The sequence below is a fragment of the Solanum pennellii genome, chromosome 4 (assembly GCF_001406875.1).
Source record: "Solanum pennellii chromosome 4, SPENNV200".
NCBI lineage: Eukaryota > Viridiplantae > Streptophyta > Magnoliopsida > Solanales > Solanaceae > Solanum > Solanum pennellii.
The window spans coordinates 75,202,885-75,326,202 of NC_028640.1; the positions used below are offsets into that span (position 1 = coordinate 75,202,885).

At 32.1% G+C, this 123,318-nt stretch overlaps 19 protein-coding genes and 3 non-coding genes across 25 annotated transcripts in view; 15 read left to right on the forward strand and 7 right to left on the reverse strand.

Annotated features, from left to right (window-relative positions):
* Positions 1–6,122, forward strand: part of LOC107018230 (5'-nucleotidase domain-containing protein 4) — a 9,556-nt gene extending 3,434 nt beyond the window's left edge. The window contains exons 5-17 of the mRNA XM_015218652.2: positions 775–867; positions 1,337–1,420; positions 1,575–1,688; positions 1,857–1,962; positions 2,045–2,107; positions 2,198–2,251; positions 2,568–2,625; positions 3,134–3,210; positions 4,361–4,431; positions 4,973–5,030; positions 5,228–5,287; positions 5,572–5,634; positions 5,705–6,122. Of these exons, the coding sequence (XP_015074138.1) occupies positions 775–867; positions 1,337–1,420; positions 1,575–1,688; positions 1,857–1,962; positions 2,045–2,107; positions 2,198–2,251; positions 2,568–2,625; positions 3,134–3,210; positions 4,361–4,431; positions 4,973–5,030; positions 5,228–5,287; positions 5,572–5,634; positions 5,705–5,827 (1,024 nt within the window). The 3' untranslated portion in view covers positions 5,828–6,122. The remainder of the gene's footprint in view (positions 1–774; positions 868–1,336; positions 1,421–1,574; positions 1,689–1,856; positions 1,963–2,044; positions 2,108–2,197; positions 2,252–2,567; positions 2,626–3,133; positions 3,211–4,360; positions 4,432–4,972; positions 5,031–5,227; positions 5,288–5,571; positions 5,635–5,704) is intronic.
* A 4,041-nt stretch (positions 6,123–10,163) lies between these two features.
* Positions 10,164–10,884, forward strand: LOC107015541 (protein RADIALIS-like 3). Its single transcript, XM_015215855.2, has 2 exons — positions 10,164–10,499; positions 10,652–10,884. The coding sequence occupies exons 1-2, from the start codon at positions 10,243–10,245 to the stop codon at positions 10,674–10,676; spliced, it is 282 nt and encodes a 93-aa protein (XP_015071341.1). The 5' UTR covers positions 10,164–10,242; the 3' UTR covers positions 10,677–10,884.
* Positions 10,885–11,378: 494 nt separating this feature from the next.
* On the reverse strand, positions 11,379–16,158 carry LOC107015539 (maf-like protein DDB_G0281937). Of its 3 annotated transcripts, XM_015215852.2 has the most exons (10): positions 16,005–16,158; positions 15,825–15,896; positions 15,008–15,082; positions 14,190–14,273; positions 13,741–13,821; positions 13,004–13,073; positions 12,837–12,928; positions 12,099–12,140; positions 11,928–12,008; positions 11,379–11,731 (listed from the first exon to the last, which is right to left on the reverse strand). In XM_015215852.2, exons 1-10 carry the CDS (start codon positions 16,029–16,031, stop codon positions 11,660–11,662), a joined length of 696 nt encoding a protein of 231 aa, XP_015071338.1. In that variant the 5' UTR covers positions 16,032–16,158; the 3' UTR covers positions 11,379–11,659. The 3 variants fall into 3 exon arrangements, with proteins under 3 accessions (XP_015071338.1, XP_015071340.1, XP_015071339.1); XM_015215854.2 differs by lacking the exon at positions 14,190–14,273; XM_015215853.2 differs by lacking the exon at positions 13,741–13,821.
* A 4,622-nt stretch (positions 16,159–20,780) lies between these two features.
* Positions 20,781–22,850, forward strand: LOC107018029 (3-ketoacyl-CoA synthase 4). Its single transcript, XM_015218371.2, has one exon. The coding sequence runs from the start codon at positions 20,942–20,944 to the stop codon at positions 22,493–22,495; it is 1,554 nt and encodes a 517-aa protein (XP_015073857.1). The 5' UTR covers positions 20,781–20,941; the 3' UTR covers positions 22,496–22,850.
* A 2,164-nt stretch (positions 22,851–25,014) lies between these two features.
* Positions 25,015–31,144, reverse strand: LOC107018420 (sugar transporter ERD6-like 6). Its single transcript, XM_015218898.2, has 18 exons — positions 30,764–31,144; positions 29,540–29,602; positions 29,371–29,460; positions 29,211–29,270; positions 29,043–29,108; positions 28,877–28,942; positions 28,709–28,784; positions 27,969–28,033; positions 27,786–27,878; positions 27,594–27,677; positions 27,423–27,507; positions 26,774–26,820; positions 26,561–26,623; positions 26,419–26,478; positions 26,258–26,323; positions 26,104–26,163; positions 25,676–25,790; positions 25,015–25,396 (listed from the first exon to the last, which is right to left on the reverse strand). Exons 1-18 carry the CDS (start codon positions 30,950–30,952, stop codon positions 25,284–25,286), a joined length of 1,461 nt encoding a protein of 486 aa, XP_015074384.1. The 5' UTR covers positions 30,953–31,144; the 3' UTR covers positions 25,015–25,283.
* Positions 31,145–35,333: 4,189 nt separating this feature from the next.
* On the forward strand, positions 35,334–35,406 carry TRNAK-CUU. Its single transcript has one exon. It is a non-coding gene; the product is annotated as a tRNA-Lys (tRNA).
* Positions 35,407–36,868: 1,462 nt separating this feature from the next.
* Positions 36,869–40,835, forward strand: LOC107015801 (DNA-3-methyladenine glycosylase 1). Of its 2 annotated transcripts, none has more exons than XM_015216214.2 (2): positions 36,869–38,067; positions 40,603–40,835. In XM_015216214.2, exons 1-2 carry the CDS (start codon positions 37,094–37,096, stop codon positions 40,625–40,627), a joined length of 999 nt encoding a protein of 332 aa, XP_015071700.1. In that variant the 5' UTR covers positions 36,869–37,093; the 3' UTR covers positions 40,628–40,835. The 2 variants fall into 2 exon arrangements, with proteins under 2 accessions (XP_015071700.1, XP_015071701.1); XM_015216215.2 differs by lacking the exon at positions 40,603–40,835 and adding an exon at positions 39,431–39,855.
* A 394-nt stretch (positions 40,836–41,229) lies between these two features.
* Positions 41,230–43,444, forward strand: LOC107017390 (long-chain-fatty-acid--AMP ligase FadD26-like). Its single transcript, XM_015217631.2, has one exon. The coding sequence runs from the start codon at positions 41,342–41,344 to the stop codon at positions 43,277–43,279; it is 1,938 nt and encodes a 645-aa protein (XP_015073117.1). The 5' UTR covers positions 41,230–41,341; the 3' UTR covers positions 43,280–43,444.
* Positions 43,445–45,031: 1,587 nt separating this feature from the next.
* Positions 45,032–47,194, reverse strand: LOC107016046 (zinc-finger homeodomain protein 5). Its single transcript, XM_015216519.2, has 2 exons — positions 46,383–47,194; positions 45,032–45,602 (listed from the first exon to the last, which is right to left on the reverse strand). The coding sequence occupies exons 1-2, from the start codon at positions 46,912–46,914 to the stop codon at positions 45,271–45,273; spliced, it is 864 nt and encodes a 287-aa protein (XP_015072005.1). The 5' UTR covers positions 46,915–47,194; the 3' UTR covers positions 45,032–45,270.
* Positions 47,195–56,247: 9,053 nt separating this feature from the next.
* TRNAA-AGC lies at positions 56,248–56,320 on the forward strand. Its single transcript has one exon. It is a non-coding gene; the product is annotated as a tRNA-Ala (tRNA).
* A 244-nt stretch (positions 56,321–56,564) lies between these two features.
* LOC107017168 (protein RADIALIS-like 6) lies at positions 56,565–57,506 on the reverse strand. Its single transcript, XM_015217441.2, has 2 exons — positions 57,165–57,506; positions 56,565–56,857 (listed from the first exon to the last, which is right to left on the reverse strand). Exons 1-2 carry the CDS (start codon positions 57,371–57,373, stop codon positions 56,830–56,832), a joined length of 237 nt encoding a protein of 78 aa, XP_015072927.1. The 5' UTR covers positions 57,374–57,506; the 3' UTR covers positions 56,565–56,829.
* A 2,784-nt stretch (positions 57,507–60,290) lies between these two features.
* Positions 60,291–60,486, forward strand: LOC114076995. Its single transcript, XR_003578091.1, has one exon. It is a non-coding gene; the product is annotated as a U2 spliceosomal RNA (small nuclear RNA).
* Positions 60,487–60,636: 150 nt separating this feature from the next.
* LOC107017252 (CBS domain-containing protein CBSX3, mitochondrial-like) lies at positions 60,637–62,165 on the reverse strand. The gene is made up of 6 exons (XM_015217516.2): positions 62,014–62,165; positions 61,462–61,774; positions 61,308–61,389; positions 61,143–61,216; positions 60,993–61,053; positions 60,637–60,913 (listed from the first exon to the last, which is right to left on the reverse strand). Exons 2-6 carry the CDS (start codon positions 61,765–61,767, stop codon positions 60,771–60,773), a joined length of 666 nt encoding a protein of 221 aa, XP_015073002.1. The 5' UTR covers positions 61,768–61,774; positions 62,014–62,165; the 3' UTR covers positions 60,637–60,770.
* Positions 62,166–62,426: 261 nt separating this feature from the next.
* LOC107016048 (mucin-5AC) lies at positions 62,427–64,509 on the forward strand. Its single transcript, XM_015216521.2, has one exon. The coding sequence runs from the start codon at positions 62,530–62,532 to the stop codon at positions 64,369–64,371; it is 1,842 nt and encodes a 613-aa protein (XP_015072007.1). The 5' UTR covers positions 62,427–62,529; the 3' UTR covers positions 64,372–64,509.
* Positions 64,510–68,502: 3,993 nt separating this feature from the next.
* Positions 68,503–71,245, forward strand: LOC107017361 (putative pectinesterase 11). Its single transcript, XM_027916742.1, has 4 exons — positions 68,503–68,939; positions 69,593–69,781; positions 69,886–70,121; positions 70,862–71,245. Exons 1-4 carry the CDS (start codon positions 68,538–68,540, stop codon positions 71,076–71,078), a joined length of 1,044 nt encoding a protein of 347 aa, XP_027772543.1. The 5' UTR covers positions 68,503–68,537; the 3' UTR covers positions 71,079–71,245.
* Positions 71,246–73,318: 2,073 nt separating this feature from the next.
* LOC107016261 lies at positions 73,319–74,880 on the forward strand. The gene is made up of 4 exons (XM_015216750.2): positions 73,319–73,477; positions 73,584–73,708; positions 73,813–73,913; positions 74,479–74,880. The coding sequence occupies exons 1-4, from the start codon at positions 73,426–73,428 to the stop codon at positions 74,624–74,626; spliced, it is 426 nt and encodes a 141-aa protein (XP_015072236.1). The 5' UTR covers positions 73,319–73,425; the 3' UTR covers positions 74,627–74,880.
* Positions 74,881–80,211: 5,331 nt separating this feature from the next.
* LOC107017062 (isoflavone reductase homolog TP7) lies at positions 80,212–83,225 on the forward strand. Its single transcript, XM_015217341.2, has 5 exons — positions 80,212–80,517; positions 80,608–80,742; positions 82,135–82,372; positions 82,481–82,684; positions 82,767–83,225. The coding sequence occupies exons 1-5, from the start codon at positions 80,227–80,229 to the stop codon at positions 82,931–82,933; spliced, it is 1,035 nt and encodes a 344-aa protein (XP_015072827.1). The 5' UTR covers positions 80,212–80,226; the 3' UTR covers positions 82,934–83,225.
* A 2,707-nt stretch (positions 83,226–85,932) lies between these two features.
* On the forward strand, positions 85,933–91,913 carry LOC107018136 (gamma carbonic anhydrase 2, mitochondrial). Its single transcript, XM_015218525.2, has 5 exons — positions 85,933–86,189; positions 88,373–88,516; positions 90,059–90,184; positions 90,253–90,404; positions 91,269–91,913. The coding sequence occupies exons 1-5, from the start codon at positions 86,075–86,077 to the stop codon at positions 91,551–91,553; spliced, it is 822 nt and encodes a 273-aa protein (XP_015074011.1). The 5' UTR covers positions 85,933–86,074; the 3' UTR covers positions 91,554–91,913.
* Positions 91,914–94,232: 2,319 nt separating this feature from the next.
* Positions 94,233–98,153, forward strand: LOC107018180 (uncharacterized sugar kinase slr0537). The gene is made up of 8 exons (XM_015218589.2): positions 94,233–94,447; positions 95,788–96,051; positions 96,134–96,205; positions 96,319–96,357; positions 96,565–96,672; positions 96,963–97,060; positions 97,169–97,280; positions 97,657–98,153. Exons 1-8 carry the CDS (start codon positions 94,274–94,276, stop codon positions 97,918–97,920), a joined length of 1,131 nt encoding a protein of 376 aa, XP_015074075.1. The 5' UTR covers positions 94,233–94,273; the 3' UTR covers positions 97,921–98,153.
* A 589-nt stretch (positions 98,154–98,742) lies between these two features.
* LOC107018056 (proteasome subunit alpha type-1-A-like) lies at positions 98,743–103,287 on the reverse strand. The gene is made up of 2 exons (XM_015218416.2): positions 102,826–103,287; positions 98,743–99,422 (listed from the first exon to the last, which is right to left on the reverse strand). The coding sequence occupies exons 1-2, from the start codon at positions 103,174–103,176 to the stop codon at positions 98,949–98,951; spliced, it is 825 nt and encodes a 274-aa protein (XP_015073902.1). The 5' UTR covers positions 103,177–103,287; the 3' UTR covers positions 98,743–98,948.
* Positions 103,288–110,749: 7,462 nt separating this feature from the next.
* LOC107017861 (auxilin-like protein 1) lies at positions 110,750–117,666 on the forward strand. Its single transcript, XM_015218140.2, has 7 exons — positions 110,750–111,213; positions 112,485–116,208; positions 116,293–116,382; positions 116,471–116,536; positions 116,619–116,708; positions 117,049–117,225; positions 117,332–117,666. The coding sequence occupies exons 1-7, from the start codon at positions 110,861–110,863 to the stop codon at positions 117,365–117,367; spliced, it is 4,536 nt and encodes a 1,511-aa protein (XP_015073626.1). The 5' UTR covers positions 110,750–110,860; the 3' UTR covers positions 117,368–117,666.
* Positions 117,667–118,197: 531 nt separating this feature from the next.
* Positions 118,198–121,358, reverse strand: LOC107015574 (ornithine carbamoyltransferase, chloroplastic). Its single transcript, XM_015215887.2, has 5 exons — positions 121,089–121,358; positions 119,741–120,075; positions 119,090–119,221; positions 118,725–119,000; positions 118,198–118,479 (listed from the first exon to the last, which is right to left on the reverse strand). Exons 1-5 carry the CDS (start codon positions 121,285–121,287, stop codon positions 118,297–118,299), a joined length of 1,125 nt encoding a protein of 374 aa, XP_015071373.1. The 5' UTR covers positions 121,288–121,358; the 3' UTR covers positions 118,198–118,296.
* Between the last annotated feature and the right edge of the window lie 1,960 nt (positions 121,359–123,318).

Below are 123,318 nucleotides of genomic sequence, written 5' to 3' on the forward strand. Positions count from 1 at the left end.
AAACACAGATTAACAGAAGTTTTTCACAAATATATCTACCAATCTATCACAATATATTATCGAAAAAAAGAAGCTGGTGGTCATCTAGTTCCAGTTCCCTTCTAATGCTAGCTATTCTGCTTTTGTAGCTCTTACTTGTAGTAAATTTATGGAAGGAATTAAATTAAAGAAGCCCCATAGATGTTTCTTCAATATGTGATATATTCTAGTTCAGCTTGTTTTATAGATATGTTTTATCTTTCAACTCACTCAATTTTCAGTGGTCTTGTCATCTTTTATTAGCTGTTTCTAGATATATGCTCTCGGAAGTGTGAATATTTAAAATCTAAATTTGTGACTAGTTCTTGTACCTTGCAATTTGATATGCATGTGTCAGCTTGACCATGCAATGATTTGCTTTTGTCGCATTCTTGGGCTAATTTCATTGAACAGGAACTTGCCGTAATTTATGGTGGATAGGTGCATGCATGTGATGAATTGTTTACATTTTTCTTTTTCCGAAGTCTTGCAAAATATGAATGTCAGATATTGTGCGAGGTCTTTGAGGGTATGTCGCAGGGAGATTCTGTAGTTTTGATGCTAATGCTGTTGCTTTTTGGGTTCAATCTTAGTATGGAGTTCTATAGAAACATCTGACGTGTCTTACTGCCGGGGGAGGGGGCTATGGAGATGGTTTACCTCTTGGTTACATTTATTATTATTCCTTGTGTGTTTTCACCGGCTACTGCTTTAATGGCACTTCATGGTATGCTTATTTGCTAACACTTCTTGCAGCTACTCTCGCATGTACAAGGATGTTAGAGCAGCAGTAGATTTGTGCCACCGTGATGGGACTTTGAAGCAGATGGTTGCAAAAGATCCAAAAAGGTAGCAACAACTGTTTGTTGTTTTTGGAGAGAATGTACCGTATTGTGTGATAATTAGTAACTCTGTGCATGGTTTCATATGCCAGGGAATGTTAGATTTGGTGGACCTTAGAAAACAAGACACGCTTCACCCTTCGGTGTTGGCCTTAAAGTTAAACATTTTCCATTTTAGTTGTTGCATATGGACATGTTACGTATGTTTTGCACTGATACGATATGGTAACCCTAGTCTTGTCTTCGGTTGCATCACTTGCATGTAACATGTTTGATAGTTTTCTAATATGAAAACAAGAATACTTGAGATACGCGAACAGGTGGAAATGTTGAATAATTGAGGACATCTTCTATGCTCTTTCATTAGAAATATGCAAAAAACCTATTGACTTGTTATTCTTATTGTCTTGTATCTCATAACTCACAGCTAGTTTGACTAATGTGATAATATTTCCATCTGCCTCTGCCAACATCAGATATATCAATGAGGATACGTCAATTGTTCCGATGCTCAAAATGCTTAGAGAATCCGGACGTGCTACTTTTTTGGTAACAAACAGGTGATGATGCTCTTGCAGAAGTCTCCTTTCTGTCAGCTTTTGCTTTGTTTAGGGGGGTTGGTTGTTCTCCATCAATAGAACTTCTCACTATTCTCTCTCGCTGATGATTATTCATTGTTTATATTTTATAAGGATCTTACTTACGTGTCTGCAGCTTGTGGGACTATACAAACATTGTTATGAACTTCCTTTGTGGGCTTAAACCCTCTGATGGATGTAGTTCCAGTTTTGATTGGCTTCAGTACTTTGATGTTGTCATCACTGGCAGGTCATTTTCTTACCTTGAAACTTTCGAGAATATGCACATATGCTTCTTTTGATCCCAACCATATGCAGCCATATTTTAGGGAAAATGGCCTCTCTGTTTATATTTCCAGCTATTGTTTGTAGAGTTATTATTACCTTGCTGACAAACAAGTACTTGATTTTTATGCAGTGCAAAACCAGGCTTTTTCCATGATGAAATTCGTGCAAACCTCTTTGAGGTTGAACCTGAAAGTGGCATGCTTATTAACACTGATAATGGGACTCCTATGGCACAGGTCAGTGCAGAAAACCTAGTTTTCTCTTGGCCACTGCATTTCCTCCATTTTGTGCATGTTCTGACTTTGTCCAATACATTAGGTGGGGAGCACTACTTTGAGCTTGCCTGTAAAGAGCTTGAAGGAAGGCTGCAGAATTTTCCAGGTGTGGATGCCAATATAATTCATGCTGCATAGTTCGTATCATTTAATGTTTGTGTAAAATGACTGGATATTTTCCTAATTTTCTCTTCAGGGGGGAAATGTTGGCCATTTGCATAAATTACTTTCAATTGAGTCAAGCTCACAGGTATTGGTCAGCATCAATTTAATAGTCTTCTCTTGATTACTACTTTATATTTTTTCAGCATTTCTTTTGGTTATTTACTATGTGCAAGCACAATTTCATATCTTCAAGTATTCAGTATGGATGAAAGAGACATCATATAGCTTAACAGCCAGGAGTCTAATTTCACTTAAGGAAGTTACGGAAGGAAGGAGTAGTGGATTTTCTTGGTTTTATCTTGAGCGTGGTTCATGTTTCTAGTTTGGTGATTAACTATGGTGTTTAATTTGCATTTTTATTTACTTATTTGGATGTGAAGTATTGTTTTCTCTTCAATTAGGTTCTTTATGTTGGAGATCACATTTACGGTGATATCTTACGCAGCAAAAAGGTTTTGGGTATGCATTCGCCACTACATACACTCCTTCTTGCTTTATTCTTTGTTGCTTATTTAAAACTCCACATACTGGTAGTGAGTTCTAAAGACTGCTGCTGCACACCTTTTATAGTTCATCATATTAGGTATAAGCAACTGATACCTCCAGTATGTTTCAGCCATAAAAGAACAATTTGTGATAAGTGATACTTTTATGCTTCAAATCTTATAAAATTAATAATAAGCATTTACATTATTTGTTGCAACTAGATCACGAAAGCTGTTGACTAGCTATTTAATTTAAGCGTTAATAATGAAGTTCAAAGAATATTTTGAGATTTTCAAGAACCGATATTTACATGGATGGAAAGAAAATTAATGTCCTCTACTTCTCTCCAGTTTTCCATAATCTCGACTATAATAATATCCAACCCGTTGTATATCCTTCATACCTCTTTTATTTGTTTTCCTTTGCTTCTTTTTTTTAAAAGTTTGAATTCTAGACTTAGGATCTTGTGATGTTTGAGCAGGTTGGAGAACAATGCTTGTTGTTCCAGAACTTGAGAGAGAGGTTGAACTTCTCTGGCAACTAAAGGATACTCGCAAGGTATATTAGCATATCCTTCAGCTGATTCTCTGTATTCCATTAGGTTTTCTTGTACTTCTCGATACATGAGAACATAATCAAAAAGAACAATTAATTTGGCTTTGCAAATGGAGAAATTTGATGTGCTTGTGTCTATCTGATGTGTGAAATAAGGGTCGGATCATTGAAGTGCTTGTCAACTTTGTGTAGGAAGTGTACAATTGATGTCTAATGTCTTTACCTAGTAAACCAGTATTCTGGATGGACCATTTTCATGTCCAAATAAAATTGAGAAAGAAATTTGTCAATGTTCCTAAGATGTAATAGCAATTAACATAATAACTTTGGGCTTCAAAAATTGATGTACACAAACCTCTATCACCTGGAACTCATTTATGTTGTGCTTTACAGCCATCAACATTCTAAAATTACATCATATTTTTGTGAAGTAGACAAATTATGTAGCTTTGGAGTAGCTCCCAGTTTGGCCAGCTCACTTGCAACTGTTAAGAGATAGACCTTAGACCTAACTCGACCCTTAAATCTAACTTTGGGGATTGTCTAAGATATAAAAAGAGACAATAATCCTTCCCTCAACCAATGTGGGACATTTTAACACACCCTTCGGACGTCCAGGACGGAACATGCTGAGAGTAGACAATATAACATGGGGAACCCAATATTGGGAAATAAATCCAGGGATGAGTCTGACTTGTTGTACCTTATAAATAACAGACCTTGGGCCTAACTCAACCCAATAGTTATCACATAAGGTGAGGATTGTCCAAGGCCATATGAGGAGGTAACAACCAGCTCCAACAACATTGAACACTTCAACAACAGTTTTCTGTGTACACTCCCCACCCTCCCCATACTCCACTTGTAAGAATATACCGACTATCTTCTTGTTGTAGGTCTTTTGATATATTTTTTAATTGAAATATTGCGGTGAAGTAATTGTGTTTCTCATTTAAGAAAATAACCTCTCTCCCATATTCCGAACTTATATGCAGAAATATTTTTTCTTTTATGGTCTTGTGAGCTAAGAAATGGAGCGAAAAAACTTATCTGAATTTATAGCATTTTACTTTAAATCCTAGAAGTCTGTTTTATGTTCAGCTGTGGTAATGGCTAGCGGTAGTGTAATAATTGCAATTTTACATGTTTGCAGCAACTTCAGTTATTGAGAATTCAGCGTGATCACATTGAAGATGAAATACACCATCTTAAGTGGTCTCTCAAGTAATAATTCTCTCCATTTCATTTTTTAATGTAGAACTCATATGTGCATGAGTTATATTTCGGTGTGCATTTTATCTGTGCAACTGTTTCATGTTGAGTCCCTTCTGCAAAGGAAGTACTAGGATAAAAGAATTAAGGAAAATAAAGAAACAAAATCAAGTTTGCTGGAGAATTCATACAGCCGACTTCAGCTTATTTAAGATTGAGGTTTAGTTGATTCAGTGATTGGTTGAAGGTGGGTTGGAGGATGAGAAAGAATTAGAGCCTTTATTTATGAGTATAGACTTTCAGCCTTTTTGGGACTTTATATATGTCAGTGTGGAGTAGTCTTGTCAGCGAGCAGTTACAAATTTCCTTCAAGTGGAGAAATTATTGAACATTTTATTGTGCATCTTAAACAAAGATATTCGTTGTTCGTCGAACCATAGAGACAGTGAATACTCGTACATTATGTTAATATAATTTTTCCATCATCTGAATTTGGCTGAAGGTAAAACTTTTGTCGTTGTCGATCATTTCATGAGCTGTCATTATGCTTCAGGTCTGGAGAAACTGATGATGCCAGCAAGGAGATGTTTTCGGAGCTTGACAAGCTGCAGGTTGGTTATTTCAAGATAGTATCAGTAGGAAGATAGTTTTCAACATTACAAGAGAAACAATTTTATATCTGGTCATTCTCTACATTGATACTTGTTACCTGTAGAATCAAATGTACTTGATCGCATTGAAGTGAATAGGTAATGACTTCTGTTATGGGGTTCAACTAATCTGGTGTTTCGATGGTGTCATTTTGTAGTCCAAAGGTGAGGAGGTCAGGCTCAGTCATCAGCAGGCACAACGAGAATGTCACCAAAAGGTACGAGTGTTAAAGAGAGAATTTCCTCTAAATGTGGGATTATTTCTTTAGGGAACAGTTCATCCTTTTTCAGGAACAAGCTTTAGTGAAAGCTATTTAAAAATAACATGCATGTATAATACACAATTATACTTCCTTTAAACTTTGTAAAGTCAAAATCCGTAACTTTATTCCCTTGGTTATATTTGACACTAACATGGTGCAGTATTAATAAATCGATCTGGATTTTCAACAAGAGAAGTAGTGCACTTTTTTCATTCTGATGAACTCATTAAACATTTCAGTTCCACAAGGTCTGGGGACAACTAATGAAGACTGGTTATCAGAATTCTCGTTTTGCACATCAGGTACGATTGAATAATTGCAAAGTATATATCCTGCTCTTTGTGAGTGTGATCTTTACTTGTTGATTCACAGGTGGAGAGATTTGCTTGCCTTTATACCAGTCAAGTCACAAACTTGAGCCTGTATTCCCCCGATAAGTACTATAGGCCTAGTGAGGATTTTATGCCTCATGAATTTGGTATCCTCTCTATTTGAGGGGTTCTTGTAATCCAGGGGCCAAAGGCAGTGCATTTTGAAGAAGAGCTTTGCTCATTCTAATTTACATTCTGAGTTACCAACATGGAAAATCTTTATGTTTTGTGGTATAATAACTTAAATTGTATCATATTTGTTTGTGCTGTCTCATATATGCACTTATCTGATTGTGAATTTGAATTCTATAAAACAACTAGAATGGTCAAAAGTTCTGAAATTTAGCTCACTGATGATATGACCCTTGATATAGGGGAGGGTATGGAGGTTGAGTATTTACCTTTCCATTCCCCGAATATTATTTGTGTTTTCATATAGATTTCTATTTCTATCCGTTGATTCTTTACCCTCACTTATGAAAGACTTTCTTTTATACGAGACGTTATACCTCTATAACGAGCTTACCCAAAAGGGTGATTCTATTGAATCTTCTTCTTCACCATAAGCATATAATGTCAAATGGCAATGATGTTACATGTTATTGTTATTACAGGCTGGAAAATTCTCTATTTCTAATAATCACTTATATTTTTGGCCCAAAATAGACTTGGATGTGAACTTTTCAATTTTGCTAAAAAAGATATTCATCTTTTGCATCACACATCTACTGAGGAATCACATCCTTCGACTATAAGCAAAAGGATGAGGCAAATTCTATTCTACTTCATTGGACAGTTCCCTCAAAGGTAAGATGATCACTTAGGGATCTTGACATAATAGTTGATCAGATTTACTGTTTATTTTTTCTAACTGATATGATATACGAAGATTATCATTGATTATTCATGGAACTTTTTTCTTAATAATCATAGCAATTTTCAATAAAGAACTTTTTTCGCACACATAATTTTCATATACAGAAAATAATCAAAGATAGGTACTTTCCTTCTTTTGCAATTATAACAAAAAAGAAACACTACCTTATTTTTCATGCAATAACAATATTAGCCTTTGAGTTGGGAAGAATATAGAGAAAGACAAGAGAATTTCAAATTTTGGACCATAGAAGAGCACAGAAAAGGTAAGGTTTCAAATTGCATGCAAAAAGGGACCATTGGAAAATAACTTAAGACACACTCCAACGGATCTAGAGTCTCGTTAATGAATTTATATGATCGAATTAAGAAATTCAGTAAAGATATAGATATTTAGATATATAATTAACTACGAATCTACTTATTTTTGTATATTGACTTGAGATCAATACTGTTGAAATCGATAAACTTCGAAAATGTGTTTTTTTTTTCATCAAATATTTTTGACAAAGAAGTAGGAGAAATAACCATAGAAGTCTTTTATCTCATAGTACCACAAAAGACTCAAAGGATTATAAGGAATCCAATTATCAGTAGCATGAGGTATCTTGAAGTATATATATATATCAACTTTTAAAAAAGGTTCCCAAGAAAGTTGCAAAGTTGAAATTCTATGAAAATGCTCATAGAATTTATCATGAGCATCTTCATCATAATTTGGGACAGTGACCTAAGAAATTTGAAAAGCCAAAATCCCAAAATGAACTTAAGAAAAGTCCCATTATATTGAAGGATTTTAGTATGGTTATTGGAACTTTGTCCTCCTCGAAATAGTGGCAAAATCTGCGTACACCATACCCTCTTCAGACTCAGTTTTTGAGACTATATCGTATTGTTATTATAGTTATAAAGTCTACGAATACGTACATTATACCTTCTTCGGACTCGGCTTTTGAGACTATGCATGAAATTAACTCAAACATCTATTGGACATTTGGTCAAATATGTTGCAATTTTTGCTTGTGGTACTACCTCTTTTTTGTAAAAATGACAGCCAATTAATTAAGTTGAAAAAAAATATCTATGGTTTTATTTCAAAGTATATAAAACAAGAATCCCTACTTCAAGTTGCAAAATTATTTTTGGTGAGCCAATGAGAAAAGAAAGGAAAAGAAGAATATTTGTGATTTTAAAGAATTGTGAGAAGGACATAACAAGTATACATAAATATGAAAAGTATTACTGGATATCAACGTGGATGATAAGGATTCCATTCCAACTGTGCATGAGTTCGAGATCATGAAACCTGATTAAATTTGGATTCACGTTTGAAATTTTACGTTAAAAATAAAATATTTTATATATATAACATGAAATGAGTTAAGGTGCGGAGAAATTGTCCAGACACTACAATCATTAAAAAATTGATAATAAAAGCAACTTCAAAATATTTATTAATCCACCGTAACCCTAGTTGGTATTGGCATATTATTTTTAACATTTAGCCTATAATATCATCTTGTCTTGATTCAATCGGTCTCCAACAATTTTTATTCTTTTTCTGTCTCTTTTTATAGTTATATATAAATCTTTTTAATATCGAGTTATAATTTTAAAAATTAGACAAATTATTTGTTAAAACGAATAAATATGATCGGATGATAATATAAAAAATTTGTTCAAGATAAGTGTTATTACTAATAGTCTTTTTAATTTATATAAATAAAACAATTAGAAGACAAAGATTGAAAACGGACGAGACTGATTATGATGCTAAATGATAATAATTATAAATATAATAAAAGAATGTACAAGGGTTATATAATATAGTACTATTGGTTAAAAATTTTGAGTTTGAGACTTTATTAGAACAAACGATTTTTATATTAGGGTAAGCTTCATTGGTCCTGGTGACATTATTACCCTAACATAAATCAGTAAGTTTTTAACATCGAATGATTAATACAAAAGTTTATTTTTGCAAGACGAAGATTATCAAGGACTAGTTGGAGAACCAAAACAAATGTATCGTCCATGGTACGAACCCATCCCACTTTAATTAAAAGTTTGAGATTTAACTTTAAAAAAATTAATGAGGAACATTTTATTTAGTAGACTTACTCGATATGATTCTGAATATACTTTTAGTAGACCTACTCGACATAAATTTGAATTAGCTGGACTGAACGTAAACAAACAAAAAATATACAGCTATATGGAATTTTGTTTAAAATAAGCAATAAGAAAGTGAAAAAAATGCACACCTTATCACGTTTAAAATTTTTAACAAAAAAGGAAAAAAAGCAAAAGCTATTTTTCATATATTTGTCATCAAAAGGCGGATTTAGAAATTTAATTACAAATTCACGTAAAACAAATATATTTTATCCAAATTAAGAATATACATTAGAAATCTACTAAATATATAACTGTAAACTCAATTATTATCATAATATTAACATGAGAACAATTTTTCAAACAATATTAATTATAATATCAAAATTTTCAAAATAATTTTAAAACATGAAAAACATAAAAAATCAAAAAATCATATTCAACCACTTTTCAGCCGCAGGAAATTAATTTTACCATTTGCTTTTCAACACATTGAAAAGTGTACACTTATATTTTACGTTACAACTAAGAAATGCCATGAATTACTTGAATGTAGCTATAAGTTTGAAATAATATTTTTATAAAAAAAAAAAACATTAATTATGGGGTTAGTACAACTTTTCTTGGATTAAGGAAACTTTGTCTAGGTTATCAGTATTTTCAGCTAATAACCATAATTATGTCTCAATTTCAAGTAAATTTAGATCGTTGTTTTTGTCTATACAATAATTATATCTCAGTTTTAAGTAAATTTAGATGGTTATCGTCGTTTATACAAATCATTATGTCTCAATTTCAACATGGCTAAAATGTTTTCCCAAAGTAATTAAGTGTATTTGTATATATGTATTTTTATATTCATATCTTTATTTAGATTTAAACGTCTTAATCTTAATAAAAACAAATAAAGCTTGAATTTGTATTTCTTTAATATTGCTCTCTAGCTTTTCCAAAAGGAAAGTGCTAAATGACCAGAAATTTTGGCCAGAATTTTATCAGAAATTATAATTTTTTTTTTTAAAAAAAATAAACGAATCTTTTTTAAAATTTTTAGTTAAGAAGTACTTAAGTTAAAAGGATGAAAATATTTAACAGATAAAATATCATTCTGGCCAAAAAGATTTTTCCTTTCTAAAATACTATACAATGTATTGGTCGTCGAATCCTTTATGAAAGTAATGCATTTTTCTAGAATATGATACAAATATTACGATAACATTTTTGAAAAAATCGAACGACTGATAAATCTACACATTTCCATGTCTAATTAGCTAATTAATTACTACTAGTTGAAAATAAAACCATATTGGATTTACAAAATTTCTTCTGGTTTTTAAATCATTAACAACATATCAAACTCAAAAATAATTTAATTTTTTTTTTGAAGAAAAAGAGTATTTTCTTCACCGGCCCACCATATTCTGTCTCCTATATGATTTTTTTTTTGCTATATAAATAGAACAAATATGTTAAAACTTTTTTATCACACCAAAACCTTCTCTACATTTTCTTTTATTATTACATACATTTTATTTTATTTTTGCAAATATGGCCACAAATTCAACGTGGAGTCATCATCAAAACAAGTTATTTGAGAATGCATTGGCCATTTACGACACCGATACACCGGATCGGTGGCGTAAATTAGCCAATGCAGTTGGTGGAAAAACAGAAGAAGAAGTGAAAAATCACTATGAAAAACTTGTTGAAGATATTAAACGTATCGAGTCTGGAAATATTCCATTACCTAATTATAATGGTGGTCGTAATAATAAAGGCTACAATTTCATGGATGAAGAACAAAGGTAAACTAAATTATAACAATAGTCGATGTATTTTAAACATGTTGTATCAGATAATCTGACTTATTAATTTCGATTTTATAAACGATTACTTATATTTATCTTATATATCATAATTACAATTTATGACACGTTCATTATATTTTTTTTGACAGGCTGAAGTATTTGAAGCTCCAATGAATGCAAGAAGAGACTATTTAATGGAACTCATAATATGCAGTAAATTTATATTAATAATTAATAATAAGAGAAGGATATAATTGATTTTGCTTTTTTTTGAAAAGACATTTAGGTATTTAAATTTGGTTTTTCATTGTATTAAATTTCCTTTGAGCAACTATATATACATGTACGAAGTACGTTTCCAAATGTAATCTTTTTATAACGACATCATTTATCTGCATATTTAAATTTTCCGATGTTATAGCGAAATATTGTTGAAACATAATGTAATGTGTTAATCTTATACGTAAAGAATTTTTTTTTCATGGTAATTAATTAATGATAATAACTTAATTACTATTAAATATATATTTTTGGTGACATTTAGCACATTTGGTAAATATCCCTAAAACCTAAAACGACATTGAATTTAATGACAATCAACTAATGTCAATAAAATTTTTTAATAATACTTATTTATTACCGCTAATAGGTGTTTTCGTTAATACTGGACAGTGGAGGAGAATGCTCATTAGTGATAATATTCAATAGAATGACGAATCAATTTTCTTACTAAAAAACAACAGTATGCAAAAAGTTTTTCAAAATTTCTTTTTGGTTGCATTAACGAACAGTATCTTAATAAAAATAGATTGTATTATCACTATACAATTAATTTTTTCTATAATGACATCATTTGTTTGCATATTTTTCTGAATGTTATAGTGAAATACTGTTATAACATATGTCAACACTTAGATCCATCATAATGTTATAGGAGTTGATTGTTAAAGAGATGTTAGATGATACCACATGAAGGTAGTAACATGAGTAACAATATTGAGTCTGGTAATTGGAACGAATACAATCTAAATCCTTTAACGAGGATTCATTAAAGGGCACATCCAGTGCCAACAATCAATGATAATTTCAGCTCCAATAGCGTATATCAAAATTATAGATCGCGAATTCATTCAAGTAGGAGCAGGATCATACTCATACTAAAGAACCTCCTTTATAAGTCTTTCGGTGAGAGCTTTTGGGAGACCCATCACGCTATCAGTCGAGCCAACCTGCCCAGATAAAAAACATTTTGCAAAATATGGTATTAATATTATGCAGATTTTTCGATATCAGATGAACTTTATTAAGTACTAAAAGTTTAGGTCTCTATAAAGGCAAAGGGTCAAACAAACAAATGTTAACACCATCACGACTATGATTTACGTTGGGTTATATTAGAGAGAGAGGTGATGGTGTAACACTTACAACTTCCTTAATATAAGGCAAAACGAGAGGATGTTCAATTATCAAGCCACCAGCTGCATAAAGAACTATCCCTTCCTCAATCTGATGGGAAAAAAAAAGATCGTAAGACAGAGACTACAGCATCCATCATTTGATATGATCAATAACTAACAATTCAGATGAAAGTTATACCAGTTTATCTATGACTTGATCTGGTATGTCGTGGAAATAAATCTGCAATCAGAAGAAATGTCATTACTCTTCCTAGATGAGTGAAAAATAAAAACAAAAGCGATTATGCTGAACATCTCAAGGCTCAAGCAGTTCGTGTACACATTTGACTCAGCAAATATTGTGGATATCTGAATAAATTGTTGAAGAACTCAATAGGTCCATCTACCACTCGTTTGTGCTTTCCGGTAACACGCTTAAAACACTTGATTAAGCTAAGCAGAGCATAGGACAACGTTTCCCAGGATCATTGACAATAGGTGCTTTTAGATGTAATAATCTTGAGAAGCTAAGAATGTGGTATTGAATATGTGGGAAAGAGAAATTTGTAGAGTGTCATCAATATTTCAACATCATTTCAGGAGTTATCGATTTTTTCTTCAGTCCACAAATACAAATACGTAATTCCAATTCCACCCAACTTCTACTCTCCACCAAATCATCCCTGCATAACTTATCTATTGAATGGCTATTGGGAATTGGAACCTTGTGAAGTATCCAATAAGCCTACCCAACGCGTAGAAGTCATTCATCACTGCTGAACTTTTTAAACTATTATTTATCAAGATTTAGAATAAGAGGTACGCATTGCAACAATTTGAGATAGGAAGTAGACACAAACCCATTGAAAAAAACTAAAACTAAAAAGCCATATAGACCCATTTGATAATTGAAAATGAGAGAAATCAACAGAGGTACCTCGACTTTGTCCCACTCTCCTCTTCTGCTTCCTGTTGTCAGGTTCGTGACAAGAACAGAACTCACGGTTGCTGCCTGTCCATTGGCGTAATCTGCAAGTTGACAGCGTAAGACTAGCAGAATTATAAAACTAATATAGTAAGAAATTGATTAAAGCAATGGCAAACCTTTCATGAACTGACGTGCTTCTGCTTCACTGGATGGTTTTTCCCTGATCACACCTTCATAGACCACCACCTCCAGATCATTTCAAGTTAGGATAAGATCATTAACATAGAAAAGCGCACACATCAATAAATGGCAGAAAACAGAGAATACTGGGAGTACATGTCTAGACACCAATCAGATCTTCTTCCTTTTTTTTCTAATGATGGTGGTGCTTGGCCAGCTTGTGTGCGCCCCGACAATTCCACTATACTTTCTATCTCCCACCCGCACAGGTAATGGATAAATCTACCCACTAAGGGTTAGGAAGATACGAAGAAATCACCTAGTATTTTTCCCTACATTGGGGTTGGGGTTGGGATTTGAACATGATACCTCATAGTTCTCCCCACTTCATTGACCACTACGTCAAACCGTTGAGTGCTCTACACTAGTCAAATCTTGACAATGGACTTCGAAGGAAGATAGTATTATCTCAGTGAAATATTGTTATCAATTCATGCAAAAGGAATGAAGGATTGTATAATTTAGATTAGCTCTTTGAAAAGGCACCACTTTATGCTCAAAAGAAGATGAGACAGGTATTATATTTGAACCAAACACCTCAAGTAACATAGTAAATTTTAGCTGGGAGAAAAACGAAATGAAAACAAAGATGATGTAATGGTAAAAAACATTATAGTAAGTCAATAACGGATATTTAACCGTAAACGATGAGAAGAACAGAAATTAAGTATACTTGATCACACGTAATTAGAAGTGTTGACTCGGCATCCCCTTCGGATTCTCCAATTGAAACCCTTGGTATGATGGCTTCTGCCTGATTATAGTTCCAGCTATTCAGGTTAATGCCAATTATGATGTATGCTTTGAAACTATATAGCAAAGTCCAATAAATGCAAAGAATTTATCATGTGAAAAAAGAAAAACTGTAAAATTATGCAAGCTTGTGGACATCACAATTATCCTCCAATATCCCAACAAGAAATTGAATCATTTTGAAAGAACAGAAAAGGACCGGTACAAAGCATAAAAGCAAGAAAAACAATACAATAAAAGGCAGAAAATTTTATTGTCATTCAAAATCGCGGGCAGAAATAACATACTATAGGTCTCATTTCATAAAATAGAAGACAGAAAAATAACTTTTGGTGGGGAGATTGAAAAGGCAAAAGAGGCAAGACATACTGTGTCAGCTGCAACCAGAATCGTTGGATTGAGAACCTTCTCAGGGTTTTCAGTTTTTCGAAATTTTGATATGATAGCATCGGCCTGACACAGAATGCAGTTCCATGGAATTAAGTTAAGCATTTCAAAACAAGGCTTCAATTATACTATGAGGCAGAGTGAAGAACTCAACTAGACGAGGAATAGAACCTAAGATCCCGTTTGGACATAGATTTTAAAAGAAAAATTGAAAACATCACTGGACCCTGCGTGAATGTAGGATGCTTTGAGCATTGGGCTGCTCTTTTGCCCCTTGTTTGTTGATGGTATTTGGTCAGTTTTTGAAGAAAAAATCTAATTCGGGGACAGTTTTTTGGCTAAACAATTTCTTCCACTCACAAACTTCAACTCTTTTCAAGAAAAATGCAAGCTAACACAACTTTAACTTCCAAAATTTATTTTTCAACACAAGTTCAAAAACTTTTTAATTCAAGTTTCAACCAAATCTACGTCTAAACGCTGGCTAAATGATTTGCCTAAAAATCAGATACACTATCACAACAAGATAGGTAATAGAGCACTTTTACAAATAACATCAACACCAAAATTAAGATAACGGTTGAAATCACTACAAGACACTCTAAAAGAAAAGCATCACAAATTGCATACAGTGATTCATAAATCAAAAACGAATGCCACAAACAAGAAAAAATCACAACGGTGTCATGTATGACAGTAAATGAAAAATGAATAAACCCCCAGCAAATTCAAAGCAGTAAATGACTTCAAAAATATGTTCAGAGATGTGTGGACTAGCACTAGTTCTTAAGAAAACAAACCTTTGCCTCAGCAAGAGCCATAACTAAATCTTCGGGCTTTTCTTTCCGGATAGCTTTCTCATCAATATCTGCAGACTATATTACAAGAACATGCTAAGCTGTTAATCCACCAATAAAACTCAATCGAGTTGGGGTTCCTATATGAATCTCTGTTTATCTAACATTCAGTGAAACCACCAAACATGATATGTGTCGTTTATATAGAGTTATAACACCTAGCAATAATAACAACAACAAGCACCTAAGGGCCCAAGAATGTGTTGCTCTCGACTATTTGAGACTTGGGGGTGATGGTCAGTGGTAGTCTCGCTTTTGGCATTGGTTCAATTAATATATCATAATAACTAATTGCTGCTTTAGTTCGATGATGGAATTATGTTGTAAATTTGCATCTCTTATTCTTCTATGTACAATAGCTGACACTTGCTTTTGAAATTAATTCTATAATAATAAACCTAACCTGTTGAGTTCGGGTGCTATTGTCGAAACTCAAATTAACTTCATGTCCTAATTAGTGATGTTTGAGTAGCTCCTTAATGTGTTACTTGTTAGTATCGTTACATGTTCTTACATTTTTAGTCTACGAAATCAAACATTTATTATTCAATGATATATACATTATGGATCTTCATAATTCGATTTAAGCTCAGTGACACCAACTCATTATCACTTAACGATATTGCTACAAACAAATAAGTATCTGAATCAATCTATTACTTATTAACCATATATCAATTAGAATGACTTTGAGCAGGAGCTTATTCAATCATATATGCATACAGAACAGCAACTAATTGATAAGTAATTCGATATTTACCATGGTTGTGAACTCGTATCCCATGTCGCCTAAAATCTTTTTCCGAGCAGTAGAGGATGAACCCAAAATTAGCTAAAAACAAAAACGAGTTAAAGGATTTCAATAATTGAACTGAGAAATTAGTAAATTCGATTCACTATGAGTACAATAAGAATATTTTTCATAATCTGAAAGAATTACCTTAAACTGAGGAGCATTGGCTTCCATTTTTCGCCGGAGAGTGAACGGATTAACGCCGGAGTCTGATTGGAGAGAATTTTACACAAGGAAATGTTACTATTTGAAACGGGTCAATTGCCCTAACCCGTTTTTTACAACTTATAAGAGAAGAAAAAAAAGACATAATACGTAAACAGCGTATAATACAAATAAATATTTAAATTTATATAAACTTAAGTAAATTTATACATACATCTTGTGTACTAGTATTTTATGTGGTAACTTGTGTTTTACGTATGTATTATGTAAAGTAGAATATAAATATATGTATGTTTAATTTAATACAAACTTGACTAATTACTTGTACATGTAAAAAATTGAAAAGAAGCACTTGAATTGAATTATCGAGGTTAATCTTGAAATTACAATACAAATATGAAAGTTTGATTTGTTAAAGAATGATTTTGAAAATCGTACATGTAAAAAATTGAAAAAAATACATGCAAAGCAGTGAATTTTGAATTGAATTATCGTGGTTAATCTTGAAATTACAATACAAATATAAAAGTTTGATTTGTTAAAAGGACGATTTTGAAAATCATGATTTAAATTTGGATGTATAATATGATTTCCACACTTAATTTGGTGAATTAATAATCAAAGATTACAATATTGATACTGCAACGGATTATAACAAGAAAATTAATTATTGCGAAGTATATGTTTTTTCTTTGGTTGTAATGACAAGCACATGATTTGTTGCCTAAGTACATCTTTTATTGCCAAAATAATAATAATAATAATCCACATTAAGTAAACAAATTTAAACAACTTTATTTGCATGCTTATTTAAATTTTATGTAATATTAATTTTACTTGTTGTTAATTTTTTTAAATACTAATTATTAAAATTGTCAAAAAGGGTCGATTCAGTTCCGCTCGGTTCAAGCCTCACAAGCAAAGAAATTTGAAGGGCTAGGACGGGTTAACCCTTCATTGGAGGATCTAAAAATACTCAATCCTATAAGAATCGAAGGATGGAGCGGGCTAGTCCTTTTTTTTTTTCAAACTTAAAAAATTATAACATCAAGAAAATGAGAAGATTTTCAAATTACATATGGAAAACAATGGTATTATTCCAATAACACTAGCAAAATCCCAAGTAAAGAACTGTTACAGATAATGTAATTAACATGCATTCCGGATTCAAGATATGCGAGATACATGTTTCTGGTGTGATGCATCTCAGATACCCAATCGAGATAAGGAAGTGGTAAGTGAGATGAGAGAAAGATGTGGGCGTGGAATTTGTCTATATATCCTAGATACATGCAAATCCTCTAGGGTACAGTATATCTAGAACAAATTAATCTAATTTTTAGTCCATGTATCCTGAGATACATGTAACTAGATGTATCAAGATTCATACTATTACAACATAATGTGCATTTATATAATTAACTCATATAGTAACAAGATTATTGTAAGTTACCATTTAAATAAGAAAAAATAACAGAAATTCCACTTTTAATTTCTCTTATTACCATTATTTTCTTTAGTTTTGCAAATTCCCAAAATTCCATTTTCACGCATCATATTAATGTATTAGCGCATCAAATTAATGTATCCGCGCATCAGATTAGTATATCATGCATAAAATATAATGTATCTTACTTAACGATTAATGTATCTCGCGCATCAGATTAATGTATCAACCTATATTATTGTATCAATTGAGGGATTTCTGTAATTATAAATTTATAAGGCACAAATGACAATTTTACCTAAATATATGTGATTTCCGTCATTTGCCCTTTAAATGAATAGTTTTGGCCCGTGGGCCGACCCCATCCCAACCCTGATTAAGCTTCAAGAGCTAAAGACTTATATGAATTAGACTTATAAGCCCTAATTTTAGATGGACTTGTAAAAGTCTTATCTCAATCCTACTTAAATAACGGGTCAAAGTTAGACCGGCCCCATGGGCTAAGCCTATTTCGACAACTTTGGTAATCATATTTGATATCTTTCTTAGTTAGATATAACATAAATAAGTTTTATTGGTTATTTAAGTATATGAATCGATTTGAATGATAAAAATAAATAAATAATACCTAATTTAATAATCGGAATGTTGATATTTTTGCAAGAAAAAGAATGACCATGCAAATAATTTCACATGTATTATTATAAATTTAGTTACTCCATCATAAAATTAAAGAAAATATTTCTTTATTTCTTCATTGGTTGCTTTATGGAAACGAAGTAATTAATTTGTAATAGCTGTTAAAATAAAACAAGACTATATTTATATACTATACTATATCTCTTTAAGATATGGTCAACTCTTATTGCTGTCTAATAATAAATATTAATTAGTTGTTCGTATTTGACTCTTGGAAGTTAAATCTAGCTTGTGATTAATGCTCGTTTAGTTTCAAGACTATAATAATCAATTTATTTTAAGGATCAACATTTATATTATAATATCATTTTTTTATAGTACAATTATATGTCGAATCAACTTTTATATTATAGTATGATATTTTTTTATAATATAATCATATTTTGATATAATTTAATTCAAACAGACGATATTGTTATAGTTATGAATACAATATTAAATAACATCTGATTATATTTTTTTTGATGTTTCTAGATAGATAAATGTCAAACCTTTCACTTTGATTGATTCAATGTTAAACCACATGTTTTCTTCAATTGCAAATGTTTCAAAGATAAAAATTCAGCTTTTGACAACTTTTCTTTTTCTTCTTCCAAATAAAATAATATGTTACCGTGTTAAGACTTTCAAACTTTTGAAATATTTCATTTTTCGGAGATTCAAACTTTTTTTAAATAATCGTTCATATATTTAAATATCATAGAACAAAATTTCTCTATAAATTGATATATCCGTCGTAATTTTGGGACATTGGTGTTTCTGATGTCCAAAAATTAAAGCATAAATACGTTTTATACTAACAGACATACACGTGTCATAATCTTATCCACCGATTCAATATTTATTAAATATCAGATCGATGGATAAGGTGCGCCACGTGTCCCCGTTTAGCCGCTAGAGTAAAGCGCATATATGCTCTAGTTTTTGGACAATAGGGGCATCAATGTCCCAAAAATATGACGGAGAATATCTACGTACTATTTACGATAGCTTGGAAGTATACTTGTCTTTTTTTCCATATCTATGCTATAGAAACTAGTTATTATGTAAGAATATTTGATATGTAGATGATATTTGATTGTTATAAACAAAAAAAATGTTAAAAATTCACTTTTTACTGTCAAGATACTAAACTTAAACGCATTCTATATATGAAAAAAAAATCTTTTTAATGATAAAAACACAATATTATTTGTTATAGAGCTAGTGTATTAAAGTATGAATAGACTTCGTCAAAATTTCTAGATAAGTAAACTTGAAGATTCTATTTCTATAAAAATGGTAAATTATTATAAAGATGTTAGGTAAAAGATATTATAGCAATATTAACATATGGCATAAAAAATCAATCTCATAAAAAATACAATTATTATAGTGAAATATTTATAATTGATAGTACCATAATACTATATCTGTACAGTCTGTCGATAAGAAAATTACTATGTCATTAAATTCAACAATATTAATGTGACAAAATCAGCATGTTGTGGACATGTATGACATAATCCATTTTTATTTTTATTAATATTAATTAGGTAACAGATGTCATGCTCAAATATTTCATCACATCTGTCCATAGGAAGCAAAAAAATAAAAAAAAAAATACTAATAACAGCCCAACAATGTATAATATAAAAAATAATAATTATATAACAATACAAACAATCGAACAAGATCTGTTCAATCACATAAATATTTTTGTTCCATCTTTAGCCTATTTTGTTCATTTTACATATATAAATGATTATGACATTGTAGGCTCATCGTTGGCATAACGTAATCTTCTCTCTTTTTATCTGATTTTGAATAATTTATAAAAAAAATTGATTTTCGTCTATATTCAATTTATTTAGATCTATATTCATTTCAGAAAGTAAGTCTAAATAACTCATACATATTATCTATTAAATCTCAAATACTCAAATACAATGAGTCAAGAGTAACTCAAATTGTTACATATAGATGAAATTTGAAAGTTTGCTTGTCCATATCTATATATTATTATCAAGATTAAGTTCAAAATTCGAGTCAAATTGATCTATTCTTTTTTAAAGGTTTGTTATTCATTATCTTAACTCTTCGAAAAGTTTGAATAATTACTTCTTTATTCGATATGATATGTGAATTTATAGGAAAGATAAAGTTCACCTTATTAAAAAAAAATCTTTGTTATTGAGTATGATTTGAATTGGCTAGTGCAAAGGGAAAAAATGAGTCTTATCATCAGCTATTAAATTTTTCGAATCAAAATATAAACATTCACCATTAAACAAGAAATAATACAATTTCAAGATCCAATATTTTATATAATACCTCTTAATTGAATTTTCTTCTTATTTTTTCCACATATTTTATTTCTTTTATCTATAAATTTTCTCCAAATATTAAAATGTAATTCTCTATGTAATAAAATTAGGAACATAAATGATAAAAAAAAAAGAGATTATTTATAAGTATTTCTTTATCATTAATCAATTGATACAGATTTGAACTTTTTGTATATGAAAATACTATAGTTATTTATTTAATACAAATTTAAATTTAATCGACCTCTAATAGAAAAAAAAAGAAAATGGATGTGAAGTTGTACAATTATAAAAGCAGAGCGTTTTTACGTGTAATGGAATCTTTCTGCTAAATTGCAATTTCCAAAAAGTCAGCTTCAGTGGTAGTATAGTAGAGAGAAGAAGAAGAAGAGTGAGAGAGGTTTTAGAGCCTTTCAAACTCTTTGATTTCCCCAATTTATTTATTCTCTCTCTTTTTCACCGCCGCCATGAACGGAGCCACCGGCACGCAAGTCAACACAGCGGAAGGCGGTGGTGGTGAGCCAGTCGGAGTTCAGATCCAGCAGAGTAGGAGGTTGCCGGATTTCCTTCAGAGTGTAAACTTAAAGTACGTTAAACTAGGTTACCATTACTTGATCTCTCATTTGTTGACTCTATGTTTGATTCCTGTAATGGCTGTGATTTTAATTGAAGCTTCACAAATGAATCCTGATGATATTCGTCAATTATGGCTACATTTACAGTATAATCTAGTCTCTGTTATTATTTGTTCCGCCGTTTTGGTTTTCGGATCCACAGTTTACATCATGACTCGGCCGAGGCCGGTTTATTTGATTGATTACTCTTGTTATAAAGCTCCTGAGCATCTCAAGGCTCCCTATGAACGGTTCATGCAGCATTCACGGCTCACCGGTGATTTTGATGAGTCGTCGCTTGAGTTTCAGAGGAAGATTCTGGAACGTTCTGGCCTCGGGGACGAAACTTATGTTCCTGAGGCTATGCATCAGCTTCCTCCGCAGCCTTCTATGCAGGCTGCGAGGGAAGAAGCTGAGCAAGTTATGTTTGGTGCCTTGGATAAATTGTTTGCTAATACCTCTGTGAAACCTAAGAAAATAGGTGTGCTTGTTGTGAATTGTAGTTTGTTCAATCCGACTCCATCGCTTTCAGCTATGATTGTGAACAAGTATAAGTTGAGAGGTAATATAAGGAGTTTTAATCTGGGAGGTATGGGTTGTAGTGCTGGTGTAATTGCCGTTGATCTTGCTAAGGACATGCTGCAAGTGCACAGAAATACCTATGCTGTTGTTGTTAGTACTGAGAATATTACTCAGAACTGGTATTTTGGGAATAAGAAGTCCATGTTGATACCAAATTGTTTGTTTAGAGTCGGAGGTTCTGCTGTTCTGCTGTCTAATAAGTCCGTGGATAGAAGAAGGGCGAAATATAAGCTTGTTCATGTTGTTAGGACACATCGTGGGGCTGATGATAAGGCATTTCGTTGTGTTTACCAAGAACAGGATGATGCTGGGAAAACTGGGGTTTCTTTGTCAAAAGATCTCATGGCAATCGCTGGTGGAGCGCTTAAGACGAATATCACTACATTGGGTCCTCTTGTTCTACCCATCAGTGAGCAGCTTCTGTTCTTTGGTTCTCTGATAATTAAGAAAATATTCAATAAGCATATCAAGCCTTACATTCCAGATTTCAAGTTGGCCTTTGATCATTTCTGCATACACGCTGGTGGAAGGGCTGTTATTGACGAGCTGGAAAAGAATTTACAGCTGACACAGGTTCACGTTGAGGCATCTCGAATGACCCTGCACCGCTTTGGAAATACTTCATCCAGCTCTATCTGGTATGAATTGGCGTATATAGAGGCCAAAGGAAGAATGAAGAAAGGTAACAAAGTTTGGCAGATTGCATTTGGAAGTGGCTTTAAATGTAATAGTGCTGTTTGGCAGGCACTACGAAATGTAAAGCCTTCTCCCGATGGTCCCTGGGAGGATTGTATCGACAGGTATCCTGTAAAAGTAGTGTCATAACACTGTGGAGATCATGATTAGGCAAGTTAAAGGCTGGCTATCTGTAGCTGCTTCAGTGTACATCATGGCGCCTCTTCTCTTGAAGCTGAGTGATGCTCTACTTCTGTTCACGAGTCAAGTATCATTTTGTCCTTTTCTTAGTTTAGAGCCTCATGCTAATTTGTGTTGTACCATTTCAATCTATTACTTGTATGACTTCATATATGTAGCAATTCCTATTTTATTGTAGTTATTTTCCTGATAAACATCTATTCATGACTGAGCTTATGAGTAGTGGATTCAAGTTGCTAACACGCACTGTTATTTCTCACTGTTAGTGAAATGATTCCATAAATGGCATGTTCATCATTTTCTATTTGCTTATCTATGTTATATACTTTTATCATCCTCAAGAGTTCAGTCCAGTTAGTCCTAAGAGAAAATCCTGTTAATCTATTGCTGCTGGCCTTCGGTGAGACATAAGGTTTGTGATTAACATGACAATGTACTGCTTATGATTTCTCAGTAGTACCTGGTTCTGGAGGCTGTCTTAGTAATACTGTAAACCCGCTATGGTGTTATTAAGCGAGATGGTCTGTGTTTGGACTGTCAATGACTTATTTAGGACTTTGAAAAAACTGTACTCTTAAAGATCTGCGAATAATATTTAGATGTTCTCTTCACCTTTTTGTTCGTTTAATTTTGTACCTAACGTCTAGGCTTGCTTGATGTTTGTTTGTTGTCCAGTATAGTCAGGCAGGGAGAACCACATTTGGCTGCAATGGTGTTTCAAATCTGCATATGGAATGCACTAGGCAGGGGATGTCTCTGTAAAGTGTAGATGGATTGTAACCGTTGTTGTAAAGTTGAGATCCCTTGCTTAATGATGCAGCAACAGACACAAGTTGATTCATCCAAGTTCTTTGTGTGAAGGAACCTTCTATGTTATTTCCCAAGAAGTTTCTCGGTTGGCGCATTCGATATATATATATGTGTGTATTGTGTGTAGCATTAGCATTACAGAGTACTTGCTTTCTATTTATTTATAGTAAGAAATGTTGATGGATTAGATTCAGGATGTATTATGATTTATGATTACAAAAGCTTGTAGAGTATTTGGCATTAACTTGAGGAAATTGCAAGTTTGTGCACTCCTCGATTACTTCATTGAATACTTGTTTTCTCTCACCAACACGCGTATTGAGCAACTCTGATAAAAACAAATCATATACTACTGTTGTTTTCACTCACTTCAATGTGAATAGAATATAATAGCATGAGTAACTCTTAGCCCACCCACCTTTAATTTGTGTGGTCGATGTTACAGAAAATTGACTCTCTGTTTCTTTAAAGGATAGAAGATTTATGGTGGTGTTTCTCTGTCCAGGACAGAGAAGAAAAAATCTCAGTTAAATATATTGGCTTTTCAATTCTGGTAGGAATATCAGCAAAAGTTACGTCCCGCGCTTTTAAAGAACTTATATCTTGTTACGCATGAGTTCGATGGACAAAAAATAAAGACCAAGATAAACCGTGTAATAAGTAAATCTAAGAATGATAATATTAACAGCAACCAACAAAGGTCAACAGAGCAAAGCTTTAATTTTTCATTACCTAGTCTTAAATTCTGACGAATTAGTGTTAAGGCTATCTACGAATAAAACTTTCAATATTTTGTAATCTGAAAAATAAAACATGTTATTTACTATAACAGATAAAAGTGACACGATAATGCAGCTATGAAAAATTATTTTATGCACAGTGAAAGCATCATTTTTTGACACTGCAATAAATTCACATACTATTGAACATATTCTGTCATAAAAATTTAAATATGTACGACAAAATACTAACGATCACATGTTATATAGTTGAAAAATTTAAAAGACACTTGAAAATGCAATAATAGGACAAAGGAAAGAACTATTCTACGCCACTGAATAACAATGGTGTCACTTATAACGAGACAGATACCTCCGTTTCAAAAAAATACTCCCTTTCATTTTGTTTTACTTGTCTATTATATTTTTCGAGAGATTTAATTTAATTAAATTTTAAATTTAAATTAGATCAAACTAATTTCATATATGTTAAAATAAAATTTAAATCTAAATTAGATCAAACCAATTTCATATTTTAAAATAAATTTTTTAAAACTATACAAAAGTGTTATAGATTGCAACTTTTTCTATGTCAATTGACAAAAAAAATATTTTAAAATGTTAATCAAAGTTCAAAAAAGGAAACTATGACAACTATTTTGTACTTATTATTTCCTTAATAAACATGAAAAAAAATTCTAAAACAATATAAAGCAAAACTATATTAGTTTCCTCTATACTTTTTCCACTTTTAATAATCCTCAGTAGCATTTCACTCTAACGATCAAATTTTTCTGAACCGACTCCATGTTAACTAATATGTTCTCTATAGTAACATTTTGTTATATCAAACAAACGAAATTATTATAAAGAGGTTTGAACTGTAAATACGCTAGAACATTAGGTTCATCAAAAACAAGGATTACAAAGACACCTGAATTAAAGAATAATACATTTTCTCATTTCGCACTTTATTTTAAATTGAATGGTATAATCACACTTAGAATATACAAAATTTAAAATAAAATCATACAGTAAATTACAGCATATGACAAGATCAAGATGAAATGTACACACTCTGAAGCAGAATGTGCAACTCATTCTTCCCTGTATATGTGAAAAATTGAAACTTTTGCACAAGGGAAATTGAGTTTTGTGACAAAAAGAACAAAAGGATCACAAAGGCCTGTTTGGGAGGGGGTTAGTTTTCATCTGAAAGAAAACTGAATTTCCTCTAGAGTTCTCCCTTTCGTCTCCGGTACCCAAATTGCCACGAACGCCACGGTGAAAGCACACATAACCATGTAAATGGTGAAGGTTCCTGGTAAAAGATGTGCAGATATTAAGTCAGTTCAGGTCTTAGAAGCTACACGTTTGAAATGTCGAAACTTTTCAGCAAAACATGTTTATGGTTTGTACATCTTTTTGTCTGAGGGGTGCCAATAGACGAAGCCCCTTGGCTTTTTCGTGTTTTACTTCTTTATATTTTGACTCTCAGTGGAAATTCTGGTTACGCCACTGATGCACATAGTGCGGGAATCTTATGCTATGGGAAACAAAATGTCTATACATGTGGTGTGTAAATATGAGAGAAAGATACCTCCACTGCTCCAAGCCATAAGCAACGGTGCAGTCACTGTTATTACCCACGAAAATAACCAGTTGGCTAATGTTGCCGTACTTCCAGCGAGTCCTTTGATCTTGATTGGAAGAATCTACAATATCCAATGCACGTAATAAGTTCAAAGAAAATCTTCACATGCAACGTAAAGCAAGCACGAAAACTTAATCATCAGTTGCCCGTATCGTTCCAGACAAATGAGACATGTAGCATGTCTATATTCATGAAAGGGATCTTGGACACTAATCGATCACCGAACCGATTAAAGGTCGAACAGTAGCTGCTAATCAAACAGTATCCGATAATTGGACCAACTCCAATTGCTCGGAAATTGTTAAAAGCAGGTACCAAGAGAATTCAACAGCAAGCAGAAATTTGGCATACATGATAAATGAAAAAGTAAGTACCTCAGACATTATAAGCCATGGAATCGGTCCCATTCCGAGCGAGAATGAAATAATCATGAACTGAAATGAGAAGTTGGTCAGAAAAATGAATATCTGTTACTTTAATCATGTATTTTCAAGAGACAAAGATGTCTTCATCGAGAAGGGTACATACCACCACCCCGACTACGGACACTATTCCCAAGACACCATAGAGGGTAGAATCCTCAGATACATAACCCTGATCAAATATAAAAGAAGAAATGATGAGAAAGATGACAAGTGCAATTCAAGTCAGAATCTTTCATACGAAAGCAACTTGTTCCACTAAACTACCTTTAGATAGAAGGCAACGGAGACAATAAGAAGACTAACAGCCATTCCAGCCGAGGAAACCTACAAAAGAGCATTTGCTTTAATAAGTTAGCACAAAAATTAGAACAATCTACATATACGTCACGACTTTTTTAGAACTTACAATTAATAAAATTCTACGTCCAGTTCTGTCCACCAGCCATGTAGAAACTGCAGTTGCAACAACCTGCACATTGAAGGACATCGATGAAATTTGACAGCACAAAAGTAATGCAAGCAAGTGCTACACAGAAATCGAAACCTTTTCACCTTCCATCCTAAATAATATGCATACTTGAAAGTTAAAGAAGAGAAACTAAAATAGCAAAAGCTGGACCTGGATAGCACCGACACCAAAAGTTGCAGCATTACTTGAAGAAATACCTGTGAAGTTTAGATGGCTAAATTAGTGAGACTTATATTACACGAAGAAAGTCATAGATCATTATAGATTTAAATAGACATAATACATAGATAGAAACTTTAACTTGGTCTAAACTAACAACTAAACACTTCAACTTTGAGTATCCACATCTAGACATCTCAACTCGTCTCCGCCATGTCAGTTGAACTCAAACGTACAATCTAGACACTTCTAAACTTTATGTGCGACATTAGTGTCAGGTGTCCACCAGACAATGAGGACAAGTTGGAGTGTTTAGATGCCAGGTGAGACCAAGTTGAGGTGTCTAGATGTATCTCTCAAAGTTGGAGTGCGTACTTGCCAGTTGGGGCCATATTTGAGTGTTTGTTTATGTATTATGCCATTTAAATAACTCGTGTATCAATCTTAATCAATTAGTTTGTTTCAGGGGTAATCTTGAGGCAAAATTATAAAGCAATTCAGTTTTGCCAGCAATGGATCATAACAAAAAGGTAGATGCTACATGACAGGCTGAAAATGACACTTCTTTGAAGAAGGCAAATGCTACTGATACATCCTATCATTTAAGATGACATATTGCAACTGTTTGTTTAATCCGTACCGGCAGATAGGAAAATGTTGCTGGAATAGAATATAACACCGTTGATTCCTCCTAACTGTTGCAGGATAAGTAGTCCAATTCCTACCTAAAAGAATGAAAAATTAAAAGATTGACGAAACAAGGGCATAACTAACACGAAGGCTCCAATAACAGCATGAAACGTCAAAATACCATGAGAGGAAACCAATATCTTCTATGTTTGAGATCCGCAAAACGCATTGCTGTTCTTCGGTTTGTTGATGATGCTACAGACCTCTATACGCAAAAATAACATAAAATAAATACAAATTTAACAACAAGTTTTATACCGAATTTCATGTGTGGCAACAAGGCTTGCTTTATATGGTCTTTCATACAATATACCTTAATTTCATTTACTTCATTGGTAATATCAGCCTCAAAGCCTCGAAGAACTTGCAACGAAGTTTCAAAATCTTCTGTTAAACCCATTTTGGCCTATGTTTATGATAGAAACTCAACTGAGACAAACAGCAATCAAAGCCTTGAAGAAATACACAAAAAATATATATATATAATGAAGCTCACCAACCACCGAGGAGATTCGGGGATGAAAAATAGTCCAGGTATCAGTGCTAGGCAAGGTAATGCTCCTATAAAAGAAAATAATATGCCAGCTCTTTCAAAGTTCAATCCATGAAACTCTTATGTAATTGTAAGAAGAAGAAGAAGAAGACAGATAGCCCTCTCCACCAAAAGCACAAAAGGAAAAATACTTTTTTTATAAAATTATGCGAATGAAGACTGTCATTTTGGAAGCACAGTGGTGTGGACTAGTGGTCAATGAAGTAGGAGAAGAACCATGAGGTCTCAGGTTCAATCCCAACAGAGGCAAAAGAAACTCGATGTCGTTCCGTCCCATCTCCTAAGCCTTGGTTGGAAAAGTTATACGTTACATGTGTTGGTGGGAGGCAGTAGGTACCCAAACTGCCCCCACCAACACCGTCATTAAGAAGAAAAAGACTGTCATTTTAAAACAGAAATACTGCTCAACTAACAAAACACAAGTCTTAAGTCAGGGAGCTGGAAAGCGCTTACGCTTGATAACATAAATCTACAAGAATAAAGAGAAGCTGAGCAGATATCAGCCAAAGAAGAACTCAATAACTATTCTCAGTCCTCACAAAATGAAAAGCTATTACTTCAACTTAATTGACTAGTTTATTATTTATGCACTAAATGTTATTCAGTAGAGTAAAAAAATGATTTATGACTTCATGACTGTAAATTGTAGCTTAACGAGAGTTTTCAAGAGAAATGATCATTACCAAGAACAGCAAGCAGCCTCCAATTAACAAAAAGTCCCAGTAAATAGGACAACATGATCCCAATTGTAACAGAGAGCTACATTAAGAAACAAATGATAGCATGTGATTGATTAAGCAGGCATAGCAAACTTAGGTTTTAACGAAAAATAAGTCTATAACTCTGCGAACCTGGTTAACAGACCCTAGACCCCCTCTCATATTCTGAGGTGCAATCTCAGCAATATATACAGGAACCTAAAAACACCAAAAAGCAGGAAGCGAAAGCATTTAGTTTTGAGAATTTCGGTGTAGTCAATCACTGTAACCAGAGAAGATTTAAGAAACTGAACATTACCACATAAGAGATTATTCCCACACCAAAGCCTTCCAACAATCTTCCCATGTATAGAAATGAAGGATCCTGAAACATATTGGTAAGGTCAAAGGTAGGGAGATACAACACATACATGTCCATGTAGGTTATCGAGGCACCATATAATATACTTCAGGTAGAATATCTTACTTTGGCAAATGAGATGGCAAGCCAACCAATGATATTTGGTATAGCAGCTATCATTAAAGACTGCAGTAAGAAAAAAAAGGATTTGAGCATCCACTTGAGCAATACACGGAAATATGGTAAATGAAAAAACTAGAAATCATTTTTGATGTAATAGTCTTACCCCTTTTCGCCCAATGTATTCTGAAATTTGACCGCTAGATATTGCACCAACCATAGCACCCACATTGGATAAAGAACCGAACAAAGAGAACTGAAAAGATTATCTTTAGTCAACAATGGCTCTGAAACAAACTTAAATTAGATATAAATCAAGAATGACTCTTGCAGACCTCAGAAACAGTGAGCTTCAGATCTTTGGTAATTGCAATTTGCGTAGGTGAAGTGTAGCCACACTTCAAATGCAACAAAAACAAACACGTGATCAATAGAGATATATATGCAAATATTCGTTGCAGCAACATAAATCGTGTAAGCAGCCAATAAAATGCAGGCACAATAAGAATGACATAACAAACTGTCCGAATAAAGATGCTACATTTTTTTAATACCACTTTTGATCCCTTAACCACAAAAATGAAGAAGCTTAAGCCTATTTTTATTCAAACTTATCCTCTTCAATCAAATATGAAGTTTCATGTAAATTCTCATATGATCACTCAACAATAGTTATTATCTCAATAAGTCCTTCTCTTCTTGATTCACAATTTTTTTCAATAAAGCAAATGACAATCTAAATAATAACTATCTGAGCATCTATTGATTGACCATATGAGAAATCAACTCTTGAAATTTCTCATAGGTTATTGGAAAGGTAAACAAAGATGTAGTCAATAATGAATTGTTATGTCATCAACCAGAAAAATCTGAATGGCATAACATATTGTAAATCCCAACAATATATGCAACCTCTTACCCCAACTGTGAATCCTTTACAACAACAAAAGAGGCTAAAGACTTCATTTTTATTCAAAAAAACTATCTTTTCTCATCAAACTTGAAGCTTCTAACAGGATAATAGGCAGGTAAACATACATATGGTCAATATTGAATTGTTAACCACCTCATCAACCCCAATTATGAATCATTCATCACATCAAAGGAGGGTTAAGACTTCATTTTTATTCAAAAAACTTATCTTTTCTCATCAAACTTGAACATTCCAACATGATATTGTGCAGATAAACAGACATGTGATCAATATTGAATTGGTTATCACCTCATCAACCCCAATTATGAATCCTTTACCACAACAAAACAAGCTAAAGACTCCATTTTTATCCCAAAAAACTCTCTTTTCTCATCAAACTTGAACATTCTAACATGATATTGTGCAGATAAACAGACATGTGATCAATATTGAATTGGTTATCACCTCATCAACCCCGATTATGAATCCTTTACCACAACAAAACAAGCTAAAGACTCCATTTTTATCCCAAAAAACTCTCTTTTCTCATCAAACTTGAACATTCTAACATGATATTGTGCAGATAAACATACATATACATAAAAACAAAGCAAAGTAAAGAAGTTGAATGAGAAATGAGAATTACAGTGAAACCAAACTGGATTGGGCCCAAAGCAACTATGAGAACACAAGCAAGAACAGAAATAGAACTATCACGAATAGCTTGAGAAGAACCCATCATACTAGACTGTCTTGACCCCATACGATACCAACTCCCAGTATGTAAAAATGGCTTTTTCAGATCCCCTTCATTGTTCTCTTCTCTGAAACTCATTTTTTTTTCAAATTTTGAGTCAACCCCTTTTCTCTGTAGTTCTTGAAATTTGAACTAGAGATCAAGAAAAATGAAAGTTGTTGAAAATACTGGAATTAGCAAGAACGTTGATGTTAATCTGAAAAGGATATTTAATTAAAATAGATATACTTAAAGAAGACTTGAGATAAGGAAATACGAGAGATTTTTTTTTTCTTTTTGGCAAGTGAAAAGGAGGAAAATAAGATGATGATGACAGCAGCAACTGATTTTTAAGCTACTTCTCGGTGAAATTTTTTAGATTTCGAGATTTAAATTAATTTATTTCTAATTTTACTTTTATTTGATCTTTTTTTTAAAGATAAATTGAAGCAAAGCGCATGACAATAAGTTGCTTTTAGACTAATCACAATTCATTATCATGATCGTAAAATTTTCATTTACCTTTTAATTATTATTCTTTTCGTTCGGTATTGTTTGTCATGATTTCAATTTTTAGAGTTAAATTATAAAAACTTTGACAAACATTTTAAAATGTATTTTTTCATCATATTAATATGCAAAAAAATATAATTTATAGTACTTTTCATATAGTTTTAGAATATCTAATTTTTTTGTTTAAAATATCGAATTAATGTGATCCAATTTACCTTTAAAAATTAATTAAATTGACTTTCTATAAGCGTAACATGACAAACAATTTCGAACGGAGGGAGTATGACTTATTGTATTTTTTTTACGTAGTTTATACATTTCAAAACAAATTGTAGATTACATTTGCAAATTTTTTTATCAAAATTAAATTATTTGACTCTAGAATAATAATATTATGATATTTGCACAACCTATTGAATATTTTAAAGTATGTTTTATATTAAAATTTGATTAAGTATAAATTTATGTTTGAAATATAATATCAAAGGATTAAAAAGATTTATCCTAAAAAAAAACAGGATGAATGAAATCTTAAATCATTTATTTTTATTTGATTGAGTTTGGTATAATAGATACTTGATTCCTTCGTAATATTGAGCATTTGAGTTTATTTAATGTAATTTACATTTTTTATGTAATTTATGTGTTTCTAATTACTACATAAAAGGAGATTTATGTGAGCATGGAAAATAATTGATGTTCTAAAATATTTTAGATAATACTAAAAGAAAGATAAAATATTCGATTGATAAATCAATTGATTTTTCAAAATTTTTAATTTGATTTTTTTAAAATATAAAAGAAAATATTCAAAAAAATTATGAAATTAAAGAAGCAAAATTATATTATGTGTTAATTCACCTCCTATGTCTAGTAACACATAGATCAACTAGTTTAACTTTATATAAATCTAATAATTTAATTTAATTAAATATTTATTTATATGTATATAAAAAATTAAAAATCACGTTCATATATTTTATGAATATTTTTGTGGTCTATTTTATCTTGCTGTCTTTTTTGTCTTGTCCCATTACATGTGTTTAACGTGGGGTCAAAATGGTCCATGAGTGTGTCTGTCTTCTGTATTATTTTATTTGAAAGTACTTTAATATATGTACTTAACAAATAATAAGAGTTTATTTGATTTCAGTAAATGTTTGGACATAAAATTAGTTAATATTTGAAACTGAGTTTTAAAACATGCTTATGTATTAAAGTTGTGCTTGGATATGAAAAAAGTAAATAAAAATTTTGAAAATTTGTATTTCAAATCAATTAGTAAAAGTTATTTGAAATTGTCTCCAAATTTTTTTTATGTAGACAACAAGTCTTAACAAATTTATACATGGGGAAGTATAATTTTTTTTATATGAGATTCAGTAAAGATAATTATTTGCTTCCTCCGTTCCAATTTAAATATCGTCCTTATTAAAAATATATTATCTTTAATTATATGTCATTTCAGAATACAAATATATAAGTAACACTATTCTTTTTATTTTACTATTGAAAGTTATAAGCTTTAAAATATGAATTAGACCAACTTAGGAAAACTACATGATTAATTCATACTCAGTGGTCAATTCAAATAATCAAAATAAAATATTTTTTGTTCATTTATTAAAAAAATAACTTTAGCAGAATAATGATACAATAGTAAACTTAACAAATTTCTGAAGAACGTAAAATTTAAAATAACAAAAATATAAAAATGGTAATGGAGAGTAATATTTATGCTTGTAAAAATAATTTCCATGTGCATGTTTTTTTTTGTTGGCCTTTTTTAGAGGTGGCCCTAGCTAGTTGGGGGATAATGACAGATTATAATTTATAATAGTGTGATTTATGGTCATAAAAAAGATAATAATGTGATTTATATATTTGGGGGGACTAATTGACATGTAAATTTGTATTTTTATTCAATAGGGTAAATATCTGTCTTTGCTCAAAATGGTTTAGTAAGTAATCCACACATTTAATTTTATCCAAAAAAAACAGTTACTTTTCTTAATGATTAGCTGAGTTATATGTAAAAAAAAAAAAGGACCTTTTTGGAGTTCATATGCTTTTTCTTCCCCTTAATATATCAACACTATCAGATTAATTTAAATTTACATTACGTAATATTTATTTGAGAAAAAAAATGCTTTTTAACATATTTTTTATTATTTATTTAGAACTCAATTTTGAAATTTCTGGTATGTTATATTAGTACTTCCAAATATAAGTAACAAGAAAAGGAAAAAGAAATAACATATATATTGTTGATCAGAGGCGTATTCAAAATTCTGAGATGATGATGCATTATTACAAAAAAGGTTGATATAAAATATATATTTGATCGGTTCTATATTTAGGTTCTTATTACTAAAAATTGTTAAATTTTTAATATATATAAATAAATTAATTAAAATGTGAAAAGTGTTGTACTTAGAGAGGTATTATCTAATTTTAGAAAGAAAAAAAAAACAAGAAAAATATATATAATTCAAATTCCTAACGTCACGTAGAAAGATGCGGTCAGTCATCATCGTACTATATGATACTCCGAGCGTGAATTCATACATCTATATTACATATTTTTAAAAAATATGATATTACTATATATGGTTTTCAGAAGCAAAGTATAAATTCACGTAAACTCAATAATCCGAATACGCCCTTTTACTAACGTATATAATACTAATTACAATAACTCACATAAATTATTTATTCCACAGATTATCCAGAAATTGTAGGGCACTATGCCACATAAATTAGACAAAACAAATAGATAAGAGTCATAATAATCATGATTCATACCTAATCTTTGAATAAATTGAAATCAATTATATAATTTTTTATTGATCATGTTTTTGTATTTATAATTCTAAAAATAAAAAATAAAAAAATTACAAATTAATCTAGAAGATTTGAAATACAATAACAACATAACTAATATGATCTCACGTTAACTCGAAATTTTGATTCATATATCTTGATCTGTCTATAATACAGCTAGTGTTGTCCTTTTTTCTTTTCCTTTTTTTTTTAATTTTAATATAAATAAATAAAAATAATTAGTTCTTGGTCAACAATTGTTTTTAGATGTTCCCTTACCACTTTAAAATATTGAATAATTATCTCCCTTAGAAAAATGGCACGTGAAGTATTTATTTATTTATTTTTATGAATTATTAGTGGTAATAAGTAAATTGATTAAAAAGTCTCTAATTGTTTTTAAAAAATAATTAGATCGTGGATACCACTATTTTACAATTATAAAGGATTGCATTTAGATTTTCCTTCTTCTTTCTATGTACTCATCTAGTCATCATATCTTTTTCATTCTTTAATTTAATCACAACTCCTATAATTAATTAAGTATGACATGTTTTTTTAATAATATTTTATTTTATTTTCCATTAATAAGGTAGAAATTGCACCCTTAAATCGATTTTACATATGCTATTTAAATTATTTCACTCATAATTAACGTTAATAAATTTTATTTTTATGTTGCTTGCTCATTTCTTCCTCCTCCTTAATTTTTGTTTATCGCAAAATTTTTTCTAGTTAATCCGACTTATAAAAGAGAACGATGAAAAAACTTATTTCTACTTAAATAATTTGGGATTTATTTTTAGTTATTCCTCAATAACTTAGCAAGTAGTAGATTGTTTATATATTTCAATTTCTACTTATAGAATTTGAATTTTTTTTTTCTTAATTTTTTATTTATGTTGTATATTTTACTTCTATTTTAAAGGTGTATTTAGCATGATTTTAATTTTTCTATATTTTGTTGATTTAAATGTTTATCAAAATAAATTATCTTCTTCAAATTTAAGGAAAATGATTTTCCTTCAAAATTTGAAAAAAATATTTTTCAAAACTTTAGTTCTATCTTTCAATAAATAAATTTTCTTATTTTTTAAATCTCAGATAAATTTATATTCCTATCTCCAAACAGCCCCAGCAACAAGCCCGTCTAGCTCAGTTGGTAGAGCGCAAGGCTCTTAACCTTGTGGTCGTGGGTTCGAGCCCCACGGTGGGCGTTTTGTAATCTTTTTGGTTCTTGGAGATGAAAAAGTAACACGTAGGTGGTGTGTGAATTATTTTTTTATTCACCAATCAAACATAAAAAAATAAATTACAAAATTCAATTATTTTTTTAATAACATTTTCCTTCCTATTAAACAAACCCTAAGTGTGTGTGATTAATGCTTTATATATTTAAAAATATAACATGTAATCAAAATATCCTCTCGTCTATTAATGTTTCTATTGAAAAGTAGTATTCCTCCTAAATTATTTCTGACCTCTTTAATTAAGAGCAATAATAAGGTTGGAAAAAACATAAAAATTAATGTTATCTTGATATTTTAAAGTAACAACTCCATTCATTTTAAATAGGTTCAGATTAACTTAATTATTTAATTTTTAAAAATAATTTTTAATCTTTTTGTTATATTTATTCTTCATTCAAATTTTTATACGATAAATTCAAGAAACTTTAATCAATTGCTTAGTAAATATGAGGAGTAAGTATCATGATAAATATTTAGTCATTTTAAAGAGTAATCTAACAATAATTAATAAGTATATAAAAAAATAAGCATAATTAATGTATTGATATTCTTTTTTTAAGAATGTATGCAATGTTTTCACCATTTACTTATTTTAAAATGAAAAGAAGTACAATTTTTTCTATTTACTGGAGTTTTTAATATGGAATAAGCGGAACATATTTTTTGTTTTTACGGAACAAAGACAAATATAGAAATGGTATGTTTACACCTTTCGTTATATTTTAGGGTTGTATATATGCTACGATTATTCTTTTGAGTTGTGTATACTCTTAAAATTAACAGACGGATACGTAGTTTCATTTCAATAATTTACTCAATTATATTTACCTAAAATTAAAAGATCTACCCGATCCATAATCAAATAATCTTTCATCTTTTTGGTAAGGAAATTGAATTTATTCCTAGGCTATCCAAAAAAAAAAAAAAGAAATTCATCTAGAATAAACTAAATACGTCCTCCTTAAAGTTTCAAAGAACAACAATTAATCAATCTCCGTTATTTTTAAGAGTATACACAATCTAAAAAGAGCAATGATAAAAGGATATACAATTTTAAAGTAAAATGGAGGATATTTACATAACATTTATGATAATTTAAGAATATATTTACTTTTTTCTCTTTTTAATATAAAATTTCGAAATTAACCTAGAATGAATAGATACTGTTTATTCCGTAACAATCCTTATTAATAAAATATATTGTTATTATCTCACATTATGCTGTGTGAAACTAAAACATTATTATCCATTCTTTATTGCTCTATAACACTTATTTATTTTCCAATTCTCAAAATTTAAACTTTATATTAACATGAGAAATATTATAAAGTTACCTAACATGTAATAACCTTTTTTTTTATTTTATAAATTAAGAAAATAGTCTCACTATTTAAATATAAATAGTGTTAAAAAATTATTTTATATTTTATCTCGAAATTATTATACGCGGCCGGCGGCTGTACCCCAAAGGTGTAGCAGTGACCACCATCAAACTGACTGCTGACACTTCACTGTAACATTGAACAAAAATCCCATTTTTAGGTTTTCTTCAAATCTCCATTAACGACCTTCAATCTTGTAAATCTCCATTAACGACTTCCCCTGTGTTGAATCCCACAATTGATCTCCATTTGCAGTTCTCTTTCCTTCATCAATGGCTGGAGAATCAGAATCTGCTGCTGAACCTAACCCTAACACCCTCACCCCATCGAATCCCCCTTCTACCGACGCCATTAATATTGTACCTCTTCAAACTCATTCACCACCCACCAAGCTACCTTCTCGACCCAGAAAAACTCGGAAGCTTTCCAATACTGTTGATCCCTCTTTACCCAAAACACAGATTTCCACCATCGTACCAAGAATTGTTTCTCGTTCACTTTCATACGAAGGTGAGCTCGAATCCGCCATTAATTACCTCAAATCCTCTGACCCGTTACTCTCTCCATTAATTGAAACATACCCACCTCCCACACTCGAACTTTTTCAACCCCCTTTTCTTGCTTTAACAAAAAGCATTCTGTTTCAGCAGCTAGCGTATAAAGCCGGGTCATCGATTTACACTCGATTTATATCTCTTTGTGGTGGGGAATCGAATGTGGTGCCAGATATGGTTTTGGGATTAACCCCACAACAGCTTCGTCAAATTGGGGTTTCTGCTAGAAAAGCAAGCTATTTACATGACCTAGCAAGGAAGTATCAAAATGGGATTTTGTCCGATAAGTCGATTGTGGATATGGATGATAAATCGCTTTTTACAATGCTTACTATGGTGAATGGAATTGGGTCTTGGTCAGTTCATATGTTTATGATTTTTTCACTTCATAGACCGGATGTGTTGCCGATACATGATCTTGGTATTAGGAAAGGGGTGAGAATGTTATATGGTCTTGAGGATCTTCCTAGGCCATCACAAATGGATCAGTTGTGTGAGAAATGGAAGCCTTATAGGTCGGTAGCTTCGTGGTATATTTGGAGGTTTGTAGAGGCAAAGGGAGCGAATTCGAAAGGCAATGTGGTGGGGAATTCTGATGTTAGTTTACAGCAGCAGATGTTGTCAATGCAGCAGCAGCAACAACAACAACACCAGCAGTTCTTGGATCCTATTAATGGGATTCTTAATGTTGGGTATGTTTCTCTTTCGTGTCTAGTTTACCATTAATCGTTCAGTAATTGTCATGTATCTTTCCGGAGTTTTTCCATGTATGTTCATTGCATTTTCAATAGTATGTAATGATGGTTATCGGTAGGGGAAAGTTGGTCGATTACTCTCAGGTAAACATGCAATAGTTTAGTTACAGAGTGGTTCGGTTAACCTCAATGTAGTGCTACTTCGTTAGTGAAAAGCTTAAAAATGAAAAGAAAAGAAAAAAGTAAGGAAAGCAGTTGCACTTCATCAAAATATCCTGAATATGATTGCCCCTATCTTCAAAAACTCTGGAGTTTGTCTTTTTCCAAACTGTCCGCCATTTGCAAGCAGGAACCAATCTCCACGCTTTCTTGTCTAACTCTACCTCCCAAACTGTCCTAGCTCTTAGGAAGATCCACAGTGCTTGCAGGAACCACTCTCGATTATTTGATCCCCACCAAATTAAGAAAGAGCTGTCACAATTGATAAGTAAAAGAACAATGAAGAAACAAATGGCTATTAGTTTCTGTGTTAGACTCAGAGAACAAACATATGGAACATAACTGGAATCCTCTTCTTCTCAACCTTTCTTGAGTCAAAGCTGCCTTTCTAGATACCAACCAGGTGAAAAACAGAACCTTTGGAGTTTGGAGGGGCATTATAAAATTATATGGCCAATCAATATTCTGATAAGCTTAGTTTCTGATTGCTAAATTGGCAAACATGACTGTGAAAGTCCCATCTTTGCTTGGATTCCAATAGAATTTGTCCGCTGCTTCTGATAGCCCCTAAAGCTCCTCCAAAGTTTTAAAGAACTCTACTGCTCCTTCAATGATATCTGATGGATCTCCACATCCCTACTCCATCAGGACTGTTAACAGGACCTGTATACAAAATCCCCTCCTGACTATTTGTCAAGAATTACCCTTCTCCATTAACTGTCCTCTTCCTTAGTATACCTCCATAGCCATTTCATCGTCGATGTATTTTGAACATTTATGTCCTTAATTACCAGACCCCTTTTTCAATTTCAAAACTTACCAGACCGCTTTTGATTTGTTGGTGATTAACCCCTTCCTCCAAACTAGTTCAGGGCTGAGCTTTGTCAAACCTTTTCTGGTTTAAGGTGCTAGTTTGTAATATTATATTACCATGTCAACCGAAAAAGAAAAAGAGGTGCTACTTACTCTAATCCCTTTAAGCTAAATAACTTTGCCATGACTTTCAGCGACTCCAATATCATGCCTATAATTATGGAAGTATTAACTATGTTCTTAATTCTAATGAGCAAGTAAGCATTTCTTTTCCCAATGAAGTTGTAATGGAAAAGTAAACACCATTGATTGAATTTCCCATATTCAGGAGCTAAGTGATTTAAGGGTCTAAGGATGCGAACAACCAAGCTAAATAATTTAAGGGGCTAAGGATGCGAACAACCAAGCTTAAGTATGAATCTGGTGGAATTTAAGAGCTTGCTATTTGGAAAAGAGCGGGTCCAATGAAGGCACACTAAGTTATGCCTTTCATATTCTCGACATGTGCTGCACACGTTTATTCCATCTACTTTTATATTAAAATTTTGTGTATACACATTCTTGAAATAAAGGTTGAAAATATAAAACATAAAAGTATTAAAGTGAAAATCTTTCTTATTTGGTTCATCTGTAACGACCTGTTGATTCCAGAGTGGTTTTTTAACCTCTCTTGGCCTTTTATAGGTTTCTTTTTTGGTATACTACTTGTATATGGGAGTTTTTTCCTTTTATTGATGAAATTATATTTTGTCATACTTTCTGGTTCAATAACCGAAGTGCCATAGAGCCTCTGGATTTCTCTTTTCCCTGAGGTGGTTGTATAAGGCACTGGAAATACACGCGGGATCAAGTTAGAACTAGTTCTAATTAGCTGCCAGTAAAATGAGGCACTTAAAAAGACTAATGAAAACTTACTGGCAAGTTTTGTGTGCCATAATCAGTACTAACACAAACTATTGGGAAGATGGGCGACCAATTATGTTTATCGGTCCAATCTCCGTACATGCAGATCATAATCTAGTTGCACGTGAAGCATAGCACTCAAGGGTGTGGTCTAGTGATCAATAAAGTGAGTTCATAAAGAGACCAGGATTCAAATGTCAATTGAGACAACAACATTAGATGATTTCTTTCCATTTGTTTAAAGCCTTGGAAGGGTAGAATTACCTGTACCTGTGATGTTTGGAGATTGCAGGTACTCGTGGAATAGTTGAGGTGTTCCTAACCTAGCTCAGACTCCAGTTATAAGGGGATTATGCAAAGCATAGGACCCATGATTGCAAAATGCAATGAATTCAAGAAAAAATATTGAATCTATCAAGTTTAAATCCTAAATCTGCCTTTGATATCGGTCGGAACTCTGTAGCAAGATCAGTTGCCCCTCCCCTCCTACCCCTTCTCTCTGTCTTTTCCTTGGTATTAGATCCAATTTAGTCTTTTCTTGTAGCTACAACCCTTTTATTTTCTTGTTTTGCTAATCTTTAAGTGATCAAAATACAGGGCATGTGCATGGGACAGTAATTGAAGTTCACATGATTGAGTTGATAGTGGCTGTGAAGGCTTATTTTTTGGGATAGTAAATTGCTGTAATGTTAGCCATAGATTGTCTACATCTACTGAAAACTCAAGCTGAGAACATTGTAAAAAATCATTTACTACGTTCAACAACTGATGTTATAACTCGCGACATGTTTAACATTATAAGATTAAAGAGTATTTTGGTACACTGTGTATATATCTTTAGTTTAACATTCTTCTTTACTTTATTTAACTCCGTACCAATTCAAAATTAGACAAAAGAGAGTATTTACTTCTCAGGTACTATGACAAACAGAAACATACAATATCACCAACACCATCATATGGTATCAAAAGATATTCCAAGGTATCAATATATCACAAACTTAACAAAATTAATTTCTGCATGTATAAAAAAAACATTATATTATAAATCTTGATGTAGCAACACAGGATAAAAACGCGGCAATTTGTCTGATCTCTTTAAAAATAATATCCTAGGTAATAACGTAGAAGTAATTTTAACATAATAAGACATGTAATTGACGAGGCTATTGATGTATATACCAGTATATTCCTTCAGTATATCCTTTAAAAATATAGAAAAAAAAAGATTTTTTTTTCATTCTTAGTCCCAATATGTAGTATATATAACAAACATGCTTGGAAAAAAATTTACTTACTCATACAAAATTCTACAAATAAACTTAAGATTATAGCCATGAATTATGAAAATTATGATCCTTTTTTCCCTGACCAACCTGTTGTGGATCTTTATCTTCCAATTTGGGCTAAACTTTCAAGTTTTAAGTCCAAACCAGCTTTCATTTGGGCTGAAGATGGCCCATTGGATCAGTTTTCGTCGATCACTTACGAGGAGTTGAATAGTTCAGCCCAATGTATTTCTTGTGAATTGTTACTTAGTTTAAGAAAAAATGATATTGTTGTTGTTTTATGTTCACCAGGACTTGAATTTGTTGAAGTGATTTTTGGTTGTCAAAGGGCTGGAGTTTTAGCTGTTCCTATTAGCCCTCCTCACCCGTCTTTTTCGAGTGGTAATTGGCATCATTTACTTAGAGTTGTGTCTCAAACAAGGCCTAAAGTTGCTATAGCACAACGCGAATACATCAAACATGTTGAGAAGTATGTTGCAACATCGAGTAATAAGAAGTTGTCCGAGGCCTTGAAGAAGATTCGATGGATTTCAACCGAGGATTTAAAGGGCAAGAAAATGAAAATGCAAGTGGAAAATGTGAATTTTGGTTACAATGGTTGCAATGTTGATGATGTGTACTTGATTCAGTACACTTCTGGTACAACTGCTATTCCTAAGCCTGTTTTAGTGACTGCAGGCTCTGCAGCTCATAACGTCAGAGTCGCGAGGAAAGCTTATGATTTACACCCGAGTACTGTTGTTGTTTCGTGGTTACCTCAGTACCGTGATTGTGGACTTATGTTTTTGTTGTTGACGATTGTTTCAGGGGCAACGTGTGTGTTGACATCCCCGAATACATTTGTCAATCGTCCTAGGGTTTGGCTTGAATTGATAGCAGAGTTCAAGGCAACTTGCACTCCTGTTCCTTCATTTGCTTTGCCTCTCGTGTTGAAACGTGGTCATACTGAGGTAACTGTTACAGGAACTGTTAACAATCCTATTAGTATGTTGAGCTTGATGAATTTGATCATCGTTAACGAGCCAATTTACAATGATTCTATTGAAGAATTTGTTGAAGTTTTTAGGCCTTTTGGGCTAAATCCTTTGGCAATTTCTCCTTCATATGGCTTAGCTGAGAATGGCACGTTTGTTTCAACATCATGGAGAAGTAGTAGTTTTAACAAATTTTCGACGTATAAAAAGCTCTTGCCAAGTGCTAGGCTTGATGAAGACCAAGTAGACATTGAAATTCTTGTTGTAAATGGAGATACAAATGAGATTGTTGAAGATGGAACTGAAGGTGAAATATGGATTTCATCTCCTAGCAATGCTATTGGATATTTAGCACATCCCTCTCTAACTCAACAAGTGTTCAACGCCACGCTTAAAAACAAGGCGGGAAAATGCTATGTTCGAACAGGGGATAGAGGAGTTATCGAAGGAGAAGAGAGATTTTTATACGTTACAGGACGATGTTCAGATGTTATTAAACTCTCAAACGGACAAGAAATACATCCACATTATTTGGAGACATTAGCTCATAACAGTTGTCCAAATTTCCTGAGAGGTGGTTGTGTTGCAGCATTCGAGATGTCTGAATCTGAATACACATCTGTAGTAGCTGTTGTCGCGGAGGTACAAAGCAAAGGTGAAATAGAGAGTGATATGTTTTTGAAGCAAATATGTGAAGGAATAAGAAAAATAATATTGAAAGAAGAAGGTGTTGGAATTGGACTTGTGGTACTTGTTAAATTTGGAAATGTACCAAAGACTACTTCTGGGAAAATACAAAGATGGCTTGCTAAGTATAAATTTGAGAAGTCACAAATGAACATTATAATGCAAATGAAGTTTGATAATAATGGTTATATTCAAAGCACAATGCAAAAAATGATACAAATTGGGAAAAAAGAGGCTAAAAAGGGAAAAAAAGTGCTAGTTGTTGAAGAAGAAGAAGGGCTATTTTTTGCTCCAACAAATAGGACTCTGAAATCTTCTCTTTAATAAATTTAATCAGAGGGTTAGTTCAGAAACTCTCTGAACTTTTATCTGTCGTTTGGTACGTGAAATAAGGTGAGATATTTCAGAATTAAGTTTGAAATTAAATTTATACTGTCAATCAGATACATTTTAAATCTAATTTCAAACTTTATGCTGAATATCCACTTTATTATCCCGTGAGATAAATTAATCCAAAAATAATTTAGTCTTTATACCAAATGTTCCCGAAAAATTAGCTTGTATGTATATATGATACTTTAGTTTTTGTAATATTACTTTGAATAATGTGTTTTATGTAGAATGTAGTGACCTACATTTTTAATGTTTTTTTGTTTTTTTATATCAAATAAGTGAAGATAAGGATAGAAGCAATCAAACGTCAAAGCACATGAAAAAGAGACAAAAATGAGGATGATTAAAATTTGATAAGAAATGAATGGACTTGAACTATGATCTATTATTCACAACATCTTAATCAAAGTTCAAATAACCTTTAAGTGAATTATTAAGGGAATTTAACATAAATTGCATAGTGTTAAGAGTTAAATATATTATATTCTTACTCTTTTTTAAATTACAAAAATTTCTTAAATTTAGTGGAATTCGATTGCATTCCAAAATATCCCAATATATTACGTCTCGATTTCGAATATATCACTGAATATCCTAATATATTGCATCTGATCAGTTTCAGATACAACACTCAACGTCTCGATAAGTCGTGTAGGGTGATGTATTTGATCGCAACATCTAATAAAATTAGTTAAAGTTCTTATTATTATCAATATAATAAAAAAATATATTGTAAAACGTTAATCAAAAGTTCTTATTATTTAACTTGAGAAAAATTTCATAACAACTAAAAGGAATATAAAGAGAAATTTTTTAGTATAATTATTTCACATAGCATAAACCGATTCGTAATGAGTATGGGTCTTTTTTTAAAAAAAATTTCAATGATCTATTTTTTTTACAAAATGTAAATCAACTAAAATCTCAAATCGTGCTTCTTGAACAATTTAAACTTTAACATCATGATAATAAAATTACATATCTAAATGTAATTTAAAAATCATAATCTCAAATCGAATGTCGAAAATTTGCATTATGTAATGTCTATGACACTCAACATTGATAATCACATGGAGAAGATTGGGGTGATATGCTCTATAAGTATAAGCCTCAAATAGTGAGAAAAAGAAGCAGCAAACTATTCCCAAAATAGGAAACAAACATTTAAAATGGTGACAGAAACTCCAAGAAGCATCATAATTTATTGAAATAGACAATACACAAACTAATAAATAAATTTAAATAGAAAAAGCTTTTATATTCGACAAAAATAAGGATAAAAAAACTACTACTCTTTCAAATAATTCAAATTAGACGACTAAGATTCATTCTTTCTTTTCATCCAACGGCTCTCTATTAATTATAAATATCCTTCCATTCCAAAAAATATTTATTTACCGCTTTTACTTGTCATTTTTTATATTTCAAAAAATAAACAACTCATGTTTTTCTCTCAACATCGATTAACACGTTCACTAACTTTACTAGACTCGACTCACTAAATCACTAACTTCATACACAAATTTTACCCTATCTTGAGAGCTAAAGAATCCAATATACAACTTGGCTCATATTACAACAACATATCTAGCACAGTTTTTTAAAAGTTTACGTACGTAAATTTTATCCCTATCTCGATAAAAGCGGCATCATGAGTAGTCTAAATTTCAGTGACAAGAGAAGTGTAAGAAATAGCTGAAAATTTTCAGATGAATAAAGGTTCCAAAGTACAACAATTAAATAAAAATAAAAATCTAATTAAGTGGTTCCATATAGTTACAATAATGCTACATAGACCCCAAAAAAAAAAAAAAAAAACTAGCTACGTACGATTCCTAGTAAGATTACATAAGCATAAACCAAATCCCAAGAAATTTAATTTCATTTTTTTCCCTCAAAACCTTAATTAAAATTTAAATTAATTAAGGTTGATCTTCTTGTATTATATTTTTTTTAGCAGAAGAAGGGTTCTTATTATTATGCATCCAAACCTTAAAAACCTGTCTCTTGACTCCAACTTGTGAGCAAAATCTTTGTACTTCAGTATCATCTTCTCTTGGAATTCTCCAACCTAATTTTTCAGCAAATTCCAACATTTTTTCCTTTTGTTCTTGACTAAATTTTGTCCTAAATCTTTTCTTAGCCAACATAAATGGTTGTTGTGGAGGTACTGATGTAGCTTGTTGATGATGATATGTGTTGAAATTAAGTTCTTCACTTGATGAGTCTGTTGCCCCACTTCCTCCGCCGCTACCTGTTTGTTTGAATATATAATTAAGTAAATAAGAAAATTAGATGTAGGTATATAGTTCGCTTTAATGATTTTAACTTATCATACGGTTGATATCAAGAGTCTTAGGTTCGAGTTGACAAAAAGGTACTTTATAAGTTAGTCAGTAAAGGAACGTGTTGAAGACATAATTAAGCATAATAATTTATTTTAATTTGTGTCTTTAATAAATATCATTATTAAAAATTATTATTTTTTTCCTGGAGAAATATTTAGAGATATTTTGATTGAATTATTAAGGAATGATGAAAACATTTTCTTGCGATGTATTTCTCGCGGCCGTGAGCTGGTTAGGTGAAAAATGAGTGAAAGAATCAGCTCGATAACACAAATTTCTCACGAATTCACGGTGGAAATTTTTTCTATTTCTAGTAATGTATGTTTATATCTTATCATATGAGTATTTTAGTAAGCTTTTAAATCTAACATTTTCATGATACTAATTATTCTTAATGATACTATTTTAAGAAATGATTAATAAGGTTTAAAATCACAATATTCAAATTAGATATTCACCTTTTGGTGCTTCTAAATTTAGTGTAATGTGAAACAAAGACACATAAAATGAAATAATTAGTACAAAGTAAATAAAAGAATATGTTTCACAGTTTAAACTATTAGACGAGATAATCGAATGTTAAATCGAAACCCCCAAAGCCCATTTTGATAGGCTGAGGTGGCATGGTAATCCAAATCGAGCAAGTGAAATTTCGTTAAAATTTTTAAATGAGATAATCACATTACCTCCGAAGGCCATTTTGACAGGCTGAGGTGGCATAGTAGTCCAAATTGATCTTCCTCCGTGTTGATGGTGATGGTGGTGATGATGATTCAACGACGGTAACGGAGAAGGTAGTGGTTGTGGTAGCTGTAATGGATGCACAACCATAATCCCCGCATTATTATTATTATCACCACCAACACCACCAACGTTGTTAGGTATTTCTTTTCTATGAAAATTCCTATGACAATTACAAGCTGCACATTTCAAAGCTTCGAGTGTACCTTCTTCCCCACTAGGCATAAACTCACCACATCCATCCGTAACATTTCCACCAATATTAGCAGCATGATTTTTCAAGCACTCACGATATCTACCTCTCACTGTACTAGTTCCCTTGTTCAATTTATTAGATCCAGTGGTGGAATTATTGTGTGGTGCAGCGCCGACGACGACTACGTCAGGCGCTGCACCACCACCAGGTGAGACAAGATCTATATTTTGAAAACCTGAAATTCTCATCTCTTTTTCCTCATTACCACCACCTAATGCCATGATTTTTTTATAAAAAAAGAAACCCTAACCCTATCTAATGTGAAATTGAAGAAATGAAAGGAGGATGGGGGGCCCTAGAAGTAGAAGCAAAAACAATGGACTATGTTGTTAAAAAAGAAGGAGAGATTTTAAGGAATAAAAAGCGGTGTTGTTGGGGAGGAAGAAACATGGGATGTAAGAAACAAGAGACAACATGGTTGCTTGAAACGGAGCTAAAGAAGAAGGGAGAGAGAAGAGAGAGAAAGTGGGAAACAGCAAAGAGATACTTGCATAAGAAAACAACCGACAATGTCATGTTCAGTCCTAACCCACGCCCTGCAAACATTGGCCCCATGCCCACCACCCCCATTTATTCATTATTGCCCTACAACCCCCTTCAGTTTCCATTAGGGGGTTAGAATGAATAACTTTATTTCTCTAATTGATCCCTTTTTCTTTTTTTTTTTGAAATAATATATTATTATATGTCTAAAACTTTTCTTTATTTCTTTCAAATTGTTTTGAAAAAAATGAGATTGATCTAAACCTAATATTCGTAATCCGAATCTAGAATCTAATTGTATCTGACTCTAATAAGGACTCGTGACTCGACCCTTGAGTTCAGATCTCAAACTCAGCTTGATTTTAAATGGAGTTACAAAATTCGGGATTTTGAGTCTCAATTTTGTTCTTTACTTGAAATCAGACCCTGACCAAGACTCTAGACTCGACCTCGACTTCAACCCGCCTCTGACTCGAGATTCGGGACTCGATATTTGAGCTTCGAGCTTGATTTGAGATTCAAGACTCCGTGATTCAACATTCAACTCTGACTTGGGACTTAATACCCGACAGTGATTAGAGGCATGAGATGACTTTGACCCGAATCCTGAACACTAAACCGATCTCCACTTGAGATCCAACCTTAACCAGTGAGCAATCCAACTTTAATTTCAAGTTTCAACTCTGACTCAGGACTTAAGCTCCAAATCACAAAAAAAATTAAAAGTAAATATTAAAAGTACGACTTAGAAATGGGCAAAGTTTGAATTAGGTTGGATTCAGTTAAAATTAGCTTAATATAAAATTATCTCGTACTCCATCTATAAATTAAAATTATGGATATATTAAACGAGTCCTCAACTTCTTAGGACATATTTGGCAATATCCCTACTCTAGTCTTCAAAAGATTCACCATATCTTATAACACTTGATAAAATTTTACACATACTCTCACTTGTTATTGGTAATTCAAGAAAATTTTAGTGTATTGTATGATAAGTTGTAATGTTTTGGGGAGTTGGTGAATCTTTTAGTTTACCGTGTTACATACACATAGAGTCGAAAATGACGCAAAAATAGTGCCATTCTGCAATCTGATTTGACTCTGCTCATCAGCTTTTATTATTATTATTATTATTCAACTTCTGCCCAATGAATGATGCAAATTATGAGTACTCCTAATTCTATGTCACCTTCTACCTGCAAACTCCATGCTTTCTCCCCGGCAATCCTTTTTCTCGTTTTAATTTATTTGTGCGCTATTTAAATTTTAACGAGAGATTTAATTGAACGGTAAGTATTTTTTATTTTTAAATGACATTAGACATAGTAGATGTGTCATTTAATTTGAATTAGTTATACAATTATGCATCTCAATTTTGAATGTACACAAGTAAAAATTTAAACTTGTATAAAGTTAAACAGGTAGACACATGAGTCATATGTAACATAATACAGTAAGATGCAAATTACCATGTAAGATGTCACGTGTGTCTATTTGTTCAACTTTATACAAATTTAAGTGTCTACTTATTTACGCTCAACGCTGAGGAAATCAACTTATCAAGATACGGTAAATAATTTAAGATAAAAAATAAAATTAGTACAAACTTACATCTGGGTGAGGTCTCTTTGTCATGTCTAATTTCTGTAATTTGCTTTGGTACTTGCTTTATCTTTTTACAGATTAATCAACATTCAAGGCATTTGCGTTATCAGTAATATTGCAGGGGCTCGACAATTGAGACAGCATAATTGCGTCACCTTAAATTTATTGTCACTTTAAAAAAAATATAAGAAAAAAAATTAGGCATTAATATTATTCATCTCTTTTAAAAAATTTAATTGCTAAATACAATGCATACACATCTTTTCCTTGCAATGATTGAAAGTTTTTATCCTATTACTAACATTTAATATACGTCAACAAAGTAACAGTAAACAAAATTTATGTGACATATATTTGTCCTATTTAGTGTTAAATATATGTATTAATTTGTTTTATTTTATGTAAATTTAATTTTTATTTATAAAATATAAATATTAATTGAGACTAATTATAAAATATATTTTATATTATATATAACTTTAACATGCATCAGTCATTCTATATTATTAATAAATAATTCTCATGTTTTTCTTTGTGTCCTTATTTATTTTAAGAAATATGACCGAATATGAATTAATCTTTTTTATATTTGAAAATCATGATATCAACCGATAATAATTTGTTCGGACTTATATTGTTTTCTTCCTATTGTTTAATATAATGGTTGCAGCACTGCACGGGTCGAACACAGCGCCTAGTATCCATCGTTTGCGGCTAGGATTATTGGGGTATCTAATCCCATTTGCTCCGTAAAAACTTAATATTAAAGGCAAAATGAAAACTTAATATTATTTAATTTCATTTTATTTTTGTAAAATTTTTGTATATTTTAAGTAATTTTGACTACTAAGATTGAAGAAAGTAATTGATAATCATATTTCACCGTCAAATTAAAACACAAATTAAAATAGAGGAAAATAAATAAATTAATAAATAAGCTTGGAAACGAACAATGGTGGATCTTCTTTGGATCATGTTCAATAATATATATATAAACAAATAAATCGCCAAAAATAAACAATATAATAAGCAAGTGAAACTCAAAGGTGTACATGTACCAAGATATATTGTGTTATTGAAAGAAGCGATTATTTTAAATATTTCTAGTATTATTATATATTCTCAAATAATTTTATAAATATATTTTTTTAATAAAAAATTAAGATATTAAATATATTTTTTTTAAGAACGATACATGACATACGTAATAATAAAACACATTGCACGGAGATTCAAATCAATATACATCCATTAGATATTAAAAGAAAATTTATAAATAAAAATAAGTGAAAAATATAATTATATTCACATATATTGATGAATAAAATATATTATTTTATTATATTTTATTTGTGATTGTGGTTAATTTCTATTCACTTTTAAAATTAATGGAAACAAATGGTATATTATTAAATTGGGTCTATGAAAGTTTGTTTCACTTTTTCTATATTATTATAGATAAATATTAAAAAATGAATATATTTGTAATTTTATTTAAATAAGCTTGGCAGAAGCAGAAGCTATAAATGTTGAAACATGAAGATAATGGACCATAGGAGGAATCAGAAGGCTACTTGTGGTCATTATCAATTTATTGATAACTTGGGAAATGCATCCATTAAAAGTTTTTGTATGTTTTTGATGAAATATCAAAATAACGGTAAAATTATTATTTTTTATAAATATTTTTATATCACATATTAATAATTTTTTATTAAAAGTTTTGTGATAGTTGAGTGATTATATGTCGTTTCACTGATGGTGATAATAGTAATTCTAAATAATAGCTAGTCGAGATACTAATTGATTGATAATAATAATTTATAATGATTATTAATAGTTGAAGCCAGAAGTGATAACTAATAATTATGATGAACGATTATTATAGGTAATGATGATTGTAAATGATTATAACTAGGGATAATGTTCAAGTACCTCCTCAACTTATGTCCGAAATTTCAAAGACACACTTATACTATACGAAGGTCCTATTATCCCCTGAACTTATTTTATAAGTAATTTTCTTTCTCTTTTTGATCTACGTGGCACTATTTTGTGGGGCCAAAGCTGATTGACTTATTTTTTCAACCTAGTGTCACATAAACCGAAAAGGGGTAGAAAATTACTTATAAAATAAATTTAGGGAGGCAATAGAATCTTAGTATAGTATAAGTGTGTCTCTGGAATTTCGAACATAGGTTTAGGGAGTACTTATGTTTTTTCCCTAATAACGAAAAACATTATAAATTATTCAAATCTATTTAAAAACGTTAAGTGCATGGTTATAAAGTAATATAACATATATACATTTATAATTAAGATTTGAATCACTAAAATTTATATAACATAAAACAAACAAAAGTTAATGAGAGAGAATTGTCTTATGATTAGGTAGACTTTATTAGAATATAAAAGTACATGTTAGTCAACTATAATTAAATAGAAAAAGTTGATGTGCAAATAATATATGCATTTATTATTTTTAAGGTAAGCACCGACTAATAAACATATAATTTGAGTCTTGCAAACATGTAATTAAAAAAACACATGCAATTATACTATTCTTGCCTTTTATGGCATAAATAAATATTCTATTAATATCCTTAATTGAGGATGCTTTTCTTAATCTGTGCCAAATTATGTTCACTTATTATATCATGAGATTCAATTATAATATAGTATTTTTCATACTTCTTTTACCTACTTTTTAATAATAACAGGACCACATATGGGCACACATGTTACTTCAACAAATATGACAATTTTCTAATTTTTTTTTCTATTTTTGTGAAACGTCAAAATTATGACATCTAATTTAATTGAGAGCAATGTTATAGCAATTTTTTTTCTTTACTTTGAATTGTTTATTAGTGTTAGATTCTATTAAAAATAACATATTTATAGTTATAAAATTGGAATAAGATTTATATACATATTAATCTTTTTGTATTTTATTTATGAAATTACAAGTTGTTTGATAACTGATAAAAAATAAGTTATTTTTTGTATTAATTTTCATATAATTTGTACGATATTTATATTCGATAGGTATAGAAAAATAACTGATTCATGTATATATTTAAGAAACTTGCATGACTATTAAAATATGTATAAGTTATAAAAGAATTTATGTATCCTTTTATGCATGAAATAAGAGATAGATAACTTATATGAGTGCATAAAGAACCAATCTCTTTATAATTTAATACATGCATAAAATAATATATAAATACATTATTAAATAATCACACTATTACTAGTAGCTGAATAAAAACACTTATCATTAAAAAATTTTGATTGAATTTCATTACTAATTTGTTGCACAATATTTATTTTATTTATATAAATATTTTATATACTATATTTTATCCTAGCTTGTTCTTCGAAGTCACTTCCAATTACAAGTAATAGTAATAGTTTTTTATACACAAATCAATGACATTTTCCTTTTATTTCCTTCATTTTATTTCAAATTCATTTTAATTATGTTCTTGTAATGACTTTTCACGAAACGCTTTTCATTATAGAATGATAATACAAACTTATGAGTATTTTAAAATAATTTTTAGAACAATAAATTTCAGGAATAACAAATATAAAATCATGTTAATGCTCTATAACTGCAGTTTTGCTATTTGCGCTCTAGAGCAAACATAGTTTGCTATAGAGCATCATATTAGTATAAATTGTAGGCATCTGATTATAAATGGCAACAATTTGTACAAATCGAGGTTTATTTTTATAAATCAGGCGTTTATGTCTATAAATTTTGTATTTGTATATGAATATGTTCTTTTTTTGTGTATATTTGTATAAAATTTAAATTCATATACAATTGAATCGAGTTAAAACAATAATATTTGTATATCAAATTTCTCTCTCTTTATACAAACAAAAGTTACACATTATATTTTGTATAATTTGTGTTCGTATAAAGCGAGAGAGAAAAGAGAACTTGACAAGGGACGATTTGTATTTGTATAATTATAAATGTATATTACGAATAAATATGTATTTATATTTGTTTATACAGTCACTGTCGCTTCATACAAACACAATTTATAAATTTGTATTTATATAAAGTGAGAGTTATGAAGGAGATTCTCTGAATGACAAAGTGTTTGCTACGAATTAGAAATAAATGAAACTTGTATTTATAACATTTATTTTGAATTAATAGTTTGTTATATAATGCACAATTTTCTCTTTTTAGAATTTATGAATATAAAAATTATATATACATATGTCATATATTACATGATTAAACTTTACCAAAAAAATAACTTGCCAAAAATATTGTAAATAAATAGCCAAAAATAAATATTTAAGTGAGAAAATATAGGTGATTAGTTATCAACCCGTTTAACTATAGAAATTTAATGCTTGCTCATCAAGCATTTACTTACTAATAATCTTGCATACCAAGTACAATTAATCAATTAATTAATTACCAAACACAAATAAATTAACTGTAACTGATAATTAACCGCCATAACTAGTTTATTAGGGTTTCTATAAATACCTTTTAAGTATTAATTAATTAATTAAATACGAAATTTAACTTCAAAAAACAGAGGAGATTAGCAATGGCGATTGCCATGGAAACAGAGCAAGAAGAAGAAGAGATGATAGAGCTTGGGAATTTATCAAACCATATAGTTGAATCAATTTTCACTAAAATTCCCTTAAAATCTCTCATCCAATTGAAGATTGTTTCGAAAACATGGCGAAATTCGATTACCAATATCCGCCATTGTTATCCTCTCACAACTTCAACTGGTCTTGTCATCTTCCTCAAACACAAAACTTATCAAGAATCAGTTTTCATGAAGTTACACGACTTAACCCAGAAAAAAATCCCCAAATTTTGTACTTTCCATTCATCTTCCGCTCATAAATTCCCGTATTTGATCGATTCTTGTAATGGGGTTCTTCTTTACGCTTCAGAAAATAACAAAAATGGGTTCTGGACATACTCTGTTTCATCCCCTGTTCTTAACCAGTTAATTTCTCTACCAATTTCTCATCATATTTCAAGACCCACTTGTTCTAGTCTTGTTTTTGAGTTAAATTCGTTTCAAGTTATCGCTTTCTTCTGGGAAGAAATTGATTTCGATACCCAAATGGTGAATTGTATAATCTTCGAATCGAATTCATGGAAGTGGCGGGAAACCCAAATTCAAATTTTGAATTCCCATCTCCTTCAATCAGATGGATTTATTCGAGGGCAATGCTATAATTCGAGTGTTTTTTCTCGCGAGAAAAGAAAATTGTACTGGATATGGAGTTTATGTTTGCTGGTATACGACATAGATTTCAAAGTATTTACACTATTTTCACTGCCGAAAAACAATTCCAGAAGAAAAGATGTTTACCACTCTCAGTTTTTATACGAATCATCGGAAGAAGACGCAGTAATACAATTTTGTGATCCAGTTGACAATGGAGTTTTCATATGGAGTTTCAGAGGAAATGACTTCAAGCTTGATCATTTTGTAAGATTGGGGTTTGAAACAGGGTACACAGTGAAGCCATGTGCATTCAATAAGGATTTACAGGTATTATATCTACAAGTTTTGGCACATAAAATTGTTGCTTATAGTTTTGAGACTCAACAATTGGTACAAATTTGGTCATACGAAGAAGACGAAGAGGAGATGTGTTGGGTGTTCAAGATTTTTCCTTTTTTATTTTCGTCTGTTAATTTGCTTGCCTATAACAAAGGCGGTGACGATCTTTTTATAGATTCTCGAACCTTTGACAGACAGAAGCTCGAAAATAGTTGAGGGGAGTTTGATTAATTTGTTAGTTACCTAACTATGTACAAGAGAAAATAGTATATTTTTTTTGTTCTTGATATTCAATGGCAATAATAATTTTCTACATGTTAAGGTGTTTCTTGTAAAATTTTAATCTACCTTGTTGACGTATTGCAAAATTAATTTTGTGATTGATCCTATGATATAAAAATTAATATATAGATGTTGTATACAATTTTTTAAAGCGAGTATGAATTGATTTATTTATAAGTGTTTTTTAATCGGTATAATATATGAATGTGTCATTTAACTAGGTCTCATCTCACATTTATATTCTGGGTTTGCACAAGTAAGCACTTAAACTTGTATAAAGTTGAACATGTAGATACTTGAGTCCTACTTGACACAATACACGTAGGACAAAAAATAACATGTAAGATGTCATGTAGGACACGTATGTCTATTTGTTTAACTTTGTACAAATTTTAAGTATCTACTTTGCACATTTAAAATTTAAGAATATATATGTGATTTGAAGTCAAGCTAAAAGATATAGAAAAGACATAAAGTCACCACTGAAGTTGCTTCGAATTTTCAAAAAGGCACCTTAACTTTGCGGGTATCCTATTACCCCACGAAACTATCTAAATCCACAATAAATATATCTTTTTGACTAATTTTAACACCACTCGTGATATCACAAAATTTAGACGCGTGAAGCATTGTTCATACAACTTCAGACCAACGTAAAATTGTCATGTGACACTCTTAATTTGGCTTATTTTGAAAAAAATAGAAAAATCCATGTATTATTTCTTTTAAAGCTTTATTAGGAATAGTTTTTAATTTTCAAATCTTTTTTCTCATCTTCACTACCATCATTAGCTTACCCATGTTTCTTGGGCATCTATGTCTTCTTCATTGTTTTTTTTAATAATGTTATTGTGTTCATTCTTATTCTTTTTTATTTTGAAAAAACAAATTAGTTTAGTGATTTTACTCCTCCTACAAAACAAGTTTGAAATTTGAGAATAGTGAAACTATAGAAAACTCGATTTGAGAGTAAGAAGTTGAAGAAGGAGGTGATTTAAATATCAGATTTTGACTTGGTGAGATTTTGAATATTTAAATTTTGATTATTCGATGATATTTATTTAAATAAATAGATTAATTAGTGGTAATTTGACAAATAATTGATAATACTGCCGGAAAATTCCGTCCCACAACAGTGGATTTGGCGACTGTTCTTCTTGACGAAGGAATGACAGAAGCTACAACATTGAGGTGAAGAACAAAGAGAACCAGAAAAAAAAGAAAAAAAGGAAAAAGAAAAGCAAAGAAATTAAATAAAAATAATTAAAAATTACTTTTAATACGTGTCAAGTGACTATTTATGCGTGACTTACAAATATTTTTGTGAAAGTGGTATTGGCTGAAAAATGGAGTATACATACTATTGTGAAATTTTTTTAAGGGGTAATAGGACACCCGCAAAATTAAGGTGTCTTTTTAAAAAATCGAGATTCAGGACAACTTCGATATGTATTATGCCTTTTAAACTAAAACAACTTTTAAGCATTTTTCGTGAGTTTGAATTTGATTCATCAAAAGAAGTGTTAAATTTTCCTTCCTTGTAAAATTTTTTCTGTTTACTAGATGTTTATTTGATATATTTATTTGATTTAAGATAAACAGTATATGTAAGGGGATGTAGCTCAGATGGTAGAGCGCTCGCTTAGCATGCGAGAGGTACGGGGATCGATACCCCGCATCTCCATTTTTATGTTCCTACTTTTATTTTTTAGATGTTAGCTCCCATAGCTCGAATTCGTAATCTCTAATAGTAACCTAAAGAATCACATATGAACTCATGTACGGTGTGAGATTTGATTGTTGTGATACGAACAAATGAATTGAGAATTATGATCCATTGAATTCAGACTATAAAGCGTGTAATTCTCATTGAACTTTTACAAGTATCTAAAAAAGAAAGAATGAATTGAGAATTATGATCCATCGAATTCAGACCGTAAAGCATGTAATTTTGGTTTTATTTTATCAAACATATTACACTAACATGAAAGTGAAGTAGACATTATATTACGCGTTTGAGAAACATTACAACAGTAAAACAAAAGTTAAATGGATAGAGATGAACAACAATAGTCATAATACATTTTGCTTACTTGAAAAACTTAAGACATAAATTCACAATTTATGCCTTTTGCATTTGCAAATATAACAGAGAACTTGTGATGTTATTCAGCGTGGCCGCGAAATTTGTTCTCACTGTAGCTTCAGGTTCTTCAGAAGCCTGTTCAATAACATATAGACATGTTGATAAGCATTAGTTACTTGTTTGCGTACATTCTTTTATCGAGGAACAAGAAACAATCGTGGATGCAGAGAGTTGAAAGTATAAGCATTTATTCTTTAGAATAGAAGTGTCAACAAGGAGTGTGACTAAGTCTTTGGCGTAAAGTTACTAAAAATGGATAGATGGTGATAAACATAAACAGTACCATGAATAGGAAAATGACACGAACCAATATGGGAATCGATACAGAACGTATCATTGACTTGTATAACATTAATAAAAGATTAGTTTTGATGTTTAATACCTATGTTCATTGTAATTTGGTAAAGGTACTTGACCATTTTCTATTTGCATGATATCCTTCACAAGTACTTCATAATGCCTCTTCACTTCTGCAGCTGATTTTCCACCTACACACCTTGCAATGTTATGCCAACGATCAGGTGTGTCTCTGTCATATAACGCCAAAGCCTCTTCGAACTTCTTGTTTTGCCTTGCAGTCCACGAGGCCATGTTGTACACGTGTGTGCAGAGCTACTTCACCAAAAGCCGAGTGCTAGCTCAAGTGAATGGTATGGGCAACATAATGCTACGTTAGGTCCTTATAAGATGGAGAAGAAGGCGTTGAGTTGTAGCAAGTTGGCGAATATTTTTCTTTAAGGAGAGGTACAATAGGTGGAGGGAGAATAAGAAAATAGTATTTTGTGACCAAACTTTTTGTTGAAAAGTATTATCATCAGCAAGTGGATAATATCAGATAGGAAATTCACCCTGCTGGAAGAGATTAGATCCTCTAATTCCAATTCTATGGCTAATATAGACGCGTCAACGCTATAGTATTTTAGGCCAAAAAAACAATCTTTTTGACAATCTGTATATTGACTTCAACATTGTTGATCTGTATGTTGTGAGGACAACGAATTGTGAACAAACTGCATAGACTAAGTACTTAATGTTATGCATCAGCTCAATTTTGTTTGTTTCTTTTCAGTTTTATCGACTTACATTTGGATGGTTTTAACTATTAGGTTGCCTATAGTTGTATCGAAAAAAATCTCACCCTACGCTTATTTCTAATACCGCGTCTTTCAGAATTTCCCCTGCTTTTGTTTTTTCAAGATAAGGTGTAGGTACCATGAGGTTTATCATGGTGTAAAACATATATAGGTAGCCTCTTCACTAGCTAACTTATATGTTTTTTATGTACTTATAATTGCAGTGTTGTTATTTGTTACAACTAATGAAAGTGACTTGTCTTTGACTCTAAAGCTCTTTTCGAAACTAGTATCAACCATCTATTTGTCTAGACTCCAGATGGACAAGTTGTAGTTTCTTCAGCATGAAGAGTTGTCCTAGTCTTGGTCGACAGAGTTACCTTATACCTATTGCTGGTGGAAGGTGACAGGTATCTCGTGGAACTAGTTGAGCAGAAGTTATCCAGAACACCACCACGGTCATAAAAAAAGGAGTTGTAGTTACTAAAATATCTGAAAGTTACCAAAAGTGGGAAGCCTTTTAGACCACTTGCTTTGACACCTTTTTTCATTTAAGATACTACCTGACCACTTGGATGAGGTGGAAGGACACCATTTGTCGAAAATCTCGCAGTTCATATTCTAGTAAAAGAACTACAGTAGGAATCTATATGCCGTTATACAACAAAGTATCTGATGTATAAGAAACGTCCCTTTTATTTAGAATACCTTTTACATCATTGTATCCAGGGGCGGAGCCACATGGGGTCCAGTCTGTGAAAAATTACACTGTATATCTAAGGTTTATGAGACAAATATGGCACGTCTCTCTCGCTATAGAGAAAATCATAGGAGCTGAGATTGGACCAACAATCTTAATGTTGAGTCGTATGCTAGTAAAAGCTTGAGAAGTACACTAAGGATAGAATATTTGTATATGTCACAGACAAGTATATGTTGTTGAAAAGGTCTATAGTAGTTGAATCAACAGAGAAACTTTTACCACAAATGGAATAATCAGATTATTTGCTACTTTTTATCTCTTTTCTTTTGATGATGAATGAAATTATGTTCCAAATGATAAAAAGATAAAAGAGTACCTTATCTTAGCTAAATTGCAAGATTAGTGGTCACTTTTATATTCTGGATATGTTTGTTGTTTATTCTTGAGTCAAATGTGGGCGATCGCGTATAATCTTGCTGAGAATTAGAACAATCTTTGTCTTTCGAATGAGAGTGTTTATAACAGTAAATATAATATGCTGTGCATACTTTTGATCAGAATGGAATTCTCTTTGCATACTTGTAAAAGGCGATATTTCGAAGAGGAAATTGAGTTATGCAGAATCAGAATCAACATGTCTTGCTTGAGGAATGTTTAATAGCCTTTGTATTGGTAATATTAGATTCTGGGATTCAGTGGTTAGAAATAAAAGACTACTTTCTAAGAGATATCCTCCATTGTTATAATTTTGAAATTCTTGCTCTATTTTAACATCTTTTTCTTGGTTTGTGATATTCCTATTGCATTATGCTTAGGTTGTTTGATTCATGTATTAGTTATGCGATGATTATAATGTAATACGGTGAATAATAGTGTATAGTAATGCTATGCAGAGAAGCAGATGCAAGATTTGAACTTTACGGTAATGAGTTCAAGATTCTATCAGAAAGTTTGTTTTACACATGTACAAAGTTCGAACCAAAGTTACTGGTAAAATTTTCGTTGTGTCTATTTTTTGGAAAGAAAAAAAAAACTTGGAAGATTACCATTTCTTTTTAAGTATCAATATCAATATGATTCATTTGTAATTCAATAAGTGTCTTTAAGGTTTATTTAACTTCATTTATTGTTAATGACGGAACTTAAATACTCCATAAGTGTAATTAGAGTGCAAGAAGGAGACACAAAGAATAAGCTAATTATATTCTCCTAGATAGAAAATTGAGAATAATTAGCAAGGCAACTTGAGGAATCCAATGAAGACATAATTAGTGATGAAATATTTTTAAAAAATACTATAGAATATAACTTCCTTTTTATTTGTTTGCAAAGAACATTTAATGGAACGTGATATCACTAATCCTCAATACTTTCGTACTACACTGGATGATTACACCAAATCAATAAATACATATAAACAATTATCACTTAACCATATGACTAAATACGCACGCATATATTAACTCCATTAGATCACTTAACTAGGATAAGTTACATCAATTTAGTGTAAACACATTGTTAATTTTTTTTATCCAATTTTTTTTTTTTTTTAGTTCAGATATGAAAATAAATTGTTGATAATTGATAAACTGTGGTTGATTAGACATAGTGTTCTGCTCCTACAGTTTTTGCAGGTGTTTATTCATTTGCACTGACTACCACATCGATAGAAACAAATAAGTAGACAGTAGACAGGTGCTATAATTGGATAGGCCCATTAACTATTTAAAGCATACCTTTCTCGGCCTTTTGGCTAAGATCAAGTGTAGTATCTGTTTTTATCAGTTTAATATTTGATATGTGAATCATCAATTCACACGATATTAACTCAATTTTTTAAGGGGGAGAGTTCATCAAAGTAGCTTGCTACTTGGGCTCTTGCGTGTCGCTCATGCGTTGCACTACTGCATGGGCCTGGCGCACCCCACCAAATCAACTTCAAATCTTTTGGTTTATATATTGTGTAATGTGTTCTTATTGTATACGCATTTTTATTGTGTTTATAGGATGTTTATATTTACTTATTTAGTTTTATATAATTTTAAATGTTGTGCACAAACATAGATAACGATTAAAGCTAAGTTGAATGATATAATTACGTATTATGCGAAATATAATTTTTGTTTAAATTTGAACACTATGTTTGTAGATCTTCTTGTTGACAATTTGAAAGATAACAATGAGTATGTTGTGGCTTTGCTAATATTGTTTTTCAGTAGTAATCTCCTTTGATGAATTGATTGAGTTGCTTCACTTCTCCAGTTTGTTGATCCACCACTGCTTTGACAATATCCGCCACAGAAATCATGCCTACTACCTTCCCATCGATCACTGGAACATGTCGTATGTGGTGCTCTGTGATCATAAAACGTTCCATCACATTTCCTTAGTGCATTAAGCATAAGTAACTTCGCGAGTTAGAACTAATACTTACCACTCATGAGCTGCATTGCTTGAAGAATGTTTGTGTCCGATGTGACGGTTATCAGCTTGCTCTGTTGCAAAGGTAGTACTAATATTTGAGCATAAAACAGAAGACAGATGAAAAAAGGTTTAAAGCCAGGAAGACCGATATCTAGAGTACCTGCTCGGTCATAATATCTCCGACTCTTGTGTATTTAGATGATCTATCCTGTACAATTACCTTCCGCAAATAATCTGTACTTCTCTTGTACAATGTGTATAGATGAATAAGTTCAACATTGTGTGTATTACTTAGATATATTAGAGACTTGAAAGGAAAATTTACCTCTTTCTGTTATAATTCCAGCTATCAGTTGATTCTCTCCAGGCCTAAGAACCACCAACGAACCGATATTGTTTGCTGCCATCTATCACCATCGTCATGTTAACAATCGATATTTAACATTTCTATAGTGATGTTGAATCTTTTAGCTACTTACTTTTTTGATGGCATCATACGCTGTGTCATTTGTTCGACAACAAAGCCATGAGTTGCCTTTTTCTTCATCTTTTATCATTAGTACATCAGCAACAGTTGTATTCTCCAACCCCTTTTGCTGCATTGTGGACTCTGATACCATTATGTCATTTGCTTCCTTGCTCTGCACCACCGGGAAGGAGATAACACGTCCAAATCTTGCGAATACTTTGTTCATCTCACTCGTGTTTTTGAATTGTGAGTGCTGTAGAATAGTCACCTTGAGCTTTTCATGGCATGATCTAACCACGCGCATAACTCCTTGCATTGTGTTCCTGTCATTAAGGTACAAAAATCATTTGCTTTCCAATGTCATGTATCAATATGAATCAGTCTTAACAGGGGAGGATCCGATCAAGGATTCACGTGAACCTGATAACTTTTGCTCAAGTTCTGTATATATAACATGAAACTAGTAAATTTGACCGTGATTTCAGTTATTATTGTAGTATCAACTTGAGGTCATAAACTCTAAATCCTGACTCAAAAGTAGTATGAAAATTGAAGAACTTACCTTGAGGAAAGAATATCTTCAATTGGCAATTTTGTTTCAGCTAGTGATGATTATATGCTCAAGCAAGTTTACAAGAGAAGTATGAGTACTCTCTTTAGTTATTTATATGAACTCCATTTTTGTTGTTCTTTGCTTAAACACGAATTTTGCTTCGAATTCTTTGCTTCTTGTAGAAGTCATCAACTATTTAATAGGAAAATTTAACTTATTTTCTTCCCTTAATCTTTTTCCTTTGCCTCATGCCAAGATATTCTTTGACAAGGCAATTATGCTAATAAACAGAATTTGAGATGCTAACCTTAATCATAAGGCAATTGAACATTATTTATTGATTGCCTATATTGAAAGGAAAAGAAGGGTGAGAAGGCAAGTTAAGACATTATATGTTCTAAGGTATCAAAAAAACAAATCTTATATATATATTGATGTTTTTTTGGTAGTTTCATATCATCTCATTCACCAGAAAATTGAACAGTAAAGTTTTTATTTGCTTCATAAGATTTGTTTTTTTGTAAGATGGATAGAAGATCAACATTTCGATTACGCTTTCCTTGGTCTGCTGCATCTGAACCTGAACCTGCAGCTGCAAGCAAACCAGCCACTCAGCCTAATACCAAACCTACTGGTTCTAGTAGAACAACTCGTCAAGGGACAAGATCACGGACTAGTTCACAGCCTTCCAGCAGTACTAGACCCAAAGCTAGCCCGTCCTCGAGTCCTGTAAATGAAAACTCATCTCCAAAGCAGCCATCAAGTTCCACAAAAACCGCGATATCTGGAAAGCCTTCTTCACCACCAAAAGCACCTAGCCAGCCCACCACAAATACTAGCCCTTTACCTGAAAGTAGCTCAGTTCTTCCTCAATCTTCATCTGACAAGAAAACTCCTACCCAGTCCTCTACCACAAATGCTCCAGCTAGCCCGAAAACTGAAACTCAAACCCCTACATCCACAACATCGCAGAGACCACAATCTAGTGCTCCCTCCGGAACTGAGTCTCAACCCTTGATACCATCTCAAGAACAACCAGCTTCACTGTCTGATGTCCCAACTAACTCCAATGTGTCTCAGATTCTATCTCCATCCCCGTCTCGTCCAGCTCCTCAATCACAAGAAATGGGTCCAAAATCCTCCCCAACACGCAACGGTCCTCAGGTCCTTTCAACTGACCAACTTACCTCAAAGGCAGCTAGCACTGCGAGCGACCAGACTTCTTCAAATCCATCTGATATAACCTCTCAAATGCAACCGAATGATATAATTTCCCAGCCAACATCTCCACCAAAACAATCACAAGACAGCTCAGAAATTTCTCCCAAATCCACCGAAACACTACCATCAAACTCTGAAAAAGAACCAATGCCCGCAACAGTTGAGCCTCAATCAGAACAAATGGAGATTCTCAAGAAAGAAGCCATATCTGAGACATCAACTGAAGCAAAAGATAAGTCACCTGAAAGGGTAAAACCTTCAGATTCTTCAATAATCATTAGTGAACCTAAGTCAGCCAGGCCGTTGGAGACAAACATCCCGGAAACTAAAGAAGTGAAGGAAGTTGTGCAAGAGACCACGGATAAAAACTACCGTGAGCAGCCAGACATTGTGTTTCAATCAAAGCAAGCATATACTGAGAAGCAAGCCAATTCTGATAATGATCAAATTCGGGTGAACCGTGTCTCTAATGGGAAACAGACAAGAACAATTTCAGCTGAACAAGATGTACCCCTTAACAAAGAGGTAAAAGATAACATCTCAAAGTTAATTAATAGGATGACTGTTGGAGATGGCAAGCAAAAATTGGAAGAGGGGCCGGTGAGCGTAATCACCCTTGCAGGGGATAACAGAGGAGCATCTATGCAACTTAGTTCAAACTCATCCAGAAAAGGAAAGGCAGTTCACATTCACAGAGGCTATAAACTAAATGCAGATGAAAGTACCGATGCAATGACTGATGCAGAGGGAACTTCAAAGGGAAAACAAACAAACGATGAAAGGACGATGAAAGATCAAGGACTAGAGGCATACATGAACTGCAATGTGCAGGGGCTTAACAACTCAATTACATTTGACAGTACCATTCAGGGGAAAAATCCAGGTATACACATGATATTCCCTCGTATGCCTTCCGAACCAACAAAATCATGTGAGACAACTGGACTGATTGAGGCACACAAGGCCGAATACAATGTTATCCGTCCTCAGAAACATACATACAAGCCAACAATCAAAAGAAGATGTCTCGAAGGTCTTTTCGTTGAACCAAGTGATTCTGATTCAGATAACCCTGAAAAACCTCGGAGACATGGTTGCCATGTTGGCCGTAAGAAGAAGAGAGATAATGATATCGACACTCCTTGAAACTAATGCATGTAACTAATGAAAGTTAACATATCATTTTATACATTTTCAATAAGATCTGTTGAAAGCAATTGTAACTGTGATGCAAATGATCAATAAAACATGATATCCATGAGATGTTGTTATCTGTTTCGCGTATATCGTACATGTGAAGGACCTTATTAATCTCATGAATAGTTATTTTCAATGTCATTTCCTTCCCTTGATAACTCGTTTACAGAGTACTAATCGTGGAATCAAATTCATGACGAAGAACACATTAAACAAGTAATGCTGAACTAACATCAAAAACTACATTTCACACTATTGAATATGAAAAAGAACGAACCCAAGGGTGTATCCTAGTGATCAATGAAGCGAGATAAAGAACTATGAGGTCTCAAGTTCATATTCTAGTGTAGATAAAAACACGACTCAAGTGATTTCTTTCCATCTATTCTACCTTTCGTGGACGGAGTTACCTGGTACGTGTTTCTTGTAAGTAGTCTCACCATTTTACCTATAGCTTTGTTCTCAATATTCAAATTCTCAGGACAACTCAAAAAGGTTAAAGCCTTAACTATGAATTTCAGCATTTTGATTTCGAATTATGCATCCAAATCGAAGGAGTATAATAGCTTGTCTTTCTAAACGAGAGATTATGCAAAGTGTATTGAAACTCGATGTGCATATTGGGTAAACCTGGTCCTGTGCAATAACTTGCAAAGCACACAGAAGATGTTACAGGTCCGATGCATTAACTCCACCGATTAGAAAGGATCAGGTGGGATTCGATCCTTAAACTCTTTAATTATGTGATATTCCTGGTACATCAACTCAATCACCTGTGTCAATCGCGGTTCACATCTATAGATCACGTATGACAAATGCAATTAATAAGTCATTATTGGATATGATGTTGCTGTCTCTATACATTTATTTTTTTGGTAAATTACTGTCTTTTAAGAGTCAAATATAGTTTTTTGTTAGTTGAAAAATTAAGAAATGTCATGGACTTGTGATCATGACTAATTAATATAATAATAACATTTAATGATATAGTTAAACCGTTGAAGTTAGTTGACCTATTGTCTAATGTTTGTAGATACATTTTATATGTCATTTTCTTTAATTTCCCATTATAGAATTAAATGTTTATGAGTTTTAATAGTGCGTATCCAATGGCGCAGTCACATATACTTGAGGGTGTCGTCCATGTGTTAAGTAAAAATATATTCGTATGTATATGTATAACATATTGACATTTTTTAATTTTTACGTGATTTAACTTTCATATTTTCACATCTTCTCTTTTTTTTTAACTGTGACTTATAGAAATATACTAGTTTCTGACAACGTGCGTTGCACGTTAATTTTACCAATTATACTTCATGTATCAATAAAAATAAATAAAAAGGGATTGCGCATTTGGCATCAAGCAAAAAGTATGTGAAATTAATTAATATAATATAGTCTCCTTTAACTTGTATAAGTTTAAATATCAGTGATAACCTTTTATAGCCATAAATGAATATTAAAAATACATGCACACTTATTGATAATATTGCCTATATTATTTTAATGAGAAACGATAGAGTGAAATATTTATATTATTTAAGGTTCTAAAATCAAAAGACAGTACTATCAAAATTATACAAAATTAAAAACAATTACAGTTAAAATATAAAACTGACAGATATATAATTTAAACACTGAACTTCATACATACATCTATTTTAAAAGCTCATAATAATAGCTAAAAAATTACAACACCCCAATGAGTTTATTAGAAACGCAAAAGAAATTAGAAATAACAATAATCTTCGTGATGGAGAATATATATCGAAAGAGATATGAGGACTTAGGCATGTCTAAAAAGAAGTCAAGTTCTTCTCCCCACCTCATGTATTCTATTTTTTCATGTCTTTTTTGCCTATCATAGATGAAATAGTTTTTTGATTATCAGTTGAATGACAATTTCTTTCATTATTCAATGGTTATCACCTAGTTCTTAAATAGTAGTAAAAATGTCTGTTTAAATTCTATATTTTTCAGTTCTAAATAACAGTCTTTAATATATAGATAGATGGAAAGATGAAAAATACAAGTCATAGTTAGGCTTAATAAGAGAATTAACAATACCTCTAATAATTATTGCTTTGAACTTCGAATCTAGTCTAGTTTGAATGAATAATTAAAAAGATGAAAAACACAAATCATTGTAATTAGTAATAAATGAGGCAATTACAAGTCATCTCAATAATTTATTACTAATTCATTCATATATAATTACACACTTTTAATATCTTAGTAATAATAAATCAAATAAATAAAATCAGTGGCATTAATCGGATAAATGGGGAGTCACTCTTTTCATATGTCAGTAATTATTCTAGAATATACATGTACAATTAAAATATATCTTTTCACATTCCAAACATTTAATTATTTGGTTATATTTTAATTAAGAATTAATTTAAGGAAATGCAAAAGTCATCTACATTTTTATTAAAATGATAGAATTTAACATTTAAACTAAATAATTAAATGCTTTTATGACATTTTAATTTATAGTAAGGATAAAATTGTAATTCAACTTTTAACTTTTTTTGTTCCCTCTTATAATAATATATGATTATATTTGTACAGCTTTGAGCAGGTAACGAGGGTTACGTTTATCCACTTATTTAATAAAATGATGTTTGGCCAAATAAAAATTAGAAAAATATATATGAAGTTTATTTAATATCCACAGAATTGAAAATACGTTTTAGGTCGAGAGTCATTGGTTACCAAACGTATATAGAACAAAATATTTTATTAATATTTCGTTAATTACAACTTTTAAATAATATATAGAATATGATACATACAACCATAACATAACTAATTAACTACCTCATGTCGAATGTGTATATTGACAACTTTTAAATATTTTTGTTATCTTAGTCAAATATAATTTATTGCTTCATAAAATATATTTTCAAATCTTTTTTTTTTTGAAAAATACTTCTGATAAATAATACTTTTTTCGTCAACGCTTTATTTTCAAAATACGCAAATGAAAGTCAAACAAGTTTAAATTATTTAATTTATTTAAAAAGCAACCCCAAAAATTTGTACCAAAAGCAATTAGTGGTAATTAACCATCGAATAATTTTTAATGATTACTTTTAATACATCTAAAAGTTGACTTTTTTTACGAGTCGTTCATCCTTGACCAGTCAAACATTTTATTTATTTTTTCATTCTAAAATTAAATGCCTAAAGAATTAAGGTAATTTTCCACTATATTATAAATGTTGTGCAGCACGTACTTGTACAATTATACTTCAAATTAAATTAGGCAATTAAAATCGTTATAAACTTTATAATATAAAGTATAAACGGCGCCAAATTTTATACGTGCAAATTAACTGATGTAATATAAACAAACTTTTTTTTCCCGCCTACTTCTCCTAATTGCCAACTTCCCTAGTCCCCACTTTAATCAAACTCCCATTTTATTTTATTTTTTCAAAAATTAAGTTTTAGTAGCAACTACAAACTTATTCAGGTGATAAGACAGAGTTGTTCGGATGGTAAATATGTCGTGAGTTTCAAAGTTCGAGTCACAAAGAAAGCAAAAAGGTAGAAACTTTGGGGAGGACTTACAAAAAACCTTATTGAGATAATTTATTTGTGCCATGTGTTTTTATTTACCAAGTTTGGCATGGAGAAAAATATGGTTATATTCAAGTTAATGGAGAAATATCAGAATTTTGAACTACTTTAATTTTAAGAAAACTTGTTGAAAATTGACCTTGCCAATGTTGTCATTGTCCACTATGTCTATATATATATACACACTCATATAGAAGGTTATTATTCAATTGTCTTAAAGTTACATATTTTCCCAAAGTTCCAAAATTCTTTTTCCTAAGTTTGAGTTTCTAGGTGTACTCAACAGAAAATTATATCGTGCATATAGAGAAAAATTAAAAATTCTTTTTGTGCACATATATATATTGTTGGATTTTCTAGCGTAGCGGATAAAGGTAATTCAAAATTTCATTTTATTTTGTCTATTAATACTTTATATTCGATTCCATGAAAAAAGCAAGAAGTTCATTACTTTCTTAAATTCATTTCCCCTTTTGTATTACAGGTATATCAAAATTTCTGACTTTAACACTGTTATTCAAGATATGACATTATTTCACGGGTACACTTCAATAATTACGATTATTCTATTAGCTACGAGTTATTTAGTGATTTTTTCCGAAGCTACGACGACATCATCAAGTCAATTGTCAAATGCAATTTTAATAAAAGTAGATCCATCTGGTAAAGGTGATTACAAGAAAATACAAGATGCAATTGATGCAGTGCCTTCAAAGAATACACAACATGTATTTATTTTGGTAAAGCCTGGTGTTTATAGAGAAAAAGTTGTTGTTCCAAGTGACAAGCCATTTATAACAATTAGTGGGAGAAAAACAACAGTCAAAAATACTATAATTACTGGAAATGATTATGGAGATATATTCAAATCTCCAACTTTCACTGTTTTTGCTTCTGACTTTGTGGCTAGATACCTTACAATTCAGGTATGTTGCATAATTTATTTATTTTCATAATCGCGATCGTTATTTCTTTTTTTTCAAACTGTTTTTTCTCGAGTCGAAAATCTATCAGAAATAGTGTAGGGATAAGATTTGTGTATGCTTCACCCTCTCTAGACCCCGTTCTGTGAATTTACACCGGATTTGTTACTGTTGTTGTTGATCATATTATTGTAGTTTAATTAATCCATTAGGTTACTTTGTTTAGGTGATAAAATTAGTACATGAAAACATGATTCAGTCAATGGATTAATGATATGTCTATTTTATTAGTTTAGCCTATTTTGATTTTTCAATTCAGTTTATCTAAAAGTTAGGTTGATTTGGGCTAAATAATTCGCCTAAATTAACCAATGAGAAACCTTATATCAGAACAATTTTATATATATATATATATATAATAATAATAATAAATATTGTTATTAGGTGATTAAATAAATTATAAGAAAACAAACAAATTAATTAAGATTACGTGAGAGTTGGGTGGGTTGGATATTGACTCATTTTTTATCCCATCTTGACTGACCTACCTCAAACCAAGTAGTTTTTGAGCTGACGATTCTTAACACAGTTCATTTTAATCTGTTCAAATTCAATCTATCCCGCTTATTTATTTTATTGATGTTAATTAATTACAGAACACATATGGAAGTGGAGCAAAAGCAGTAGCATTGAGAGTAGAAGGAGATAAAGCAACCTTTGTGGGTTGTAGAATTATGTCACATCAAGACACATTACTTGATGATGTTGGTAGACATTATTATAAAAATTGTTATATTGAAGGTGACACTGATTTCATATGTGGAAATGCTGCTTCTCTATTTGAGGTAACATAAAACATATACAGTATATATATTCGATATTTACATTAAATTAATTATCAGTCTTATTTATCACTTCATTGACACGTCGTTTTTTTTATTGGGGGTAGAAATGTCATTTGCACTCGCTTTCGCAATCGAATGGGGCTATAACAGCACAACATAGACAATCACCTCAAGAGAATACTGGATTCACTTTCTATGGATGTAAGATTACTGGAGTGAAGAGTGCAATTCTTGGGAGGCCATGGGGTGCTTATGCTAGGGTTGTATTTGCTCAAACTTACATGTCAAGTGTTATACTCCCCAATGGTTGGGAAGATTGGAATGACTCCTCTAGACAAAGGTAAGATATATATCGATTTAACTTATTATAAACATCGACAATATATCGAATATGTATACTATTTTAACTTGTTGATATAACTATAAACAATAACTAAACCTAAGTTCCAAGAAAGTTAGTGGGGTCTATAAGAACCTACTTGATGTCACCTATATGAATCTTTTTTCTACATTATTACTTTGTATTTTATCTAATCCGTATTTATTTCAAGAAATTGCAAGTATTTCCTTTCGTGTTATTTTAGGTTTGCCTCCTTCCCTTTTTTTTCCTGTGTTTTTAGGGGAAGGGAAAATAGGAAAGGGATTATTATGAACCCTCACCAATAAAATGAAAGTTCAGATAGTCAATTAAATGAAGTATATCTCATTCCCTTTTACACCTTCGGTCGTTCAAACTTATGCATCCCTAGATCTATGCAAGATATGACTAGACCATCACCAGTGATCGACCTTTTCTCATTTTATCCTCGATGTATGCTAGCTAGTAACTTATGCATCCCTAGGTCTATGCAAGATATGACTAGACTATCACAAGCGACCATATAGTATAGTAGCACTGCCCTTCCGACAAGACCAGTTACGCCTTTTCCTAAAGCCCTTACTAAACCACCAGGAAGTAGTCTGCTTTGAGATCGACCTTTTCTCATTTTATCCTCAATGTATGCTAACTACTACTTGCACCTTCTAGCAAATATAATCATTTTTAATTTTGACTTTAGTTTGTTAATATTTTGGTAACAGGACATCATATTTTGCTGAGTACAAGTGTTATGGGCCTGGTGCAAGTTCTAATAAGAGGGTAAATTGGTTAAAGACTTTGTCTAGTGAAGAAGCTGTGCCCTACTTGAAGGAAAGTATTATGGGCCCAAAAAGTTGGACTAGGTCCAAGCCCACACATTTAACACCTTTATCTAAAGTCAACTCCAACAAATTCAACAAAAAGAGAAGCAGCCCATAAAACTTGAAAATTTACTATGTATTTGTTTTTTTTTTTTAAAAATAAATTAGTTTAGCTATTATTGAACCCTCTACAAATATGACCAATGTTTTAGTGAAGACACAAAAGATCTTGGATTTATTTTGTAGAGAGAGTGGTCTATCTATTCAAAGATTAATGTAATCAAATTCTTGTTCTTAAACAATGTATACTTGTCAACTTTTATCTCTCTTCATACGGACGATAAAATTAGCCCATAAAAATATGATTCGTTCTGACCAATCATTCAGAGCACATATTTTATAGAAAATTAAGTTAGGCGTCAATCAAAATTAAAGATGGATGATATTTATAACCTTTTTATTATCGTGAACGCTATATCCATCGAAAAAAATATAATTCTAAATTTTATTTAGTTTTACATATAAAATTGAGAAGTGGATGCCAGGTATATGCTGGAGATAAAAATTGACATTTAAAAAGTAACAAAGCAAATTTTGATGTTGATAATGTTTTTTTTTTTCTCTATTAGATAATAATATCCAAGTTACATGTTGTCCAATTCCAAGTTTAATATCAATTTCATATAAAGTAACGAATCTTCGAGAACATAAAATCAAACATATTTGATTCATTTTTTTAATTAGAATTTAAAGCTCAAATTCCTAATATAGAGATTTAACTTATTTTTCAAACTTTCTATATATAAAACGTAGAAAAATTGTTTTAGCATTTTTTTCTATTAGATAATAATATCCACGTTACATGTTGTCCAATTCAAGTTTAATCCCAATTCCATTTAAAGTAATGTATCTTCGAGAACATGAAATCAAACATATTTGATTCATTTTTTTTAATTAGAATTTAAAGCTCAAATTCCTAATATAGAGATTTAACTTATTTTATATATTAAACGTAGAAAAATTGTTTTAGCATTTCTTTATAAGTAAAAGATAGTCTGTTACTTTTATTGTCCGTAGATTCTTAATTTGGTGTTAATTTAATTACTATTGAGTACATACACTTTAAAGTATGTTTGCTGAGATTTTTAAATCAAAAATACTTTCTTAATTATAATTTATGTCTAATTAATTAATTTTTAATTTAACATTTGTTAATGTTGTTGCAATAATTAATGTTTGGCTAAAGTAGAAGCACTTAGACAAAAGAAATTATTTTTTAATTTTTTGAAAAATAATTTTTAATCTGCTATTCAAAAGCAATATGATTGTCTTACTGGACTAGGATAAGAATAGATACTGTGAAATTAGGTCTTACGCCTAGTTCACACCTCAAAAGCTAGTTCAAATAGAGATTTTGATGCGTAAAAAATATTTTGGGGGCCCCAACATTGAGTGAGACGAGTCCTGCTCTGATACTATGTGAAATTAGGTTTTAGGCCTAACTCACGCCTTAAAAACTAGCTTAAAGGGAGGAGGATTACCCAAATCGTATAAGAAATCTATCCATCTCATTAATCACCGATATAGAACTTTTATCATTCTTTAATATATATAAATTATTGGACATACTAATCCATCATAATTATAAGATATTTTCGTTTTCTCTATATTTTTTATTATCTTGTACTGATATCTATGGGCGGCTAAAAGAAATCCAGGCACTATTAATAGTTATATCTATCCGATATGGCTAAAAGAAATCCACGCACTATTAATAGTTATTTCTATCCGATATGGCTGCGGTGCAGTAGTTATAAAATTATTTTATCTATAATAAGAGGTTTTATTTTCAGAGGGAGTATTATTTTTGATTAAGCTTATAGTAAGCGGATTCAAGTTTAATTAAAATTTTATTATGAACTTTAAACACTGAATTGAAAATAAAAATAATAATAGTTATTTTTATGGTTCCAAATTATATAATATAGTTCAAATTTCAAAGTTAAAATTATTTTATTTTTGATTTAGCATTCAAATATATAATTCTTAAGATTAATTAAAAAATAGTTTATTTATAAATTATAAAAATAATATAATTACAGGTCAAAAAATTAATAATTTAATATATTTATAAAAATATATGAGTAACTCATTATCAAAAAATTTCTTATTTAATTTTTGAAATCCGAAATATATCAAAAGCACTAAAGAAACCATATGCTGAAGTCCCTGGTTTGGTATAAATTTATCCTAATTTAATAATAAAATACTGTTTTGTTTTTTTGTTAGAGATAAGAGCAGCAAATTAAGGTAGGCCCCTCCATAAACCAATTGTCTGTTTTCTTCTATCTCTATAAAATAGACTCAATTTTTCCACTAAATTTTCATATAACAAGTTGAGTGAAATTCATTAAGTGTGTGTTAAATTTAATTAAGAAGTTAATTAGCAGTAAAAAGAGATAATTATGGGTTCTCTTATGGCAGGTTGGGACTCTCCTGTTTCTGATCCTCAAGCTAGTAAGTTCATTTTAGTTTAAATTTCTTTAATTAATGACAAATAATATAAGTTCTTTTATAATTTGTTTAGTTGTTTTTTTTTCTTTTTTTTGGATTTAATTTATAGTGAAATTACGAACAAATAAGTCATTAACAAAGAGAGAGATAGATGCATATTGGAGATCCAAAAAACTAATTGAAGAAGAGCATCAAAAATATATCTCTACGTTATCCCCTCGAAGCCAAAAACAGGTATACATAGACGGGTTTAAAATTTTAAATTATTATAATTATTGAGTTCTGTTGAATTCGTAATATTACGGTGATTAATTTTTGGTTGTTTTAATTGGAGACAGGCGAATATTGTATTTGAGGAGGCAACTAAAACAGCGGAAGAAAGTCTTTCTAATTTGGAAAATGAGGAAAGTTTGGATCAACTAATCAAGAAAAATGGATGGTAATTAATTTATGAAAAAATTAATTAAATATATATTTTATTTTATCACAATTTCTAAAATTTCTAATCATTTAAAAAAAAATTCAAAAATCTTCTCTCGGTTCATCACTCTCCTTTCGTTGGTATATTCCTATCTCCTTTCAGCTACATCTCTCACTTATATATCCGAATGTAAACTAAAATATTCGGATATCTTATACCTAGCTCTCTAGTGCATCCTCTCCTCTTGGATCATTTCGGACATATGTATGTTCATGTCTGCAAATGTATCCGTAAGTCCAGTGATGTATTTGAAACTATGAATTTTAAGAAATTTTTTGTAATATAAAAAAGAGTAGGAAAATACTGCAATTGGCTCTTAAGACTATGAGATTTAGACAAGTTATACTTATAAAGTTTAATGATTTTTATTAGTAGTAATTAGCAAGCTTGACTCCTGGTTTAATTATAGAAAAGATCGGTTTTTTTTAATAGTATATTAATTAAATGAATTTATTTTAGTTGATTGATTAAAAAATAATAATATATTCATTTATTTATAAAAAAAATAATTTTTTAATTGCAGGTGGATAAGTAGCAATTGGGCACATTTAAATGAGCCACCAGTAGAAGAACCAGAAGGTCCAGCTTACAAATACGTGTCACAATTTCACGTAGCCAACATGGCTACTGGGTCCAACACTAAACCCGGTCCAGCCGGAATCAACGCTTGAACCGTCGTTTGGCTTTAGACCGGTTGCTAATAAGTACTAGTATAGTACTTTTTTTTTTGGGTTAATTTTAATTTTTTTATGACAAACTACTTTTAATTTAATTTGCGAAAGTATTTGTATTTAAGTTGATATTTAGAGTTTGTGTTAAGAGGTGTCGATGCTTGTAATGTTGGGACATACATGCATGTCGTTGTAATATATTTTTTGTGCTTTCTTCGATAAAAGTTAAAGTATATTAATAATTTGATATGATACATTTTTTTCCGCAAATTTTATAAAATTTAATTTGTAGAATATAAATTTATTCATGAAATTTTATTAAATCATGACACGTAGTATATCTGGATTAATAATTTCATAAACACAAAGATTACTAATAACAATTGTATTGCCTATGAAATACATTTTTCGGTTTTCATCAATTTCTCTCTCTTGCTATTTTAATTTTAATTGATCAGTTATTTTTTTACATAAGTTATGATTAATTAATTTTTTTCACGTAAGTTATGATTTAACAATATTTTTATCGACTCTCGACATAAATGTCAATTATGAGTTTGGATCGACCTATCTCATCAATTCAACTATTATTATCGACCAAAAGTTCATTATCAAGTTTTCATCAAATTCTCTTTCATCTATTTCCTATTTTAGCTCTAATTAATTAGCTCTTTTTTAATGTGATTATGTGAATCTAACGATCTTTTCCATGCAAGTTACGATCAAACGATCTTCACGTCAAAATATTGATTCTTCACAGAAATTTCAATTTTAAGTTTGTAGCAATCTATCTCTATCACTTCAACTATTACTAGCTACCAGAAGTTCATTATTCGGTTTTCATTAATGTCTTTTTAATTCTTTCCAATTTTAATTTTAATTAATTAGCCTTTTTTTTCACGTAAGCTATGATCTGACGATCTTTTCTATGTAAGTTACGAACTAACCAATCTTTCCATCACTCGACATAAATATCAATTCTAAATTTAGAGCAACCCATTATTACAAACTACCAAAAATTTATTATTCGAATACATTCTCATCAACAACATATCTCACACTTTCAAAGCAAATTTAGATTCTTGCTTCATTTTCATGGTTCGGTGGGGTTGTACCTATTGCTCCACATGTGGATCATATTCACATATATTTCCATTTCACATAACATCACCCAATTCCAATAACCTGCCTTAAATTTAACCATATCTATTTGTCCACTATATTATAATATATTTTACCTTTTGTTATTAAATACTATTCAACATTTAATATATTTTTAAAATATTAATTTTGATATAGAAAGGTAATAAAATAAAATTATTTTTATTATTTATTATTTTTTAAAACGTGTGTCAAATTAATATTGAACAACTGTTGTTATAAAACAAAAAGAAGGTATCATTCTTATCTAAGGCTTCATTCATTTCTAAGATACACTCTTATATCATTCACTATTTGGTCATGCATTACAAAATTGGCAAATTCCATATATGACCTTTTACCTAACCTATAGTTTCATATATGTTGAACAATAAGTGAGTAACCAACTACTAATGAAAGTGAAAAATGATAAATTGTATTTATGAAATGAAGTAAATACAGTACATTGTATTATTGAAATAATTAGAGAAATTAATTATTATAATCATGATTTGACAGGAAACATATAGTAATTATTATAGACATATTCAAACATGAAAACAATTATTTTAATTCTACTGAGACAGAATCAATTAATACTACTCTAATTACTTATTTGCTTTTAAATTAACACACCAATTAAAGGAATAATAATTGATATAGTAAATTTACCATTTTGCCCCTATTAATTATTAAGTAGATGAATTGAAAATTAGTTCTATCATTTTCAAAGTAATTAATTAAGGGTACAATGGATTAAAAAAAATTTCATTTTTTGATTTATCAAAAAAGACAAATAATTAGGGACAACTAAAAAAAATATGGACAAATAGTTAGAGACATACAGAATATTATTTTAGTTCTATTCGAACAAGGAAGCCATGTGTCGAAAAATAAGGATAAAATATAATATAATTATCAAAATAATCATATAAAATTTTAAATAAATATTATTATATTCATATTAAATGTCAATACATAAATAATATTTAAATTGTGTTGAACACTATCATAAAAAATTATTTTAACGACGTAAAATATTTTGGAAAAACCAAACAAGTCTATCGAAACCAACAAAAATTTAGCAAAAGTAATAAAGATTAGATTAGTGGCCAACTTTGCATCAAGTAAATGTGATACTTAGTTTGGATGACTAGAAAAGTCACAACTCACATCTAAAATATTTTTATAGCAAAAGTGTGTTCTATATCATATTGTTTTAGGAAATAAATTAAGAGAAGGATTTTAAGTAGTTTATAATTCCTTACTAGTTTAGTATTTGTTATTTATGGTATTTACTTATTTATATTTAATTAGAATTTGTTATTTTACTATTCTTTACCTTGATTGTTAGTATTTGTATTATAAATACTATAGTTCCATTGTGAATATTGTATCGACATTGTTCTAAGTTTGTTACACGGCAATAGACACATTCTGTGTAACAGAGGATGAGCTTATAAACTCACCATCTCGAAAAGATGGAATCGATGAACTTACAGAAATAAAATTACGAATTCATCGAATCTTGCAAGATAATTTGCGCACAACATTGTGTGTAAGATTTAAGAGTAAAATTGTAGCTTGTGGAGTTATATATGCTGCAGCTCGTAGATTTCAAGTGCCATTACCAGAGAATCCTCCTTGGTGAATAGCATTTGATGCAACTTGCTAAGCTTTACGCTTTACGCGAATCTAAAGTGTAAAATTTATGTTTCTCGCTACTAGATATTTTTTTGATCTTTTCCACACAAATTACGATCTAACGATCTTTATTACGTCATGATATTGATTCTCAACATAAATGTCAATTTTAAGTTTGGTCTCATCAGTTCAACTATTACTAGCTACCAAAAGTTTATTATTCAGTTTTAGTTAATGTCTCCTTCACCCTTTTCCAATTTTTGTTCTAATTAATTAGCTTATTTTTCAACGCAAATTATGATTTAACTATCTTTTCTATGCAAGCTATGATCTAATCATCTTTTTGTTACGATATTGATTTTCAACGTAAATATCAATTCTAAGTTTAGAACAACCCATCTGATCAGTTGAACTATTAATATACCAAAAATTCATTATTCGAATACGTCCTCATCATTTCCCCTACCTCACACGTTTAAAGCAAATTTGGATTTCTTGCTTTATATTTTTTAAATTTCCATCTCAAGTCACTCACATTTTCGACCAAAAATAAAAATAAAAAAGGTCGAGATCATGGTTTTGTGGGGGTTGTACCTAGTGCTCAACTGACAAAGGTGAAGCCAAGAATAGGAGTTTGAGAGTTCTAGATCAATTTGTTTGAGAATTCACAAATTAATATACACAATTTTTTTAAATTTATCAATACAAATATAGAATTTACGAAAAAATTAGGGATTCATCTAAACGCATGAATCTCATTTAGCTCCGCATGTGAGCCTCTACGTATGAATCATATTCACCTATATTTTGCATTTCTCATAACACCACTACAAAGTGGAGATCATTGTTTTGTAGGGTTTGTACCTAGTGCTCTATAGATCATGTTTATCTATATTTCCATTTTTTACAACATTATTTGTTGAAATTCTGATCCTCAAATTTATCTAAGGAACAAGTATATTCTATATGTTCCTTTGCAGATTACAACAGTTATATTTTGTGAAGCAAATAAAATAATGACACAATATTTATTGCGAAAAACCCTAACTCATAAAGGGTAAAAATCACGACCTACACCTCTATAGGGTTTAACTCCATTTTATTAAACTCCAAATCTTAACACAAGATTACAATCCTATGTAACCTAAGGAATTATAAACTCTAATTCCTAGCTAAGAAATTATAAACTCTAATTTCTAGCTACCCAAGACAAAAAAATCCACGTTTAAGTCTTCTACCGTTCGTCAAGTTTATCAAACTTGTTAGACGAATCCTACACACACTCAATTGTAATAAAAACTCTTAATTACAATCTTACAAGTTTTTCCTCACAAATTTGCAACACTTCTGATAAATCTCAAACCTGTTGATCGTGTTTTGATCTTCTCTATGTAAGTGCACAATTTTTCTCAAACGAAACTATCGCCCTATTTATAGATTTGGACTTGAATCCAAAACTTATTTCAACTAAAAATCCTACTTCATGTAGGACTCCTCTTTTGTGTGGAAGTCTTAGTTTAACTCGAATTTGTTTTCGCCGCATCTTCAACTCCTTGTCTAAATCAACTTTGTCTTTATCTCTACAAGACTTTGTAGAATACAACTTGGATTAGGTTTCTACCCTTGCTGCTGCATCACGTAATCTTTGTTGAACTCAACTTAGATTAGGTGATATACTTCCACAAACCTTTCCTTAATTAAATAAGAAACCTTCCTCAAAACTTTCCTTAATTAAATAAGAAAACACAATTTCCTTAATTAAATAAGAAAGCATTATTGATCGTTGATTTCTCCTTCAACTTCGTTTGAAACGTGTAACATGTTGATACTACTTGTTCTATGCGTTTTGCCGTATATCAAAACAACGTGATATTAACAAATTCTCCTTTTTTGATAATAACAAACATATATTACGAACACAGCAAATAAGATATGCATCTTCCCCCTTTTGCCATGTTACTGCTACAACTCCTTAACTTTGCTATACTTCAAAACAACGAGACTTTAACATCACTCAGTTCAATTACTATTATCGTCCTTATTTTCATTCTTTATTCATTCTAAGTTACACCCTATTTCATTTCCTATTTAGTCATGCATTACAAAATTGGCAAATTCCATATGTGACCTTTTACCTAACCTATAGTTTCATATATGTTGAACAATAAGTGAATAACTAATTACTAATGAAAGTGCAATATGATAAATTGTATATCTGAAATGAAGTAATTAATATAGTAAATTGTATATTTACAATAGCTACGCAATTGTTATAATTAGGAAAATAAATTATTATAATCATAATGTGATCGAGAAAATATATTTATTGTAGTTATATTCGAACATGAAAACAATTATTGTAACTTTATTCGGATCGGAAATCAAGTGCTTTGGAAAATAAAGGGTAAAATATAATTTAACATAATAACTAAAATTTAAATAAATATTACTACTACGATTAATTTTATGTTAATATATATATAATACTTGCGATGTGTTGGATATTATCCTAAAAAACTATTCAAGAAGGTGAAATATTTTTCGAAATTAAACAAAGTCTTCTCTAAGTAATAAAAGAGTACCTGAACCGATAAAAAATTAATAAAAATAACACTTTTATTTCAATTTATATGACAACTTTCAAATATCGAACTTCATATAAACTTATCTTTCATCATAAATTTTTGATTTATATATATTGACTATAAATACCGGACAAATAAAAATAGAGGAAGAGCAAAGACATATATTCATGAAAGTTAGTTGGAACAACAAGGTCATTTTGGTAATTACAGTTCCCTACCTCATTGTATAAAATGATGTTGCCTTGTCATATAGTTTGTACACAATATAACACAACTAAATTCTTGAGAAAGTTCTTTAATTTTCAAATCAAAATCTCTTTTAAGTTTTATTTTTATCAAATCGCTGAGAAAAGCAAAGTTTTGATTATTGGAGGAACAGGGTATATTGGTAAATTTGTAGTTGAAGCTAGTGCAAAATCTGGACACCCAACTTTTGCTTTAGTTAGAGAGACCACAGTTTCTGATCCTGAGAAGGGCAAAATTGTTGAAAATTTCAAGAATTTGGGTGTCACTATTATTAATGTATGTGTATATTATATGGTGTATTTGTTAATAAATTTTGTATATGCAAGTATATTTTAGTTTCTTTGTTTTTTTTTTAATTGAAAACAGGGTGATTTGTATGATCATGAGAGTTTGTTGAAGGCTATAAAACAAGTGGATGTGGTGATATCAACTGTTGGTGCAATGCAATTGGCTGATCAAGTTAAGATTATTGATGCTATTAAAGAAACTGGCAATATTAAGGTTAGTTGCTTCTTGTTTTTCCGTAACCGAGAACTCTGGTTAAGGGGGTAAATTTGGGATGGAGGGTATGATGTTGATCTTGAATATGAGAAAAGACATAAAAGCACCACTGAAGTTGTTTCGAATTTTTAAAAAGACATTTTAACTTTGCGAACATTCTATTACCCCACAACAGTATTGAATATCTTTGTAAAAGGATCATTTTGATTTATTTTCTCACCATGTTTGTGAACACGCACATGGCGCGCGTGAAGGTCCACTTTTGCTGTCAAAAATCAATTGAAAAGTGTCACATTTCAATCATTTTCTTTATTAATTATTTACCTCATCATCTTCCTCAAATTGGGTTACAATTGCCTCAAATGTGTTAAACTTAATTAATGGCAGATCAAATATCATTAAAATAAATTTACCTCATCATCTTCCTTAATGATGCTTTAATAATATGAATTAGAGTTTGGAAAAAATTATTATTGACAAATAGAATCACAAAAAACTATTTATAAATAGATGCTTCAACAGAAAATAACTCATTAAATTGACACATCTCAAAAAAAATTTAAACTAGTAATATCAAGTTCAGATCTCCATTGACTAATTAAAAATGAATTGACGAAAATGACAGTACGTGGAGAATTCGATTATGAAGAAGAAGAAGAAAGAAAATGAAGAAAGAGAACAGAAAAGGGTAATGAAGAAGAATAAGAAAGAGGATAAAGAAAGAAAGAAAGAGAAAAAGAAAGAAGAAGAAAGAGAAAAAGAAAAAGAAAATGAAGTTGATAAAATAAGAAAAATAAAAATAAAAATAAATATGTGGCAGATCATAATTGATGCGTGATTGAACTTCTTTTCTTGCAAGTGAGGATGTTAAAAAATGGGGTATTTACAACACTTTAAAATTGTTTAAGGGAATAATAGGATGTTCGCAAAGTTAAGGTGTCTTTTTAAAAATTCAAAACAACTTCAGTGGTGCTTTTATGTCTTTTCTCCTTGAATATAGTAATTGTTGATAAAGTTCTTGAAATTATAGATCATATTTTAATTAGAGAATTTGGAGTATCAAAGGGACCTTAAATCTATGTTGATCGGATTCTTCAATAATGTTGATGGTTTCCTGTTGGATCGTCCAAAAATAGTGTAGTTTTGGAGTTGGAGGATCCAACATTGGTGTAACAACATATTTGGAGAGTTTGAGCAACATAGCATCTCGTTGATTAAAGGTATGAAATGAGTTAGATTACTTATTGTTAATATGGCCAAGTGTATGACAGAAGTATGCATCAACTTTGTGTAAATGTTTCAATTTTAGAAGAACATTTCACTGGAGAATCTGAAAATGATTAAGATAATGTGTTCACAGAGCTAAATTATCTTGTGCTAAAACAATTTCAGAGGTTCTTCCCTTCGGAGTTTGGTATGGATGTCGATAAGATCAATGCTGTGGAGCCAGCAAAGTCTACATTTGCTGTGAAAGTTCAAATCCGAAGAGCTATTGAGGCTGCAGAAATTCCCTATACTTATGTCTCATGTAACTATTTTGCTGGTTATTTCTTACCAACTTTGGTCCAGCCAGGAGTCACTGCTCCTCCTCGAGACAAAGTCATCATTCCCGGAGATGGAAATGTTAAGGGTACGTTGAAAAAAAATCCTTAGGAAGCGTGCCAACAGAACAAGTTACATGACAAAATGTCTCATTTTTGTTTACTTTTTTTTGCTGCCTTGTTCTGTTTGTCTGCAGCTGTATTCAATGAAGAACATGATATTGGCACCTACACCATTAAGGCTGTTGATGATCCGAGAACGTTGAACAAGACCCTTTACATCAGGCCTCTCAAGAACACCTTATCGTTCAACGAGCTTGTGGCTATATGGGAGAAACTGATTGGTAAAACTCTCGAGAAAATCTACGTTCCAGAGGAGCAAATTCTCAAAGACATCCAGAGTCAGTAATCTTTATATCATTCATCTGTTTCTTTCAATTTAACATAGGTAATCCTGACAATGTATATTGCATACTGTTGCAGCATCTCCGATACCAATCAATATCATACTAGCAATCAACCACTCAGCATTCGTGAAGGGTGATCAAACCAACTTTGAGATAGAGCCATCGTTTGGGGTTGAGGCCTCGGAACTTTATCCAGATGTTAAGTACACTACAGTGGAGGAGTACCTCGGCCACTCTGTCTAAACCACACCTTTGAGGTCTCCGATCGTTCAAATAAACTGTTAGATGATGAGTGTTATCAGACATTTTATCTGGAAGTATGAGTACTTGTTCACTATGTCATCGGAGACACGTTGAATAATATGTTTTTAAGTCTGTTTTTAGTGTCCATACTGTGTAGTACTATAATGAAGCTACAGAAAATGGATTGTTCCATTGTTGCTCTACCATCTTGTACAAGATTTTAAGGTGTGATGTAATATGCAAAAGCTAGTTGTCAATAAGGATCAATCGAAGAGGACTCTGTTTCAGTTTTCTTATGAGTTCAGGTACATCATATGGAACATAATCAACGGATCGTTTGCCTTACAATCTAAAAAAATTCAAACTAACACATCCAACTTTCAATTCACTCCCGTTTATAGAATTCAACATTTATGATATATTCCGTTAGGAACTTAGCTATGTAATAGTATCCCGATCAAATAGCTAATGCGCAGATACATAGTGATTGGAAAATATTGTCAATTTAGTATGATGATTTTACATGATGAGTTATTACCTTACCAATAAATCTAACATTATCATTCATGCTTTAGTAATACTCCAAGAAATTCCTCTGCTTTTTCTCTACTAGTTAGGTACACCTTCCAACTTCACCTAACTTTTTGTTAGGAAGAATATGCTTTTTCATTGTAGAATGGATCATCATACTTTCTTAAGTAAAGTGGAGATCTTTACGCGAATAGCCGAGCAGATTTACTCTTTATTTTTTTTAGCCAATATACGTAGTTTATACATGATCATACATGTAATATACATCCACCATTATTGTTATATGGGAACAAAAGTTGAATAGAATAAAAAGAATTGACCAATTGTTTCTGTACAATAATAAATGGAATTGTTATTGTACCTTTTGTAGATATACCAAATAATATTTTGTCCATCTATCCTTGCCAAAATAATGCAAGGACCACCCTATATCAAATGTTCAAGTAGGTTACCTTAACAATTTGAAAAAAGGGTACTCAATTTCTTGAACCAAAATGAAATTTAAACTCTTCATTATTGACCCCATGTACACCTTATACACTATGTTGCTCAGATCCACCATATACGTCACTCGTATTTGTATCAGATCCTCCAAGCATATACTACTTTTAAAGGAACTGACAAAGGAACGACCACGTTTTTGAAATATCCGAGCAAAATAGCTTAACAACATTTTCATCTATCATAGCCTCGTCGTCCATGTGTAGCGCCCTCCTTGGCAACAACCCCATCATTCTCCCAACCTTTAGCTCACCTGCAAAAAAGAGAGATTAATAACTTCAAACTTGATCATAAGACCACATTGCTAGGACGAGATGAAATATTTTAACAATATCAACAACAACAAGGGTGGTGTAAGATAGAAAGTTCAGATAGTCAATCAACTAAGCTATTACGATAACAATCTCCTTACTAGTGTGTTTGATAACAAAAAACTCTCCATTGGCTTTAGCACTAGATGATAAATGTACAAGAATAGGAGTAACAATGGTAAGAACAACCCAAAAAAATAAAATCAAGATAATTGTTCTTCCACTCATTTGATGGAAATTTTTCATAAATACAATGAAAGAAGGACTTTAATATATATAATAGCAAAACTATGTAGTAGTTATAATTAGGTACTGCAATAAGACTTAGCTGGCCATGTTTTATGAACTAATCAAATTGATGATAATAAAATATTTTAAACTACTACTAGAAACAATGCCTAATTGGACGTGTATAATGTGTTAAATAAACTCATTTTGTAATCAAAGTCAGATACTATATGACGATAATCTTGTTATTTTCTACATTTCGGTTGTTAGGAAGTTGTCATCTTAATTAAAAAAGGGTTGGTTTAATCTTACGTTTTATTATCAGATAACAAAGTTGATTTCGCATCAAAAATCATCCGCAGCGGGGCCACCAAGAGCAAGGAACCTCAACACCAACAACTTGGACCCTTCTTAGATGCAGAATAGTCAACAATATTTTTGTAAAACTAAAAAAAGCAATGAGAAATTGATTATTAAAGCACAAAGTACAATTTTTGTAGCATGTGTTGGTTTTCTAACGTCCATTTCTATAATATCGAAAATTTCAAATTAGGCCCACTTTGTTATGCTAGTTTAGACTTAAATGATAATTGGACATTCAAACTTTGAAACAAAGAGAAAATATATGTACATAAAAATATCTATTTTTTAGAAGAAATCATGAGTTTACATACATTAATTAGATATTTGAGTTTTTACTTAATACAAATAGCGTTAGATTTAGGGTATTAATCATGTTATATGATTAGTATAATCAGTGGCGCATCCCAAGATTTTCAGGGTATTAATCATGTTATATAATTAGTATAATCAATAGCGTATCCAAAATTTTCACAAAGTGGGTTCAAGATATAATAAATAAAATCAAAATCTCAAAATGTGGGAATGGAAATTCAAGCTTGCATGCGGGAAAATTATGCCTTTTTCACCACTAGGCCAAGGATCACACTTGTGTTAGTGGGGTCAAAAGTTAATATATACATATAAAATTTTAAAAACTAATTAAATATACATATATATGCGGTATTATTTTTCAACGAAGTGGGTTCATGTGTACCCACTTGACCCTCTATGGGTCCACCCATGAGTATAATGAATTTATCATTTAACTTCTATTAATTGATAGAGTCGTAAACATATTACTCACTGCATTTTTCAAAGTCATTAACACAATGTTAGTAACACAAACATCCAAACCAGATTATGGATTATGTATATATGATTTGTTTCTATTTGTAATTTGAGCAATGACCATTAAGGCCCCAAAATTTACAATCTTATTTATTTTCTATATGTAGATTTTACTTCTATGAGCATCTTTTTGGGAGAATAATTCAATTGGAATTAAAATAAACCTTAAAATTTTCTAAATAAATTGAAAAAAAAAACATTTAATTTCCAAATTTACCCCTTTGGAGGCCCTAGGCATGTGGTATTCACTATTCTGCCCTACCAATTACTCTCTGGAAAGCCTTCATTTCTCACTCAATCGTCTCTTTTGCTACACAAACACCTTGACTGCACAGCTCTACTGATCAGAGGGCTAAACCGAAGAAGAAGGAGGTCAAAAATGGGAACCCTCGGGAAAGCAATTTACTCCCTGGGATCCATCGTTCGAGCGACCGGCAAAGCTCTTGATCGCGTCGGAAATCGCCTACAAGGCACCTCCCACATAGAGGAACACCGTAATTTCCTTATTCTTAACCCTAGATCTCACCTCCCGTTTCCTCCACAATGTTTAATTTACTGATGTTTGAATATGATATTGTGTCGCGGATGCATCTATGCTTGTTTATGTTATTGCATTTTATCCTAATTTGTTAATACTTTTTGTCCGGGGAAAAAATTGGTAGAGTTTGGAGTGTGGAGGTTAGAACATTTAGAAATTGTTCTTAATTTAGAAGTTGACGTTAGTTAATAAGCTTATTTACCTTGTGTCTCTATTGCTACTATGCTTGTTAATGTTATTGCATTTGAGCTTTGTTAGTACTCTTTGATTAGGAAAAAATGGTAAAATTTGGAGTGTGGAGGTCAGAACATCTAATTTTCAATCTGAGGGCATTAAGGAATTGATCCTAATTTTGAAGTTTTTGTGAGTTAATACATTTATTTACCAATGTTTCAATATGATATTGGTGTCTCTTCTGCATCTACAATTGTATATGTTATTGCATTGAATCCTTTGGGCTTAGTTAATACTCGTTTGGGGGGAAATGGTATATTTTGGAGTGTGGAGGTTAGAACATCTGATTTTCAGTGTGAGGGAGGTCATTTAGAAATAACATAAATATTTTATACATCAAACAAAAATAGACTGTAAATCACAACTTCTGTAGAAAAAATTTAGTGGACGAAACATTCTGTGACTCCTCAATTAGTGCAAGTAGTATTCTTCTTGAGAATGTGAAACGAAGTCCTGTGAATGCGCAGTTCTCCTGTCTTCTTCAGGTCGTTATTGGAGTTCTTAGATTTGCACTTTTGAAATAGGTGTCCAGTCTCTATGAAGTTGTGCTTTAGGAAAAAGAACTAGGAAAGGGTGGAAAAGGCATTTTGGAGTGGGTTCTAATGCGTATTCATACTCTTATGCTTATTTGAATTTTATGTTCAGTAATTTTAGGTAGCTGATTCTGAGCGCAGATGAAGTACAAGAGAATGAAAGATGTAATATGTTATAATTGTCCTTGTAAAACATAAGAGATGCAGGCAATAACCTTAAGGGCTGGTATCTTATCAGAACTTCCCTTGTGTCAAAACCTATTTGCTTGGTCCTTTTGATTAATCCTTTTACTCATGGTTAGGATTTTGATTCGCCGATTTGGTTGTTGTTAAGAGTTAAGACACCAAAGACCCTTCTATTCTTAAAATTTGTTTGGTTGTATAAGAGAATCCCGGGAGAAAGCAAGTTAGATCTTAGGGCGAAAGCTCCATTGGATGGTTCATTCCAGTCTGAATAGCACCACTTATGCTTATAAAAGTGGTGCTATGTTTTATCAATGCAAGGAACCTGTCAAATGATGTGAGTAGAGTTAGCTACTTGCCTTAGAACCTGTTTGCTTAATGATATTAGCTAAACCTATTCTAGCTGCATATTTAGCAGATTTTCAAGGGCTATTGTTGCTTATGGCGAAGACTTTAGGCAGTTCATATGGTCACCAAATATTTTGCTGATTCAAATAGGTGTGCCTTCAAATGGAGGAAGGATCACAAAGTTGGTTTAAGTTATTCCACAATGTTGTGGGATGTGGAAATGATCTCCTTATATCTTGGACAATTCTCACATCATGGCTAGATTTTGGGGTTGAGCTAAGTGTAAGATGCACTCATATTCCGGTTGGCAAGCTCAGGCTTGTTAGGGAGTTAAGTTGTCCCACATCAGTTGTTGAGATGTAGAATTGATCTCCGTATATAGTAATTGGACTCCCTCTCCTTGTGAGCTAACTTTTAGGGTCAGTTAGGCCCATGGTCCATTTCTTATTGGTTGGTGGTTGATTTAAGAGGGACCTGAAATGGAATTTTGTGTGGATTTCTTGCTAGTCTCCATTATGTATTGAGAACTTGATTGCTATGCTAGTTGCTTCACTCTACCTTCTAAAACATTATACATTATCAATTTTATTTTAAAAATAAATGACATTAACTCATTAAGTGAAGCATTTTTGTCATATTTATTTGTTCTCATATGAATTGCTCCAGTTATGCCTCACTGATCCTTCATGCCACAATTCTTAGATACCTTCTCAAACCCGATCTACCTCATTAAAAGAAAAATAATTGTCTGTTATTTAGCCTTCCTTCTAGTAGTTAGACTCCCTTTTAAGTGGTCAAATTTTGATCTTATGTGTGATTAGTTACACCTTCTATGTTTCAGTGTCCAGGCATCGGACTCTTATGAACGTATTTGATAAAGCTCCAGTGGTGGACAAGGATGTATTTGTAGCTCCAGGTGCCTCAGTCATTGGAGATGTCCATGTGGGACGCAATTCATCTATTTGGTATGGATGTGTACTAAGAGGTACGTATCTTATCAACATTGTTGTTGTTGGATGGAATGTTCAAGTGTTACATGTCAGTTTTGATTCTTAAGTAATAGCAGTTTTAACCATGTTTCCTTGTCTCATCCATTGTTCTAGTGCATTAAATTTGTGAAGTTAGTATGATGCACGCTGTCCATTAGCAAATAAGAGTTAATCTTTTGTTGCTTGCTGGCCTTCTATATTCGTCCCTCAATTTCTCCATATGGCAGTTAACATAGAGTACTAAAGTTTTGAGAATGGAGCATAGAGTACTAAAGTTGCGGTATGTGCAGTACTCTTTGAATAGTGTAGCTCTTAATTTAGGACAAACTATTTGAAAATTGATCAGCAAATGAATGTTATTTTTGGGGCTTCTTGGCTAAGTTTATCGGGTGCAGATCTAGAGGTTGGATCCTCCAATTATCTAATTTTAAAGATTCTGGGATATAGATCCATGTATGAATACGGGTACGGGTACGGGGATTCGCCTAAAAATAATTAAAATATCTATAATAGAGTTATAAAACCTAAATTATGAGATATTATGTGGAGAACTTGAGGAGAATCCTAGAAGGTGATTAAAGGATAAAGAGTGATGTGGAAATTTATATAGAAAAGGTATTCCATTTTCTTCAATTTCACCTTAGCTTTTGTATTGATTACAGGAATTATTAAAACTCTCGCGGCCTTCCCCATTGATTTTGGTTAAAGTACCCAAATCGGATACAAATCTCACACCCCCACATATGTCATGTCAACACGGGTGCGGCACCAAAAGGGAAGAGTCCGGGCAAGTTAGCTTCTTGGAACTTGAACAGTTTGTTTGAGTCACTAGTTTCAAATTAAAAAAAAAACAATTTTTGTAGATCTCTTCAATCTTTTGGCTGTCGAACAGCAATTGCAACGGTCTGATTGACGCTTCATTGGGATAGATGTAGGAAATCTCTTCTCCTTGATATATTATTCTTTTCAATCCCACAAGACACTTCAGAATGTAAAAAGAACTTTGAATAAATGCATAAAATACCATTTATATGGTTCTTGTTTTAAATTGTACATAAGGACCCTAATACCCTGTCTTACACATGCCTATGTATAGTGTGTTATTACATATCCATTCTCGTATCACATAAACAATCAGTGAAAATGTGAGGGGTGGTAAGGGTGTGGTAAGAGTGTTCTCATCCCAGTTCAACCTGTTTGGGATATTTTTAACTTCTCATACATGACCCATTCCAACAGGTGGGCTCCCCTTCCCCTTGTATATGAGCTCTTGTAACTAATGAGTTAGGTGAAGTTCAACTTTTATTTTGAGTTATTTGTTTCTTTGTTTACCTATTCCTCCCTTCTCCAGCCTTTTTCCCTTTCATGTTTCACAAATATGATTGTCCATGGGGGTGGTGTATTTAATAATTTCTAATAATTAATGATAACACAACTTCAGCATCTTTTTTTGTCATGATTATTAGTCGGCAAGAAATTTTTCGTATTTGCATGTTATATTGCTGTTTTTTAAATTTTATGTGCCTTCTCTTTTACAGGTGACGTGAACAGCATCAGTGTTGGATCTGGTACCAATATACAAGACAACTCCCTTGTTCATGTGGCCAAATCAAATATAAGTCAAAAGGTGCTGCCCACCATTATAGGGAACAATGTCACTGTTGGTAAGCATTTAAGTCAAGTGAGCATCAGTTATCTTGGTTTGATGGATAGTGACTTAAGCTTTCTGTAGGTCATAGTGCTGTTGTACATGGCTGCACCATTGAGGATGAGGCCTTCATTGGTATGGGAGCCACACTGCTTGATGGTGTTCATGTAGAGAAACATGCCATGGTTGCTGCGGGAGCCCTTGTGAAACAGAACACAAGGATTCCCTCCGGAGAGGTAGGTATCCAGTAGTCCCCTCATCACCAATGATTGCTTTACTGTAAGTTCACTGTTAAAAAGATGTGGTATAGACGCATTGCTAAAATGCTTTGGATGGGTGAAATTCCATGGAGGTGTTCTACTCTCTTTTTTGATAAGGGGTGTTCTACTCTCCTCTTGAGGTTTGCTGCTACTTGCTAGCAATAACACCTCACCTCTTAAAATACGTGTATGGAGTTTCTCTTTCTTTTGTGGGTTTCATTCTCTGGCCCACCTATGTTGGATATGAGAGAAGCAAGGACGACATGATTGAATTTTGTCTTATATTAGATATTGCATTTGGCAATACTGTATTATCATATAGGAGATTGCCCTTATCTATCTGATCTTGATTGCAATTAGAGCTTCAAAATTTCCTAGTTTATTACTGCTGCACAAGGTAAAGTCTATTTTCTTCCTAGAGAAAAAGAGTGGGTGAAGAAAGCAGCTTCTTATGCAATTCTATTTATTTTGCTTGCTATGCTATTCTGAATAGGTCCGATACAACAGTGTTACTTATATGTTACAAAGTCATAAGTAATGTGAATATGAGATCAAAACTCTGACACCCAACTTATGACTTGACTCGTTCTATTTTCCTGTAATATTTGACTTGTCCCACTGTTTTAACTATGTACTATGATTGGGGTTCGAAGGAGTTTTAAGACTCTCAAACGTTTCATAAATCTACCAAGTTACATCTTTTGCTCTCATTCCATCATGAATCAGTGTGGTGAATCGCTGGATTTAACACTCAGCATGAAGCCACATCATGATTGGCTTCTTCTGCAAATAGGTATGATTTAAGAGGCTCATATCTAATCGTGAATCTATATGACACAGGTATGGGCAGGCAATCCCGCTAAGTTTCTGAGGAAGCTAACTGATGAAGAGATAGCCTTCATTGCTCAGTCAGCAACCAACTACTGTAACCTTGCTCGTGTCCATGCAGCTGAGAATTCCAAGTCCTTTGACGAAATTGAATTTGAAAAGATGCTTCGTAAGAAGTATGCCAAACGTGATGAGGAATATGATTCTATGATTGGTGTTGTCCGTGAAACACCTCCCGAGCTTGTACTTCCTGATAATATCCTCCCCGAAAAAGCTGCCAAGAGCATCTTCCAATGAGATCAGTGCCCAAGCAACTCTCTCTTTTTTTGCTTTCCAGAGATTTATTTTACACCGTGAGCATCTGTACGGAGAATAGTCATGGATATTGGCTGTTACCCTTCCAAATAATATCAAACTTATTGGATAACATCGGTACGTCACTGCTTTGTAGTTAAGACTTTTGCCCCTTGTTTCCCAGAAATTCTTCAGCTTGGAAAAGGAAGTTACGCCCAGAAGTGCTTGTAACTCGAGAAATCGTTTTCAATAGATTAATTTGGTAAATTGTTATTGGAATAACATAAAACATTGACAGCACATTCCAAAAATATTTCTTCATCAGTTGAAGCATTTATGTTTAGCAATGCCCTTCTTGTTTGAGATTCCATGCATTATTGAGATCCATGACTAAGTAGCACAGTGCATGTGGGGAAATCAATGACCTAAACCTAAGGCATGTTAGCTATAGTTATATTAATTATAATATTATAAAGGTAAAGATGATTGGCTGATTGGGGTATGAAGAGCCAAAAGACTAGCAATTTCCCCGTAAATTCAGCCTTGTCTTATTGTGTTTTTATAATGACAAAAAAAGGACTGTATATGAATGATTGGTATCTGTTGAATTGTTTGGTTTTGAATGTAGTCATCTTTGGTCATGAATCTCTTTATTTTTCTTTACCCTTCGGCGCATACTTGATTTTCAGCTCTCTTTTAGAAAAATATTTATTTTTTTCAAGATGTGTATAATCTATCTTAAGGGGTCCATTAGGGGATTCCTTTTGGACTACTTTTTCTTCTTACATAATTGGTCTTCTCACTCCACAAATGGTACTTTCTACACCATTCATAGTGGGGTAGGAGCCACAATTCTAGTAAAACGTTTTGTTTTCGCAAAACTCAGTAACTTTACATTAAAATATCTATTTGTGTTTTAGTGAATATCTCGACTCTCAATTAATCAACTAGTGGAATGATTAAGGTCCCTTAAAGATCTCGAATTCGATCTGTGAGAATGAAAAAATCTTAGTAGGTACGTCACATGTCACCCTTTTAAATGGGCGCTAACTCATATTAGTTAGAATTTAATGCAGGTATCGCATATGGTGAAACAAAAATTGTAGCAATTGGACAAATACTCGATCAAATAGGAGTTTTTCAAAGTTGATTGAGGAGAAAAAATTGTACAAAATATAGAGAGGCATTATTGGGAGAGAGAGAGAGAGACAAAATCTGAGGGAAGAGCACGAGTTAAGATATGTTTCAGTTAAAGGCTATAATCTATACGAACAATGATGAACAAAAATCCATAAATATTTCAACAAAATTGAAAATTTATGGAAAAGACAAACCAATGAACCATCAAATATCTATTGGTCTATTATCTTTACTTTTTAGTTTCGTCATATCATACGTGGATTAGATTATTACTTTAAATAAAATGTTTATATAGCAAAAAAAATAGTGAAATTTCAAAATATGTATAAATTATTTCAATTTTTTGAATTTCATATATGAATTCTTCAGAATATAAAATATTTAAGAAGTCTAACGTTTCAAGAAAACATTAATAAATGTTCCATCTCGTCCTTTGCTAAAATTTGATAAATAAACGAGCATTTTATTATTTGTAAAACAATTAATTAATGGTGGAATTAAGTTAAACAAAAGTTATCTATTATTTCATGCCTTGCATATACAAAAAATAATTTAACATGAACAGGCTAGTTCAGTGTTGTTAATTAAAGTTCGATTTTACTTAGTACATTTTGCAGATAAAAATATACGAATTTATTCCTTAATAAAAATTCCAAAACCATTTTTTTTTTAAAAAAAATACAGATAAATATATTAAAGAATTGTATATGGAGGCCATAATTTTTTTTTTGTCAAAATTCAGAAAAGCATTCTTGGTGCCGTCATCATACATTAGCTTATTAATCAAAATATATTTCTTGAATTATAATCTATGGAGGCATAGAAAATTGAGTTTTAAGCCAAACAATTTTTATTTCTTATAAAGGGGAGTAATTCTATTTTGGTCCTCCAAATATATCTTTAATTTTTAAAATCGCTCAAAGTAAAACATTTTTATTCTAATCAATGTAATAAATTTAAAAATTAATAATGACTATAAAAAATGGATCAACTTTTAAATCGATGGAAAAACAAATCAACCTCGACCCTCGATGCGTTTTATTTATTTTTTTAAAAAAAAAAACTTAGCTCAACCGTGTTTTAGCAAAAAGCCTGAAAAATTAATGAGAGATCGATATTTTATTTAAAATGATCGAAGTTTAGCCAAAAAAAAAACAACCAAAGTTCAGTCATTTTTTTTCAAAATTAACTTTTTGTTGGATTATACTAAAAAAAATGCATAATAATTAAAGTTGATCGATTTTTTTGTTTCTATATTTTTTAACATATGAAAAACGATCGATCTTGGTTAAATTTGTGAAAAATAAACAAAAATTAAAATCGATCCAATTGATTTTTCAATTTTTCCTCATATCTTTGATAAAATGTTTTATTAGTTAGAGCAGAAATGCTCAATTTTAGCAAATTTAAAGAATTAAAGACTTGGTTAGAGCAAAAATGCTCAATATTTGGAGAAGAGGACTAAATTTGAAAAAAAGCAAGTGGACTAGTAGTGACAATATTGTAACAGTAAAGAATAGAGTGCCTATAAATTGGAGGATTACATAGACAAAAGTTAATAGAGCAAAATCTATAAGGGAATTATGGGAGTTGAAATTCGACCAGCCACCATTAATGGTGAAAATCAAAGTGAAAGTGTAAATATAGGTGCACCAGTTGTACTTGGACTACAACCATTTGCCCTAGTAGATCATATAGCTAAGGTGGATTGGTCTCTTCTCTCCCAAATACCCGGTGAACGTGGTGGCTCTTTCCCAGTACTTCCTCTTTCTTGTTTTTTTTTTTTTTGTTAATTCTTGATTATGTACAGTTTTTGTGATAAAGATGGAATCTTTTTTATTGTTTGGGGGTTTGAAGATTTGGGGTTGGTTTGATTTTGGTATAATTGATTGTTTTATTGCCAATTGCTTATAAAAAATTTAGATCTTTGAATTCTGTGTTGCTTTAACTAATGTATGTGTAAATTTTCAGCTAGCTTGTATGTTTTAGTTCTACTTTTTTTTTTTGCTGTAGATTCTATTGCTCTTTGGATCTTTTATTCTCTGTTTTAGTGTGTGCATTTGAGTTGAGTGTTCCGGAAGTGGTAAGGTCTGCGTACGCTATATCCTCCCAGACCCCAGTTGTGGGATTTGCTGCACTTGAGTTGAGTGTTTCGGAAGTGGTAAGGTCTGCGTACGCTATATCCTCCTAGACCCCAGTTGTGGGATTTGCTGCACTTCAGTTGAGTGTTTCGGAAGTGGTAAGGTCTGCATACGCTATATCCTCCCAGACCCCGCTTGTGGGATTTTACTGAGTATGTTGTTGTTGGTTTAGTTGTGGGGTGGGACAGGGAGTTTGGTAGGTGAGTTCGATTGTTGTTGATAAGAATTTGTTGAGTGGTTTTTAATTTCATTGGGATGGTATGGTGACAATGTCAAAATCCAAATAGATCAATTTATTGTATTAGCTAAAGAGACAATGACTGCAAATCAAGAACGAACCTTTTTTGCTGATGAAGTTCGATGTATCATAGAATCTGAAAGGGGGTTATGCGTGAGATGATCTCGGTTTCTCTATATATGAAGAGGTTATGTCTTTTGTGATTCTAGAATTGGACATTGTAGTTTGATCATTGTAGAATAACCTTTTGGGTTTCGGGTTTACTACCACTGTCAATATGAGACTGAAAATGAGGGAATTTGGCTCGCATTTGATACTTTGAACTGAGAGGATGTTTTGGTTGAATTGATAAAAATGCATTTTACATTTGATTTATTAATTTCCCTTTTCTCTAATCCATGTGTTTAATTTGTTAAAAGATTGTGTTACTGCATATGTTACCCTTCACTCCGCCTTTGTGCGAATGGTTCCAAGACCGGTGGATGAATGCAGTAGTAAAATAGTCTGAACTATCATGTGAAAACTGATTTAAAATATAGGATTCATATTGCCGACGATTGATGCGTAGTTGGTTAGCTTATCTCGCCCGTAACTGCCAGCTAGGAAAGGCTATTGCATGCTAAAATAAAAAAAAACATGAAATATTATGTTTGCTACAAATGTCCTTATTTGTTATAAACAAGACTCTGATCCATTTTGTTTCCTTTGTTAACTAAAGGTTGCAGTTGAAGAGTTGAAGTGTATACTCAACGAGCTTAACGCCCATATCCTTCCTTCTACCGACAATGAATCCCTATTGAAGACTATAGCTGGAGGTAGCGTTGCAAATACAATTAGAGGGTTGGCTGCTGGCTTTGGGATTAGTAGTGGGATCATTGGGGCTTGTGGCGAAGATGAAGAAGGTAAATTATTTATGAGCAACATGGGCTTTTACAAAGTGGATCTCTCAAGATTGAGATTGAAGAATGGAACTACAGCTCAGGTGAACACATTTGTTGGATATTAGGATTGTGTATATAGATGATTCCCCGATTTTCTAATACTGTGTAATTTGTTCTGTACAGTGTGTATGTCTGGTTGACGAAGTTGGCAATCGTACCATGCGTCCATGTTTGTCTGGCTCTGTGAAAGTTCAGGTGATTTCTACTTTCATCTAGTCAAATTCAGTGGAGGGTAATGATTCTAATAACGTGTAAAATATTAAGCGAAGTGACCGTACGTTTGTCTTATTATTTCCTTGCTTTATCAGGCAGATGAACTGAAAAGAGAGGACTTCAAAGGTTCTAAGGTGAGGCTTCCTTATTTGATATTTTAAACTCTTATCTCCATCAGTTTTTATACAATCAGTTACTACAATGTTGTATGTTTCCCAGTAACATGTAGAGTTTGCTGATCCATTTATTAAAACGATTTAATTTTTACTCGTTGGAGAACTACTCTGGCGAATTGTAGCATTGAAAATTTCCACTTATTTGCCTCTACTTTTTTGTAACAGTGGTTGGTACTGAGATATGCCATACTGAATGTAGAAGTTATTAAGGCGGCCATCAAAATAGCAAAGGAAGAAGGTCTTTTTGTTTCTCTAGATCTTGCCAGCTTTGAGGTAATTGTTCGCATAGGCTGCATGGTATTATTAGAAGATTGGTATTTCATTATTTGCTTCGAGTTTTTGAAGCAGAAACAGTTACATGTCTTCTCAATTGATACAAAGATCTTATTTCATTCTCTTTATTTGAGCTGTCCATACTCCATAGTTGGAAACATATATAAGAACACACGTATGAACGAAACTCTAATTACATTGTTCCTGTTGAAATATGTCTGATCTGTGTTGATGATTATAGGATTTGTTGTTTTTTCTTTTGTTCCTTTATGATATTCTTAATATGGCAGATGGTGAGGAAGTTTAAATCACCTCTAATTGAATTATTGGAGTCGGGAAACATAGACCTTTGCTTTGCAAACGAGGATGAAGCAACTGAGCTGCTAAGGTTATTATTTATCTTCGCGTTAAAACTAAGAAATTATGTTTATTTACTACTATATTGATAGCCAATTCATGCAAATGAAGATCTCCGTCTTTCCAACATTTGGTGCAGGGGTGAAGAGAAAGCAGATCCTGATGCAGCACTTGAATATTTGGCTAAATATTGCAAGTGGGCTGTTGTCACCTTAGCTCAAAACGGATGCATTGCGAAACATGAGAAAGAGGTATCTGTAATCCTTCCCCACCTGCAGTCTATCTTTAAGACAACGATTGAAAAGAATCTTTTGTTCTGATCTTCTGGATGTTCATATCATTTAAAGATGGTAATCGAGAGTCCCCCAACTCGATGGTTCTTGTCATTCTTTTAGTAAACTAGTAGCAATTTGAACTTTTCTCTCCATTTCATTTTTATGTGAATGTATTTGACTGGCCGTGGAGTTCAACAAAGAAGGAATTTTTTAAATAAACTTGTGGTTTTAAACATTATGTAGAGAATCATCTAAAAAGGAAAGAGTATCACATAAGTTGATGATTTGTGATCTTTACTTAGTGTTTGTTATTAGGATTATTATAAACATGAAGTATTATTTTGGTTTTCAGTTTGTGCGTGTTCCAGCAATTGGCGAAGCGAAAGTTACTGATGCTACAGGTGCAGGAGATCTGTTTGCGAGTGGGTTTTTGTATGGATTGGTAAGAGGACTGTCACTGGAGGAATGTTGTCGGGTGGGTTCTTGCAGCGGTGGTTCTGTGATTCGATCTCTTGGGGGTGAGGTAACACCTGAAAACTGGCAATGGATGTACAAACAAATGCAGACCAATGGACTCCAACTTCCAGAACCAAGCAAATCCTCTGTTGTGACATAGAAGAGTGGCCTCCCTAACTCAATAGAAAGAGCAGCGCTGTGTTTTTTAAGTGCATACTCCTCTTGTTATTTGACTTGTCGCGAAGATATGTTGAACGTACAAGTTCATATTGTTTAATCTAGATGTCCATCTCAATTCAGGTGTCAAAAGATTCTGTTTTATTATATGCAATGTGTTGAAAGTTGCCATTGAACAGAGAATCAAGGTTTTACTTCGTCTTCCTGCTTTTATGATTCTGAACTCTTAATCAAACATTGTTTATATCCCTCCATGGCAAGATCGATGGTTCTCTTTTTGATTCAATCCGATTGCAATTGTTAATTATAGTAGTACATTTCTCTACTTGCAACTACAGTTGATGATAAAAAATCATAATCATTCCCAGAAGTATCACAGATTTATAGTATGTTACAATTTTACAACGGTTCAAAGTCCAATACATTTTGTACTGTTCTGAGGTGAAGATTGAGAACCCAAATAAAAATTAGTTAACAACTAGCATTAAACTCATTTATATATCAATGCACCGGATACGTCATATAAACTTCTACTTTTGCTGGGAAAAATGTTAATATGAATCAAGCATCGGCAAATAACCTCTAAGTTGTATAGTTTTAAACGACAATTCTAATCAAATATTTAGTGTACTCCCAACCATTACTATAAGCAACTGTCCTCCCTATTCTTGCCCAAATGAGTAACCTATTCTTTTGGTCAGCTGCTTATGGAGCTATAACTGAAGCCTTAACAACGAAAGACACAGCGGGGTCGAGGCAGGGGGTGGGAAGGGTGGAGAGGGAGAGGGAGAGAGAGAGAGAGAGATCAACTCAACAAAGTCACTTAAAGCTGTTTTTAGTTCAACTTCAGAAGCATGAGTTTTAAAGATGTTTGGACCAAAGTAAAGCATGATTGCATAATAAAACATCCAAGCAGAAAATATAACCCATTGTGCCACACAAAATCTCAACATTCTAAGAAGAAATCTCTGAATATGAAAGAAGTGAGGCCAAAAGGAAGACATAACATTATCAAATATCCATTGGGGCAGCTCCTTGATCAGCAGGGGCAGCACCTTCTTCAGGTGCTGCTGGTTCATCAGTTGCAGCCTCCTCCGGGACTTCGGCAGGAGCATCTTCTCCAGCTATCTCAAATTCATTGATCAATGCTTGTATGGTTTCCTTGTCCAGTGTATGGAAAGTCTCTCCTACTCCTACCACAGCGACCGTGCAATTGGAGCTTGCTAGCTTTTCCCCTTGCAGAGTTTCTCTCAGCGCAAAGAGAGCATCCTTAAGCAGGCTTTCGCGTGAAGAATCCATGAAACTCTCAAACTTACGTTCCAAGTAGGTTTTTGCAGCTTGTGACCGAGATCCAATGGCAAAAGCTTGATACTCAAAGTAGTTACCACTAGGACAATTGTAATAAAGGTGAGCACCAGACTCATCCAGTCCACCAACAAGCAAGCCAACACCATAAGGCCGTTTCCAGGATCGTTGAGTGCAAACCTGCCACAAAAGCAAATGTTAAGATGATATAAAGCGCAAACATAGGCATCAACTTCTGAATCAGACAGTTAGCCTCATATACCAATATAAACATTTGTTGCATTAACAAATCATCCTGAGAAATGGAGGGGGAAATGCATGCAGCTCAATATCCACCAATACACGACAACAAACCCAAAAGATTTTTATTCTTTCTATACTTTTGCACCATGACCAAGGCTCGATATGTGTCATTTGGAGGTATCCTGGTTCACTGTCAAACACATCCCCAAGTGAAGAACTAAAACAACTTTGTTGATTTTTCTATTTGTATTACTTCCTTTTCTGCTTTTGTAAATATGGTTTTTCAGTACTAAGTACTACTTGAAATACAAACGTTACCAGTTCCAAAAAAGAAAAAGAAATTATGAGAAGAGTCTGATATCAGCCACCACACAGTTAATGCAACCTATCAACAAGCACACAACGGATTGTGCAGAAGTAAAAGGTTCAGCCTGCTTATCCAAATAAACCATATGCTTCCTTGGGAAGAACTCGAAGAGTCCTCTTTCAGAACCTTTTTATATGAGCTATTGAACTAAATAAAAATTACACTAGTAAGACCTTGGTTGAGTTAACCTGATGTAACTATATCCAAATCATTAAAGCAGAAACAACATCACAATTCCGGGTCTACATATCAAGGCAAGTCTTCAATGACTTAAACGGAAGAATGTCCCTAAATTTACGTTGCGTTTCAACAGTGACAAAATCAGGACACTCTTATGCCCTTAAACCTAAAAATGTATCACCACAAAATTGGCCGACTATACCATGGACTGGCCTTAATACTTGGCTTTTCTTTACCGGGCGCATGTTTATATTTTTCTCTACCTCAATGGGAGATTTCTGCAGTTTAAGGAGCTAAGTGAAATTTCAGAATGTCAGATATATGAGAAATTGCTGTCAAAATAAAACAGCTGCAAAATATGCTATAGTTTGCGATAAGACCGGTCAGGAACCATACACTAGGCACACAATTAAAATAGAGTGAATACGCTTATGCTTTGTTATGAAAAGATTTAGAGTGGTGGCACTATTTAAAGCTTAAACAGCAGCATTAACTATTACTGGTAAACTATCTATAGGAACACCTCATTTAATACCATGATCACCTTGCTAGATAGCATCTAATTTCCTAAACATCACTTTTTTTATGATCGTGGTGTCCGGGCCAGCTTTCACGCACCTCGACTAATTCCACGGGATACCAAAACATCATATATTGATATCTGACATGAAAATCCAGTGAATTTATACCCAATTTTACTCCAAATAATAGGAATGTTTAACTTGAAATTTCTAAAGGGGCAATGTCAAAGTAGTGATGGAAATGCAGGAAAAGAGGAGAGCTGGAGGATTGTCCCAACATGCATCTGGTGGACAATTTGGAATGAAAGGAATCAAAGATGTTTTGAAGGAAAGAACATCAATATTCAGAAGATAAAGATAAATTGCCTAGGTCTTTATTATTTTTGGTGTAAGCAAGTAGTAATAGAAAATTCTTAAGATGTTTTTAATGTTATTGACTGGCTGTAACTAGAAGATATTAGGGCTGATGTAAGTATAAATTTTTGGTGGGGAACTACACTTTGATTTAGTATACCTGTGGATATAGAAGTAAATGTTACCTTTCTCAAAAAAACAAATTAAAGCACCTCATTTGTAAAGTGGAAGGGAGGAATTATTGGGCAATCGTTGCTGCAATTTGATTATGATCTATGTTGCGGCATCCATGTCAACCGAACATTCACACCGGATTTGGTCAACCTAACTTGGGTTTCTTTCACTAAATCTAAAGCTAAAAAATACAGGTTGATCGAGTATTTGGTTGATTATGGGTTTATGTCATATGTATTCACATTGAGTACCAAATACCTAAGTATTTACATAAAATTAAATTATACCAGCTTTATTTAAATAACGTCAACTAATTGCCGAAACATATACTTAGATACTCCCTCATTTTAAAAAAGAATGGCACTACTGCTTATAAGTCCATTCCAAAAGAATGTTACCACTCTAAGTTTGGAAACAATCAAACTCGAATGTCCCATTGTACCCTTAGCGACAAGTCTTTATAGCCACAGGCCCACACAAATGTTATGACACTTTTAAGACAATGTATCAAAAGTCTTATAACCACACAAATATCATGACATGTTTAAGACCACAAGTTGTAAAAGTCTTCTTTTCTTTCTTAAACTCAACACCCAATCATATATCTTGTATAAAGTGAAACAAAGTGAGTTTGTCGTATTATACATTCATCGGTTGAATCTTAGGTGATGATGAGTGTGACTTCTAGATCTGCACTCGTGTCGAGTGGCCCCACTCGTATTCAAACAAAACATAGAGTACGATATATAACACTTCTTACTTCTTTAGAAAAAGATAAATTCTTATGGGATATGTTCACACTGATTACAGCATTTGCATGCACTAAAAGTGCAGAAAATCATAATTTGAACTTGATGATTCTCTGCTAAATCTTAAATATGCAACTTTTTTCACCCGGGTTTCAAATTGATCTAATGGATATTTGACGAGTGTAAAGTGAGCAGGCATTTTACAAGGACTGCACAAAAGGGCAATAAAGGTGTTGAGGCTATTCCCCAGCTGTCTCTTAGCCATTTGCTGAAAAAAATTTCCACCATTTCAGCAGTATTATAAAAATAACTCAAGGCTTTGTGGAGTTTGAAGGAATCTAGGGTAGTGCTACCTCAGGTGGAAGAAATGGACATCTAGCATATAGGCAACCGACTGATTTTGTGAACTAAGGCAGCAAACTCTAGCGTGTTTTTTCTCCTTGGACCAAAACACTGATGGATACCTCATCCACAATGATATTATAACTTAAACATTGCAATCTTCTTATAAGTTCCAACTCCATCACTAAATATACCTATAGAGTAGTACACAAGTTTACCTAAAAGAGGAACATAAAGTATCCAAAAACACCTGTTTCATGATGTTAACAGCATTGAACTTGTGACTCATAGACTAAATGGCAATAGGAGGAAATGAAGCAACAAAGGAATTACTTTGCAATAGACACCCACCCTGTCCCAAAACCCCAAACTTCCCTAGATTTGGTGCTTATTTGTTGTGGTTTAGAAGTGACTAGGAATAAACAGTGGTTTAGAAGTGACTAGGAATAAACAAGTGAGAAACTAATGGCAGGATAACTAGCATTTGTGGAAAAAAGTCCAGGACCTTCCACCAAGTTAAAAGTGGGATTTCTCAATCCAAAGTAAAACCCTAACCCTCTATTTCATCGATCACAAAAAAGATTCAGCTAATCAGCGAATAGTAAACCACACTAAGCAGAGAACGAAAACAATTTAGGGTTTGAGCGAAAGACCTGAGCTTTATCAGCAAGCTGAACAACAAGACGCCCGACAGGTAACGGCGACTCATAAGAGTAACTATAGTTAATACACTCAGTACGCATATAACGAGAAAGTACACGGCCGTCAGCAGTAAGTCCAGCGATTGCAACTCCGATGTGGTCATCAACTTTGAAGATCTTCTTCTGGTGAGAAGACAGCTCCGAATTAGCCTTGTTAACAGACGCCAGAATCACATGCGTCTTCGATCTCAAACCTATCGCCGCCGAACCTTGCTTCACTGCCTCCATTGCATACTCCACCTGAAATAACCTTCCCGCCGGCGACCATGTCGTCACATCGGTATCGTACTGGTTTCTAAACATTGTGTCTACGAAGTATTATCGATCAAAAAAGCCGTTTTGCGGAAATGCAATCACAAACTCTGCTCTATGCTTCTCTTCCCTTTAATGGAGTTTGAAGAGTGAAAGCTTTTGAGCAACCTTTTCTTTTTCTTCAAGGCAGAATGAAATGGGTTTATTGGGCCGCCATCTTCATGGGCCAACAATATGGGCCTTTATTATGATTAGGCCCAATTATAGTTATCATGGTTGGGCCTGAATATTGGTAGTCTAGAAATTGACTAGATCCAAATCCAAGTTCTTATTAATGATTTGAGATTTATTTGTTGATTTTGCACAAAAAGGACTATTTTCGTGCTATTGTTTAAGTTTTGACTTCATTTGACTATGTTTTGTATAAATAGGTTGTAAATCGAAATTCTGAGTTTCGGGGTCAGAGGTGTAAGCAAGCTTCTCTTCGACTATACTAACCTAACCTGACAATTATCTTTATCTAGATAGCTCTTTACTTATAAAAAGATTGATAATCCTTATTTATGATTTTTTTTTTTATCAGAGTGCTCTTATCAAACTCTTTGACATTGTAGGTGTAACACAATTACTTTCGTTGCATGTCCTATTAGATATTGAAAGTTCATATAGATGCGTTGGTGTGAATTGCTTTAAGGAGATATTTTGAATACAATGTTGTGCGATTAATTCTGTTTTCTTCATCAAACATGCTCAATAAAGTCAAACAACATATGTTTTTTTAAGTCTTTTGAACTAATTAAGACAATTCAAAACAAGCACAAATAAATAGAGAACTTTTTCAAAAATTAGGTACAATTGTGAAACATCAACTTGAAAAGGCTAGGACATCAAGTAAAAATTATTGGAGTATTGTCCTATATGTTTTGAGACCAGCTAGAATTGTTTGGTCCAAGTGGAAACTGAGTAAATTTTGAAGTCGACAATGAGTTGTCTTACAAGATTTGTACGAGAACCAAATGACATTTCATGTCGTAGTACTTGGATAGTTAGATTACTTGTATTTATGCAACTTGACTTTAATGGAATGAAATTCCAACATGATCTATTATGATTGTATTGAATAAAGCTTGTGAATATATAATGTATGTGTAAGGTTTTGATACTAGTATATTAAAAAACGGAAAAAATTATGCGGTTAAGCAAACTTATACTAGTTAATTACTTATCATAGTTATAGGTTGCTATAATTATCACTTGCGACTAGCATTAATCAATAATTGTGTATGTTGACTTCGAGTTGTATAACAAGTCACGTTTGTATAACTTGCCATATTTGTACAATTCCCAACTAACGATTCTTTGTTTGTATTTGTATATGATGATGATTTTCTTTGGTTTTTCTGTTTTGTCATCATATACATTCAATCTTTTTGTGTATAACTTTTTTAAAGTTTGCGTCAATGTGTAGTTTCTGGATTTTGTATAATATAAATTACATAATGTAATTTGTATGATCTAATTTGTATGACTTAATATGTTTATGTTTGTATCAATTCGTTATTTCGAGTTTCACCATATTTGTATGATTCCCGACTTTATATTACTCAATTATACAAAAACACGTGAATTGTACAAACATACCCCCGAGCTATACAAACGAGATGCGGATTATACAAATTATTGTCCTCTCTCGCACTCCTCTCTCTTTCTCTCTTAATATCGCTCGCCTCATTCTTCCTACTCCCAATCTCGCTCACCTCTCTCCTCCCTATAACATATTGCTACAAATCGTAATTAGCAAACTATAGATATAAAGCGTAATTAGATTATTTTTTAGTGTATATATGCGAAAGTCTCTCTTAAACAAATATACTTTTTAGTGTGTTTTAAAGAATTTGTATGAGATGTTCACACTTTTATCATATTCCTTTAGATGCGTATATGAATACATCAAAATACATGAAGAATTTGAACACATAAATAAATAGAAGGATGTCGTCACATTAAAAATCAACTCATGGAAGCACGATTCATCCAAGTTTAAGACAACACAACTAGTAACGTAGCCACATATAGCTCAGAGTATTCAACTTTCGTTGAAAAATCACACTTACGCATACGACGATATCATTTATTCATTCAGTATATTTTAGTATATCCAAATTTAATTCAATCCACTCATTTAACAGGTATCCACAACAACTAGTTATATGGTTGTTCCAGCAACAAACAAATGAAAGTTTTTTTTTAATGTGTCCCATGGACTGATGATAAAGCCATATATAGATCAAAGACATGATTTGCTGTAGAATTGCATGTGCATATTCTTGAGGGATCTTCTTCAAATTAAAGAACACTAACAATTATTATATTTTAATTTATAAATAAATATAAAGAAATAAAAAAGATAAGTGAAAGTAAAAGTAGCCTATTGATGAGTTTAGGATCTACTTATCTTTTAGATCTTCTTCATATATTCTTTCTTACTAATACAGTGTGTATATATATATTTGCTTCACCTTTTCATAAAGATTCTCTTCAGTCTTCATCAGACAATTTGGTAGCACTTTAATCATTTTTACCCAAGACTTCTATATGTATAGACAAGATAAAAGATACATATATCCCATCATCATCTTTTATTTTTATTATATTGTGTGTTTCTATGGTTGGTCAAGATGTGGTAAATTTGAATTTTGAATGGTGAAATTACTTGGAGTAATAATAATCTTATCATGTGCCAAACATGAATTAACATAGCATCGTTACAATCGTAAATATATGTTCATTTAATCATGTTGAATAGAGTTACTCGATATATGTGAGAGTTAGAAGTAACAAGTGTTTCATATAAAGAAAAATACATACAAACTTACTCGAAGACCCTATTATAAAGAGAGAGAAAAACTTATTTACACGAATTTGAAGTAAAAAATGGATTCACATCTCAAATAATGACAAAGTTGATTGTCTCTATTGCGGATGATATATACGTATACAAAATATTATTTTCAAGCTCATGTTTAATTATAGGTTTGGAGAGATTATGACAAAAATAAGTTTTAATGATAATAAATATACACATTAGCAAACAGTGCTAAATTTATATCGGTATCAATTAATTATCATTGAAATCAATGTCGTTATAACTTTTAGTGACATTTATAAAAAGGGTTAACTGTCGCTAAAAATACATACTCCCTCCATTCCATATTTAATTAAATTTTTGAGGTGTTTCACACCTTTAAAGAAAAGACATTCAACATAAAATTGAACATAATTTTTCATTTTTACTCTTATTAATTGTTATCAAATTTATTAAAGTCATCACATTAAAAATTCAAATGAAGGATAAATTGAAATAACATTCTAAAAATAGTATGAAAATCGAACAATTAAGTTAATTGAAAAATATAAAATGCCTCAAAAATTCAATCAATATAAAATGGAAGAACTATTTAACAGTAATTAACTATAGTCATTAATTAAATATCACTAAACAAATATTCCTAATTAATTAGAACCATGTACTTTGATGATAAATTCATTAAATGCAACGGTTACGTTGCTATGCCAGAATAAAATAAAATTCCTCTTCGTACCAAACGCACCATTAGACAAAGACCATTGACTTTGAAAAGAAAAACACTTAATTTTTGGCTTCATATTTTGTAATAGCATATGAGAAAAAAAATATATAATAGTAAATAAGAGGAAAAAATCATTATAGTGACTGGTAAAAGTTAATTTATTTGGACGTATATAAAATAATGTCATCATGATAACAATATGAGCAAAATGGTCCATTTGAAAAATCTCCTTTTTATTATGTATTAATATCCTAATAATGCCATAAGAAAAGACATTATTGTGTTAAAACAATAGATTTTGAATTGAACCTTTAGTAGCCACTTGTTTATGTTTGAAACTTTTAAAAATTAAAAAAATGAAGAAGTCTAAATTAAAGGATTTAAAAGTTTAAAACTTTGAAAAAGAATGCGATCATCGATGCAACAAAATTATAGTATATTTTTTTTTAATTAAAAAATAGGTAGATGATGCCAACAACGCCATTAGTTTGTAGGTCCTTATTATTTATTATAAAGTGAAAAGAGAAATACTCATCATAACTTCATAACAATAAAGCTTTGAATCATGTATTATATGAGTAAATATGTAATATTAAATAGACCCTACCAATGAATACACTTTTTCAAAGATATATTTGACCGTCAAAATAAATGAGTGACTATTCATTAAGGTTTATTCAACACTTTTAATTAGATAGAAGGTTCAAATTTATTGCTTTTACACTAGTATTTGACAAATGAGAACTTCAATTAATAAAATTAAGATTTACATAATTTCACATACATTACCACAATTATTTATATTTATTTGGCATGATTTATAAATATACCCTCTAATTTTGTTTTATTTTATATTTATGTCCTTTTAACTTTGAATATATACAGACAAACACTTAAATTTGAATAACGTTGAACAAAATAGACACATGTATCCTATGTGACATCCTACATGACAATTTGTGCCCTACGTGGTGTTTTGCATATATTATGTCACATAAGATTCATGTGTCTACTTGTCTTACATATATTATGTCACGTATGATTTATGTTTCTACTTGTTCAACTTTGTTAGCTCTTTTTTTTAAGAAAAAAAAAAGGATATATAAGATCCGAAGCGCAACTAAGTTTATCAATTTATTCGTATTTAAGTGATTTTGTCGATTTATTCGCATTTAAGTGGAACTTTTCTTAGGTTTAACATATGTATACGTTCTCTTTGTATTTTTGCATTGCAGTTATGTTGACCTGATCTTTTATAAGTGAAAATAAAATCCGTTAGCACAACTTTTGTCAATTTATTTGCATTTAAATGGAACTTTTCTGAGGTTTAACATATATAATACATGTTTTCTTTGTATTTTTGTATCGCAATTATGTCGACTTGATCTTTTATAAGTACTGAAGATATAATAAAACGTTAACAATAAAGTTGTTTACATATTATTTGTTGTTGATTCAATTCACTTTCGCTTGAAGTGAGAGAAAAAGATAATTGAGATTCATGCATGATGCGTGCATGCATAATCTCATTCTCCATACAAAAGAAAAAAATAATTAGGGTTTTCCGTTTATAGGTAGTAAATACCTATATTTTATTACATCTCAAATATTCTTTAATTAGGGTTTTCCGTTTATAGGTAGTAAATACCTATATTTTATTACATTTCAAATATTCTTAATTAGGGTTTTCCTTTTAGAGGTAGTAATTACGTATACTCTACATCTCAAATGTCCTTTATATTGTTCCCCTCCGACTTCATCTTCTTCTCGATTATTTAAAATGTCAATTTATACATATCAACTAAAATATTGATCAGAAAAATAGCTTTTTTTTATTATCATAGTTTAATCTTAAATTATTTTATTCATTATCTTAAGTTCTTAAAACTACTAGTTCATTCTAAATACTAAAATAATAAAATTCTTATACACAACTTTAAATTACTCGATATTTTAATGTGATTTTTTCTATAAAAAAATAGTCGTTAGATCATGAATGAAATTAAAAATTATATAAAGGAGTAAATTATAAAATGATTTTACCATTATCGATGCTCTCAATTAGTGTCTCCATAATGGGAGCTTATACCCAAATATGGTATCCTCAAATTCATAATTTCATGTGGGGGAGGGGCCACACTTTGTATGATTAAATCTTTGAATATGGAATAATTGTCATGAGAATCTCTATGAGGAAACGACTATGCTTTTTCCTTTTTATTATTTTTTCTAGTCAGGTACTCGATATTTATAGTAAAATTTAATTAAAGTTAAATTTTTGATAAAAAATTTCATATTGATATAAAGCATTTCACGGACTCATTTTTGTTCACTCTTTATTGTTACTCATTTATAATAATATTTTTATTTCCCTTAATCCCAACAACTCTGGAATTAAGTGATATAATTTTAATATGTTAACTTTAAAAATCACTTAAATTAACTTTCGAAAAATAAAATACGAAATTGATATTTTTTTTACGAGCTCACACGTGCTACAAATACAATTAATCATTTTTTCTTCATCATGGGAGAAGAGAGGCCCCATTTTATGCCTACTAATTAATTTCAGAAACTAATAAATAAATTTCATATTTGTGAAAGTGAAGTGCAACACTTCTTTTTAAAATAAGCTTTAAGTCATAGTCAATCAAAGAAAAAAAAAACATTTATGTTGTTAATGGTGCGTTAACGTCACATTATAATTTGGGACATTATTTGAAAAATTAAACTAAAGGAAAAATAACTTTTGTTATGTTAATTTAAGTTCAATACTATATTTCTGTAAGAGGAAATAATCCAAGTATTTTGATTCCAAATTGTTTGGCATTCAAAAAATTATTTGTTTTGTACGTTGTCATTTCATTGTCATATTTTTTTCTTTATTATTATACTTCAAATTATTGTCCTACTTTCGAGTCAAAGTCTATCCAATTCTTTTTTTCTTATATCATAAAACTAACATCTATTGAATATATTATATTGTAAGTGAAATTATCAATATGTGGTATGTTACAAGTAATTCAAGATGATTATTGAAAAATAAAAAATGAAATTCAAACCAATTGTTCATAATTTAATAACTTTTGGAAAATGGCCAAATAATATGGAAGTGATTATTGCTCTTTTTATAAAAAGTACAAGAAAACGTTAAAACATTTACGTCGTTTCTTTTGGTCCTCACTCTTGTGACTATGAAAAGCTGGCTTCTACAAGGATGCAACTAGTTTATTTCATTTTTTAAAAAACAAATTTCATTCGATTATATGATATTTGTGTTAAAGTTTAATATTGAAATTCATACGTTATAAAATAGTAGTGAAGTAAAAATTTCGTAAAAGTAATTCTTACGAAATAGTCAAAGGAGATTCGATATCTATTATATATATATATACGTACAAAATTGTTTTAACTGTGTATAAATCATAAAATTTTCCGCCTTCAGGGGTTCAGATGAACCCCCTTACTATAAGGTGGCTCCGCAATTACAAAGCTATTTTTTAAAACAATACTCTTAACAAGATTTTTTCCATTCACATTGACTCTAATCCAGTATCTGTTTAAGAACGTAGAGATCTCGACTATTCTATCATACGAAATATATAGTAAATATTATTTTACCAAAATAGCATATAAATGAATAAAGGAATACAAAGAAAAAAGTAATTCTCTTACTTTCAATTTATGTGTCACTTGCTATTTTTGAGAGTTAAATAGTTTAAATTTGATCAGAAATTTTCACATGAAAATTAAAAAACTTATATATCAGTAAATTATATAATTTTTTTTATAAATCACAATAATTAAAAAAATATATTAAAAATTAATTTATTAAATTATTTTCACATAAATTAAGACGGAGTACTAATACTAAAATAATCACCGAACGAGTTGATCAATCCAAGTTGGATACTTGGAAACAAGTATACCGTACAGCAACAAATAGAGTTAAAATAAATAAAAAATTACAAATTGACCCTTCAAAAAACACATTTTGTAATTATTCTGTCACAATTTTATTTTTATTTCTTCTTCTCTTTCATTCTTCAGACAAATATCACCGAAGCGAAAAAAAAAAAAAATTTACATAAAAAATCCTCCTGAAATAACCAACCCTAGTTCATTTCTTCTTTCTGTGTACTTCAATGGAGCCTTTACACAGAAGGAAGCTTTCTAACGCCAATGGCTTATCATTTTCTGCTAAACAGCATCCGTACGACGGCGTTTTAACAGGTACACAAGCGAAGTTTGGAGCTCCGGTTTTACCTTCCGGTGCTCCGGATTACTCCGAGATTTTTGGTGGTTCTCGTGATTCTTCGATTCCGGTGCTTGATCTTTCTGGTATAGATGATGCTGCGGTTTCCGATGATGGACGGAGCTCCGATAAACTGGATTATTCCAACATTTTTGGTGGTTTATCTCGGGAAGATATGGCTGTGCGTTATGAGGAGTTGTTTTCTAGAGGGAAACGAGGGAAACGTTCTTCTGCTAAATCTAGGTGAGTTCATTTTTTATGATTTTTTTTTTAATTTTTGCTTTTTATTTGAAGAGAAAATGGAGATTTCTGTAAGTGATGGAGCTAAGCTTGATGTGTCCTGTATCAGTTTGAATCGGTTACGAGTTTCGTTTTGTGGGGTTTTCTCGCTGTTCATTTTCATGATTGCTACTCGCTTTTTTACTTTTTCATTTATCAACTGGTTTTGAATTTTGCTATGTGTTAACTTGCTTGTTTTTCTCTATCTGTTTAGCTGATCATCTGTTTGTTTCTCGGCATTTATCTGCGTAAAACACTTCCGATTGCTTCTCCATACGAACAATCTCTGAAATCTTTATAGCTGTAACTTTGGTTGATATACAGAAAAGAAATAGGAAAAAAGGAAAAGGAAAAGCTCAATTGTATGAAGTTCATATGGCGCCGTTTTATATCTGTTCTAAAATTTGGGTTTTGCTTCAGTTTTTATATTCTTATTGTGCTTAACAAGTCCTTTTTCTGTTTCTCTACCTTAGGTGAGATTTATATGATTTTTGCTCTGCTAGGGAACTGGTAAAGTAGACTTTTTATATACGAACATGTATCATTGGTTGAAGCATTCAAATATTTCTGGTATGGAATATTCTTATGTAAACCTTTTTAGTAAAAAAGAATCTCCCATAAATTCTCGTTTGTTGCTCGTTGTGAAACATGTCGTCCTCTGTAGCTTATCTAGTAATCTGATATCCTTTTGCTTTTTTAATTGGTTAAGTTCTGTTGGTTTACAAAATGTTAATCCTGCTCTTATCCTTTGTAATGAAAGGTTTTAATATAAGTTTGTCGTGTTCTGATGTTTAATTGCACGTCTCTAGTCCTTTTAAGTATAAGCACTTAGACATGCTCTGTGGTTTGGAATTCAATGGACATTTACTGTGTGCATTGACCTTGGTTGGTCTGTTTTCTCACGTGTGGAAAACGAGAACCTTCCGTATTAATTTGCAATTCCCTTGATTGCTTTTATTTTCTGCATCATTTCCCAGATTTTCCCAGTTTGTCTTTGACGACACCATGTGCATTGGTGGACATTTACTGTGTGTGTTGACCTCGGTTGATCTGTTTTCTCGCGGGTGGAAACGACAACCTTCTGTATTAATTTACAATTAATTTGATTGCTTTTATTTTCTGTGGCATTTCCCAGATTTTCCCAGTTTGTCTTTGACGACACCATGTGTACTGTTGCTTTTGATTCAATATAAGTTATGATGGTTCCCTTATATTCCTGCTTTTGTTGCATTTAGGACTGCTTCGGAAGGATCCGATCAATTTAGTCCAAGTGGAAGGCAAAAAGAGTCCTCATGTGATGCAGTTAATCAATCTTTGGATGGGCCAAAACATTTTAACCTATCTTATCATAAGACCAGCCAACGAAGCAGAGATGGGTTAAATGGCATGACGCAGATTGCTGAACTGCATGCTGTCCCTGGTTTTACGCATTTTATAGATGAAAGTTCTCATGTACCAAAGACTGAATCCCGTCAACAAGCACCCTTTTTAACAGGTGATGTACTTCGCCAAAGGAGTTTTAGTGGGGAAATCTTTAAAGGACGTGATAGGAAGGGGGATTTGCATGTCCCAAAGATACAGAGTTCAGATGGAGTACATCGCAACAGGAGCTTTAGTGGGGAAATATTTAAAGAAGGACATGCTAGGAACAGGGATTTGCATGTCCCAAAGTTACAAACTTCAGATGTACATCGCAATCGGAGCTATAGTGGGGAAATATTTAAAGAAAGGCTTGCTAGGAATGAGGATTTGCATGTCCCAAGGAATCAAAGTTCAGATGGACATCACAACAGGCACTTTGGTGGAGAAATAGTTAGAGAAGGACCTGATAGGAGTGGGGACTTGCATGTCCCCAAGAATTTAAGTTCAGATGTTCATCATGACAGGAGCTTTAGTGGGGAATTATTTAATGGACATGATAGGAAGGAGAATTCGCACGTCCCTAAGAAACTGAATCCAATTGGTGAAGTGAAGGTTAAAAGTGGATCTAGTTGGGATGTGTTCAGTGATAAGTTTTTTAGTGCACGTGATGAATTTGACAAGAGATCAAGTTCCACTGAAGCGGCATCAGGTTCGATCCCCGTGGCTAATGACATCAAGGGCCAACCTTATCAATCAAAAATTAATGGTCCTGATTCCAAATTTGGTGCATCTGGAAGGGGTAGTCGTGTCAATGATACTTCACCACCTTCCTCTGATGAGGAACTTGATGCAAATTCGGCAGCTGCTATTTCTGCTGCCACTTTGAAAAAAGCCATAGAGAAAGCTCAAGAGAGTATTAGGCTAGCCAAAGAGCTAATGGAGAGAAAAAGTGAAGGTGTTCCAGCTTCTCTGAAACGAAGGCCTAAAGGTAGCTTAAAATCCAAGGATAATAGGGTTGAGTGCAATACAAGAAGTAACAGGGAAAATACTATAGAGTTGCAGGGAAAATTAGGTAGTGGATTGCCTCCATTTACTGAGGTTTGTCGGGAAATTCCATCAAGCAATGCTGTTTTGGCTTCATGCTTCAATCTTAAAGAACAGCAAAGAGTTGCTAGAAATGTTGAAGTATCTCACAGAGATGTAGCAGGAACTTGGTCTCCGGAGGTGGTAAGCAGTAGAAAAGAGAATACTCAAACCTTGGCATCTCAACAGGTTGACAGCAGTAATCACTCCCAACCATCTGTGGAGAATAACAGACATATATACAAACCGAAGGAGATGAATCCTAGTAACAAGACAAAAGAGCTTGGCGAAGCACCTGATTATACCAAATCAATGGGGAACATAAAGCCAACACCAAACATCCTTGGAAAGGCAGAAGCTCCTGAGGAATACAAGGATACTTACAATTCAGCTCTGATGCATGATTCTGAGGAATATGTAATTTCTGAAATGACCAAAGACTATTGTGTTGCTAAGGAGAAGGGAAATTGTTCTGCTGAGTTGAAGAAGTCTGAAAATATGAAGGTAAATTTTTCTGCTGAGTCGAAGAACTCTGAAAATATGAAGAACAATCTGGAGTCGACATTTGTTGAACAATGGAGTTTCAAGAACTTGCAGAATTCTCCGGCACCGCTTACTGAGGAGAAAATTGAGTTCCAAGAGATGGAGTATGATAACTTACATAACAACCAAAAGATACCTCTAGAAAATGAGACTCTGAACCATGAAGACCTGGAAAGCAGAATAGCATCGAAGAAGCTAGAAAAAGTTGAGATGGAAGAAAACAAAAGTAGATTGAGAAGGAACTCCGATGAAGAAGAAACTGGCATTGTGGATAAGGAAGCCTCTCTATGGGTGGAAAATGATGAGAAGCCCCAACATGGCTTCAAGAAAGAAGGCATTGACAGTAAACATGAAGATTTCCAAGGGGGACAGGACACTGGAATATCATATGGGATTCATGAGTGTGAGCCGAGTGAAAGCAAAACGAGTTACTCTTGTGAAGGGGAAGAGAGTGAGAGAAATCTTGAAGGATCTCAGAGGGTGGTACCTCAGAATATATCCATAGAACCTTGTCAGTACGAAGCAACTGAAGAAATAGAGAACCAAGCTGATAAAGTCACACAGAATAGAAAGACTGAAGCAAGTCAGAAGGTTGACGAAATTGATAGGGAGCTGGTGGAAACATCTGATAAGAGTGAGGGTGATCAGGAGACAAGTGTGGCTCCAAGTGTTGCTGATAAACAAAATTCGATGAGAACTATTTCTGAGCCTGATCACGATGGCAGTACTTGTTCAAGTGAGATACAAGAAGCTTGCGAATATCAACTAGAAAATGGTGACCTTGGAATCAGTCAGCAGGCAGCTGATTCTGAAGGGATACAAGGAGTTTCTGAAGCCATCAATGAGCATGCTGAGTGTGAGAAGTATGGAGCAAGTGAAGAGTCATCCAATTCTAGGGAGAGGGAGATAATGGAAACTGCTAGTGATCTTCAAAATGCTAGTGAAGGGGATGCCTCTGAGAGCATGGTGCAAGATACTTATGACTCCTCATCTGAGGATGCCAAGGAAGTGAGCCGAGGTTCCACTTGCATGAACACTGCGGATAATCTTCCAAGTGAAAGAGTGTTGTTTGAGACAAAGAGCTTCTCCAATGTCATTCCAGAGAATGTCAGTGATAATGAATCACATTTTGTACCTGAGATCCACCCTTCCGAAGAACAAAGGAAGACCACATTTATTGACAGAAACCTTGAACAGAAACGCGATGAGACTGGTAAGGAACCAGAAGAATCCTCAGATCCTGATGAAGGGGATGACTCTTGGGTCCCTAATCATGTAGAGAATGAGGAAACAATCAAGGTGGATGGTAGTGGTGACCAGGTTGAGAAAAACAATGATATTGAAGCAGCTCAGCAAGTAAATAAGTCTGTTGAGAACTCAGAAGAGTTGGAATGGTCTTCTTTACCAGGTGATCGTGAACCACTGGGCAATGATGAAGAGTTAAAAGCAGAACAGTATGAGGAAGCTAAAAATCTTGGCGAAAAAGTTGTTGTAGAAGAGGATACCAAAGAGTCGTTAACAAAAGAAGTGGACAGAAATAATGGTAGAAAAACTGAGGTAGACATGAGACAGCAAAGGGAAAGGGAAAAAGACAGAAAAGTGGTGGAAAGAGCAATTCGTGAGGCTCGTGAGAGAGCTTATGCTGAAGTCTGTGAAAGGGCAGAACGAGCTGCTGTGGAGAGAGTAACTGCTGAAGTTAAGCAAAGAGTAATGGCTGAGGCACGGGAAAAGCAAGAGAAGGCTTCTGCAAGTATCAAGGTATCAAAAGAGAAATCTTCCATTGAAGCCAAGCGTAAAGCAGAACGAGCTGCTGTGGAGAGGGCAACTGCAGAAGCCCGTGAACGTGCTTTAGAGAAAGCTTTATCACAAAAAAACATAGCTGAATTAAGGTCTCAAGTAGATAGAGACGGTGTTGAAAGATCTGCTAGTAGAACCAGAGAGAATAAATTGAAGCAAAGCCTTTCTTCTTCTGTGAGTATCATTCACTTTATTTCCTGCTTTTCTCCAGTGGATTTATTGTGACATATAGAGGAATGGTCTACTCATTAAATGCAGGATTTGGAGAAATCTGATGGAAGTAATAGTGAATCAGCTCAGAGGCGCAAAGCAAGGTTGGAGAGGCACCAGAGGATAATGGAACGAGCAGTATGTGTATCTAAATTCTATTTGTAGGATACTAGTTCCTGAACATTGTTCAAGCATGTTCATTTTTAACTTCTACTGATCTTTTCAGGCAAAAGCCCTTGAGGAGAAGAATCAGCGCGATCTTCTGGCTCAGAAAGAGCAAATGGAGAGAAATGTAAATTTTCTTGATATGATTATGGTGTTTGTGATGTTAACATGTTAGTTGTGCTTTGCTTATACGTGTGTTTAAATTTCAGAGACTAGCAGAAACTCTTGATTTTGATATTAAAAGATGGGCCAGCGGGAAGGAAGGGAACCTACGGGCACTGCTTTCGACTCTGCAATATGTATGTATCCATCCGATTAGTGCTTGCCCAAGTATTTTGCCCCTTGTCTGTTACTATAAATGTAGACTGAAGGGAAGCAAGAATCTCAAGATGCTACCTCTCTTTCATTAGGAAAATATATATTGATTGATCCTTCAAGAAACTAAAAGTTGGGGTGGCTTTTTTCCTCAGAAATATAATTGCAGTAACAAAAGTTTAGAACATGTGAATGAATCCCTTCCAAGTTCTCCTAGGCATTTTATTTCTGAAGTTCATTGCACTGACCTTGATTTAATCTTTTGCCCTGTTCACATATATAACATCCGTTGTCTCTAATTGTGCATTTTTTTTGCGAATGTAGATCCTTGGAACCAACAGTGGTTGGCAACCTATATCGCTGACTGAAATTATTACTACTGCTGCTGTGAAGAAAGCTTACCGTAAAGCAACCCTGTATGTTCACCCTGATAAGTTGCAGCAAAGAGGAGCGAGCATTCAGCAAAAATATATTTGTGAAAAGGTTTTTGATCTTCTCAAGGTAATGTTTCTATAACGGCATGTTCTGATTTGTGCTGTTGCTTGTTTTTTTTTCTTTTCTATTTTATGTAATTGAATCTCATTATTTTCCTTTTTGTGAACCAAAGGCCGCATGGAACAGGTTCAACTCGGAAGAGAGGTGATGCAATGTTTGCACTGTCCTAATGTTGGTCATCAGCTTTTCAAGATGGAAAATGAAATTTGTTTTGTAGATACATTGAATTATTGGCAGTCTAATCTTAGACATAAATAGTAGCTCATCAGTTTGCAAACTCAGGGTAGAGTTGTTTACAAAATGTTGAAATGCAAGGAAAATTAGGCGTAGATAACGCCTTAGATGTATGTGTTGACTAGGTGAAACCTGGTTCACTAGAGATGCTGTGTAGCTTGACATCTAAAACTTTGGTATGAAATGCTTTTAACTGAAATAGGATTTTTAAAACTTTGGTTGTTGCCTTCGTATCACTCAGGTGATCATATCCTATCCTCACATCCTCTGCTCCCTTTTGCCTTTTGGGATGAGGAAGAGGAAGCCTATGAGCCGTTAGTGGCTACAAGAGCTCCGGCTCCCAGCGAGTCAGTTAACAAGTTCACTGCTCATCGGTGAGACAAAGGAAGCAAGGCCATGTGCTGAATAAAGATGGAATCCTAATCGAGCCAAGTGCACATCCCCTGACTATCCTTGAGTACATAGTGCGCTGAGTGTGTATCTCCTGCGTACATACCCTAGAGCTATTGCTAGATTTCATCCAAGTCGAGCTGTAGTTCTGCTTCCGTTTCAAACCTAGCTAGGAAATTGAATTTTCACCCTTGTCCACACAATAGCAGCAAGCTCCACTTCTGAAACAAGAGAAAAGATCTTCTAGGGCCTTTGGATTGTTACGATCAAGTGGAGATTGTAACTAATCTATACCCTATAGAGAGTTGGAGACATTTATTTATAGGATTAACGTCTAAATGACGAAGACCAATATGAGCATAAAGAGATCGCTGGAGTTCTATAAACAGACATAATGTACCAAACAAAATACTGTGTCTAGGAACAATCTCAGTATTAGAACAGACAATGCAATTACAAGCCCATTACATGAAGCATGATTGCATTTTGTGCATGCATCCGGTTTTCAGCTTGGGGAAATACAATTGAGTTTGGTGCTTCAACCACGCCATTAGTGACTTCAACTCCCCTTTCTGCAGGCAGACAGTGCATAAAATAAGCCTTCCGTCCAGCTATTTTCATGAGTTCTTCGTCAACCTATTGATAAATAATAACATGTTAGGGAAATACTAGCTAGAAAGGAATTCAAGCACAGCAAAACTTTTAGATGGGTATTCATAAAAGCATCAACATCGAGGGGCATTTCTGGGAGTAGCCTCCTATACTACTGGTTTTGCCTGCTTTCCTGGCAAGCAATTATATGTATATATGAATAGGTGTCTTGTACTACATGCACAAGTCGAATAGACTAGATAGAGCTTAGAAATTTATCACACTCCAACCTGGAATCCTTGAAACACCTGACGACGCTGTGCAGCTTCTTCTTTTTGTCCCATACTCGCCCAGACATCAGAATATACAACATCAGCTCCTCTAATTGCTTCCTTTGGATCATTAGTTATCTCGATTTTGCTGATTCCAGCATCTTGTGCTTTCTTAACTGTTTCTTCATCAGGTTCAAAACCTTTTGGACAAGCACAGACAAAGTGGAAAGGAATTACTGAAGCAAGTAGCAACCAAGAATGCACTATGTTATTTCCATCTCCAATATAGACAACCTGAAATTTGCAGTCAACATTGAATTACAAAGATCATGTCACCAGAACAGAAATTGTAATATCACCAAAAGTTGCCTGAAAGAGCTAACCTTAGTTCCTTCCAGCTGACCAACATGTTCAATTATTGTGAGGGCATCTGCCATAATTTGGCAAGGATGGTTGTAGTCTGTAAGGCCGTTAATCACCGGTACAGTTGCATATTTAGCAAGATCTAGAATGTCCTGCAGCAGCAACAAAAAAACGATAGATAAAATTATTATATTGCAGTTGGTATGAAAGAACAGGCTTAGAAATGTCCAATCCTCCCCTATCAATTACTCAGTTCAATATCTCAACTTGTGCAAAACCCTGAGGAATATTTACGAGTGAATAACCATAGCACAATTAGCTTTTAGGGAAAGGCAACATCATTCAACTGTTTTTTTTTTTTGAGGAAGGTAGCATATCATTCAACTGTTATTTACAGGTAATACTAATATATTAGATAAAAGATGGATCCACAATTCAGCTCCAACAGAAAGATCAAAAACTCTTGTTCCAACTTATTAAAAGGGGCAACCAAATACTTAGAAGGGACAATGCTATGAAGAGAGGATTTTAACAGAGAAAACAGAAGCGTCGACTGGACAACTAGCACAAACAAGAGTGTTAGCAGTGCTTCACTGAAGTACACCAGGAAGAAACCAAAATAGGAAACTCACCATGTACCAGGAAGAAAAACAGAAAACTCACCAGCGTACCTGATGAGCAAAAACTCGGGCCATAATGATATCATTATAGCGAGACAGAACACGAGCAATATCACGAGTTTCTTCCCGTTTACCCATCTGAATGTCATCTGGTCCCAGGTATATAGCATGCCCACCAAGCAAGTAAAACCCTGTCTCAAAGGAAACCCGTGTCCTCATGGATGGCTTAGCAAAGATCATCGCCATAGTTTTACCTTTAAATGGGAGATATGTCCTCTCCCCTGATTTTATAAGTTCTTTGACCTCTTTGGCTCGATCCAAGATGTTCAAAAGAGTTGATTTGTCAAAATCAGTGATGTGCAAAAAGTCCTTCTGACTAGCATTTACTGGAATTAAAATAAGACACATCAGAAATATCTTCTTAAGCCATTTTTGAATGAAACATGGGTTGATCCATCATCTGAAAAACTAGAAGACACAGTATTATTGTCCTCACGGGTTTGGAAACTTTTAATATAGAAGCTTGTGATCTCTGGGCTAGAAACACAAGCTTGTGATCTCTGGGCTAGTGTTTGCAGTTGAAATAAGAATCCTTAGTGTATGTATACATTTTCACATCATCTAATTATAACGAAATTCTCCTGGTATATCAAAAACAAGGTAGAGAATGATAATACTTTTGCTTGTTGCCAGTAAATTCCTGAAACCGTGTGCCACGAGCTTTCAGGAATTTACTGGCAACAAGCAAAAGTATTATCATTCTCTACCTTGTTTTTGATATACCAGGAGAATTTCGTTATAATTAGATGATGTGAAAATGTATACATACACTAAGGATTCTTATTTCAACTGCAAACACTTGTAAAGTGTTCTCAATTATCCGTACAACAAGGTATCACAATTAACCCCAAAAAACAGTTTTTGATTCTCTAACTTTGTGCCTTGTGACCTCAACAATTTTTTACATAAAAGCTCTTGAGAATACTAGCAACTCAGCAGGCAATAAAAATGACCATGAAACATGCATACAACTCCTGGAAAATTAAAGACTCAAATATGGCTACCAGTCTAAACAGCACATGCATGGTCATTGGCCTTTGGACAACTCTAACTAATAAGTCGGAAATTCGAATTACATGGAAGGTAAAGGTAAGTGTGAAATCAAGAGATCCAAAGACAAAATAATCAGAAACAAAAGGTGGATGGTATAACAGACTTGATGATAAGCTAAATAAATCGACATTCACAAGACTAAATAGTAAATCAAGCTAACTTAACAAATAATCTAGGTTTACAAATTACAACACACTACACACTTAAAAACTAGCACGATCCAAATGCCAAATCAAAATTAATCGAACAGAAAAGGAAATATCGAGAAAAAGAAGCGAATCATTACCATTGACGGACGAAGAAGGAGATGCTGCCGGAGAGGTGGCCTGGCATGAGACACGTTGACTAGTGGCCGGAAAAGTGATCGGAAAAGGTGCAAATACGCCTGAAAAGCGCGACGACTGAATGCCAGAGCTTGAGAGAGAGGAGAATGAAACGGCATCGGGTGATCGGAGGGAAGTTAAGTGAGAGAAAATGGCGGCCATGGTTAAACTAGTTCAGATGGTAAAGGTCAGTACAGTGGATTTGTTAATAAACCCTACTCAAGCATAGTTTACGTCTACATTTGTCAGCTTTAATTTCTTTTATTTTAGCTAATTATTTTTTCGTGTCTCGAATAATTTTATCAAATATTTGTTAGAATCAAATTCACGCACACACACTTGATGAATGAAGAACACAAGAACTTTCAAGTGAAAGAGATGAGAATAGAGAGAGAAAAAGAAAACTCAATATTTCGTGGTAACACCCTGTGAGTAAACTTCCACGATGATGGGGTATATATATATTAATAAATTAAAGTATTTTTGGTTACAGATAATAAATGGAGAATAAATAGTACAGTTTTGGGCATAAACTTATCTAAGTTTGAATTTAAAATAATAGATCAACGTAATCAATAAATTAATTGTTTTAATATTAAGCTCTTTAAATATTTTTTAAAATACTTAGCGTTCAACTATTGGTTATAATTTAATTTATTAATATAATTTATAAATCAATTCACTACCCACTCATTACTAACTAAACTCCACCCAATTAATAATTCAATTATAATATCAAAAAATTGCCATAAACACTACTAAAACACAATGAATTATAGATTCCTGAAAATGACATGCAAAATTATTCGAGTCCTTATCGAAACCCCAATTACATTTAGGTTGAGCCGCTTATTTAGGAAGAGACTTTTAATAGGATTGTCTTTCAAGATTGAATTAGAAATTTATGATTAAATGTAAAGAAGTAATACATCCCGAAATTAATTCATGCACTTTTTAAAAATATAATTTTATAAATATTTGTGATTTGTTTTAAAATCTTTAATATATTATTTTGAAAAAAAGTTTCCTATGAAGTAACATCACATAATTGAGATGTAAGAATAATTAAGATGAACATAGTCAGACTTTTAAATTTATCGATAATAATTTAGACATTTGAATGTATGATAATTTACTTCCATAGATATTTTCGCCTCAAATTTTGAGAAACACTTAATTGGCAGTAGCTTTTCTGTTGTTGCATTAATAATGTGACGAGTTTATTAATTTCGAGGGGTTTAATTAGTAATAGGTGGATAGTGGATTGATTTATAAATTATACTAAAAAGTTAAATTATAACAAATAATTGAGCGCCACGTATTTAAAAAAAATATTTAAATAGTTTAAATATAAAACGTTAAATAAGTGGTAAATTTTGAACCAAAAGGTGGATGACAATGGTATTTTGGACCCAATAGGTGGGTGAGAAGGGTATTTTGTAGCCAATGGGTGGATCAAAAATAATTTTATACCATTTTCAATACTTTAAGGATATTTTAAACCCTTTTCCGTTTCAAATATTATTCGATACTTATCAAATATTAAAGTAAAAATTTAAGGAATCCCATAGTGTAATTCAATAATTACACTCTGTCCCGACAAATTTAGTATTTACTAAAAATCCCTTAAAATTGTTGTGCCGTGATACTTTAGACTCTAGTGATACATGGTAAATGATACATGGTAAGTTTAAACTGTTAAGAAAAAAATGGGGAAAAAACGGTACATTTAATCTTGTTAACTAAAACAGCTTAATTTACGGTAACAGATCATTAATCAGCATTAAATCAGCACGTAATTGGATATTAATTTCAAATTTTGAAAATCAAAGATTATATCATCTATTTTGAATATATTTTTTATGAACAATCTGTTAAATTTTGAACTGCAGTAATTTTATTGTTGTTACTGTGGATTTTTCAAGATGAATACATCAATTTTGATGAGACATTCCGGAATTCGGGTGAACGAATTGCAGTATGAAAGTCACAAAATCGACGGAATCGTTGTTGGAGATTCAATTTCGTTTTCTAATCTCAAAGCAGCAATTGCAGCCGAGTTGGATATTGATGTATCAGTGCATTGACTAAACATTATAACATGTGATACATATCTAATACATGTATCAGTGCATCGACTAAACACTGTACACACTGATTCTATATGTATCATCAAGCACAGTTGATGACGCA

Excerpts from the sequence above, each read along its gene's own strand:
- LOC107018136 (XM_015218525.2), top strand. The coding sequence starts at position 86,075 with ATGGGAACCCTCGGGAAAGCAATTTACTCCCTGGGATCCATCGTTCGA. Across the intron at positions 88,517-90,058 it reads GTATGGATGTGTACTAAGAG|GTGACGTGAACAGCATCAGT; the intron begins GTACGTATCTTA and ends TCTCTTTTACAG. Across the intron at positions 90,405-91,268 it reads CAAGGATTCCCTCCGGAGAG|GTATGGGCAGGCAATCCCGC; the intron begins GTAGGTATCCAG and ends TATATGACACAG.
- LOC107015539 (XM_015215852.2), bottom strand. The coding sequence starts at position 16,031 with ATGGAAGCCAATGCTCCTCAGTTTAAG. Across the intron at positions 15,083-15,824 it reads GATACGAGTTCACAACCATG|TCTGCAGATATTGATGAGAA; the intron begins GTAAATATCGAA and ends CTTGTAATATAG. Across the intron at positions 11,732-11,927 it reads TGCCTTATATTAAGGAAGTT|GTTGGCTCGACTGATAGCGT; the intron begins GTAAGTGTTACA and ends TTATCTGGGCAG.
- LOC107017252 (XM_015217516.2), bottom strand. The coding sequence starts at position 61,767 with ATGCAAGGAGTTATGCGCGTGGTTAGATCATGCCATGAAAAGCTCAAG. Across the intron at positions 61,390-61,461 it reads CGTATGATGCCATCAAAAAA|ATGGCAGCAAACAATATCGG; the intron begins GTAAGTAGCTAA and ends CGATGGTGATAG. Across the intron at positions 61,217-61,307 it reads TGGAATTATAACAGAAAGAG|ATTATTTGCGGAAGGTAATT; the intron begins GTAAATTTTCCT and ends AGAGAAGTACAG.
- LOC107017062 (XM_015217341.2), top strand. The coding sequence starts at position 80,227 with ATGATGTTGCCTTGTCATATAGTTTGTACACAATATAACACAACTAAA. Across the intron at positions 80,518-80,607 it reads TGGGTGTCACTATTATTAAT|GGTGATTTGTATGATCATGA; the intron begins GTATGTGTATAT and ends AATTGAAAACAG. Across the intron at positions 82,685-82,766 it reads AATTCTCAAAGACATCCAGA|CATCTCCGATACCAATCAAT; the intron begins GTCAGTAATCTT and ends ATACTGTTGCAG.
- LOC107018056 (XM_015218416.2), bottom strand. The coding sequence starts at position 103,176 with ATGTTTAGAAACCAGTACGATACCGATGTGACGACATGGTCGCCGGCG. Across the intron at positions 99,423-102,825 it reads AGCTTGCTGATAAAGCTCAG|GTTTGCACTCAACGATCCTG; the intron begins GTCTTTCGCTCA and ends CTTTTGTGGCAG.
- LOC107016048 (XM_015216521.2), top strand. The coding sequence starts at position 62,530 with ATGGATAGAAGATCAACATTTCGATTACGCTTTCCTTGGTCTGCTGCA.
- LOC107017390 (XM_015217631.2), top strand. The coding sequence starts at position 41,342 with ATGAATTATGAAAATTATGATCCTTTTTTCCCTGACCAACCTGTTGTG.
- LOC107015541 (XM_015215855.2), top strand. The coding sequence starts at position 10,243 with ATGGCCACAAATTCAACGTGGAGTCATCATCAAAACAAGTTATTTGAG. Across the intron at positions 10,500-10,651 it reads TTCATGGATGAAGAACAAAG|GCTGAAGTATTTGAAGCTCC; the intron begins GTAAACTAAATT and ends TTTTTTTGACAG.
- LOC107018029 (XM_015218371.2), top strand. The coding sequence starts at position 20,942 with ATGAACGGAGCCACCGGCACGCAAGTCAACACAGCGGAAGGCGGTGGT.
- LOC107018180 (XM_015218589.2), top strand. The coding sequence starts at position 94,274 with ATGGGAGTTGAAATTCGACCAGCCACCATTAATGGTGAAAATCAAAGT. Across the intron at positions 97,061-97,168 it reads GAAGCAACTGAGCTGCTAAG|GGGTGAAGAGAAAGCAGATC; the intron begins GTTATTATTTAT and ends CATTTGGTGCAG. Across the intron at positions 97,281-97,656 it reads TTGCGAAACATGAGAAAGAG|TTTGTGCGTGTTCCAGCAAT; the intron begins GTATCTGTAATC and ends TTTGGTTTTCAG.
- LOC107015574 (XM_015215887.2), bottom strand. The coding sequence starts at position 121,287 with ATGGCCGCCATTTTCTCTCACTTAACTTCCCTCCGATCACCCGATGCC. Across the intron at positions 119,001-119,089 it reads GTCAGCTGGAAGGAACTAAG|GTTGTCTATATTGGAGATGG; the intron begins GTTAGCTCTTTC and ends TGCAAATTTCAG. Across the intron at positions 118,480-118,724 it reads AGGTGTTTCAAGGATTCCAG|GTTGACGAAGAACTCATGAA; the intron begins GTTGGAGTGTGA and ends ATTTATCAATAG.
- LOC107018420 (XM_015218898.2), bottom strand. The coding sequence starts at position 30,952 with ATGAGTTTCAGAGAAGAGAACAATGAAGGGGATCTGAAAAAGCCATTT. Across the intron at positions 27,678-27,785 it reads ATGAAGTAAATGAAATTAAG|AGGTCTGTAGCATCATCAAC; the intron begins GTATATTGTATG and ends TTTTGCGTATAG. Across the intron at positions 26,624-26,773 it reads TTGGTGTCGGTGCTATCCAG|GTTGTTGCAACTGCAGTTTC; the intron begins GTCCAGCTTTTG and ends TTCAATGTGCAG.
- LOC107017361 (XM_027916742.1), top strand. The coding sequence starts at position 68,538 with ATGACATTATTTCACGGGTACACTTCAATAATTACGATTATTCTATTA. Across the intron at positions 68,940-69,592 it reads CTAGATACCTTACAATTCAG|AACACATATGGAAGTGGAGC; the intron begins GTATGTTGCATA and ends AATTAATTACAG. Across the intron at positions 69,782-69,885 it reads ATGCTGCTTCTCTATTTGAG|AAATGTCATTTGCACTCGCT; the intron begins GTAACATAAAAC and ends TATTGGGGGTAG.
- LOC107015801 (XM_015216214.2), top strand. The coding sequence starts at position 37,094 with ATGGCTGGAGAATCAGAATCTGCTGCTGAACCTAACCCTAACACCCTC. Across the intron at positions 38,068-40,602 it reads AATGGGATTCTTAATGTTGG|GGCATGTGCATGGGACAGTA; the intron begins GTATGTTTCTCT and ends ATCAAAATACAG.
- LOC107016046 (XM_015216519.2), bottom strand. The coding sequence starts at position 46,914 with ATGGCATTAGGTGGTGGTAATGAGGAAAAAGAGATGAGAATTTCAGGT. Across the intron at positions 45,603-46,382 it reads TGTCAAAATGGCCTTCGGAG|GTAGCGGCGGAGGAAGTGGG; the intron begins GTAATGTGATTA and ends TCAAACAAACAG.
- LOC107017168 (XM_015217441.2), bottom strand. The coding sequence starts at position 57,373 with ATGGCCTCGTGGACTGCAAGGCAAAACAAGAAGTTCGAAGAGGCTTTG. Across the intron at positions 56,858-57,164 it reads CCAAATTACAATGAACATAG|GCTTCTGAAGAACCTGAAGC; the intron begins GTATTAAACATC and ends GTTATTGAACAG.
- LOC107016261 (XM_015216750.2), top strand. The coding sequence starts at position 73,426 with ATGGGTTCTCTTATGGCAGGTTGGGACTCTCCTGTTTCTGATCCTCAA. Across the intron at positions 73,478-73,583 it reads TGTTTCTGATCCTCAAGCTA|TGAAATTACGAACAAATAAG; the intron begins GTAAGTTCATTT and ends TTTAATTTATAG. Across the intron at positions 73,709-73,812 it reads CCCCTCGAAGCCAAAAACAG|GCGAATATTGTATTTGAGGA; the intron begins GTATACATAGAC and ends AATTGGAGACAG.
- LOC107017861 (XM_015218140.2), top strand. The coding sequence starts at position 110,861 with ATGGAGCCTTTACACAGAAGGAAGCTTTCTAACGCCAATGGCTTATCA. Across the intron at positions 111,214-112,484 it reads CGTTCTTCTGCTAAATCTAG|GACTGCTTCGGAAGGATCCG; the intron begins GTGAGTTCATTT and ends TGTTGCATTTAG. Across the intron at positions 116,709-117,048 it reads TGCTTTCGACTCTGCAATAT|ATCCTTGGAACCAACAGTGG; the intron begins GTATGTATCCAT and ends TTGCGAATGTAG.